The sequence below is a fragment of the Falco peregrinus genome, chromosome 2 (genome assembly GCF_023634155.1).
Source record: "Falco peregrinus isolate bFalPer1 chromosome 2, bFalPer1.pri, whole genome shotgun sequence".
Classification (NCBI taxonomy): domain Eukaryota; kingdom Metazoa; phylum Chordata; class Aves; order Falconiformes; family Falconidae; genus Falco; species Falco peregrinus.
Genome location: NC_073722.1, coordinates 1,289,612 through 1,433,790, shown reverse-complemented (window position 1 = coordinate 1,433,790; position 144,179 = coordinate 1,289,612). Strand labels below are relative to the sequence as shown.

Sequence of the window (144,179 nt, the reverse complement as noted above, 5' to 3'; positions counted from 1 at the left end):
AGTAATTCTATTATGTTGGGGGGGCAGGGAGAATGGTCACAAGTAGCCATTTTTACAATAAAACCGCATCTATTTTATGGCTTCATTAGGAGTTGCATTTGCTGCTGGGATAGAAGAGATGAAACATTTATAATGAGGTTCTAAAGAGAGTTGAAGGAGTCTGTGCTCCTCAGAAAGCTGCTTTTGAGCTATGACGGAGGGTGAATAATTTTATTACCCTTTGAATTATAGATTGGATAGAAGAACCTAAGGAACAGATACATTTGCTGGTCACTGTGAAGAAGCATGAAAAACATCATTTTGTATGGGTCCAGAAGCAGTTATGAAGGGAAGGAGAACTTTTTCCACTACTTAAGAATTAAGAAGCGTGACTTACTGGAGAGTTATATTGTCAAATGTACGTCACCACTTGACGTGTCAGCAACAGGATTTGGGCAGGTGCTACTGGCGTATGTGTTTATGCACATGGGACACCCCTCTGGAGGCACTCTTTCCTCCATCATTTGGGTTGCCTTCAGCATGTAAGATGCTTCACAGGGATAAAAATTCCATAGGTGATTGATTTTGCAGAAGACAGTAACGTTTAACAAGGGAGACTGCATAGCTTTGGAAAGAGCTACGATACCTGGGCTAACGCTGAGAAAAGAGGAGGAGATGAATATCAATCCTGTACAAATGATTTTTATCCTAGGTGTGCCAGTACGGAAGGTAAATCACTCTAAGGTCTATGCTATTTATTGCTAGTATGCCTGCTCCAATAAACAAGAGATTAAAAAAAATAAAATCTGAAGAGTAAACTTCCACAGAGAAATAGATTTCTTAGGTGCCCAAAGGAATAGTTGAAGCTACAGTTTTGAGATTTTATAACAAGATATTTGAGATCTATTCTATAGATCTCAAGGAGAATTCACTCTTCATCCAACTGAAATTTAGGTAAAACTCATGTTTCCCAAAAGGAACTGGCATAGATTTACATGAGATTAGGGTTCTCCTAATTGCTTGTTGCAAACTGAGCGCTCAGGAACTACGTGGTGATTCTACACTCACTCTCATGCAGTTAAGAAAAATGCAGTGATACCCAAACCTAGACACATACCACTTTACTTACTAAAACATTTTTCCAAATCAAAAGCAATTTTCGGCTGCATTGCAAAAACTGAAACCACAGAGAAAGCAAGGAAGGTTATTGGTACAAATGACTGACAACATACTCTCCCTCTTTTGGAGCCAAGAATTATTTCTATAGTGCTAACAGGTATATAATAATACAAAGTCATCCCTTTGACTTTAAAAAAGAGAAGCCACTTGAGATCCCTTCTCAAATGAACAAGGGGCAATTTGTATTATGTGATTTATCACAAGATCTCAAGAATATGTTGACATACACATATTAAAAACTATACAAGATTACTTAGGGACTGAAAAAGTACACACTTAGTGATCTTAAATAAAGTGACACTGAAGAGACCACTGATGCTTGCCACGCATGCCAAAGCTAAAAGTCCAATCATGCAAAAGGGTCCCATTAATTAAAAAGCAATGATGGATCTTTTTATTGATGCCCATATAAATATGCTTATATATCTTTTGTACACTGCTCTTAATTTCCTGGTATGACTTTACTAGAAGGAATAAAAACAAAAGAGGTGATGTTATTTTTCACATAGTAATATATTAACATACAGGGTGATATGGCAAGGACAATTTTGAGTACTTTTTACTTAAATGTAATTTGGACATATCTCCACAGAAATATGATTAAATATTTCTTCATTATCACCTCCTGACTCTGTCTAACAGTTAAAGGCAAACAAGAAATGTTTCTTCTTAGAAACTAATCTGCAATTACTCTGCACAGATAAGGAAACAGATAAGGAAAAGTATCAATGTTTATATCTTGGATATGTAAAAGGTTAAGAGAAAAATTCCAACATGATATATTCATTACTAACAGACGCATAGCATACAAGGTCACTACCCTGAGAAAGATACCTCAAAATATTTAGATGTTACTGATGGGTTTAGGTCAGCTGGTTTTTGTCTTGACTTTTCAATAAATCCCTAGTTTTCTTGTTGATTGCACAAAATTTTGTGTACAAATTTCTCAGGGATTTTAACTTTTAAGTTCATGTGAAATATCTCAAGAGCATACGCATGAAACCAGGGCTGAAGGCCTTTCCATGCAAGAAGGAAGGTGGTACACTGCACCATTTTTTTCTTCTTATGAGAAGCAGAAAATAACAATCAGACAAAACACTGCTTACAAAAGGAAAACAGTTTAAAGAAAAAAAGAACTGGTGGAAAAATCAAAGTAAGAAAAACAGTAATATATATTCCATAAAAATTCTGCTGATGTGTCACATAAAAATATATAGCTGATTTGCAGAAGACCGCTGTAAAATAAGACGTGTCTGGTATTGACCAAGTTATTAATTGTTCTGTGTCTTAAGTCTCATGTTAACTTTGCAGGAGGGAAAGCTGTGCAGAAACTCTTGAGCTACCCAAAGCTGAGAAACTAATTAACGTGATGGGGACATCGTGACTAGGGTACAGTGTCTGCTTTTTTCAAGACTCGGTCTCATATCTCTAATTTGCACCATGTCAATTCATAGCCAGAGGATGTCCTAGATGAAGCTCAAAGTCTTCTGCCTTGAAGTCTTCAGGTAGAGCTCCTAGGTTGTTTTAAAACATTGTATGACTGGGACATATTCTTGTCTGGCTGGCTGAAAACTTCACTCTTTCCGAATGAACACATTTAAGGTCTCAGACAATGTGATTTCCTACCCTCATTATAACACCAAACAGATAATAATAATTAAACTTCTGAAAAACTAAGGGGACCTAGAATTGCTGGTGGTGGTAAAAATCTTGATCAGCCCGCTCAGATTGCACACATCTGTAAACGGATGGCTACAACTGCTTGGATGTTTCATGCATCTGTCTCTCTTTTCTTGATTCAACCACACTGTGGGACATACGGCTTTATAATTAAAAAACATTGCCGTCCATGAGTCATATATGAAAGGGGAAGGTAGAGCAGACCTCATTTATAGGGGTCATTCTGATTTATTTTGAATGATTAGCTGATGTCTGTAATTATATAGTTAAATAAATACATCTACACTTGTTATAAGTCTGCCAAGAGTGCAGGAGATTCACAGCCTTTTTATCAGTGCACTTATCACATCTACATACCTGCAGATTCAAGTTTCTCTAAAGGACACTCATTAAAAATGTGTCAGTGACTGCTGGCAATTAGAAATTTCACCATTCTCCTTCTCTCTTTGACCGGGAAAAAGCTCTGAAGTACCTTTCAAACTGAACTCAGCAGTTCTTTCTGAAAGCTGTACAAGCTTACAGGATTGATTTTAAAAGGTTTTTTGCTTCTAGAAGATTTTTCTGCAAATACTTAGCCAGAGATGACTGTAAGGAATTCTTTTTAGTTGTTTTTGTTTCCAACAGGACAGGCTTTCTTTGATCTTCTATACCACCCAAAGAAAGATGACAAATGTGGCAAATACTGCACATAAGGCATATCAAACAAACAGATTTCAATCTATAGCTTTTTAATGAGGGAAAATACTTGGATTAAAAAGGCTTTTTAATAGAGGAAGATACAACAACAGTGACTGAAAGCCAGCTAGATGTGCTTGCTGTTTTTTTTAAGGTACCACAATAACAGTGGGTAATAACTGGACAAACAAAAAGGTAGATATGCATTCTTTATGATCTGGTGTTTTTAAATTAAATCTCTATGCCTTCTGAAAGATAGGTTTCCTTTAAATAAGACCTCCTGGGCTTTATTGCAAGACTGATAAAACACAATTATATACGTCTTTTGTACGTGATCTAACTCTATGACCAAATGATTTCTTCTGTCTTTAAAATTTACTAATCACTTACAAAAAGCTTCCTTTTTTTTTTGCTAATATGACAAGTCTCTGTTTGAACATGAAGGATAATGTAGTAAAGAAGCACTGCAAAGTACGTTATTTTTACTTAACTTTGAAAAGCTGACAGTCCAAGCATGTGAAAGCATATAGTTTTGAGCTGGAAACACTAAAGTGTCACTGTTGGACAACCATATTCAGCAACAGTCCAGCAAAGTTCCTAGGTAAAAGTGCAATTCAAAGATCAAAAACATACTTAGTAAAGCAAATAAAATTATAAAACTGATAAAGTTATATATATGCTTAAATGTCTTTTGGAGCAAAACCCAGTGCAATAATGCTTGTGGCTCACTAGAGTCAAAAGCATTTAAAAGAGGTTCTAACACAGCATGAGAAGCACTTCTACCACATTAGGCAAATTGGAATTTTTATTATTTATATTTTTTTCTAACTAAGTGCAATGCTTGGAAACTGCTATTAAAAATGAAATTGGCAATTAAGAAATAGTTCATCTCATCAAAGAGGGGAGTGTAGTTTTCTCAGTTTCAGGGGAGGTGGAGGTTGTAAAGAACATAATAAGTATTTGGTATCTGCCTTGCAAAGTCTTTTCTACAATTTGAGGTACAAGGGACACAGAGAAACCACATAGACATCCATATGAGGTATTCAGTCTCTGTGGAGCCTGGATTTCCTGTGGTGTCAGTAAAGAAAGCAAGCTCATCTCCGAGTCCCACACTAGTTTGTGAAGTGGCTCTAGTTAAAATGGCTATCTCCATACATATGTCAGTATTCTACCAAATTTTATTTCTACAGTTTTCAAGTGGGGCCAATATTAGAGCTGTAACGTCCCTGACGTGCTTGAAATAAACAAAGTAAACTAGTCAGCATCGCTATTATGACAGAATCAATAATAAAAAAGGTATAAAACAAGTTAAAACAATAGTTAAAGTTAATGAACCTCTTTTTCCCTCGCTGTTTTTGCATAGATATTTCTGTTAGCAGATTTCCCAGCATCATCCAACAATGTAAAAAGTCCTTATACTCCTCTAGATGAATAAAAACAAAATCAGATCTCTGGTAATCAGTATTAGCCAACTTCCTATTTCAATGATTTATTCCATTCCAGTAGGACTCTAAGAGCCAGCTGTCCTTAATCTGCTCTCCTGTCCCAGTCAGTCGCGGTTTCTCCTGAGCAGCATGGAGAGGAAGACTGAGGTGTTGACACCCCCTCTCAGCTCCTGTGTGCTGCTGAAGTACCGGCTGCCCAGCTGTCGCGTGCTCAGCATGCTTCTGGAGTCAACTTTTATGGCTGGCCATTTTCTCCATCAATTAATTGCTTGAATGATACAACAATCTCTTCTATAGAAGGTTGGATATGCATGTTGCAAATTCTTTTTGTGTCTTATAGTCCATATCTACGTCAGGATTGAATAATATCCATCTAGGGTTAGATTAAAGTATTATTTACTTTGTATAAAAGTTGTTGTTTTACCTCTAACATAGTAGTCACATAGGTGGCTTTAAATTTCCTGAAAAACAACCTACTTTAGCAGTGCCTTCCGTCAGTGCATTTAGCTAAATTTTGCTTCCTCTTTACATTAAAGTTGTAGCTATGTAACATAGAAGCTGTAGGGAGTACATAGGGGTGAGGTAAAGAACTGCTTGTGAATTTTAATAGCTGTTTCACCTTAAATGGGTTTCAGTATTGGTACTCTCATTTCTTTATAGTAGTTGCAGAGGAATTTGGCTTCCAGAATCTCTTTTATTTTATTTTTTTTTTAATTTCAATAGCTTAATATTTCAGTACTCTAGAAACACCCAGATGTACTAGTACTTATAGAGTACTTAAGGTACTCCAGTACATCTAGAGTGAGATGAAAGCTAACATAAACAGAGAGTCAACATTCTGTGTAGGAGAAATTATGATGCCAGAAATGGCTTATATCTGTATCATTTTTCAATTAAAATGCTGCCAGATAATATGAATTCAACTTGGGGAAAAAAGACGTTTGGACAATAATTTTGGGGTTTTGAAAGGAACTTGATCTAGTCACTGGATGAATATCAAATCGTACTTAATCTGGTTTAGACTGTTCTAAACCAGCTGGGGTTTAACCATGAAGGTGGTATTTAATAATATGATAAACTAATCTTGATAATATTTCTTCTGATGACAAAAGTACTGCTGTAATGAGTGGAAAAGGAGTTTAGAAAAAGCCTAAGAGAAATTACAGGTTGTTGAGGAAAAATTTCTTCACATATGCATGTGCATTTAGGATCTGATTTTATTACACTCTGGTAAAGTTCTTATTTCAGTAGAAGGAAGTCTTGTGATATATGGTACTTTTAATGATTATTTGTTCTCTCATGTAAATGCTTTGTTTACTTCTTAGAACCTTTAGGTGGGGAAGTAGGGGAAAAGCATAAACAGAAAAATGGAGATCTTAAGTAATGTTAAGATCATGAATAAGGAATATGCTTATGTGAAAAGAAAGTATAATTAAGTGTTTCTGAAGGAGTAATCCAGTGAAACTGGATTAACTGAACATATTGTTTGTGATATACTAACCATTTGCAAGTAAAATCAATACAGCTCTCTTGACGTTAAGACAAACGCACTTTTACAGTTTGGCCTACATTTTCTCTTCCTAAACCACTGGAATCAGACAAGCTTATTACCTTGCTCTGTATAATAACGTTTTAGCTAGACAGATGTTACTGAAACCACTTCACCTCAGGGAATGTGTCTTACCATTTTCTGACGTCCAACACTACATAATTTACTAATGGTGATCTTACAGAAATATGATTTTACAAGTGGGAAACAGTAATAATAGGTGTAAACAGTAATAATTTAAATAGGTGCCATCTAGAGACTTTCAAAGCAATTTTTCCCTTCCTTCTGATACTTTTAATTGATGAGTATATCTCTGGAATTAGGCGGTCGATGGAATGAGATCCAGGGTAATTTCTGGAACTGTGAAAAGTCATGTTAATCCTCTGGGATTTGGTGATTGGGTCAAAATGCAAGCAATCATAGTACTTTGATACACTTGCCTTTAAAAGAATTTTGAATAGGTGTAGCAGATATTTTCTAATGTAATTTGAGTGACCCAATTAGTTTTAGTTAGTGGGTTGGTTTTTCAAAGTGACAGAAGTTGGGTGGGCAAGTGAAAGAAACTATACTTCAGTTGACAATCAGTAACTGGAGGAAAACTAATGAAGTGAAGAGAAAAAATTAAATGAAATTAAATCTTCCTGTGAAAAGTATCCTATTTTTCTTCTCAGAGTGGAAATATGATCATTAGAAAGGTGTTTTGCTTCTTTGGCATTGTAGTGTTGATAACTATTTTTAGGTTGGTGCCATATTTTCTACTCTTATTAAAAATTTGGAACCTGAAAAAATAAGTAATTACCGTATTGTTTCCTGCTCAGTAGATCTGACAAATTAATACAAAGCACGCTATGAAAAGGCAACTTTAAATGTGTAAAATGTACTCATCTGTAATCTTTACTTTGACTTTTTTTCTCTTTTGTGGCAAGCAGCTAAAGTTTAGACATTGGGAAGGGATACACAGAAAGTAGGAGTTTGATTTCCCTCCCCACCCCATCTGCAGACCTGGCTGGCTAGCATCTAATTAACAAACACTGGTATGGTTGTTAAACTTTTTTTTTTCCCCCCTGTTTTGATATGTTTTGGGGGTTTGAGATTTTTTTATATTGAATTTACTTCTGTGCAAGCAGATTATCAGGGATCAGGAACAGATTCTTATCAGGAAAGCTCAGTGGAAGAAATCACAAGAAAGCAAAATGTAATCTCTTATTTTGTCAGGGTCAGTGCTATTATTATTAGATCCTATACAGCTTAACAGTCTGGAATGTTTAAGTGCAGGCAAAATTTTGGCCAAAGACATAACCAGAAAAAAAGATACCAAAACACTTGGCCCAAATGTATTTGCATTTGCAGTAAGAAGGGAAGGATTTGGTGTTAAATACAATAAAGATGAACCTTGTTTCTGAATTTTTAAATGTTATTATTTCATTAAACAGCTCTGATATGCTAAAAAAAAGCCAACTGTTTCTTTAGTAAGAGTACTAAAACTTCTGCAAATGTTCTATATACAGCAATACAGTTAAGTGAATGTGTGGGAAACGAGAGCTAGAAAGGGAAACGAGTAATTTTTAATTGATCATCTGAGTACTCTTTGGTGAAAGAGGCAAACCTGCTTCAGTTCATTTTTGGAATACACTATTTCTGAATCAGATAAAAGAAAGCCTCTGAAGACATTATTCTTCCTTTTTTAATTGTTCCCTTGTATGTTGTCCTTGCAGGTGCTCAATTTATTTATTTAAAAATACTTTAGAGGCTATCAACCTAGAAGGAAAATACCTAAGATTCATGTTCCGTTTATCTGATACTCTGTTGGTATCCATGTGTGCCACCCTTACCATATCACCATCTACTAGTACATCATGTAAAGCATACCTGTGTTTAAGTCATGTGTTAAAATATCAAATTCTGCTTAATTTTTAGTCAATAACTGAGGTAATAACACTGAAATTGTATGGCGTTTAGAGCTATCAAAATTTTTGCTTGCAAGAAAAGTGTAAGATTTGCCAGTCTGTAGGGGTTTTTGGCTCATGTTCAGCATTATAATAATAAGTAAATGAAAGATAAGGCTTTTTATCATCTAAAAATAAATTTCCTGGCTCTGAAAAGGCCATGATGGCTATCCTGTTCTCATGCAATAGCACTGTGTAGGCTGTAAGCCTTTAGCAGATCTAAATGGACAGAGAGACTGTCACTATGCTAAACTTTTATGATCTTTGCAGCAGGACATCAATATGCAGTAATCATTCACTTTGTTTAAATCCAGTTCTCTTACCAGTTTTTATGTGGCCTGAAATTGCAAGGCAGTCCCTTCATTGAGGAGCGAGACGTGACTAAAGTCTCTTGGATAAGCACCCATCTCCAACATTTAATAAAGAGGATTTTTAATTTAAGAAAGTTTAATTTAAGAAAGAAAATAAAATTTAAGAAAGAAAAATACAGACAACTTGGATAACGGATGTAAAACGTAACATAGCTAGTAAATACACAACTGAAATAAATGGGTTAGGAAATGCATTTTAAAACTGGCATCTCTTAAAAAAGCTTGGAATTGCTTAAAATGTTCAAGCATTTTATGTGTGGATTAAACTAATTTAGGGATAATTAAACATTTTTCACATTGCTACAAGCTATTTCAGTAACAGACAATGCTATGGGTCATACTACAGAATAAACAGACTGCAACAAGAAAAAATGGAGTATTATCATGAGAATTTGATGGGACTCTTCTAGACTGTTGTATGGAATGTTGGTCTCTGAGTGGGATTTGTCAGTCCATAAAGGAAGCAGCAAGAACCAAAATTATTATGAGTTTTAAGACATCTTGCATATAGGTAAACGTGGGAAATTTAGATAATTTGTGATTTTAATACTTGGTTAACTTTTTTTCTTTTGAAATCAATTTGGAAAAATTATGTTAAATTGGTTTTTACAATACTTTGATGTGATCTTATGTTGGCATTGAATTTTAAAAAGCAATTATTTTAAAGACCTAAGACTTTAAGCCTTCATTTGTTATTATTTGAACTTGATTAATTTTATTTAGGAAAAAAATCTCCTAGTTATAGTTATTTTAGGCAATAGAGATATAAGAAGGTTGAGGTCAATTAATACGGTCCCTAGCACTCGGAGAGGATCAACTAGATTTGTGGCATTCTTAACTGAAGTTTGTCTAGCAATGCTCTTAAAAACCTCCAGAGCTCAAGAATTCACAGCTTTTCCAAGCAATCTGTTATGGTGCTGAGTTCTTAGAAAATTTCTAGCCTCTGTCTTCCTTTTCGCCATGCATGACCATTACTTCTTGTCTTATTCCTGAGAACAAAGAAAATAGATTATTCTATTAATCTTGGCAGCAGTTTTCAAAGGCTACCGTGTCTTCCTCCTGTTATCTCCCCTGTTAAACAGTTCCAATTTATTCATTTTTTCCTTTTAAGTTAGTGAAACCAAAAAATTAAAGACAGCTCAGTTTTGGATAGTGGGAGGTACATAATTTTCCAGATATTTCTTGCTCATAAATATCATATTTATATTGGAATCGTCTATTTCAGATATATCTTATCAACTTCATTTTTAAAGTGACATTTCCTTGACACAAAAAAAGGATCTTATGACCATTTAAACTCTAAAGATGAACTATGAAATATGTTAAGTAACACTTTATTCCTTTAGGTAAGTGTAGGTTCGATCCTCTTTGGGACTGGAATACTTCTTATTGCAGTGTCTAATACCGTTACATCTATTTAAATTTCATTTCTAGCATGATGCTGTTGACCTTTACGTAATGAAAGATATATGAATGACACACAATGTAAAGACATACCCAGAAACCAGATATTTCTTAACTCTAACGAAATCTAATAGCATGAGAACTCATTGTTTTGAATGCTACAAAGTTAAATTGATGTTAAAAAAGTTAAGAACTTTATGAAGCTCAAAATATTGCTCAAGCCTAGTATGTTACCTAACTTAGTAGACTCCCACTATGTAGTGATCATGTGTTTCTTTCAAACTGGTATCTTATGCTCTTTCAAAAGTACTCATCTTCTAAATTAAACAAATTGATAACAAACAAAATGCTTTTCATTTCCATACCTACAGACAAGGCAATGTTTATCTATACTGCTCAAGTCTTAAATGTAGTCGCCATAAGGTCTTACAGATTTAAAAGGTTTTGTGTGAAATAAGAAGGGAAGTTTTACCTAAAAGCCCGAGGCTAAATGCTGTACTATTTTCAAAGGGCATTATAAACATTATCAAAAACTTAGACAAGCACTTCCACTTTTTAGTTAGACGTACAGAATGAATATTAAATCACAAGTTGATCAGCTCTGTGGATTTCTTTTAAAGGAAGGTAAGTAACAAAATTATAGACTATTGTAATAGCTGAACCAGGTAGTAGAATAGGAACCAAACAGTACCAGGCACTCATGACACAAATGCTACATTAGAGATAACTGTAAAAATTACCTAATGATTTTCTGTGATAATTTAGATTATTAGAGGAGTAACATAAATGAGATTTACCACTTTACTGCTAGAATTCAATTACTTCTGTCTGTTAAATAAGCTCTTTTTTTTTTCCTTTTACTAAAGGCCAGATTTTTTAAAATAAACAAGTCTCAGCATCTCACAGAGAGAAAACACACTTATTCTCAAATGAAGGACCTGAAAAACTCAGTATTTATTGCATATATTTCCTACACATCTCACTAATGCCATAATGATATTAAGATATTTAGGACAGTCTTTTGAAAATATCAGTGCTGTGCTTTGAGTAAAATTGAGTCAAACAATAAGCATCTAATTTGGTATTACCTACCCAAGGAGGAAGCACGGTTACTGTTGCCTAAACCTTGGAAAAAGGGTGTGGTGTCAGTCTCCCATCTCCCAAATGAGTTCTCCATCCACAAGATTTTTAAAAAAAAATCTGCTCTCCATTTTTTTCCAAATAAACCTTTAGTAGCTGTTTCAGGAGCTCTTTCAGCTCTAGAAAAACAGTTCTAAATACAGGCTGATTTTGGTGACTTATCACCCTCCTGAGGGGAAGGAGGAATCTTGTGACTTTCACATCTGGGGTAAATGCCCATGACTCTACATATATCGATGTGTTTAATACGGTTGGAGTATACTTTAACATTTGTTTATTCTTCATGTTCTAACATCCTAAAACACATACTAAGCATTAGTAAATATAAAATATATAAACTAAAAAAATAGCAAAAGGAAAGGAAGATTTAGATTTTCTTATCTTCTTTGTTGTTTTGTGGGTTTTTTTAAACACTAGCTTGCTCTTTCAAAGTTGAGTGAAGTGCTACTGAATCACAGGCAGTTATCCTGCAACTTCTGTTTATCCCTCTGAATATAGGGCACTGGATATTGGCATATCAATTATTGGTGATATAGGGTGTTTCCTAAAGACACTGAATTGAAGGAGAAATAAATGAAAAAGAATGCAACTTAAAGGGTGAGAGGGAGCGGTTCCAACAGGAACCATGCCATTTCTCACTTTATTGAAATATGACAGGGTTATATACGCATATTATTAGCTGGGGAAAAGTGAAATTATTAGAGCAACTCTTCCTTTCTTCTGGTGAAAGCATGGGCTTCTGCTTGCCCTTTAAAAAGTAAGTTTTCTTATTTTGGGCTATTGAATACATAAAACTAAGAAGATGCTTCAGAACTGAGTGGCAATATGAATTGACCATACCTAGACATGCTGTTACTCTAATTGGCATTTTTCCTTCTGTTTCCACATCAGATTGTAAGTATTTATTTATTACCATATAAAGGGAAACGCTGAATTCAGCTAAAAGAAGAGTCACTTCATCAAATTAGAGATGAAAAAGAAAATACATTAGCGGTCCCTCTACTGTGTGATATTTCTAACTAAGAAAAGAAAGTAATCTGAATTGAATGTTTATGCTGACTCACACTGCTAGGTTCCTAAAACAACAAAGCAGCATCGTTATCTACAATTCCAAGCTGAAATCATCATGCCATTGCGGAGGCTTATTTAAAAGGCTTTAAACAGACTTCCCAGGGAGGCTCATTTCCATCCAAATCAAATCTATCCCACGTGTAACCCCACCCTATTTGTAATGCCTGGTGGGACACTTAGGGCTTCTGTTGTTTATGAAGTATTGCAGTGTAAGTAATTTGCCTGCGTAAGAGATCTGTCACTTGAAGGGCAAAGGTCTTGATGGCCCGTGACCCAGAAACAAGAAATGTTTAGCCTTTCTGTGTACATAAAGTTTGGCCATTTCAAAACCTTTTGAATGTGTCTGTGCTGTTCCCCTGCAGCTTTATGTGACTTTTTTCTCAATAGTAATTATTTTTAAAATTCCTTTAAAACCAGTACCTTGCAGGGACTGCTTGGCCTCCCAGAGTGTGAATAAAAAATGCACCGTTGCAATCAAGTTCTCAGGAATGAATGACACGCTTGCCTAATAATTTGTTGCTTTAGGTTATTGTGTAAGCAGTAGCCTAAACTGATTTATGAGATCGTATTTATCTTTGTGGTTATAATAGCATGTGCAATTTTGGGTATGGTATTTAGCCTTGCTGTTTTTTCCACGTTCCATAAAATCTCAGCTTACAATTATCATAGGACGGAAGGGACCTTAAAGATCATCTGGTTCCAACCCCCTTGCTATGGGCAGTATACATAAACAACTTACATGTGCTACCTGAGAAAAGAACTTAGCTTGGTTAACTTCAAGTATCTCTCATATGCAAGAAAAGATTTTGCCAAATGGTCTGGAATTTATCACTACAGCTGCTGGACCAGGCAGCAAAGACAATTAATCCAAAAACATGCTAAAAATTTGAACACAGACAGGTATTTTATTGCAGCCTCCTTTCCAGTCTTGTGTGTGATCTGAGCAACATTTTAACTCTTTAAATAAAGTATGCTGTCAACTGTGTGATGGCCCTCAGGGTTCTTGGCAATGAGATTTTTATGGTGAGTTGAATCTCTCCCTTGCCTTTGGGGTCTGTATTAAGTTCTTACAACAAATCTTTTTTTGGTAGAGTGCTGCTATGCTAAGAGCCCTGTTAGAAGTATACAGGCAGAAGGGTTGGTCAGTCAAACCTCTTTAGGTCTCCAGTTAGCAGATTTGTTTCTTTTCACCCTGATGAATGGAGGCTGGTAGCAAAATTGGGTCTTAAAAGCAAAAAACAGATTTTGTTGTGAAACTAGCAAATGGAGGGTTAAAGGGGAGAGTGAGGTTCTTTATCCATCAGTTGCTCACGATATAAACTTATTTTAAATTCTGAGCAGAAAGCTTTCCTTGGTATTACCCCTGCAAAGAGCTGCCCTTCTGCAGCTGTGCTGGTCTCTGTCACGGTGTGCAGCTGAACCATCACCACGTCCAGGGGCAAGTCGTGTTTAAGTGGGATTGGGGTAAGAGATTACACCTGGGACCTCGTAGCAATTCTAGAATAAATCATCCAGACTTGGTGTTTAGTGGATATTCTGAAGAAATGGAATGTCCATATTGTTCCAGTTAGGTACTTATTAAGCTGATTTAGCATATAAGCCAATTAAATTATTTTATTTGACACTTTGTTTTGTGGGCCCAATCTCTGAGCTATTTCCTTCCCAATTTTTTCACACACTTTCCCTCCCCCCCCCCCCCCTTTCTAATGGAAAGGGGGACTAAAGAAAAGCATAATTTGACTATTAAAGCTTTCATATTTTCTTCTCAAGGACTGATGCAGGGGTAGAAAGAAAAAGCATCATTATTGAATGTGAGTCTAAATAAACAGCAGTAGTTATGTAAAGCAAATACATTTAATTCATGACTATTGTTGTAATTTATTTATTTTGTTGTAAATTATTTATTAATGCTTCAGTTCTTTGCTTTTGCTCAAGTTATCCCAAGTAAACTTCAGAAAAATATCTTCAATAATTTCATTAAGCTAAATATCCTTTCTTATTATGTAAAGGCCTGTAATTGAACAGACATTAATGTGGTTAAACAGCTCAAAACAGAGAGGTTGAATGTATGTTTTTATGGTGTATTAAAAGGTCTGTCCCTTTGAAGGTTTTGTTACATCCAGAGTGGGTAAAGGTAGAAGAACTAGGGTGCAGTTCTACATGCGGTTTGTAAATTATCCACGTTGCTATTTCATTTGTTTCAATGGTACCATTAAGTTACCATTGATACAGAAAACTGCTGTAAATCGGAATATAATGTGCTCTTTTAACTACGTCTTATTTGCATAGCATGACACACTTTAGCAGTAGATACTAGTGTCGTCTTACACAGAAAATGTAAGATGAAAGGTAAGTTATTTAACATAACCAGGTTAATTGTGATTCTGAGACAGACAGACATGGCATGCCTGTGTTTACTGATAGCCACAGCTTAACTTGAATTTTTATAGCTGACAATGTTTTATCTCTTTTATACATGGCTTTTAGTCCTTCATAGATTAGATCCAGCTATTAAATTTCCTTGAAGGTATGAAGACTTACAGGTCAGTGCTGCCTTTAAATTACCATTTAGTCTTACGGCAAGTCCAGTAGTCTGTTGAGCGTGTGGGCTGCTTTTCACTTTGGAAAATACCCATAATTGTAATGCTGTTTGTCATTTTAAGCCTAGGAATATGACCCAAGTTCCCAGGCCCACACAGCAAATAAACACTCATGTCCTTTGGGAGTAGTACTGCTAGCCTACTACTAACTTTGGCTCATTATACCAATACCACTGAAGGTTTAGTCCTTTTGATGTAGTGTGTATGTGATATACGAGAATGAGTGAGAGGGTGTCGCTTGGCAATGTCCTCTGTCCATCCATAATATAAACAGGCCATACATATTGGTCCCTAGGTAACACGTTTCTGGCTCGGTGTTTAATCTGCAGTCTCCTGGAAAGATTGTGTGTTGGACTTGATTTCTGTATTAGAAAATTATCTAGAGTTTGTAAAAAAAAATAAAAATCTAATCATTTACTATATAGGATTCATCATATATAACCTAAATAGAAGGCCCTGATAACTCTGTTACCCCATTTATCATAGATGCTTAAGCAATAAATCATTCTAATCTTTGGGGTAGGCAGTATGCAACAGACACCTAGATGATCTTTTCTGGTGTTTTTTAGAGGCTACATCCAGTAAACTGGAGTTCATTAACTCATGAATACTTCGCTTTTCTTAACTGTCTGCTCCTTAATGCTGTTACCATCACTTCTTTTAATATTTACTAATGATTTATATACAGTAAATCATGTCATGATAGTGATTTGAAAATATTTATTCCTGTTTTCGATTCTCTCACTGTTATCCCCGACTCTCAGAATTAGAAAACAGAAAACCAGGAGGAGGTAAGGGGAAGTCCGGTTCATTAGTTGTATTTTTCTCATTATGCTCTTATTTGTATTGCATTTACCACCTCTTGTACTCACAGTGTAACTTTTTTCTAGCTGTTCTACCTTGTCTTCAAGTGGAAAATTGTCACTCTTCTTAGTACAATGGAGTCTTTTGCTTTATACTTCCCTTTCCATTAGAATTTGGCAAATAGGGTCAGGTGCTCAGTTAGGAGAAACATATTCATATTTGGGTTTTTTTCTGTGTTTGCAGAAAGAGGATTTTCCAGGTGAATTTTAGGACTTCCCTCTTATGGATACTTTAAGATCTTGAAGTGTCATCTGCACAGTCCTGCTAGCGGGTGTGCGGTATGTTGCAACGTATTACTGCCTGCGGAGTTGTGGCAGGCAGCTTCAGAGTTTTATCCTCTTTTCTATTTTGTTTAATACAGACCATACACTATCCAACCTTTATGGTGGCTAGTAAATAAATAAAAACTTTATTTTTACTACAAAGTCAAACATAACAGTTGCTTTCCTCTTTTAGGATTGCTAAACTGCCTGTATTAGCCCTGTGCTTCACTCGTTACAAAACTGTACCACAGTTTCCTATCCTGCTCCAGCAGACGCAAATCTCTAGGCAGATGATAACCTGAATATAAGGTAATGTTTTCTTACTTTTAGCAGGAGTGAATCCTTCCTTTTTCTCTGCACCCCAATGCCAGTCTTCCCTGGAGCATCACGTCGCCTGAGCAGTCATGTCCCTGTGACACATGCGTTCACCTGGAACTGCGCTGCTTACCAAGCGCAGGCAGAACGTGATGCAATATGCCGTGACCTCAGCCAAGGGAATCGGTTCTGAAATGAATTTTTGGAAGACCACGTTACTCGAGCATTTTCATTCTGTAGCAGCTGTTTGTTACTCTGAGATGGTTATGTTAGAATAAGTGAGTGGAAAAGACTTTGTGACCACAGATATTATTGCCACTATAAAACACTTCCCATACTGGTCGATTTTTGCATAATGTGTAGTTTAACTGTGTTTACATGTATTAGTATTTTATGCCATAGGATTCCAATTCCAAAAAGGTAAGAGAAGCTCTTGACTGTACTTTTTTCTTAATTATATTCCACTTCTAGAAAGTTCACAGTTTTAGTATTTATTTCAGACTTTTCTTGCTAGGTGGAGGTTCAGAGGGACTTCATATACTAACCAAGAAGTAAAATGTTACATAAATGAGGGTTATTACATGCTTATTGGTTACTACTCATTTGGACAAATTAGCTTGCTAGTTCAACAGTGCATGTGGATCCATTTATGTAACTTAAACTATATTTGCATGTATGTTCCATGCTGGGCAGCTGAAAAAGAGAAGCAGAGAAGTGGTAAGCACAGGAAGCCACAACTGGCAGCTTGGTAATTAATATAGCTAGAGCTGTTATCTGAAATGCACAGAAATTGTACTGAAATTCCTGAGTCCATATTACTTACAGTTTTGAGTGCTATGGGCTTAAACAATAACAAATATTTTCTGTTTTATAGCCTCTTTTTCTGAGTATTTTGATGCCAAGAAGTACTAGTAAATATGGTGTGTTCATATCTATATCTTCTTAAAGAAGGATAACATACCTTCATATCCTTGCCCCACATTTTGTATTTTGCCAGATATGAAAGCAAGGTCATCTGAATTAAAAAAAAAAAAAAAGTAAATAAATGCATGTAATACTAATGAGTAAATATTTTGGTTTTTTCTAGGAAACTTGGGGAGGAGGGGGGATAAAAATTATTTTAGTTTCCCAGATTTAAATCTGATGAGATGAAAATATAACACAGTCTGTAAGAATTTGTGTACCTTGAGTTTTGTAACCCAGAACATGTCCTCAAAAAAAGTACCTAGATCTAACTAGAGAGTTTGTAGTGATTTGTTTCAGTGAGTGTCATGCTCAAGTAATTACAAGTAGATGTTGTATTTTCATTAGTACTTGCTTTAGTCTTCTGGTCATCTTGTATTTCTGCCAGATTAAGAATTCTAAAATTTCTTAACTTCCATTAGTTTTTCATTTGTTTTAAGCTTTCTGAAGCCAAACGCCTGAAGTAAAGTCAACATTGGGCTTGCAACAAGACGGCATCTTACTTGTTCAGTTAAGATTAACTAACCTTAAATTCAAAGTGAAGAAGAATTACAGTGATCTTTTTCCATAGAGAACTCAAACTGAAAACCATAAATCTTTTGAGAGCTGGCAGCAGCAAACGACCATCTTAACCACAAAGCTAACTGAACAGTTTATCTTACATATACACATCTTTGCCTATGAATGTAATTTTCCAGAAATGGCCGTCAGTTGAATTACTTTGACAGATGTCACTGTTGGTTGGTTGTCAGGCGAAACTGTCCCTGACTGATATTCAGCCCTTACAGAAGGTGAATGTGCTACTACAAGTATTATTTTGTCTCGCCTTGGTTCTTACAGGGGTTTAATATAAGTTACTGTCCATTACATAGCAAAATGTGGGGTAATGGGAAAAAAAAAGATGGGAACAGTAGCACCCCGTCTTATTCTGGCAGCAATAGTACTGATAACCCCCTTCAGGTATTATTATATTCATATATTTATATTCAGGTGCAGTTTTGGGTCTTTTCTTCTCCATAGAGTGGATGTCTAAAATATCATAGAAAAAGCATGTCTTTATTTCTTAAGAAGCTTGTGCTTAAAGAAGTTTCTGGATGGTCTGTATGAATCAGATAAGACTTTAGGAAGAACAAGTCACTGCAGCAGTAGAATGTTATCCTGAGAATGCTAAAGCTACTTCTTAGAAAAGGCAGAGTTTGTGATACTAGCAAATTAGGCACTTTCCTTAAAACATCTCTTAACCTTCACTTTTAAATTCTGAAGTCAAGTACAGCATCTGTAACTCTACATTGAGCCATAGGCTTAGCCTAAAAAGCTGTATGACTTGCAACATGAAAGCATTTTTTCTTTGGTTTAGCTTTTGGTTCGTTGGTTTGTTTAGATATCTCTTCAGGAGCAAATTTTTGGAACCGTATGAGAAATATTCCTTAACTTAATGATTAGTAATAAAGAAAGAAATCAATACTAAGAATTAATAGGAATGTAATAGAGGAATTAAATAGAAAACACCACTGTGATTATTTAAATCTGCAACAAACATACAAAACTGTATGCAGTCCTTTTTTTCTTCATATCAGTTATGGATGGGAAAAAGACTTAGAGAAGGATGACAAATACAATCAAGTGTACAAAACTGGCTTCTGCCTGAAAAAAAAAAGTATACTGACCAGGAACTTTCAGGGGAAAAAAAGCGGTATATGGAAGGAGGTTTAAAAAATCAGCAGTGTAGAGGAGAAAGTGGATGGGGATTTATTTTAGTTCCACCATAAGAATGTGAGATGTGAAATAAAGCCAGCGGCGTTCAGAGCAAACCAAGGAAGATGATTCTTCCAACAATGTATTATTAAGCTGCCACGTGGTGTTACGGATAGTGAAAACGTACATGATCTCGAAGGGTGACGGTTCAGATTCCTGGAAGAAAAACAACTTAAGGACTGTTACATAAAAAAAGATAATGTTTCTGCTCAAGAAGGTTTTGAGCTGCGTCTTACTGAGGTCTAGAAAATATTCTGTGGAGCTGTAGCTATGTGCTTGCCTTCATCTTCCTCAGGAACCTGCTGTTGGTCACTCTAAGGCTCAAAATAGCAGGCTAGACAGACTCTCTTGCCACAGTATTTTTCACTCAACGTCCAAGCTACGTTTATTTCAGGAATATTTGAGGGTGCCTAACAGGAAAACAGAAAGTAGGAAACATTTTGTATTTTCTGTCAGAATTTATCTCTGGAAGAAAATACCTTACCTCTCTGAAAAAGAAACACTACTTTGAGGATACAGCTGTCTGCAAAAGGCTTTATGGGTTTGGTGTTTCTTGCTTCTCAGTCACTTCTGGTTCAAACAGGTTATTATTGCAAAAACATTTTCTCTTGCTTTGGGAGTGATGCAGCCCGTTGTGTATTCTGGTGGCTGTTAATTGGGGACGGTAGGCAGTGACTGTTTATATTTAGTGGTATGAGTGACACAAGAATTCTTAAATATTTCTCACTTAACCTATACAAGCTATATTATCCATGAAGGCAATTATATGTTAATTTGATCAACTAGTTTTTAAATGATTAATGTATTGCAACAAACAGACTTTTGCATCTTAAGAAAAATATGCTTAGATTATTTCAGGTCCTTACTAGTTTCCTTCACTGAAATTTTACATAGTTTTCTTAATTATACTGTTTGGACAAAATATCACTTTTTAAAAATAGAAAATAAAAAAAAATCTAGTCATGTCTGTTACATATGAGCAAAATAACTCATCTAATTTGATACATGCTGCCTGAGTTATTACTCTTATTATCCTTGTCTCTTCTCTTGCTTATATGGTTCTCATTCCTTAGTATGCTTAAAATACTGTGGCAATGAGAGAGATTAATTAGGTGTTCTATTTGATTTTTATTAAATGTGAAAAATAAAAGATCTTTTCATCTGTCAACTGCTGGGGTTTGGGGCTGTGGTTTGGTTGGTTGTTGTTTGGGGTTTTTTTTTTTTGCTTTTGTCTTAACTGAGATCACCTTTTATTAATTACTAATTTACTAATTCTCTTACTGTATTCTGCCTAATACTTCTTGCTTGTTTGTTTCTTCCTTGCGTTTTTCTTATTTTTCCAGAGCCAGAAAGTGTCTGACCCAAACCCAAATTCATTTCAGAGAATTCAATTTCAGAATCATACAAAACATTTAGCTAGGATTCCATTTGATTATATTTTCTTGACAATGCTAAATTATCCACTTCACATTTTTTCTCTGTCTGGTCAGAGAATGACTTAATGTGCAATTTTACAACTAAATGTACAGTCTTTCAGGCTGCCCAGAGAGGTTGTGGAGTCTCCTTCTCTGGAGACATTCAAAACCCGCCTGGATGGGATTCTGTGCAACCTGCTCTAGGAGAACCTGCTTTAGCAGGGGTTGGACTGGATCATCTCCAGAAGCCCCTTCCAACCCTGACCATTCTGTAATATTATAAACTCCTGGACCTTCTGGTTTTGGGCTAAGGTGGTACGCTGTCTGTTACCCCTGAAAATAATAAGACTTCCACCTTTCTCAGTTCGTACTTCTTACTTGCTATGTAATAATTGCTAAGAAGAGAGAAAAAAGTCCTGTTTTAACGAAGTGGTTTTAACAACGAGCTAAGCCTTGTCCTCCCTTTCTGAATGCACAAACCCGTACGTTACCACCTTTTAAAAAGTAGGATTTTTGTGGGAGCTGTTTGTTTGTTAAGATAGTATTGCCTGCCTAGATACTTGGCTTGCTTTCTTCTATTCAAAATGAGTAGTATTTTTTAAATAAAAAAGAGACCATTTTTGTAATGACAGAATCAACTTACTGTAAGCCTCATCTTGTCCTTAAATTACATTTTCATTCCTATAGAATGAAGAAATAGACAGATATGTTGCTTAGCATGCCAAGTTGGAAAAGGAGCACTTCCCTTGCTTTCAATACAGGACTGAACTTGATGGAGAATCAAGAGATTGTTTTTGCAACACAAAATGCTGGAGCTATGTGCTAACAGTTTTGCCAAGGCATTTGAAAAACCAAAATGTCTATAGATTTCTTCATTGTGTACTGTTCTGCCTAAAAAGCAAAACACTAGGGGTAAAACACTTCCTCACTGAGGATAGTGAAAAATTTTGTTACTGATTTTTAGTAAACCTTGGATTACACTAGTATTGGAATATCATCTTTATTCTTTTTTTTTTTTTTCCTAAGCAAATAATGAATACAAGGCTCAAAATTATAACCAAAGTGGAACTTCTTATTCACAAATAAAAATTTGGTCAACTTTTCTGCTGTGTAAGTACAACATAGATTCTTACTTCATTTTAAAACTTTAGTCTCTGAATTGAAAAAAAAAAACCACCTTGCTGAAGGGAAATGGGAAAAATGATGGAAATGGAGAAAGCAAATCTTTATAGAGTAGGACAAAGCAATGTTTTCAGAGTTAAGTATCAGATGCCAAAAGAGTAAAATACTTATTTAAATCCCATATTTGTAGAATCTTTATAACTACAGTTTTTCTGTAGATAACCCATCTTAATCAACATTTTGGCTACAGGTGTTATTCATTATATTTTAACTGTTCTGGTAGAATGCATATGGCTGGGCAGCAGGATGTATTTCGCGTCCAAAACACCCACCAAATATTAGTAAAACTGCACTCCTGTCAATCTTTTATTTAAATAAAAGCAAAAAGAACTTAGAGGCCCCAGCAGATCTAATAAAGGTTCATGCTGCTTTCTACCAATACAGGATGATTTCAAGCAGGGGAGGATAACAAGTTGAAAATTTCTGATATATAAGTATAAGTAAATATTTGTATAAAATATAAATGTACTGTAAGAGTATTAGCGACATGCTTTCTACTTTCTGTAGATGTCTTCTGGCCTTCAGCCTAATCTTTGGAAACAATAACTGTGACACTGATGTATTCAGTGCTATTGTGCCTGCTGTATTAGAAAGAAAAAAAAAAAAAGACACTTCAGAATAAGATATTCTGTTTAAGACACATTTGGACAAACCAGGGGGTAAATCTGCCTGGGAAAATGGGATTTAAGTGTCTATAAAACAAGATTAGCCTTTTCCATTTGATCTTTGGTGAATTCATATTGAACTGAGATGTTTCAGAGTTGACAGCTCCTAGTGAATTTGCTTTTTCTTCGTGTTACTGAACTGGGGAGCAGAGGCCACAGGCACGGCTGCCCTTTTATTGTCTTATAGCTCTGTTAAGTCAATCCCCTTGCAAGAACTTATGTTGCATATATTGAGTAGCTAAGGCTTCACTAACAGTATTTGGCATTATAATAGATTTCCAGCCAAAATATAGAAAAAGATTAGATGCATTCAAATCGCTGTGATTAATAGGATATGTTACTTCAAACCATTTTTTTCTTCTTTGAAGAATACATAATGAATGTCATATTGTAATTATAGTCTTTGCAGCTTCCTAGAATTACTGCCGCAAGTAGGTAGAAAAAAGGTAAATAACAACTATCTCTTTCTTGGTTTAATAACAATTAAACATAAGCTTCTGTAGTTAATGCAAAGGGAAGTTTACTTTTTACTTAATTAGGTAATGATGAAGGCCACATACATGGTATCATATTTGAAAAAATAATACTACCACAGCTGTAAAACTTCCTGTGTGGCAGACCGGCTAAACTCAGGAGAAAAAAATTCAGCAGAATTATTATCTGTTAATAATTTTGTAAGAGACAACCAGTGTTCTAAATAAAGCATAAAAGCACAGTGCCTCCGAAGAACAGATCTCTTGTGGGAGTTGGCTCTCGGTTGGTGCTCTCTTTCTGCTCTGCTATTAATTTACTTGAGCAGTTTGCACAAGAACGTTAGAGTGGAGAAACACAGAATCTCCTCATCCACAGGTAGGTGGTTGCTGTTTGCAGTGAGAATGTGTATGGAGGTACTGGGCAGAATTTCTAAGCAGTGTCTCAGAGAAACAAGGTGTTGCATTTGGAGAAACTAAACAGTATCTCTCATAAAACCCAATACTTCTGAAAATCAGACCACTTATATGAAATAATTGATATTTACCTATAAATGAAAGAAAAGCTGGATCACAGTTGTCTTGTTTCCATTTATTTCATTCTTGTGAGATACACAAAGGAAAAGCAGTGCTGTTTAAATTATAACCATAAATCTGGTGCCAACAGAAAGAAGGGGTCAACTTCTGGGCAGTTTTCACATCTGGTTTGTTGAAAAAACATCCCATAATACATACAGAGTGTAAGGTCTACCATAGCGCTATGTGAGTAAGGAAACTTTGCGTGCTACTCCCCTAGTTAGTGACAATCTGAGGCACTATCTGAAAACACCTTTCCACAATAGTCTTTGAAAAGCTGATCTGGACATACCGCCAGTGGTGTACCACTGGACCAGGGCTGGTGGGGATCAGAGCTATGGTTTTGAATCAAAGGAGTTCTTTTGTGACGAGATCGATGTACAGGAACACACTTTGTCTCAAGTATCTATATTTCCAACTTAGAAGACTTTCTAATCGGGTAAAATCTTCCTGTTTCTCACCTCCTCAAGCAGTACTGTGGTGGTTTCAATGAGCAAACTATAGGTTAGCAACTCCCAGTTGGTGGTTGTATTGTTTTTGTATTAGATGCTGCTTTTTTTTTTTCTTTTCTCCTTTTTGTTGGGGTCAGAATGGCATTCTAAATCTTGTCTGAAAGAGGAAAAATAGATTTGTTAGATTTAGCCAGGTTGTTCCTCCATGATACCAACTAAGAGGCTTTGTGTGAGGTTTTGTAAATGTATTTTTACCTAAAATAAAATCAGACTTGTAAAACATCCTTCTGCCCACTTCTTTACCTGGTAGGCTTAGGCTATGTTTTGTGTATATTATGTGATACACATTTTAATTCCAGGAATTAACATACACTATAAAACACGATAGTTCTATAGAAATTTCTCTCAATTAAATTAAAAAAATATATAAAATCAAGGTCCTTACTATCATACAGAGTCCATCAAGGCAGTTTACCATGTTAGATGAAAATCCTCATAAATTTATGATTATCACTAATGCATGTTTTTAAGTCTTCTAGTTGTGGTGCAAGAAAAAGGAAAGAAAAACGGCATCTTCTGTCTTATGGCAAAAAAATGTACTTATAAATACAGTTTTTTCTTCCTTGATAAAACTGGAACCTCTATTTATTGAGCAGTATCTGCTTGCTTTGCAAACCAGAATGTTTTAAATGCATTGTTCCTGGAATACTAAAGGAGCCATGAGAGAGTCTGTTGGACCCATGTATAACATGTTACCTCACCAAAATCGTTAGCAAGTTTCTCTCACAAAGTAGTGTTTTAAGACTTTTTAACTAGAAAGAGCCAAATTTTTCTTTAGTTTTCAGTTTACAAGACTGGCAGCAAAAAAAGTAGGGGGGGTGTTTTCTGGGGTTTTTTTGGAGGTAGGGGTGTAAAATTAGAACCTCTTGATTTGTAGTCTTTGGAGGGGAAAAAAGAACCCACCCACCCACCCATCCTCAAACCCATGAGGCCCCATCATAAGGTTTTGAAGACCCTTCTAGGTAGAGTTACACTCACAGAAGTCTACAGCATGAACTTCCTTACGAAGCCCTGAGAAAGTAATCTCAGAATTTGAAAATTAGACTTTTTAAAGATCAAATTATTACTCTAGTAGTAATAAAGTAATTACTTCTGTTAGTGTTTCTTTAAAAAGATTTCATATTGATAACATGAAATGCAGGGTTTCTTTCTTTTCTGACCTGGAATCTATTCTTTATCAGTTTCTTGCTCCAACTCAATTTTTTAAGCTTTTCCAACATTGCTTCTATCTAAAATGTGATTGCCTTCATTTAATCGGTATCCTGCTTTCTCACTTTGTAGAGCACGTAGCACACTCTATGACATATTTTGTAACAGCAAGGCTGTATCCCAGAATTCAGCCAGAATTCCAGATCATCTAGCAATATACTGTTTCTATTCTGCTACATCTTGACAGTGGGAATGTGCTGGAAACTGGTCTCAGGCAGAAGTCAATGTACGTTAATAGAAATCACTCCATGGGAACGATGGGAGCAGTAAGGACTTAAAATGGAGATCTGAGCGTCAGATTTCTAGATCCAACCTACACAATGCTGCGGCAAAGCATCAGTGGCAGCACTGCTTGCTGCTGGCAGCATTGTTAGGCAAAATCAGGCTGAAGTATCTGCCTAATTAGCACGTGCTATACTTCGGGGTTCTCCCCTCCCTGTCCCACACCACACCCCCAGTTTGACGTATAGGAAGAATGTATAAAATCCTGGCTCTATGAAATGATCTCAGTAGATCTAGGACTTGATTCTGCCTTCTCCTTCATGGACTATCGTACCGAACTCCCCCAGCAGCAAAGCAAAGCCAGAACTGTGCTTGCCTAATGGCCAGATTCAAGGAAAAGAAATCCTGTCTCGGTTCTGTGTCTTCTCTTCCCATGTAGCTGTGCTCATGGGCTTTGCGAGGTTGCCTTTGGCTGCGTACCAGTCTGTAAAACAGACTAAAGTAAGGCAACATCAGAAAATGGGAAGTTTGAAGAAAAAGGAGATTACTGCAGATACAGACAGGGGAAAAAATAAAATTTTGAGTATCCCTTCTGTGCATGACTTTGATCCCTGTATGGATACTGTCCCTGACGTTAAGAGCTCTAACTATGGATAATTCAGAAAAAGGTCTGTAACAATTTTAATTTTGGATTATTGAGCATATTCTGGTGGCTAGTAGAGTGTGAATATTGTACTGCTAGGGAAGAGATCGTACAGTTAGACTGGCTCTGTAACTCTTTGCAGTACATTAAATATGATGGAGATGGAAAAGGACTTTTGTAATTCTGGCTAGATAAATTCATTTTTGACTGTGTCGTATGGAGAGGAGAACCTTTTTATAATGAAAAAAAAAATCTTTCTTGTACTGCTGTAACTAATACTTTATTCTCAGTCTCCATAGTGACTGATTATGAAAAGTGCTCAGAATTACTTTCTGAGTTTCTTATAATTAGCATATAATAACTCGGTTACAACAAGCTGTTTAAAATACAGTTTGTAAGTATTACAAATGTTTAAAAAGAATTGCAAAACTTTGAGATAACAACTACCAGTGGATCTTATGGAAATCCACTAACCATCTTGTAACACGATGTTAGCTTCACTTTATAACATTTTAGACTGACTTCACCCAACTGAAATTTGATAATTTTTTTCTTTTTTTCATTCACTATTTTGATAGTTCTCCAGTAAAACCTACTGACATGTCTAAACATTCAGAACCATCATACCTTTCAACTTTTGTTCAATAAAGAGCTAAAATGAATGAACAAGACGTAATTCTAAAATGAAATCATGGTCAGTCACCAATCAACCACTCCTCTTGTTTCATGAAGTATGCCACTATTACCTTTGATTCATTTTGATAGTCAAATTGTCAAATTAGAAACTAATTTCATGGATTTAATTACTTGCCTCACTTAAATTCCTGGCCTCCTTTCCTCCTCTGTTTCTTAGAAATCCCCTTATGGCATTGGGGCTTCCCAGGGACAGATTTTTCAATGTAAATTCTCAGCATGAGACTTCTCTTCTGTAACTTTAGGGATCTCAAAGTTAACATATAGTCTCCCCCTATTACCAACTGAGAGAAAACATATTTTAGTGCTTGTCCTAAACTAAGTGCCAAAGAAATGGAAAATGAGTTCTCCTTTGAAAGGGGCCTGTCACTTTTTATTGACTGTAATGGGCAAACACTTGGCTTTAGACTAGTACCTCAATTCTGGGACGACAGAAGGGAGGTGAGATCCTCTTCCATTTGTTTTACTGTTTCTGGGAGCGGTTCTTTTTACCGAGTATCTGCCCACACACGACTACTGTGAAAAACAATTGTAGTTCTCCTTTTGGATTTCACATTCTTTGGCCCCATGTGAGTCAGTGAATGCTGGCATGATGTAAGAGGAATATCAAGGCAACGGTGCCCTTGAGGCATCCTGGCATTTGCATCAATTTGGGGATTTCTGTGTATTGTGGAGGCTGGAACAAATATAGTTCAACTGATGAACTGAAGAAAATGTCAAGCAAGCAGAAAGTTTTGTTGTTTTTTTATAATCTTTGCATGGTAAAAAATTAGTAGAAATAGCCTGTAAATTTCTATTTTTAAGATAAACTATCTTTTTAATGAAAGAAAGCAGTTAAATGTGCTTTGAAATGTCAAAGTGACAGCTCTGTTTTGTTAAAATCAAATGGTTTGGCTTTGCATCTTAGGAGGGGGAAAAAAAGGAGTTTGCTTATAAGGTCAAGTGTTCAAGCCAACCTGAAAGAATAAGTGGTGTTATAATTACTCCCACTGCTGTGCAAACATGAAGCTGACTGATTAAACGAGCCTTCTTAATTATGAACTTTGATATTGTACATTTAGGGTAAGCTTTTGAAAACTCACTGAGTTTAGTCCCAGCTGTTTTTGACCTTGACTGAGAGTAGATTGAACTCAAAAAAATTGTTTTATTCCTACTGGCAGTCAGCATTATTACTTAACAAGGCATCTGTTACACAGTTTAACTAAACAATAGGTCACACAATAAATATGCAGAAACCCCCTTGAAACTACTGCGCTGAAATGTCTAGACTTTGAAGTTCTGTTTGGAAAAAAAGTGAACACACTTTTTCTCCATAGTTTTAGAACTTAAATGATTTTTCAAGACTTCCTATGAATATTAACAGCCTTGCTACTAATACCCCTAGATGAGTACATCTCTTTCCCAATTTAGTGAAAAAGATTCTTATCCCTTTTGGATAGATCATCAACATACTTGTATAAGAGAAAGAAAAGGAAAATTCACTTATAAAAATCATATGTGATTTGAAAGAAGGCTACTAAAATGTTAAAGGATATAATTACAATTAATAATTGGTCCTCGTTCCCTCTGGCTGCTTTGAAGTTTGCTGCAAAACTGTGGACTATTAACATTAGTCTATCAGGTGAATATAACACTCATTTCAGAACTGTGGGGAAACAAATATTTCTTTGCACTATTTTGGTTTTTATGTGATTTTACCAGCTGGAATGCTAGAACTCCAAAGACCTACCAGTAAGCATCTATGTTAATTATAAGACATTAGAGACTTACTAGGAATAACCCAAGAGCAAAACGTGTGTGGTGCAGCCACCTGTCATCTGCAGTCCCTCATAAGCATAAAAATGCTTGTGAAACTATGGTATAGCTTGTATTCTCTCTCTTGTGGCTGTCTTTGTAGCAGGCAGCAGCAGCGCCAGGTAGTTTGGGTTCACTGAGCTTCACCAGGTTCTCGGACAGCCTGGCGTCCTCCTCGCCTTGCTAGCTGGGGCAGCTCGGAGCCCAGCACCAGCGTGTTCCCTCATCCCACAGCCCTTCTGCGGTACAGGGGTTGCTCCTGACCGGTCCCATCCCAAGGGAACAGAAAAATAAGATGGAAGTATGACCAGGACTTTCCTCTATCCTCTTTGGATGAAATAGTTGTGAGTGGCCCTACAGTTACATAAAGGGACTAGAACACAATTATAATCAACTTGCTGGGGTTACTAGGGAGGAAAAACAAAATCTGGCTCTGAAGAAAGGTGATGACAAAGCTGGGTTTTTTGACCATTCAAAATTTTAAAGCAGAAAAGGTAAGCAAAGGTGACTTCTGTGCATCTCTGAAAATTATTTTAATGTAATAATCCATTTGGAACTTACTTTTTTTTAAAAAAAATAAAATATCTGCAGGGTTTAGGTTTTTTATTTCATATGCTTCGCTTTCTACCTCCTCTATCCGGATCAGCTGGTTACCCTGGGAAGATACCATTGCTGCAGGAGGCCTTACTAAGCAGCTGGGGTTAGTTTTAATTTTGAATACACTCGGGCTTATATTCATTATCAATAGAGAAGATTAGGTTGAGTTCCACAGCTGGAATCTGCGACTGAAAATGGTCTGTTGCTCTACCCTTTGCACTTCAGAGTTTTCTGCTAGGACAGATTAGTTGAAGTGTCCCTGTGGAGTATAGCTGTAGGTTTGTGGTGGGATAGGAATTTTAAAAATAGATTAGGCCCAGCATGCTACTCACTTTTTAGATCAGTAGTAGCTGCTTAAATTCAAGTTACAAAGAGATAAGCAACCAGAAGGACAACGGATGTGCTGTGCTGAAGGCCTCTTTGCCCCACAATCATCTGGTTCCATGTGCCAGCTGCCTAGTCCAGCCTGAGGTGTTGAAAGTCAAGAGACTGGCCAAAGGAGAGATTAACAGGTTATGATGAAAGGAAGAAACAGTCAAGAACTGGTCTAAAAATATCTCTTGCTACATAAATTCATTAATGATAAACGGGGAAATTTGCATGGCTTTCAATATAGTCAGGGAACAGGATCTGTGTCATCCAGTGCTGCATGCTTAGGAAAATGAAATATCCTGGCCAGACAGCAAAAAAAGACATTGCTTGTGGCCTCTGATGCAATCTGGATATCAATACACTTTGTTCTTTAATTCTTTGACAGTGCTTGCTTTTTCTTTTTTTTCTTTTTTTTTTTTTTTTTTTTTTTTTAGCAGCTTTCGGAAAATGAAAAGTTTAAGGATTGAATTTGGAATTCTTACAGATGGTGGCTCCTCATCCTTCTGCTTTTGGGCCCAGGATGTACCCTTAGGTCTGATAGCAACAATGACACTCTTGATTCAGCACAAAACATACAACTTTTTGAAGGGAACATGTTTCTTATTAAGTCATTGTTTAGCAGAGAACAAAACTGTCTTAGTAACCAAGTTACGCATGGTGCCAATTCAAACTATTAGTAATGGTGACTTCCTGACCAAAAATTTGTATGTAGGTTTCTTGTTTTGCTTTGTCTTATCATTTGTTTAAGAAAAAAAAAAAAAACAACAACCAACAAAACCCAAACCTCAAACAAAAGAAAAAAAATATCTGCTGTTTTGCTGGGTTTCTGTGATATGTATCCAAAAAGTGGATACATGGGTTTTGGTTTAGTTTTCTTCTTTTGAAGATGGAATGATTAAATCTAGTTTCAATGGCGATGGCAATAGCACTCTTTATTCATTTCATTTTAGATTATAAAGAACATTTTACAGATTGGATTTCCTGTGTACTTCCTTCCAACCCTATCTGTTGGACTGACTTCTGGTGCAATAATGATGTGTAAAAGTAAGTGTTTTTGTTATGACTACGTATACTGGTCTGAACATGAGACTAAAAGACAAGAACAAATTTACTTTGTGGTTTGGACCTAAATCAATGAGAAATTGATTCCATTTCCCTCAAAATATAAGAAACGTCCTATTGGCTCAGACAAACCATCCATCTAGACAGTCTATCTAGTCTTCTGTCTCCAACAGTTGCAATTGAAGATGAATTCACACTTTGTGAAATCACACACTGTGAATTGAATTCACACTTTTCCAGCATCACCACTCATTTAATTAGGTAGGCAACGCTGAACTCCCCTACTCCTACCTGCCCCCCCCCCCTCCCCCCCTTTTTTTTCAGTATCAATTTATGGTCCTGATCTTCATTAATTTGTCTGATCTATTTCTAGACCTCATAGTTACCTGCCTCCAACTCATCATAACAACAAATTCCAGAAGTTCGCTACCGGGTGTATCAAGGGGAAAAAAAAAAACAACACAGAAAACCAACCAACCCAAACAAAAACCCAACCCAACCACAACCCTCTATTTTTCATCATTTTTAAACTAATCTCCAACTATTTTCAGCCCTGTGAAAAATGAAGACAGGCCTAAGGAAGAATCTCAGATCTGAATGTCCCCACATTTTGGCATTTTTGGCTTCTGAACCCAAACCCTGCAGCTTGAACCAGCACCTCAGGAGGCACATTGCAACCTTCAGGGAAACCTTGCAATAGGTCACTAACAATGCTTCTGCTGACCACAAGGAATCAAGGGCAGCATAGGTGGAATACACCTTTCCTTTATTAGATTTACAGATGAGATCTAGCTAGCAAGGACAGCACAGACAGGCAGGCCTAAAATTGGAAATAATTTTTATAAGGTTCAAGAAATCACTAGCAAAAAATAGGAGATAGTGGACACCATTCTGTTGGGAAACGAGAGCGCTCCATTCCACTTCTGTTGGAAGGGTCATATCTACAACTGCAGGAAAGGGAACATCTGGCTGTTAGAAAACCCACAAAAATATCCAAGAGTTGCAGCTGATTTGCCAGCTGAACATCAACCTGCCTAACAAGCAAATGCCATGTGGGGATGTACAAGCAGGAGAGCGGGTAGGGCTGGTTTGTTCGGCTCCCAGTTGTTCTGCACAACCCAGGTCAGTTTTGAAGTACCCTTCTTCAGTGTTGGGCATCACCTTTCAAAGAACCCCTGGATCAACTAATGATTATTCAAATGACAGTTATAAGGATAAGCAGAACTTTAGAAAATAAAAATCTACACATGAATGTTGGAACACCTGATCTTGTTTAGCTTAAAACAAGATAGCTAAGTAAGAAAGGGTAAGTGTTCAAATATGTAAAATGCTATTTTACATAGGAGAAAAGAATTAACTTTGGTAAGGAAAACCTATGAAATATAACAAAAAATGAGGCTCATAGTAATAATACATTACGCTGTTCTGAACTTGGAAATGAATTTGTCTCAATACCATTTGTGAATTTTTTTGAGGTTTTAATACTTCAGCAATTTGCATTTGAGAAGTGTTTAGCATACTCTTAATTTCCAGAACAGCCAAAATATTGAACAGAAGGTTTGAAGTACTGGAGAAAAAGGGGTGGGGGTGGGGAAATGCAACAGAATATATGAGTGGAAAAGTATGCAGGAGTAAAGTTAGTTGAAACTGCATCTCTTCATAGAAATAATTGTCTCTGTCATTGTTTTAGCAATTATACAGAAATGTCTCTTGAATTGATTTAGGACTGTTTTGTCCTGTTACATTCCAAAATTTTTTAAGTATAATCAGGGAAAAAAGCTTCTGAATACACTTTTTATCTCATAGATTATCACTTAGAATACTGCTGCAGGAGGGTATGTACCATGGTAAACATTTCCATGTGTAATGGTCATGTGCTGTTAAATCCTAATATGTTTTGTTGAATCTAAATTTGTTTACGTAGTGACATGGCTTCAGTTATACACAGTTTAGATTATGCACAGCTTTCAGTTAAGAGGCAGTATAAATTTACATTCAGTCATTTTATTGTTTACAGTCAGAGGTTATAACAATGAACATCATCACTATGTGGATAGATTAAACACAGGGTGTTAAATCAACATTCTCTGCATACCTGTCCTTGTTGACACCTTACATCACAAGAAGGAAGAAAAACTATTGTAAAGATCCCTAACGTAAGACAGCTGAGTAAAATGTATGCTAGGGCATTCTCCATTCGAATTTTAGGGCAGCTTTAGGAAGATGTAATTTGCTTTGGGCGATTCAAACACTTTTCGTGAGATTCTGCCTTTTGCTGTCAATTTTTGCATCATACTAACCCCTTACTATAGTAAGGGATTTATGCTGTTGCAGTCATCCAATCTGTAGCATAAAGAAATTCTAATGTTAGATGCCAGTAGTTTCGATTTTAACAGTTTAGAAAGAGAATCCCTGAGAACAAAGAAATGCCAATAATCCGGTAATCCCTGAATATCAACCAGTGTCAAAGGGCTGAAGACTAAGGATTCTTGTCCTGTTAATTAATTTTCAAGAGGAACCAACTTTTACACCAAATGAAAGAGAGATTTCTAGATAATAAAGTGTGGGTTGCTAGGTCAAGCATTGCAGAGAATTATTTTCCAGCAGTGATGTCTTTCACATTGAATTAAAGGTTTTTGTCCTGGCAATATTTTTAGAGGAAGTGAACAGAGAAATCTACATTTCAGGATCCCTAGCTGGAGGTTTCGTGTAGAACGGTTTCCCATGGGTTGTTTTACAGAGAAGGTGCCTGATCACAGTCAAGGAAAATATTCATTTGCTTTTGATGATCTTCAAGCCACCATACTTAGATCCTTTTCTAGAATCATATAAGGAAATACAAAATGAGCACCTGTACAAAAAAAATTATGTTTTTAAACGTGTTTGTGAGGAATGAGGAAGGCCATTATGTGCATAATCAGTAAAAATGCAGTACCTCTAAATGTTTCCACTAAATCATATGTTTTATGTAAAGAAGAGGATTTGAGAAGTGGACCACAGCCTGAAAACCACCACACCACCCTTTTGCAGTAGCTAAGTCTTTTCTTCCATCAAACTGGTTACTCCAAGTGAATAAGCAATATGATAAGAGACGTGTGATAAAACTTGGGATTGAAAGATTCGATTGGCAGAAAATGCATTAGCAAGCAGCTGTTCTAGTATTTTGGCACCAACTCTGAATGCCTTTTCTTTTTCTCTTTTTCCTATACATATCAGGTTCGCTTTCAGTATTTGCATAGAGCTTTGATATTTAAGACATTGATTAAGATCCACTTTTTTTTTTCCCTGTGCTTTTAAGCATTAGAGGAAATGGGGGGGTGGGGGTGGGGGGGTGTGTCATATCTGTAGAGGAATTGTGGACTGAAGCTTACTACAGTGCCTTCATCTTTTGGAATGACTCCAGAATGGCACTTCCACAGCCTTCTGATTCACTGCACTGGGGGGAACACTGTTTTCTACCTTTGAAATTTACATTAAATATACATCCCACTGAAACTCACCAGTAAGACTATGTGTGTTGAAATAAAAGCAAACCATGCAATCTGTGATTTTAACTCTTGGGCATGCTTCTATATGTCTATTTAAGAGGAGAATGCAAAGGAGTTTGGTTTGAATCAAACACAAAAATTTAAATATAAGGAGAAAGGCAATGACATTCTGTGAAAAGCAAACATTTAACGTTAGCATTTAACTCCTACAATAAGCAAACAGACAAAATCACAACAGCGTGCTACTGATGTTTCTCGCTGCTACTGACACTTTTCTATTCTCCTGTCTCAGTTCACGTTTCTTGTTCTGGTTCCTCTCTGATTTTCCGTACTGCTAATGAATGAAGATAGGAAACAGGTATTGAAACACATTCATGTTTCAGAAGGAGAATATATCAGAAAAGAACGTACCAGGTATGTCTAGACACAAGAGAGGAACGTGCTTGACAGATGTACATTACACCAACTTGAAAAACAGGATGAGGTCTGGGTATTTTAATGCAATTTTAAAACAACATCAAGAGAATTCATTTGAAAGAATCTTACACCTGACATAAAAAATTTCCTTTGTCAGTAGTAGCTATCGTTGCAATGAAACATAACCGGGCAAGACCTAGACCTGTATCTCTCTACTACTGCACGTATCTCTTTAGTCATTTCTGGTTTTAAGGTCGGTTCACTGCCAGTGTACTGAGTGCTACTGAGAACTTTAAATTCATTGTCCTGTAGGCGTATTTCTGCTTAATTTCAAGACAAGGGGAAAAATATTAATCATGAGATGGTGGGGAAAGAAGAAAAGATTTTTGAATCAGTAAACCTTTAAATTAGCCATCTCTTATGGGATGGAAAGCAATGCAGCCTGAATTGAAGAAAACTTTAAAGTGTCCCAGAGGCAATGGAATATTTATTTGTTTATTAGCAGATAGTATTAATCATCATCGATTTCAACAACTTTATTTTAAAAACCTTGTGATTAGACTGTGACTATGATTAGTAGCCTTCAGTTGTGACACTTTAAATTTGCTATACAGAGCACTCGGTGGAAATGCTGTCTTGCATAAAAGCCTTTGATCTCATGATGGATGTTCTATGAATTGGGGGGAGCGACAGAATGAAAGTGCTGGGGAACTGCGGAAATAAAGAAAGAAGCCAGCTGATATTATGACAGCGCAGCGGGAGCAGTATGTTCCATAGTTTTGTGATTTAGTTACGGAGAGGCACTCCTTGCGTGGCACTCATTGAAATAATATTAGCTGTGTATGATTTGGCAGGTGGGTTTTATTAACGTGCTGCAAAAGAACTGGCTTTCTACACCAGTCTGTGACGTTTCTGAGGGATTTTAACATGTTGAAACTCAAATCATTAATGGCATATTTCTATTTAGATGGGTTTTGCATCCTGGATTATGCTCTCTTTAGGCTTTAATCCTATGCTTTGATCCGCAGCGCTGTAAGGGTCCTCTGAAGAACAATAGGCTCCTTAATTTATGTACACTACTTTATATCTTTATGGCTGTTCAACTTAACTTCTACTACTGTCTTTGCTTCATCGCTTCACTGTTGCGAAGATGTTAAAAAATTGTTAGTGCTTAAATAACTTTCTAGTAACTATAAAAACTTCTAAAATGCAGATCTGCTTAAACGTTAGATTTCATTCTGATTGCAAATGACGTGATTACTTCTTAGCATTGAAATAATTGATTTCTGTAGCAGCAAGCAGAAATACCACCTTGAGAGTGATAAGAAAGAAATCAAAAAGAACAGGGGGTACCTCGAGGCCTGCTGGGGACACCTTCATGCAGAACCCCCAGAATGTTGTTCCCTGAGCAGTTACATAATGGGATTCCCAAAGAATAAGAGCAGCATAACGTGAGCAGAGGGCCAGCATCCAGCCAAGGCAGCCAGGGATCTGCCCCCACAGTTCGTTCCCATACAATCTTGTTACCAAAATACGTATAAGTGATGCAGAATAATTTGAAATGCTTTCTAAATATTTACACGTGGTTCAATAATGCTGTTCACATTGAGCAAAGATAATAGTACAGGGAATAGAACTTCTTCCTTTTTGTAGCTGAGATTCGGGCAGGCTGTAGTGTGTTGCTTTGTTTACCAATGTGCAATCTCTTTTGGTTTTACTGTTGGTTTTTTGGGGTTTTTTTTCCACTTTTAATCACAGCGTAACTGGAACACAGTATCTACGCTGTTTTATTTAGGGCTCTGAATGGGGTGTAACTTCTGTTCAAAGAGGGCTTGTGATAGGTCACCGATAGGAAGGCTACGAGTAAATACGGCACTCTTTGGATTATTCCGTTTCTGAGATGGCCAAATCTTTTTCTCTCTGGCCAAAAAAACCCCGCACACTCGCCCCAGCGAGGCTGCCGGCGCTGCTCCGCACGAGCCCGTTAGGATTAACAGCAATTTTGGTGCACGATTTCCTTGTGTGCGCTTTGCCCGGCTTCACCCGTTGGTTTCCGAGCAGAACGACCCAAGGGGGCACTTCGCTGTCCCCTCGGGGCGGGCCGAGCCGGGCTGCGCGGGGCCGCCTGCGCCCCGGGGCACTGCGGGGCCCGGCCTGCTCGGCCCCCTCCGGCACGGGCGGCCCGTTGCCCGCGGTGCGGGGCGCTCCGCTCCCCGGGGCGCCAGCGCAGCGCCAGCGGCAGGCGGCGCCGCAGCAGCAGCAGCGGGACGAGGAGGAGGAGGAGGAGGAGGAGGAGGAGGAAGGCCGCCGGCGGCCCGCCGCTCGCCGTGCAGAGGCGCAGGCAGAGGGCGCTTTCGCCATGCGCGGCCCCCGGCGCCGCCGCGCAGCCCCCGGCGCCGCCGCGCAGCCCCAGGCCGCGCTGCCGCTGACAGCGTCCGGAGAGACCTCGGCGGCGGGCGGAGCGGAGCCCCCGCGGCCCGGCCCGGCCCGGGGCGAAGGCAGCGCCGCGGGTGCGACCGGCCGCTCGGTCCCGCTCGGCCGCTCGCTCCTCTCCTTCCCTTCCCTCCTCCTCCTCCTCTCTGTGCTTTCCACCTCCCCTGCTCCCGAGTGAGCGCAGCCTCGGATGTCCGGTTTCCTGGTGGGTTTTCTACCTGGCAAACTCCGGGTAACTTCGGTGAGAATTTGTAAAGCGGCTGGGAAAGTTGGGAGCTCCCCCGCAGGCGCCTGGGAGCTGCTGCTACCGCGTCTTCTCCATCCCACGGATTTTACTGCCTTGGATATTGCGAGGGGAGGGAGGGGGGAGAGGACAGCGAACGAGGGGGGGGAGAGGAAGAGAAGGAGCCTCGTAATTTCGCCTGCATTCCTCCAAGCGCCCCGCGGCCCGGCTGCGCGCCCGCCCCGCCGCCCTCGCACAATGCACTTGCTGGAGGTGCTCTCCCTGGGTTGCTGCCTCGCCGCCGGCGCCGTGCTCCTGGGACCCCCGGCAGCCGGCCGCCGCCGCCGCCTACGAGTCCGGCCAGGGCTACTACGAGGAGGAGCCCGACGCGGGAGAGGTAAAGGTAAGCCCGTGCCCCGGCCGCAGATGCCAGCGCGTGTGGCTCCCGGCCCGTTTGAACGGACCTCTTGGAAATCCCACCGAGGAAAATACTTGGGAGAAGACTCTTTTTTTTTTTTTTCTTCTTTTTGTGTGTGTGTGTGTGCGCTGCTGTCCTTTACATGTGAGAGAAGGATATCTTTTAAGGACACACAAAAAATTGCCTGGGTTTTCAGGTCTGCTGGAGGGAAGGTTGCACGGGGAACAGCCGTACTTACAAAGAAACGCAAAACACCTGATGGGCAGAGGCAGCCCGAGGGCTCCGCGCCGGCCGTGGTGCTGGGGCTGCCCGGCGGGCTGGCCCAGCCGCGGCGCCGCCGTTCGCAGCGGAGCTCGGACGGGGCGGGACCCCCGGGCCGCGGCGGCACCCCCGCGGGCGGGTGGCGGCCGTGCCGGGGCTGCCTGGCGGCGGGGTCCGGCGGCGGGCCGGGGGCGGCGCGCCGAGGAGCAGCTGAGCGCAGCAGCAAGGGAGGTGTGGGGGGACGGTGACAACAAACCCCGGGAATTTCCATTTGTTGAAAAGCGTCTTGGAGTTACTGACGCTGCGGGCGAGTTGCTGCTGCGTGACGGAGTTGCCGAGAGGTGCAAGGTGACACTCGGGTCTGAAAATGTTCGTTCTGCCCCGGCGCATGCTGAAGGTTGGGCTTAAATTCTCAGTTCCAGCCACAAATACTTATAATTCTGCGTTACTTTCTCTTTGCATAGGAAGTTTCATAACGTAGAATTCCCAGTACTTTGGTACTTGTGGGTTTGCAGTTCCCGGTATGCTGATGCATAAACCCGATGCCTGTGGCTGTATGAACACGCGGCATTATTGGGAAGTTCTTTGATGTCTGGGCTTCTAACAACTCTTACTCTCGTCTTGTTGTTTTGAAAGATTTCTGAAATACTTAGTGAAGGCAGTGATGACCCAGCTCATTCATTATACAGTGCAGTATGGGGCAGGGAGGGAAGTGTGTGCATTAAAAGTTGAGCAGATATTCTGATTTTTAGGTGTTTTTCTCATGCTGTTTGTTTTACTGAATGGAAAAGCTTGGGAGATTTTATCGTAACTACATGGGAAGTCAAGTTCTGATAGCGTACATTAGCTGTATTTATTTCAGGTATTCAAACTGCTGTAGACCGTATATTGTTCACAGAGTTCATGCTTTTCAAATAATACTCTGCATGGAAAAGGTTACTGAGTTTACTGTAGTCTCTTTTAAAATACTTTAATTACAGCCGAATGCTTACGCTGCAACGTTCCGAATGCTAACGTGCTATCAGTGATCATATTGCTTAAGTGTTTATCAAGTATTTTTTAAATGTAAGTATTTAAAATTGGAACACAGAATCAATCCAGCTGGTCACTCTTATCACTTAAACTATTTATAAAAAAAAAAACAACACAACAACCCAAAATACAACTTAGTGAAGGGTAAAAATACCTCAAGCCTTTCCAGGCCATGACTGTAAGTCATTATTTACTGGGTGAAACTGGCACGTGAGCTGTAAAGCCTCAGAATGGTTTATGCTGAGAAGGTAGAAAGACTCTAAACTGGAGTACTGTGCGTACTTTGTGCACCACAGCTGCCGAGATTGAACAGCTGGTAGCGAAGGTGTTCTCCTAAGTGATGCGGTATATGTTCCCATGCACGTGTTGTGGACAGTCACTCTGTTTCTTGAAGGAACCTCAGAGTCCTTGGGAGCTGCCGCTGTAGTGCATTGTGAGGAAGTGCAAGTGCTCCCTGGAAAAAGGGGAACTGTCAGCAAACCGAAGGAAGAAAGGTCAAGAGACCGGGAAGTGAGTGGGATAGCATGTGTTAAGCTATTATGTTAACAGAAAAATGTTTTTGTGCCTGACTACTGGTGAGTAGCAGTGAGAGAGAGAAAGAATGTCTCTGGATCCAAGCAGACTTAGTCATGTTGGAAGTTTTGGTTGAGAGTTTGTTGCTAGTGCTGGAATTGGTTGAGTACTGTGCATATTTGTGCCTGTGATGAGAGCATGTTGAGATGAATGTCTGAAGTAATTATGAAAGGATTAAGTAAGTAAACTCTTATGTAATTGTTTCAAGGAAAATACGATTATATTGTCAATAAAAAGCCATCTGCTTGAACTTTCTTAACTTCAATGAAAAATGCATGACCACTTGAGTTTGTGTGCATAGATACTATGCTTTCTCTGTTTTTACTTTCCATCCATACACCATACTGCTGTACATTAAACTGATGCCCAAGTGCAGATCATGCAGCCTTTTGGGTCAGCTCTTTCACAATATCTTTCTTTACTGCTATCTTAAGGACCTCAGCTTCAGCAACATTTTAAAAATAAGTATGAAGTTGAGGGTCCTCTAACATGGGAGGAAAACCTGGGAAGAAAATAAGGGTATTATGTTTTTATACAGGTAAGTGTTATGCATTAATCTTGTCCTAGAGATTTGCAGCAACTTGGAAATATTACAGGTATAAATAATAGTAGTTCTTCATACGCATGTCTTGCAAGGGCATGTTCTGCAGCAAGTGGGCACTGATAAAAATTGTGCAACGCTGCCTCCCCCCCCCCCCCCTTTTTTTTCAGCCTGAGGGTAAAGTTCATTATTTAACAAGCTTACAGGGCCCAGATTAATACTTTTCAGCTGAACTGTGTGCTAAGTGGGATAGGAATGAATCTCACCTGTAAATCACCTCTTTGAGACCTCCTGCAGTGCAGGTAGGTTGACCTGATGAGGTGACCCCCTGGCAGCTGCTCACCACCTCTCCCGACAGGACAGGAGGCTAGGCGGTCCCCAGCTCCCCCGATGTTGCTGCTGTGGAAGGCAACCTGGTATTTCAGTTCTTTCTGCTGAAGGTGAAATGGGGGAACCAGCCCTCCTGTCCCCAGACTCCCCGCAGCTTGGGGAGTATGCCCAGCAGAGATGCTCGGAGCAGCCGTAGCAAGGAGAGGGTGAGCAGCTGTGTGATACCAGTGACTTGGAACTTTAGCTCCTTGTACTGTCTATTCAGATGTTAATAACTCTTACAGTGTGTTTAGTCTATTAAACTTGTTCTTTAGGTAGTTTTGAACTGGGAACCTGTGCTGGGTATAGGCTGTCTACCTGGGAGGGCACAGTATCTACAGTAAGTAAAATAATGCTTGCTTGTTTGCTGAAGGTTTCAGAACGAACTGGAAGGACTACACAGGCATTCTGAGCGTGTATTAAAATGTCCTGGGTTATTGAAATGAAGGTGTGACAGTAGCATGTACCTAGACTGCATTAATGGTAAGAGGATAACGACAGCAGGAGTCAGTTAGTGTGCTAACGGTAATTGGAAAGAAGCCACACAGCCGGGAGGGCTTGCTGTAGCTGCACTTCATATTGTTGCATAGTCAAACCCTTAGGATTATACAAGAGCAATACTGGTCAGCTGACCCACACAGTTTTGAGAGGTTTAATGTGAGAATTCTGAGTTGTGTATTAGAATGGGACTAGCAAGTGGAAATGTTATTTGCCTGTTCTAAGGTGCATCCCTGAAAGCAGCGTTGGGGCCTCTTTACACAGATAGCAACAAGGTACAGAACAGTCTTTGTGCTGTGACTCAGTGATTTGCTTTCTGCAATGGAAACAGGTGTGTTTAATTGACTGCCATTTATCTTGGATGCTACCTCAGCTGAGAGATAACTTTTTTTTTAATTATTAGTATTTTAAGATTATTTTAAATCTGACCTAATCATAAAATGTGGCTAGTTGATGACTAATGGATTTTAAATACTGTTAGTGTGGGAGTGGGGGGAAAAGCAGTGTGTCAGTTTATGGGGTTTCCTCCTGCCACTCTATCTTGATGGTGTGATCTCAAACGTGTTGGTTTTATGGCCACCTCTTAAGTCTGTGAAGTGTTGCCTTACTCTGCGTTGTGATGTTACATGCACTGGTGAGAGAGGAGGCTAGATTTTCTGCTCTCAATACAAGCGTAAACCTCACTCCAGTACTCAAGCAGTGCTAAATTGCATGGGGAGAATGCTACTTCTTTCTGCTGTTGCTGTTTTGTCTGTTGCAACTTTCCTTTTTGTGTGAGTAGCCAGTCTCTTTTTCTCAGACACACACGTGCACACAGAAAGATGCTGTCTTTTTTTTTTAGAAGCACAATTTGTATCAGATACAATGGGATGGACATAAGTAATACAACGGGACCTGCTATAAAGACTAAACAGTGCTTCTGCAAACATTATTATTAAACCTTGGCCTAGCTTTCTGTGTGAGTAGAGTACAATGCGAAGTTCTAAGAGCTCATGGCACACTCTAGTTCTCAGTGTAGGCGTGTGCATGCCTGGGTATCTTGTGTAAGTACACTTGTGTGCCTGTGAAGGACTTCATGGGATTGCTGCTGACAAACGCACTTCTGAAGGCTCTGAAAATGCTCTGGGGATCACCTTAACTACCTCGAGTGCTTGGAGGCGTACAGAAACATCCCGTCAAAAAAAAAAAGTATTTTTACGTTCGCTTGGGTTCAGTGCATGTTTGAAAGCCTTACTTGTTCATCAGGGTGGTGTGTCTGCTTATTGTAGTAAAAACAAACTAGAACTTGTTCTTCAGGCTGTTGCATCTGAGGGTGGTGGTAGTAATCCTCTCCCACTGATACCCTGCACCCAGGGTAGGAAGTCTGTCTAGAACCTTGTGTTCGGCTGCTGCTCTTTTGAATGTGGTCAGTGATTCATTAAAGCAAAATGCTTGGAACAAAGGGATCCAACTGAAGCCAGGCTGATATTCTATGAAGTTTAATATCCCATGCAATGTAAAAAAATTGCTACAGCTGTTTGTAGAATTAATTATAAGAAATTCCAAGCAAGGTCGTTATATGACAGTTGTAAGCTCTTTCGAAGCCTAAGTTGCTTCTTAGAAGTTTGGTTTGGTAAGGTATTGGGTTTTTAGTGAGTAGAGTAGGTATGATTGTGTTCACTATCTATGATAAACATCAGTACTTTTTTCTTTTTCTTTTTTTTTTTCCCCCTAATTCCACCTTCTAACCTGAGTGATATGTAATACCAGGTTGCCCTCCATATATGTATGTGCTTCAAAGGCACTAATGGTTGCATAAATTGCAACAGAATTTTAATTTAAAACAGGGGGAACCATGGGGGACTGTTGTTTGAATTCCTATTGTATATGAATTTGTCAGCTTGCGTTTCTTGCCTTGTGTTTATCTGTCACCATAATTTTTTCTACTGTCTTAATATTTGTGTGGCTATTTTTTCCCCCTCTGTTGCATTTCAGACTTTAATTAGGAAATAACTAAACTGTAAGCCATTTATTCTTCTACTCTTCCATTGTAATAATTTTAAACCAATCCGCCTAGCTCTGGAGTAATTTTTTCTCTTTTAGCACTTCCTGACTTGTCTAAGATGGCTATAACTCCTTATAAATATTTATTTATGTAATTGCAGAGACAGCAATTGCCAGTGGAGTGAAGGAATGTTTTGTTAAGTTGCTTCTCTTTAGTGAAGTAACCAAGAGGAATGGTGTCCTCTGGGGAGGGAGGAGGACAAAACACAGGAAGAACACCTTTGATAACTGAATTTAAAAAAATAATAGTAGCGGCTGTATTTTGGCTATATTGTGGTCTTCGCTGAGTATGGGTAAATTCTGTTTTAGGATATGTTATCTTCCTAGATGTAGTTACTAATTCAATACAAGTTCTGCAGGAAATTTTTGGGATCCTGATTGTGGTTAACTTCAATGAAAGATGATTGCTTGGGGAAGTCAATGATATGAATTATAATATATATATGAATTATATATTATATTGTCACCTCATGCCTTATAGTACTCCATATTGTTCACGTAATGGCTTCACCTACTCAGTGACAATTTTCAAATGGCCTGACTGCGAGGATGCAGCTTAAAAAGTATTGAAGGTGTTTTGCATCCTGTTCCTCATTGACTAAAGAAGGGCTTTTTATCCTGGGCGAGGGAAAATACTGGCAAAGAATTGGACAATTCTTGGAAGACACCAGACGGCTGCTGGGGAGCAAGGGATGTGGCTGTTTCCTTCTGGCATCACAAGTGTGGCACCCCCTGTGTTACTCCTACCTGCTTGTGGCAGCGTTGCAAAATAAGAAATTTCAGGAGTTTGGTATCATCTAGAACAAAATCCTTTACACCATTAAACGGTTTCATTCTTTGACTTCCTTTATCTGAGAATTTGTTGAGAGACGGAGAGGAATTCAGCAGAAGAGATTGCTTCTGAGAACAAATGTAGCATTTGGCTATTTCATCTTTTTTTTTTCTCCCCCCCCCCCCCCCCCCCCGAAAAAAAAAAAGATCCATAGTAACCCCCCTCATCCCCTCTATGTATATGTGTGAAAGTTTTGGGAGACTTGTAAAGATGGTCAAAAAGAATAGGTACCCGACTGTCCCGCCGCGTTCGGCCATGGTGCAGCCTCACCCCGAGCGCCGTGGGCAGGCCTGGGCCCCGCCATTCAGGAAGGATGGGAAGGTCCCTGGAGGCCTCCAGAGGGGGACAACAAAGCTGGTGAAAGGGCTGGGGGCATGTCCTGTGGGGAGCGGCTGAGGACTTTGGGGGTGTCTGGTCTGGAGAAAAAGAGGCCGAGGGGCGCCCTCCTGGCTCTCTGCGGCTGCCTGAGGAGGGGCAGCGGAGAGGAGAGGGAGGTGCGGCGCTCTTCTCGATCCCTGGGATCCGGCGATCCCTGGGAATGGTTCCCAGCTGCGCCAGGGCAGCTTTAGACTGGACATTAGGAAGCATTTCCGTAGGGAGAGGGTGAGCAAACGCTGGAACAGGCTTCCTGGGGAGGGGCTCCGTGCCCCGGGCCTGCCCGTGTTTAAGAGGCATTTGGACGGTGCCCTGAAGAGCACGCTGCAACTCTTGGCCAGCCCTGAACCCGTGAGGCAGCCCGACTAGATGGCTGCTGTAGGTCCCTTCCAACTGGGATGTTCTGTTCTGTTCTAGCATCTGGAGGTGACCGGTGTTACACCTTTGAAGCTGGTGAAAAGCGAGTGTGAACGCCCCTGGAAGGAAGGGCTTTCCTGGGCAGGGTGGCTGTGCCGCGCTGCCACAGAAGGGCAGAACGGGCGGCTGCTTTGGCTCTTCAAGAGAGACACGGGATGGCTCGCTGCGCTTACGCTGCCAGAGTTCAGGGCTCAGACAGATGGAGCACGAAGCAACAGAGCCAAACCCATGTGCCAAGCCAGAAAAAGCAGCAACGCCTCAGGTTCTGCTGGGGATATCGTGCAGCAAGACGTGGAAGCCCTGAGCAACAGCCTCCCATCTTGAGCTTCAGTTCCACTCCCCTGGCCAAGCCTGCGGAAAAGCAGATCATTCGGAAGCAGCAAAACTACTCTGGTGTCCTTCAACTTTCTTTGACTGGACAATTCAGCAGAGCAAATATATTTGTGGTAGACTGCTCCAGCTATCCAGAATGTACTTGCTGCACTAGTCATGGTACTTAAAGCCAGAAGAACTGGCCAAATAAAGCTTCAGGTGTTAGCTGCCATCTACTTACTCATTTGTGTAAACAATGACATGTTTGAGGGTTTTGTTTGTTTGTTTGTTTAGTGTGTGTGTGTATGTTTGAAATTGACTGAGCCAGATACAGCTGGTAAGTGAGCTCTACAGTTTGCTGAAGAGTCTTATTAGAGAGACAAAGCGCAGCAGTTTTAGAGGTTAAGGTATTAATTACTTCCAGGTCAAACATTAATTACAGTATATAAAATGTATATAATTTTGGATTATAATTATAATTCAAGTAAGATTCATTCACCCCTTTCCAAGTAGGTGGCTAATATTCATTACCCATATACACAATCACATGAAGAAAAGCTGGTAGGTGTTGTTCAAGGTGTGCTGTCTGCGGGCAGTGGGATCCACATCCCTGCTTCGCCCACTGGGTTCTTGGATCTTACAAGATTCTTGCCGAGGAAGCAGTGATAGGGCGCTGTACGTGGGTTCCCTTTGCTAGCTCCCCTGTGACCCAGAGCAAGCCCAAAGGGACACTGCTGTGAACCTGCTGTCCTGTCCGTGCAGCTCCTGAGTACCAAGCCTGGGATCTGTCAACTCAGATTCACGCTTACCTGCACTGGAAAGTGCTCAAACAAATCTGAGTTCCAGGAGCTGGCCATGTAGGTAGTCTCGCTTTGTGCTGTATGCATATTAAAGATCTAAATATATGCATATTAACATGGAGAAAGAAAAAAAATCTGAAGATTTTAAAACATAAAGCTTGAGGAGCGAAGAAAATTGTAAGCAAAAAGTTGCTTGAACAGCTTTGGTTTTGTTTGTTCCTTAAAAAAATGGAGAGGATGTTTCTCGCCACAAGAACATTGGAAGTAATTTTAAGAGGTTTTTTAAACAGATATATTTTCTTTGGAAGTGTTGCCTTTGGAGCTCTGAGAATTCACTAGTCTTGACTGTCATTCTTCTTGACTAACAGCTGTTGAGTATTGCAAACTGTGTTACAGCTTTGTGGCTGCTGTGAATTGGAAACTGGGAGGATACCATGAAAGTAGGTTTCACTGGAAGCCAAAGAAGGTGTTTATATTTTGTAGCCCTAAAAGGATCATCATTATTTGGTGTACTGCTGAGGATAAAATCTCTGCTTATTTGCATGCTCACTGTTACTTAGAGAATGCCACTTCTGCTGTTTATGCTTAGAAATAATAAAGGAAGAAAATGAACTTCAGTCATTCCAGTTACATGTATTTGTAGCTGGCTGCAGACGTACTTGACAGAAACATACTTTGCCTGTATATTTAGCAGTGCTGAGACTCTTGATGGAGACGATGTATAACACTTGCAGAATCGCTGCTTACCGTTTGATTAGCAGTGCAGTTAACTGTCTAAGGAAACCAAGAAATAAACTTGCGAGGTGGCGCCTTATTGACGTGTGTCCCTTGCCTGGGGACAGATGTTTCCAAATTAAACCGGAGCCTACTTCCTCTTGACCCCACCCCAGCGAATCTTGCGTAACAGGCAGTGTGCTGCTGCGGGACAAACGTGACCATTTACTTTCAGTTTATTCGTGTATGTTGAGGTGCACGTGTTAAGATTTCAATATCTCTTTGCCGTAAGGCTGATTTTATTTCCTTCATATCATTGAAATATTCTGTGATTTGAAGGAAACAAGGCTATCTTGTTAGTAATAAGCAGGCTTACGCTGTGGAATCACAGTAGATTCAGCAAACATGGAGAAGTGTTTTTTCCAGGAAGGAAGATAGCAACAGACAATTATTTTGTCTTTCCAGTTGGGTGTGTTTCTAGCTGGCTAGAGAAGAGCAAAATGTTGGTTCATTTAAAAATACCAAGAAGCCTGTTGTGCAAGCCATGGGGCACAGCTTTCAGGAGAGCATTAACAGCTGCTAAATATTCCACTGACACGACTGAATATGGTGCGTATTGGCCTGTCTCCTTTGTAAAGTCTCATGGCCTTTCATGGAGGTTTCGTCTAAACTGGACGGGCAGCAAAAGCCGAGAGGTTAGGCTCAAAGTCAAATCCTCCAAGGGTCTACTTCCTTGCTTGCTGGAGTGTTAGTGATGCTGAGTTTGTGCCTTCTGCCTTGTGTCCCCAGGTGCGCCCTGAGACATGAGAATGTATGGTTTGAACGCACAGTTGTGAAAGGTCTGGGCTCCTGTGGTGCACACTGCGGGTAGGCAGCGTCTGGCTGTCTCCCTGCAATTGCCTTGGCCTGCCAGGAATGCTATGTTAGTAGTTATTGGGCACGTGAGGTTGTCTGGACCCCTCTTAGGAGGGGATTCACCGTGTCTGTGCTGAAGGAGGTGGGTTTGGTGAACGGTCTGGACTCTGACTGACATCGGGCTGCGGTAGAGTGGCGAATCGGTTGATAAAGGGTTGTCCCTGCAGTTACTGTTCCCTCCAGTACTGTGGTGCTCAAGTGAGAGTAAATGCAGCCTGCACAGCTAAAAGGTGTGGAAAGCAATGCATGAAAAAATGCTGCTTTTTTTTTTTTCCCCCCTTGCCTTAGAAGAGCTGTCTATTTTTCTCTAATATGTGAAAATTATGAGGATCTTTAATGAGAATCCAGCTTCGCCCCTTCCCCCAGGTGTTCACATCACTAAAAAAAAAATGAAAGGAATAAAAAGCTTTAGAGAAGTTCTGAGTATTTTCCTTTCCAAAGTATCTGTGGACGGGCTCATAAGCCAGTAAAGGCACACTGAACCACAGTCTTGGAGCAGGAGGTAGAGGAAGGAGCAACAAAGGATTTTCAGGGGGCAGGATCATGCTTCAGAGGAAGGAAGAGTTAGGCCATTCTGTTGCATCAGGTGGAACTAAAGAATTAGGAAAACTAAACTGAACAGTCATTACTAATGTGGATTAACAGCATAAAAAAGGCTCTTTGTAGTAATGAAACTCTCTGAATATCTTAGTTAACGGTTTCAGAAAATTAATGAAATTTTCAAATCCTCATCTCTTATGACAAACAGATGATATATATTTTTCCCTGGAGCCTGTAAGTTGCTGCTTTACTCCATGATTAGTTGGCTTATGGTTATTTACTTTGAGTGTTGAACTCATGTAAGAGTAGAGGAATGGCTGTACCCGGTCAGACAAAACACCTGGTTAGCCCTATATGCCCTTTTCAACGGTATCCAACACAGGGTATCATCTTGTTGGAGAGCCCCAGCTGCACAGCCGCTAAATGTGCACAGTGTGCCCCACTGGTGTGGCAGAGGATGACGGAGAGTGGCGTTGGAAACCTCATGCACAGCATGAGGAGAAATCTGTCACACCTTCCCCCTCACAGCCCCTTCTCCCCAGTTGCTTGCAGGTGAAAGCTGCCCTTCGGCCATAGGCATGTCTTTTCCTGCAAGAAGGCAGCACCCACTGAGTCCTGGCCCCTAAACATTTCTTTTCTTTTTTTTTTTATTTTTCCTTATATCTTCTGTCCTGTGAGCTGCCCTGCTTGAATCCCACGTAGGGAGCTTGTGCAACATCCAGCTGTTTTTTCCCCAGCCATCCCATGGAAACGGCTTGAGAGATTTGTGCTCTGCTTGCTTTGTTTCTTCAGCCTTGTGTCCCACAGGCCATGTTCAGGAGAAGCTCTGAAACCCGGGGATGCCGGCATGTACCTGCCGCTTGTTCCTTGGCCAGCTGGGGACTTCAGCTGGAAAAGCCATTAGCAGGCATTGGACGTTTACAGGGTCCCCAGGCTCATCGTGGTTTTTTTAGTGAAAGGGCACCCATGGCAACGTGCACCTGGCTACAGCCACTCTTCTGCCTCTTCCAGTACCTCTTCGGGGTTTTTTTGGCTGGACTTCTCTTTTTATTTATGCCCTTACCATCCAAGGCCCTGCCAAATTACGGGACCTACTTGACAACATCCTTCTGAGCAAAGAAATGGAAAGTGTCACTACATGCTTACAGACTGTTGGCAGCTGTGGACTTCCTTGCCTTAAATGATGGGGGAGTGAGGGGGGTTTACTTTGTTTTCTTTTATTTAATAGCTTTCAGTTGACTTTTATCCTACGTGTTATCTAGGTGCTTATTGAACCCACAGAAGCTTTTGACATCAACACCTTTTGGTATCAAGAAGTTTGACTTTGAGTGGATGTTCTGTTTACTATATAGAATAGTAAATTAAAAAAAAAAAAAGCCTCAGAACTGAAAGAACCATTCCCTTTGCTTGTCTTGAGCCTGACACCTGTTAATTATTTATGAAACTTATCCAGTCCTTGTCCTGGACGAGGCCTGGAACAATTCTGTTTGTACTGCTTGTGGTTTTTGAGTCCTCCTCTCATTGTTTCTTAGGCTAAAGATCCTTCAGTTAGGCAGACTGCTTTTTGTAATGAACCTGTTCCTTACCTTTGATCATCTGACTTCGTACGTTTATTTCTCTTTGAAACTGTAGAACAAGGAGAGGGGAGAGCCAGTCTGCACACTGGATTCCACTGTGGGACGCCACAGACACAATGATGTTTTGTTCTCTTTCCTAATAATTCCACTTACATTTATTTTAAAAGTGTCTTGATCGTAGAGTATTTTGTAACATGTCAGATGTGAGTATGATTAAAATGTCTCTTTTAAAGAACTACCCATATTTATACTGAAGAACTGGATGGGGGAAGGCATTTCATAGTTATTACTACTTCCTCAAAATTCACATAAAAGCTGTTCTTAGGGGCCTGTTTCAAGATGATGTATGATTATTTAACCTGTGTGTTCATTATGCTTTGAATGTGTTTCTGCCTGCCACATGTGCGCAGTGAGAGATTTAATGGGACTAGCCATCTTCTGAGTTACGTGACCTGTATCTTTAATGTCCTTAATGATTTTTTATGAAATGGGATGTGCTCTCAGTGATCTGTGAAATATGCCAGCAATCTCGCAAAGGTTGTTTATACCCGTTAACAGTATGATGTTACTGTCAGGCAAGATTTGTGACAGCTTAGTTACATGCACTAACTGGGTGCATTCGACTATGCAAATTTATCAGGAACCTTCATACGCTTGCAAATGCTCAGATACACGTCAAGCATTGCTTAAAGCATATGAATATAAGAAACACCCCACTAGGGCAGAATTATGGTCTGCACAGGCAAGTGTTTGGCCTCTGCCAGTCTCAGCAACACATGCTGTCCTGTTTGAGGAACACACTGGGGCTTAAGGCACACTGCTCCCTTCATACCCGACTGAGGGTGTTAACAGACATGCCCCTGCCTCTGTCCTCCAGTATCTCTTCATGGACATCTTGTCCATGGATCTGTCTATGAAGACTAGTGGTTAGTAGATACTGAACTACTTCATACCAGGACGGCGCCCGTTTGGGTACAGTGGAACTTCTTTGATTTTGGTGACTTACAGTATCTGATAATATTCTCTACTTACCTCTTCTTTGAATCTTGTGTGTTACATGGGCACAAAATTTATTTTCAGCACTTAGAAAATAAATTTTGTTGTTTATTTTGGGATATATGGGGTAAATGTCGTAAAATTTTCAAAGACTAAAGAAGAAACATAAATGTGTCATTTAATACTTTCATACTTACATTTCAATCAAATACAGATGTGTTTTTTCAATCAGATACAAATGTGTGGTTTATATTTTGGCCAGTCGCAGGGACTGGGTCCAATGTCAGATATCCCCCCACCCCCTTCGCTAAGAGGCTGATTCTGTTTTCATTTTTAGACCTTTATTACATGCATGGTGTCTCTTCAGTTGCTGTCTGCCTGTGGTTTTGCCAGCTTTGGGCACTATTTTCCTCGAATCAAAACCTGTAGCCCTTTTAGGATGCTAATATGCTGCCTGGAACCCTTACTATGGATTTGTTTGTAGGAAATTCCATCTTCCAAATGCCACTTGGTGAACACAGGTACAGTGCCAAGTACAGGAGTAAACCATGAGATCCTGTCTTGCTCTTGATGCCTTACTCCATAGACAAGTATGGGAAGAGTTGCAGGAATATTTAGAGGAAGGTGGAGTTGGATCCTAAACAGCTGGATCACAAATTTCCTTTAATTCTCTTTTTCTCCTGTTCCAGGAGGAGTGAGGAGATAAGAAAATTAAGGGCAACCCTTCAGATTAAGGGGTTATATAATGTGAGCTTGAGCAGACATCCACCGTTACCCCCTTAGAACCTTCTGCCCTCTCCCAAAGAAAATGAAGTCTTTTAGGGTTTGGATTTTTTTTTTTTCTCTCCTTGCATTCATTGTTCCTCCTTCTTCATGGTGTTGAGAGATCATTCTTCTGTCTCACTAGAGAAGTACCATGTGCTGCTATGAGGAATTTGTGCATCTTACTAAGGGTTCCACTGAGGCATTTATGCTTAAATCCTTATTGTTATCATAGAGATATTATCCAACAAGTGATACATTGAATAAAATTGAAGTTCTGGTTAATAATCAGGTTTTTTTCTTCTAAATACTTCTTCTATGTTTGTGTTAACTTATTGAATTCTACTATTATTTTTCATATTCTTTACTACAACTGTGTAAACTATTTAGCTTTGATTTTATTCTCTTGCCTTTCATAAATAACATGCAGAATGAATTCCTTAAAATCTGTTACATTGTCATACAGCCCCAAACCTGTGGACAGTTTAATGCATGCTCTTGTAAACACTTATACATATAAAGTGATCATAAAAATATTTTTTTTAATTTTTCAGCTGCCTAATGAGGTAGTTATTGAAATGGAAGCTTATTCTGAGCCAGAGCAAGGTGTGTTCATTAGCTAACTGGTTTCATTAGAATGGGAATTTCCCTTTCACTTGATGAGTTAGTGCAGTTTTGAGGATTTTAAAGTAAATGCATAGTCTTACTAAGATGTGGAACTAATTGCTTATCTTATAAGACTTGTACTGATAGCTGAATAACAATCTTGAAAGAAGACTGAAATTAATAAACTTTCATTTTGGTAATTGTTACAGTGACTGAGTTTCAGGCAGAACTACTCTTACCCACTGCTCGAGATTATTTTCCCACATCCTTTCATAAAATCACAATTACCATGCAGATAGCATCCTGATACTCTGAAATGGAAATGTTTTAGCTGGACTGCAATATTGGTTTCAGTGTCTTGTGGGAAATTGTACAAAAACAAACAAACAAGAAAGCCCTGCAACCTCTCTGGTTCTACTCAGTTGATCACAAAGAGTGTGAGAAATTTCTACCACCCTCTTTTAAGGGCACTTTCTTTATCTCATTGCAAACTCTGTCAGAGCTGTACCTGGGAAGGACAAATGTTGGTTTATGTTTTTGGTTTTTGAGGGGGTTTTGTTACTGAAATTGCAGTATTTTTACGTAAGAGTTGTGTGAAATAAATTAATTTCCTAGTGTAATTATGCTGCTCTAAGTAACACCACTATAAAGGTGTCATTGGTCATACCTCTCTGAGTCCAACCGTAGTAGCTGAAGAATAAGTGACAAGTTACTGCATTACATCTGGGCTGTGGTAAATAAGGCTGGACTTGTAGCATGAGTTTGACAGGAGAGATGCACTAGCCAGAAGCCTGCCTGTCCCTGTTCCCCTAGTTCTTACTCCTCCCTCTATGTGTTGGACAAGGTGGCATGGGGGAGGTAGGATAAGGGTACTCCTTTTGGTAGCAGCAGGGATTTATGCTGGATTATAGAGACCGTGCAACAGTTTACTTATGAGTACTTTTACATGTTAAAAGAAATATTTTAGGTAAATCACTTATAGTGACTGAACTTGATTTACTGTGTTGCAAAATCAGTTAGGAGTAGTCACATGCATGGTTACAGTGGTTCTTTTGTGGGTATATTACCTCCACACAAACACATCCTCATGAACTGTGACTGCCAATGTGAACAGTTTATTCCAATAAAAGTGTCTGTTTCATTTAATTTTTGCAAGTAATGAGAGTATTTATGTAGGTCTTACTGAGCAAAGTAATTTTGCTTTTTTGTATTTTTTTTTCCTCCTCTCCTTACCTACATACAAAATTCAGTAATATTAAAGTGAAGGGCTGGTAATACTAGACTACATTGCTAATTTAACTAGTCAACTATGTTTCCTGCAGGAGGTGGCCTAGGATCAACTATTAAGCTTCCACTCTGCTTTCTTTGTGATTAGATAGTACAGTGGGTGTGTCCTATGTAGCGAGAGGGTGATCTGGTTGATGACGTATTTGTGAACAGGTGGATTATTGCAACAAAATCTGTGCAGTTCATGTGCAGTTAAACTTATGCTGACAGTTTGTAAGCCCAGCCTTTGTTGGGTTATTATTCCTGTTAACATTGAATGGAAGTAGTTGTCCAAAATTATAGAAGTACTGCAAGTAAAGTGATTGTGTTCCCTGTTAAACTAATAGAAGGACATAATCAAATACTGTTTACCTTCTACTTTGTACTTGGACTTTCAGTGACATGAATTCGGTGTCTGGAAACCTTTCTCCAGCTACAATATGAAGATTTATAATCAATATTTTGCAGTCGTCCCGCACAAATAATACACTCGCTTAGAGCCAAGATAAATATAGTAGTACCACCAGGCATTGCAACCTTCAATGCGTGATGTATACGAATATGTACGCTACGATTTGCTACTTCAATAAAAATCAAGGGTTCAGAAGTTGCACAGTGCTAGAATTAAAAAATAATAAAAAAAAAATCTGGAAATTACAGATGGATTGAGTCTTATAGTCCTTATCCCAGTTTTGGGAACTCTAGTATATTTTACGTCTCTCTGGCAGGCACTACTGTTTCTTCCACATTTGGCCATGTACAGCAGCGAGTATGTCTGGCGGGCTACAATCCTCCATTTTTTGTGTGATGTTCTTCTCATAATCTTGGAGTTGCCTGATGTTCAGGGGCTTTGAAAAGATCAACAAAAATGCCCCCGGTTCTGTCGTCGGAGTCCAGCGGACAGTCTTCAGTGGGGATGGGCCTGTGTGAGCAGCTTCCCAAAGCGTGGGGAGCGCTGCCTTTCCCTTAACCTGCTCCTCGCTGTCACCCCAGGTCCCAGCTGGTTCCATCCTTCTTCTCTGACTTTACTCCTCCATCTGACTGAGCGGGCTTTGTATGGAGAGCGGGGGTAAAGGGGCGCCAGCCGAAGTGCTGCCACCTCCCTCCCTGCAGCATGTGCTGGCCGTGCTGGACTTGATTTAAGAGCTGTGAACTGGAAGGAAGCTGATGCAGCTGAAGAGATGGAAGGCTGTGCCATAAGACCTTTGGGTGGTTTTTGCCTATTCAAGGCTGCGCAGTGCAAGTACTGAAATAGCCGAGGGGGCAGCAGGCTATGCCTTTAGGCTTCTGTCTTCCACCTCTTGAGCAGCTCCTGTGTTTTAAATATATCTCTGTTTCCTCCCTGCTTTCTTTACTACTTGCTTCTCCTCTTCTTTGAACTGTGAAATAATTTCATCTCTCTCTTCCCTTCTCCTTACGTGTCATCCTAACTTTTAATTGCCCTTTCTCATGGGAATAAATGGCAATGAAGCTGCACCAGGCTGTCACAGCTCTTTGATTCCTTTGACGTTTTGTCTCTGCATAGCAAATTCAGTGCCAACCCAGGTCCCTCTGTAGTGTCCTCTCTTTCCCCTGTCACTCTCACTAGCTTCAGAGCACAGCTTCCTCTGCCTGCTTCTCCCAGTCTCTTGAGATTGAAGCTTCAGCTGCAGACTTCAGTTCTGATCCCTCTCTCGGTGTCCTTTCTTTTTTTTTTCCTCACTCTTTTCTCAGGGCAGACAGCCTTTTTCTGCTTTCTGTTCCTTTACGCTCAAGTTTCTCCCTTTTAGCTGTCTGCTCTGAAATCACCGAGAGTGCACAAACGAAAAACCTCAATGCTGTCCCTTTGTCATCTGCTGCGGACCAGAGCTATACCTGCAGAGCAGCTCTCGTTCAGCAGCTGCAGGGAACACGTACCGATCGTTCCCTCAACCTTCTTGTGTTTTAGCAGATCAATCTGCCAGTATTTACTGGATTTTCCTCAGCTGTAGTGCTTCCTTGTTGGGCAAATTTTGCTGAGACAAAGTATGCCCCTGAGGCACCCTCTGGTTTTAATTTGGCCTTTCTATCGCTCCAGGTTATACTTCTCTGTCAGTTGAAGATGATACAAATCTTCACTGAGGAGGCTGCGCTGTTTTAATGTGGACAAGGAACAGGCGCTAAGACAGTTCCTCAGTGGAAAAATCAAGCTTCAGGTTAAAGTCTGTCAAAATCTTTGAATAAACCGCTAGAAACAAGGTCTTAAGTGGTGAAAAAACGGAGCAGTTCCAGTTGAAGTTAGCTGCTTAAACCCATGTAGTTTGGTGCCGCTAGCCCGACCAGCGCGCCCATCACCCACGTGCTTCTTTGTTCCCTGCTCTGTCCCTTGGTGAGGGCCAGTATGAGTGTGTGGGGAACTGCACTGGGACCGTGATCTGAATGACAGCTTTTGCGTGGCAGGAAGATGTGAGTGTTAAGGAATACTTGGACAGCTTTTTCAGTCTGCTTTACCTCTTGGCCTCACGTGTGGTTGTGTCTGCACAGGAGACGAGGACTTGCGGGAGAGCAGGAATGAGCAGTTGGCATTAGAAAGAGTAGAGGCAGGCGGGGTTTTTTGGTGGTAGTCTTGGACATTTATCAGCAACTTCAGGTCACAGTGGTTACTGCTCACTCGGCCGCAAGGGCCTATTTTCTTTCCACTTTGCAATGTCCCGTGGAAGAATAGCCTTAGAGCAGAAAACACCTTGAAGGAGGCAGTAATTCTGTGAAAAACCTTTGCAATTATTGATTTGCTTTATCTCACTCTATCTGCTTAAAGGTTAAGCAACTGAGTCAGGCCGTCTGGACTCTGTTGTAGCTAAAAGACGGAGCCAGGCACTTACAAGGAATACATGACATGACCTCATCAGCCACAGTTTCAACATTTCTTCAGAAATTCCAGGTTTCAAAAGTTACCACTTTCAAGTGGGTGTACTGATTGGGGTGGGGGCATTAAATAAGCGTGCCTGTGTGCATTATCTTGTGTAACTACAGCAATGCTTTTCAGTTGCGTTCAGTGTTTTCCACATCCTCTTTGCTGAAATTGCTGAGGGATTTTTCTTAAGTATATGAAGCTTTTGTCCTCAGACCACGTTTGAAAGGTTGCTGAAGTACTGAGGTATTGCTTAACATTTCAATCCCTTTGGTTGGTGCTAGTTATAAATAGCAAATGTCTGAAGAAGGTGAAAGGGATGAAGAAAAGCAGCAGCAGGGAAGAGATGGGAGCTGCTATCCAATTATTCCTACAGCTCCAGCAACACATAGCCATAAATTAAGGTTAATAGGAACACTACATAACGTATTCCATGCTGAGAGAGTCTGAAGTGTGGGATTTTTTAATAAACTGTGCATTAGATCAATGCATCCGATACTCAGCACCAGCTGTTGTCTTGATTCCCATTCAGTGCTAATACAGTGGAATTAAAGGAGAGATAATTTTAGTGTGGAATTTCCTGAGGTCATAGTTTTAATGTATTGCTTTGTATCCGGATGCCGTTGCTTAATTGCCAACTATAGATTAGAATTGGAAATTCTATCTATAGAATATAATGATGCTGTCCCCACCTTTATATGTATGACACAGGAACACACATATGCACGCACACAAAATGTGTGTATATATACACATGGATCTTTTTATTTTCAAGATATTTAATGTGTCCTTAAAACTGTCAGCTGACAATTCTACTGTAGATGAGTAAAATTACTCAATTTTTTTCGGTGAAATGATTGCTTCTGATTTTACGATTTGGTTTCCAATAGGTCAGTTACAACTTAGAAAATAAAGATTCATGAGCAAAACAAAATTAAAATGGAAATAGTCGTTAAAATAGGTATTTATTTCCAATTTTTATTTTTTTTCCTTAACTGCCTATTTTTTTACACAATGGCTAAATCTTTCTTACCAACTGTGATAAATGTGGGAGAGACTCTAATTGCAGGCTGACAAGGTATTTTTCAGGAGCTAGTAATTATACTTGTCACAGTCTTGATGAGACCATTGTACTTAGGTATATATTAAGACTCCAGGTTATTCACTTCCTATGTTTATTAATATTTTATAGATGTCAAGATTTTGAGCCTATATACTCATATGTAAGTATACTATTGAACTACAGTAGAGTGCATTAAACATGCATTATCAGGAGGAGTAATGTTTTTATTTGGAAGAAACATTTTTGAGCCAAAATAGTTGTCTGTTTATATACGCTTTTCTAATTATTAGCTGCCTGACTGAACATCTGGTCAAATCATGGTGTCCACTCTATCTGATGCAGTGAATAGTAGGCTGAGTTGAGCTAACTTTGGCTGTTCTTACTTAAAATACCGTATTGCATTGGAGATCACTTCTTAGTATAAAAGTTGGTAAAGATATGCATGAGATAGAAGTAATTGACTTAACCTTTCTTTTATTAGTCTGATACTAGTGAGTAATTTTCCAGGTCTTTATTCCCTGATCTGCACAGACTGAAGTGCATGCATGCTTAGAACTCTCGTTCCATAACTAAATAGACTGTTTACAAATGTACCTTTATATACACTTGGAGAGCTTGGTGGCAGTGCCACTGAATCAGAGCTGCCTATGCTCTGCTAACTCAAGATGTCAAAGCTGGGGTCTCCTTCACTCCTGCTCCTACGCACTGGCTTCATTTTCATGCTCCTTCAATAAATGTATTCTGAGTGAAGAAATGAGACCTGAGTCACCTCTCACACTTAGTCATTTCATCTGAGTCAGAAGTGTTTCACAGTTTCTGTATTCTTTTCTCATATTTGCACCCAACTGACGTGTAATATAATGCATCTCTCTGCTTTAAATGGAAAAAAAGGATACTTTTAGTAGACCATAATTACAAAAAAAACCCCACAGAAAAACCAAAAGCCACCGTAATTTGTACTTGGAGTGCAGTTCTCTGCCCCAGTGCTCCAAGTGATAATTTCATAGAAAATAATGAAAAATGAGGAGCACTGAATGCAATTCTCTGTATTCCCCCATTCACGTTTTTATGGCAGAAGGCTGTTTAACTTCTTTAGAAAGGAAACTGGAAATGAATCAATTAAAAACCTTACTCCAAATCCAGTAGAGTGCCTTTATTTTTCAGCATAATAACCCTGGTCCTGTCAGGCCTCATATTTATGATTGGCAATGAGCATTGGCAGAAACAAAGCATTAGAGAAAATATCTTCTTGAAAGCCTGGAAACTTTAACTTGTAGAATAGTTCAGCTGTCATACCATGCTAGTTTGAATGGCCTTAGTAATAAATTGCAAGCGTTTTATGTCGCCTGTAAAATGACAACCTATAAAGATAGGGAGAGCAATAAACAAACATACATTACTGTCACAGAAGTGCTGCCCATGTCACTGCTGCATCACATACGCAAACCCTGCTGCAGTAAAATGCTGGCAGTCCCAAATGTGAACAATCATGAGTCTAGCCAAGCAAAACAGTGATACTTTAAATGCATCACTCTTAACAAAACTGTGATTTGCCTTCTAGTAATTAAGATTGAATATACTTGTTACATTATATATATATATTATATATATACTATTAGAAGACTAAATAATGGATAGTAGTGCTAGAAGATTTAAGAGCCGCAGTAAATACATTTCTGTGTGTTTCTTCATTAGAATGTTGTCACTGAAACAGGATCATCAGAACCTCACACACGTAGAAGGGACCAACAGTGGGTTGCAGCAGAAACATACCCTCCTCCCCTCCCTGTCTGTGGTGCTAGTAAGGCAGCTACTGAGCTACTGTCTCCCAGTTTTGAGTTCTGCAGAGGAACCTGCACTGAAAAATTGAGTTGGGGGAAATAGGCATGTAACAATAAAGGGGAGAGAGGAAGGTAACTGCTACTGAGAGTCTTAAAGAGTTGCAGAACAAAAGATGACTGGGAAAAGCATGTGGAAATCTTTGGAAAAGAGAAAGTGTAACATGGCAGAAGGCATAGCAGAAACTAAAAACTGAAGTCAGAGACACTGCATTTGGTTTTCTGGTTTGTTTCTTTTTTTCTTCTGAACTGTGAAAGTGACTACTCTTTGGAATAAACAAGGGAAATGGTGAAGTTAGCACCTATTCTGATCATCCAGTCTAGATGCTGTCGGGTAGGAGCCTGTATGTTTCTAAGAGGTTCGATTCAGTGCTGAGATGCACAGATGAAAATGGCCATTGCATGCAGGAGGTCAGAGCAGACAATCTTTCTTTGGTGTACCTGACCCTCCAAGCAGCATACCTTTGTATAGGCACATACAGTATGGCACGCTGAAATCCTCTTTGGTCTGACAAGTACAAAAAAGCATTAGAAATACCATGCTGAAGTCCATCTGGGTTAGTATTTCATCCGATTCTGTTGTGGATGCCGAACGACTGCATTTGAAGTGGAGAGATGCTTTTTTCTAGTTGCATCTTTTGGCTTTTGTCACACAGCAGATTAGGGCTGAGCCAGGGTAACTCTAGCCCTCCAAGTTTATTATCCATTTATATACTCACCCACCCCAAGTCTGCCAAATTCCTGTGTTATTCCTTTGTTATGTCTTGCCAGTCTTCAATGGCAAAGAGTTTGAGCTGCACTGTGTAATTGAGTCTTGGTGGGGAGGTGCAACTCTCCTACACACACACACACACAACCCCCTTTTCTTTATTTTAAACCAGTTATTTGATTGGGGGGGTTAGATTTCAGCCAGTCTTGTCTTGTGATAAATACTGCGTAATCATTTGGTTATTGCCATTCATAATGCTACATTAATTTTACAGCTGTCACACAGAAACAGTTAGGCATTGCGGGTTGTTGTTCTTGTCTTTAACTGTCTGCTTGTCACATCCTCTTTTTGCTTTGAGGTGGGGTGATCCCGCTAGTGCGCGATGTGAGAGAACATGGGAAATTAATGAAGTATAAACGTACAAGACCAAGATGTAGTTATTTCCTGTTACATCAGCTGATAATAGCAGTCTGTTTTATTCAAGTGACACATCCAAACATGACTTCATCCTGACCTGCTCATCAGCAGGTAACATATGGGCGTCTCTCTCCATTGTAATGGCTGTCCCATTACACGATCAGAGACTGTGCACTGCCTCTTACATGTCCTTCATGTCCTTACCTGTCCTCTTACAAGCACACATGCCGCTTTTATGTGAGCAGACATTCATCCATCATACACCAGTAAACTAGAGCAGCTATCGTCATGGCTTGCCAGTTTCTAGTTAAGTGAAGACAGAAGAGCTGTGATCTTTCCATAAACGTTATGACAGGGAGCAAGCTGTGCGAATAATTCGTGCAGCCCCAGCTTGCCCTTATTTATATCTAGAAGTATCAAGAGGACAGGAGGGAGGAAGCTGTAGCTATGTGCAGAAGGAATTAGTCTACTGAGCCAAATCCAGTCAGTAATTTTGGGCACCTCAGTCCAAATGACCTTTCTGGCTTTGGAAGAAGTATTGCATTTTTCAGGTTTTTGTCATTGCTGTGTTTTGTATAGAAGCATATGTGAAAGTTTGAATTGTGATTGCTCCAGGAGCTTTAAGTAAAACAGTAAAAGCTCTGTTTGAAGATGAAAATAAGATTTGGCAATATTGCTAACAGAAAAAAAAAGAAGTAAGCTTTCAAGCAGTGTATTTAGGCAACTAATTTGTTATATATTTAAATAGAAATGCACTACTTTTCCTAAACAAAGTATGCTAAACAACGCGGAATACACTTTTTGTATCAAGAATATGTGACTATTCGGATCTGTTAAGGAGTTTAGAAATCATAAACTAAAGTTAAATCTATAAATCATAAGAGTTATTTTGGCTGATATTCTTTTATTTACTCAGTTGTAGATCCCAAATAAATTTATTAAGGCAGTAGTTTACTCTGGGCTTGCACTAATGTGAAAACAGAATGCGATCTGTATTTTTGTCCCAGTCTGCAAACTTACGTGCAGATCCACACGTAGAAAGGAACAAAATATCCTCAGTACAAATCTCAAGCCTTTACTCTTGGTTATACTTTTGGGTAAAAAAGATCAAGGGTCTGCTCTTTCAGTGCCAACAGAACGGGGAAAAAGAGCAACAAGCTGCTAATGGCCAGATCCTGTGAGCCAGCATGACCTTGCTCTATACGTAACCTATAGGTACTGAGACCTTGGGTAGCAGCCTAGTGCAGAGCAAGACAGCGTGTGGAACCCAGCATCTGGTAAGGCTCATTGAGTGGTTTTGAACTTCTGGTGAAAACTGTGCTGGAATAATGGATCGCCATTTCCTAGGCAAACATTCAGGACACTAAACCACGGGTAAAAATGGCCGCTGACCCCTTCCACTACGCGTAGTTCTGAGATGGAAGTGCCCGTTGCACCTTGTGTAAAACTCGAGCTTGTCAGGCTCTGTGAGATGCCCTTGGCATGTGCCAGCATAGTGGGGTTCCTGGGCAGATGCCCCTTGGTGGTGGTCCTGCATGGGTCCCAAATGACCCTACATGTGCAGTGGGTGCTGGGACACGCTACCTTGTCAAACTGGCAAGCAGGTGTAGCGGAGTGCAGTGAAACGTTGCGGCTGAGGGTGCTGAGCACCGTTAGATGGACCAGGCAGCCCTGGCTTATTTTATCAGCCGGGTACTTGTAGCCAGACCAAGCGCTGTTTCGTGTGGCGTGTGATAAAAGTACATTAGGTACGTCTGCAGTGTACGTCAGGTGTTTGGTGTTACAGGTCAGAAAACCCTTATAGAATGGAGTTTTGTCTTGTCTTCCGAGAAGCACAGTGAAAGCGCAGGTGGGTGCAGGGTGATGGGCAGCCTGGGTGCTGTGAGGCAGCTCTTTACAATAAATACATAATTTTTATACATATTATAAATATAATTTATATTTATATATATTATATAATGTATATATATAATTACTTTTTTTTTTTGTTGGTGAGTGCATTAGAGCTGCTTTGAAATTCCAGGCTGCAGTAGCCGTGGCATGGAAGTTCTGCTGTGGGCATTTGTCCTTCTCCTTTCATTCCCTCGTGAAGAGGCTCTACTTAGAAAACCTGTAGCACTTCATACAAAACACTTCTCGAGAAAATGCTCCTTTCGGCTATCGAGTCCCCTTCCCAGCCTGTGAATGCGGCTGAAGCATCATGTACCAGGGGCAGGCCAGGTCAGACTAATTCCCTGTTGGGGAAGCAGTGGGCATCACCCAGGGACTTGGAAGTACGTAAGAAGCTGGTCTTGGAGGAGAAGTCATAGGCATGGTAGTAAGGGTTGCTGTAATTCTCTGCTTGTTTAGGGAAAAAAAACCAACCACAAACCCCAAAACTGGTTCTGCGTTGTTCAGTGTGTGAGTTTATCTGCGTGTATTTCTAAAGCTATATGAATTGCTACAGAAAGTGAAGGCCCGCAGAAACCATTCTAATTTTGCTTCTGTAATTTTCAACAAGCAGCTGCTGGATTACAGATCCCAGTGGGAAGGGAGGGTTGGAAACAGTTGCGGTCTTGACTTTGTCAGAAGACTTCGATAATTGAACTCTTGTTTAAGACAACTAATAGGGCATTTCTAGGCATATAGCTGGGGCAGGATGGACCTTTGGGAAAGCCTGCATGAAGCTTCTTGGAAGGATTTTATCCATGCTTAGTTCTGCGTTGCAACAGCGACTTGGGTGTTGCTTCACCAGGTAGCTAACTTGCTGTTAACTCATGCGTCGTCACAAACCAACTTCACATTTTTTGTTTGAATTGGAAGTAAGTGCTGTGATTAAATGTACCATGCAGTGTCAGTACAGTGAAGACAGTGCCAGGCTTTCTGCACGCAGATGTCTCACGACTGGTTTGAAAGCCTGCTTTGAGTAACAGCTGTGGTATACCCTTGGAATTCCCCAAAAAAAGAAAAAAAATCCAAAAAAGAAATGCATAAATGTGCAGCATGTGGAAGTTTTCATCTTTGTGTATGTAGTGATAGATACATAAACTGCAAACTGTTAATTTCAGTCCTTTCCTGCTAGCAGTTGTAATTTTGAGATATGTATCCCCACTTCCAGTTTACAAATTACACTTGTGTAGTAGAATTTTCTTGAGCTGGTAACCCTATACGTGAAGATCCTGAATCTCTGTTGGTAGTTGCGAGATTCAGGATCTGATTTGGAGTTTCTGAAGTTGGTGAAAGCCCGAACAATGGTTTTATTAGGCTTTTAGTTAGTCTTAGTGTGTGTATAAATAGTTATTTTAGTGGGACCAAAGTGTGTACATCAAGATCATACAAAAATTAAAAAAATACTGGCAAGAAATTCTTTCACCATGACTTGTAAGATTCAATTAAAGATTGAAGTGCATTAATATTATTAGGCACTTATATAGAGGTACGTGAAAATATAGTAAGCGATTTGTTTGCTTTTTAAGGTCTCTTAATTGTAAAAGTTAGTATAGAATAACTTCAGGTGGGGATGTCAGCTTTTTTTCCCACAGTCTAAAGGAATGCAGGAATCTGTGGAAAGTGAGGGATTTGCCAGATTCTGAGCAAAGGAGTAGCTATTACCATCTGAGGACTTCAGAGCACTTGTTAACTGAGTCGCATTTTGAACATAGTCCAGCATCGATAGGCATTTAGCTGAGTGCTCTGTTAGAAACTTCGTCATCCAAAGCTGTCTGGAGAGGGAACAGCTTCAGAGGACAATTTAACCCATGCAAATTTTAAATTAGCCCCTGGAAGTTATCTTCTCTCTGCACGGACTAAGGAACTGGGAAACTCAGCTGAGATTACTTAGTACATACTCAACTTCAGATTTGAGCGGAATGCGTGTGTGTATATTTTTTTTTAAAAAAGCTTGTTACAGAATCTTCCCTTTTCTGTTAATAAAGGTGAGATTTATTTCTTACATTGTTTCTGTTGAAGGCAGTTTTAAAAGTTGGCCTTTTTGGTTCATGACTTGGATCCATCTTTTGTTTGTTTGAGTTTGCAGGGGCTTTGAGGGGTTTTTTTTGTTTTGATTCAGGAATCTACTACTCGTGGGTCTCCTGTGCATGGATCCTGCTATGATGAATGCACAGGCTGCTCTCAGTAAGATAGGCTAGAACACTGGATGTTGCCTTGGTCTGCCTCTTGCCTCTGAGGGCAGGGCTTTCAGACACCCCAGGCATCCAGTAGCGTAAATACCTGCTTTCACGAACTCCAGCTGTATGGCTTCCTCACCTCAACTACTGCGGGCAGTTGAGGTCATGAGAAGCTTCGGTTTTTATGAGGTTTTTTATGAATTTTGAGTTCCAAAATAGATAAGAAGTTCTGGACACTATGACAGAATCTATCCATGCTCTTGACTGCTTCAGTTTTTCACCACTACTGTTTAGAGAGCTTCGGAGGTCAACCACGATTTCTCTGCTTCCAAATGGCTGCCGAGATGGACGTTCCTTCTTCCTCAGCCAGAGCTATGAAGTCCAAAATACCATTTTGCTATGAAACTGTGTTCTTTTACTCTTCTCTGGTATTCCAGATTTCATTCCCTCCTGAAACCTCTTACCATAGGTCTTGGTTTTCCTCGCTACTTTATGAATACAGGCAGTCAAGCTATTTTCCACCTCTCACTGGAAATGAGTTAACTTGCTTTGCAGTCTTCATGGTTTGTTCTATCGCATCTTCAAACAGTAGTCCAAACAGGAAAATCTAGATGGCATCTAGAGAACTGGGTATACTGGGATGCAACACAGCTGTATGGACTTGAACGTATAATGCAGTCTTTTGTTTAGCCTTAGTGTTTTGTGAAGCCACCTTTAGTTAATATATTTTATCAGATCTTTGTCCGTATGTTTGTTTTTTGATCTTGATCACTAATCTTTTTGTATATAGATTTATTTATTTTTTTAGATAGCTGACTGATCCAACTGCATTTTATTATGTTCTTAATTTTTTTTGAAGTAATGTAGAGATACCAAAATCTTTTGTCTGTAAAAGCATAAGTCTTCTGAGAGCTGATTGCCTCTACAGCCTCAGTAATACCATACCAGGAGTTATGTGACAATTTCCCAGGTATTCCAAAAATCAAAACAATAGTATTAGGAAGGAGTTTAAAAATGAGTATGTATGCCAAAGAAATGTCCACAAACAAGTGATATGGATTGTCATTTTAATTGACTCAAATTTGTTTTCTTACTAATAAAACTTTCTTTTACTGAGTTAGGTTTTTTTATGAGTGCCATGAATAAGAAAGGAAAATACCTGTTTCTCGGGTATTGAGGTATGCATCTTGAAAGGAGAATACTTTGCATGTGTAAACACCCTGTTCTGGCAGATCTTAAAGCTTTTTACTGTTGAAGGTTTCTGTTTGTGGTTTTTTTTTCTTCTCACCATGTGGTGTCTGGTATGGTTGAAAAAAACCTGTGCAAGTTAGCGACTTTTAAAAAGATGTGGTGTGTAATTTTGTTGTTATGCAGTAGTGCTTGCTTAGCAATAATTGTTGCATTATTGCAGCTGTGTTAACTTTGTTAGGTATTATTTAGGCCTTTCAATGTGATTCATCTTCTGTTGTCCTACGTCTTGTGGTAGCAAGAGCAGAATGCCTCAAAGGGCTTTAGGTGCAAAGAAGACAAGACCTAGAAAACCAGCGTTGCTCTTATGTCCATTTAGCTGTTCTGTGTGAATCCCGATCAGCTTTACCATAACCTTCTTCACCCAAACAATTTGTGGTCTACCATCAAGAACAAAAGATGGCCATTGAAATGTGGATTTAAAAATTAATTACTTGGGTTTTGGGTCTAGACCCAAAACCCTAAGGGGATACTTTTTGCAGTGGAATTTCCCACATGCAGAAAATGAGGTTAGTCTTTGGGGCTTTAACTTTTAATTTATTTAGAAATAAGCTTGAGATTCAAAGTGGAGCTTTCAGAGAGTATTTAACATTATGTTCTCATGAGTTTTATTTTGATTTTTTCCTTAGAACAAGTCCTTTAAATTTAAACTTACGTTGTATTAAAAGTAGGTCCAATAGTAATTTTCTTTTTTATTCTCCCTAAATTAAGCAATTTAAAACAGCAAACCATTTGAGCTCATTTATATTAATGTAACCTCAGCCAGAGCTGCAGTGCAAGTGTCTTTATTTCAGGGGAGAATTCTCTCTGAAAAGCCAAATATCGCAGTGGTTTATGATGTAATTATTAAGAAAGGTGCTTACTCTAAATTGTCATGCAACTCAAATAGACTGATGATTTGATTTCAGTAATTCTCCTTCAGATTAAAGCTATGTGACACTGAGAATGTTTTGTTGGGATTAATTCATACACATATAATTTTTAGCACTTAAGAACACTTTCGCTCATTAGAAAATCATGGTCTAAAAACCCCCATCTTATTTAAATGCAGTATTTATTTTTCTGTCTGAATCACATTGCAACTTTTGAAATACAGCTGAACTGTTTCTGATATTATGGTTTAAACCATTAATGTAGTTAAATATTAAATTGCTTTAAAGCATTATTTTGAAAGTGAAAGAAATTTTTAGAGTTCCCACTGATGTCTCCCCGATTATTTACAATCCAAAATCAGCAGTCTGGCTGTTTTCAAATGACTAATTGTTAATTTTTTAAATATGTGATTGACCTTACTTACGGTGGTTGATTTGGTTTTGCTTATGTTTTTTCTTTACTGTGATGATATGTGGAAAGGTAAATCGTAGCCATGCACACACGCTAAATGTAATTATTAATTATCACTACATTATGGGCTTACTTAAACAAATAATGTCTATAGCAAGGGCTCCTTTAAGTGCTACTGTAAACTGCTTTGAGGGGATGACTAACTGTGGATTGGGCCATATGAATTACTGCAAATGGCAGCAAAGCTGAATGAGTTTGGGCAATACCTCTCGTGTTATTTCCTCATCTTACACGTCTTCCACTTCAGATCACTTTCTGTATAATCAACAGGCTGAAGGATTTTGGAGGATGGTAAGTCATGAAGGCAATATTCATGCTTGCTTTGTCTCAAATCTAGCTCTGTAGATTCAGGCATCCCATGTGTATGTTTGGTTCATTGTCCGCTAAAACTGGTGGATGTTTCTTTATTGATTACTGTGGGGGTTCGACCAAGATTCTGCATTTGCATAGCAATCCCTTTATCCTTGGAAGTTGGTCTCTTTTATATTAGAAGCTTTACTTTAAGTATGATTTGTGGACCTCTGCATTGTTTAGAGTGACATACCAGCTTTTGGGGGCTTTGCTTTTGAGAAGGAGGTACAATTTTTTGTTTTCTGTGTCTTAAACTACCTTACTTTATGTGAAAGGAAGGTATTATTATTTCGTATTACTTCATATTGCAATTTAATTTGTATTTTCCCAAACTAATGAAATCCACGTATTTCAATACTTCAGTGTAAGGGTACTTCTAACATGAAATATTTTATGAAACAAAACGGCAAAATACTTTTTTAAATCATGCCATAATTTCTTTTTAGCTGTTTAGTAAGCTATCATCATTCCAAATGCAAAGCTTTACCTGAAGAATGATCCCCAGTGTTATGTGTATGAGACTTAGATAGAAATGTTGGTGTTGAGGTGCGTATATTATGAATGTATTGTTTCACGACTACGTTTTTGTCGTTCTGAAGAACGTAAGATTTTTGGAGTAGGTCAATAAATCAAGCAACTATACAAGTGTTTCTTACACAAAGAACTGGCTTATGCTGAATGTCTACATAATGCAAGCTAGAATGGAGGGTTATTTTGTGGCTAAATCATAGATCCATTCTGATGTAGACCCAGTGCAGGGCTGGGTGGCTTGCATCTGAAGTCATGAATAGGGAAAGCAGCCAGACAGCAATGGAGGTGTGTTCTGCTGGCTGAAAGATTACTGCTGTGGCTCCCCTTGTATTTTATCTTCTTAAAGCCTAAGTATGTTTCTGTTTGTTTTCATGTTCACTTTTATATATGCTGTTATATGTGACATTACATGGTTGGAGTAACTTGCCTGGAAGTTATCATAAATTTTGCACAATGACAAAAAAAAAAAAGCTCCTGCATAGCATATAAAATTGTATTTATATTCCATGTGAGAGTGATTATGCACCATAAACAAGCATTTGGAATTGATTCATTAGTCACAAGATGATCTGTTTCCCTTTTATACCCTTTCCTCTCCCCCTGCTCCTCCTGGAGTACCAGGTCGCAATATGGTAGGCAGAGTCCTGATTTTTGGAACAGGTGTCCAAACAGTATCTGTTAAGCCGTTTTGTAACTGCAGCACAAAGTAGTAGTTTAGACATAATTTCTATGTTTTTAGAAAGAGATTTTGTTGGCTGTTTATAGCCAACACATTTAATTAGAAGATCAGGCTATTGGATTGTTTCTTGTGCATTTTTAAAGCAACTGTACTCTCCTTCTGATATATGTAATTAGTTACGCACAAGGACACTGTTTCATGGAATCAGACTCCCCTATAGAGCCCATATAGAGCTGGCTACGTGAATTTTGAAGCAGTGTATGGTCCACTGAATCTAGCTGGAGCCTCAGAATAAAAGACATTTTGAATCAACGTGTTCTTATTTTGTTACATATACCTTGGAATATTTGTAAAGTTTTAAGTAAGATATTATTTTTAATATACAAATAAAATCTATTATATTTTATAATACAATATAATGTTTATATTTATATATATTATAAAATAAATAAAACCATAAAATGATAAAGATTTAATAAGATATGGTCATGTATTTCCGTTAGAGAAATTTGTCTAAATTGCTTTCTGTGACTTCATCAGTGGTGGCATGGTTTTACCACAAGACACTGGCTAGATTAAAAGCAAACAAAAAAGCAACGGTAGGTCTTTGTATGGGACAGTAAAGGGAAGACTGTTACGAGACAAACAGGGAACTTTGCTTATATATTTATCTGTATAGCTCTCAAGAAAAGGAGATTATTCAACACAACTCTTTTTTTTCTTTTTTTTCCCCAACACCTAATGTAAATTTTCTGTGCTGTAAGTCCATGACTATTTGTCCTGGATAATACGGATATGGAAGATGGCTTATTTCCTCCTTCTTTGTGTTTAGCCCTTCATTCCCCTCAGGCTCCTTTTCTTCAGACTGAACAATGGTCCCTTCAGTTTGTTCTTTGTAGTTGTTAACGTGTGTTCAGCTTGTGACTCAGGGATGGCTTTTCTAGAGAGCTGCTACGAAGTTGGAACTTGCTCAGTTTGTGTTTGTCCAGCTGGGTATTCCTGCTGGAAGGACAGAACTTAAAAGATCCTGAAGAGTGGAAGCGTCCTAACAAAATCTTACCTGTCTTTTTCTTTGAGTATTTCTCTTAATGGCCAAGTTCCTTTGGAATTCTGATCCTGTCCTCCAAAGTTTTTACAGCCTATCATAAAGTAGCCAGCTGCAAATTTTGTAAGCATCTCCCGCTTCCGTCACCCAACTCCAGAATGAGTACATTAAACCAGCACAGCACCAAGAGTACAGCTGTGTTCACTTTGACAGTGAGTCATTGATAAACAGTGTAGGGTACACTTTTCCAGGAGTTTGGCTTCCCTCGTTGTAGTAACTTCCTCTGGAGCGTATTTCCTGCACCTTAGAATATCAAGGAAAAAGTCTTACTAAAGTCAAAATAAATTACAGAGTGGACATGATGGGGCTTGTAATTCACGCTGAGGTCACAAGCTTTCCAAGAAAACAAGGGTCAGGCATCTGTGTTGGCAGGAAAAAAATGACACGAATTTTTTTCTCAAGTATAATTCTAAGAGGAAGTGCAGCTCCATGACAACTGTTTGTATTTCTTGTAGTCTTTAACCAGTGCAACACACTGGAGAAAGGGCCAGGTTTGCTTATCAGTGTCTTTTAGTGGGCCCCTTTGGCCGCAGGACTTCACAAAATCATGCATGGGGTAGAATTCAGGGGGGTGGGGGGTGGCGGAGCCGTTACAAAAGTACTTGATGTGCACCTATAGTAGGTTTTGGCTGCAAACTTTTATTATGCTGCAGAAATAGTGAGTTCAAAAACGTGTGCGGTCTGTCTGGCAGCAGCAGCTATCTGCACCCGACTAGTGTCTGCATTTGTGTGCAGGGATGGTAGAAGCTTGGGATAAGGGTACTGGGAGCGGTGAGGCTGGGCTGCGGGCTTGCAAGAAGTGTGGCTCTTCCCCATATGAAAATGTTAGAACGCTGCTTATTACCGTGCAGAGGGTTTATCCTAACTCATCTGATCCCTGCTGCTGCTTCCTTATCAGAACAAACTGTTTCCGTCATAACAGGAAGAGATAATGATACTCATTTCACATGATTTGTGCATTATACACAGCTGTATCAGATGTTTACAGTCTCTAGGGGGATAGGGGGTAAGGATTCTTCTTCTTTTCCCACTCCGCAAGAACTTGCAAACAGCTTGTTTATTTATCGTTTGCTCTAGTGTTTGTGCAATTGGAGTTGAGCCTGGGATAGGAACTCTGGTTTTCTTTTCCAGTCTCCCAAAACCACCAATCCTCCCGATCAGTTATCCTTCTCAGAGATAGAGGCTGATAGCTCTGTTTTTCCTTTTGTCAAAATTTAAAGTATCTTAGGGAAAACTAGACAAAGTAATTTCATGTTTAAAGCATCCAGATTAACATTTCCCCATTTTAGTTGGAGACCTGTGTTGCTGTGTTGATCGTGTCAGCTGTCTAATTGCAACTGACCTTTTTTAAAAAAAGAAAGACTAAAAAAATACAAATCTGTCTTCTCAGCACAGTCTGTCAATAAGCTGCTCTTCTCCATTAGGTAGACTACCAACTTACTTTTGAAGGTTAATGGACTAGTCAATTGAAAACTATTGTGTCCTTCTCACATTCTGCACTAAATCCTTCTATGTGGTTTGAGTCAAATTTAGAAATGTTTGCTTTGCAGTGGTTTCTCTATCCTTCTCTGTACTGAAAATTGTGATAAGCACATAGCAGGAGTTTGCTGGACAATCTGTTCTGCTTCGTTCTTTCCTCAGCAGATTGGAAAGTTAAAGCACGTTTGTTTCCCAGTACTAATGGCCCGTACATTGGGTGGTCAGATCGTGAGAGGCCGTGTCCTATTCATCTTTCTGCGATTAACATCCTTACCACCACCTTTATTCTTTTCATTCTTGTCATCGTCCAGTTGCAGTAGATTGCCTCTTTATAAACAGCACATGCTGTAGTAGATATAACAATGCACAGATTGGCATCTGTTGTAATTACAACTATGAGCAAAGCCGGCAGTACTTGCTGATACTCTGTTGTGCTGATGCTGTTTATCCTGTAAGAGACTTCTGTGCAGAGCAAAATTACTTGGGTAAAAAAAACCAACAACAACCACCCACCACCACCACCACCACCCACCCCCCCCAAAAAAAACCAAAACAAAAAACAAACCCCACCAAAAAAAAACCCCTAAACTAGATAAATTTGTGCCTGGTAAATCATTTGAACTGATTATAAGAGACAGCTGGATTTAGAGCTGCACCACTTTACATAAGCTAGCAATCTGGTCTAGGAAAGGAAAAACAGCTTTGTATTTATAGGGACATAAGGTAGATTTATCAGAGTTTATGTGTTGCTGCTGATTGATGTAGTACATAGACATAATAAGTGCCAGCTGGTCCTCCCTTAAATCAGAAATAATAAAATTTCCTTTTATTTCAGTATGAACTATCAGACTTGCTTGAATTCTGTTTTAATTCAAAGAACTTTTTATTTACAGTTACAAATTAGAAATATATCTACACAAAAAAATCAGAAACAGTACGATGTGACTATAATGCAGCCTGAAAGCAGGTGTATTACCAGGGTTTGCTATACTTCATGAGCTATGTTAAAAGCATTCTTCCATTTCTGCCCATCTTTCAGAAATATGTATTTCTGTCTGTCTCCATTTAAAGTTGATGTGTTTGTGGCTGCCCACATCACTCTGTGTTCTAGACATACATGGAAGCATCATGGTTTTGTATTGTTAACGGGACTCAGATTTGACTATTTTATTCCTTTTGATCTCCACTTTCAAAGTTCCTGCTTGTCGGCAACTGTTAAATAAGGGATTTACATATTTAGCACGAAAAAATGCGGAGGTTTCATGTACTAATGTATAAATCTAGTGAACTACGTGCTGCAAGTAGTTGTCTTAGAATCATGATTTATATGTCCTCTTTTGGCCTTAAGGAGATTGCATTTCCTTACTATTTCTTTTCAGTTTCTGTAACTAATAGGTCAGTTGTTAAATGTGATAAATGTCATGTGTAATGTAACAGGATCTAAAAAAAATATACATTTGTTACGTGTTTGCATAGTGTAAATGGTGGTGGACTATGTAGAATGGAAGGAAGTTGAAATAAAACACTTGTTCAATATGCATAGTCATGCAATGCAACATTCCTGCAGCTTGTTAATAAATTCAATAAATGAGAGTTATCAACGGCTGGTATCTGCCTTTATAGTTATCCAAATGAACAACTGGTGCATGGTGACCTTTGATAATTTGTTTAATGATATTTTAGTGGCTCTTTAGGGTTCTCAGACAGGTTTAGTTAATAAAAGAATATTTTCCCCGTTGGCATTCTCATAGATCGTGCAGGTCTTGTACTGTTTCTCGACCTTCAAGTTCCACAAATTTTGTCTTTCTAAAATAAAACCACATTGCTGCTTGTAAAAGAGGACACAGCCACTGTGTTCATGTGTATGACAAGTGGCATCAGTTCCCTTAGTGGAACAGCACAAGCTGGTTTGCTATTTAATTTTTAGGTCCCGATCCTGCTAACTTGTATGTGCTTTATATGATGCAAGTTTTACTGAATTTTCAATGAGGATAGGTTACAGATAGCACAAAATAGAGGGCAGGGGTTTTTTTTGTTTGCATCTGAATTGTTCTATTTTTAGAATATATGAAAAAAATCCTACTTTTGTGGTGTTATTTGTGGCTTTCTCATGTTCTGAAGCTTAAACAGAAATTAACAAAATAATTTTTATTGGTGGAAACACGCAGAACTACCATTTGTCTTTTAGTATGATAGTCCATCATTTCAGATATATTTTATGCTATCAATTTAATTCATTCAGTTTTAAAAAATACTATTAGAAGTCACAAGACAGAGGTGCTACCACTTCAAAATGTAAACTGAAGCTTTATTATTTCAGGACTTCTGCTTTTCAGAAATATGTTTCCTTAATTTGACCCCCAGTAACCCTTGAGAGACCTAAGCACAAGTTACAAACTAATTACATTAATTGCTTTACTGGAACTTGTTAGGCATTTTCTGTTTATACATTAATGTAATATAAATATAGCTTAGGCAACAAAAGCCCTTGGGGCAAATTTATGTCCTGAGTAACCCTGTTCTAGTGACCTCAACAGAATTACTCAAAGTCAAGACAGAATTTAAATTGGAAGACCAGATCTTCAGCTGCTGTGAATAGTCTGAACTCCACTAAAATGAGTGTAGCCGTGGTCACAACAGCTGTAAAGACAGAACTGCTCTTTCAAGAATGTTCTTGATTGTGGTTTTCTTATTTGCATGTGCTTCTAGGAAAGGGGTTGGGCTGCCTTTTCTTTCAAGAGTTTAAAACTGAGTAGGACTTACGTATAGAAATAATTCTTATTTTAGTCTAGAGCTGTTATATGCTATACAACTTGCTTTTCTCTGCATTTTGAAAAGACTTCATCAGGTGACAGGGAACACAGCACCTTTTGGTCCTGCATCTTTGGCTTTTCAGTGCCTTTTTCTGTACTAATGTCTAGCTTCTATAAAGAGTTTATCTCACCAAGCAATATATAGGAAATTATACTGAACAGTTACATAGTCTCACTTAGGAGTCTGTAAACGTAATAATACCAGATAATGTTTGGTTTTGTTTCATAACAGCTTTCTTTAAAAACTAAATCTAAAATAATGGCTAATCTGTACTCTAGCGCTACAGATGTGTATATTGCTTTACTTTCACGTTGGGGATTATCTCCTTGGTTTAATTGGGAAAAACATGTGCTCAGTATTAAGTCTGGATGAAAGTGCCTTCACAATTGGAAATTCAAATTGAGAGTATTTTGTTCATGAGGAGCCATGAGTAATCTGCAATTTTTACTATATTATAGCCATAACCCACCAGTGGGAGTTGATTGATACGTTTTTCCACTCATCGGTCAACATGAAAACGAGAGGGTTCTTTTCAGCATGTTGAGATCTGTGTCCATTCTCCACTCAGATTCTCTGAGCTAGCTGTTGGGGTCAATAACATCTTGGGTTTTTAGTGACCTCCACTCACTAAACAAATGTAAAGTTGCCATCAGTCAGTTGATTTGCTGGAAGAGAAACAGCATACATACACTTCTTGTAACTGCTAGCCCACAATGAGATTCTCATGTCATCATTCTCTAAAGCCTTTCTGCAGGCTTGGCCAGGGGAGTGGAACTGAAGCTCAAGATGGGAGGCTGTTGCTCAGGGCTTCCACGTCTTGCTGCACGATATCCCCAGCAGAACCTGAGGCGTTGCTGCTTTTTCTGGCTTGGCACATGGGTTTGGCTCTGTTGCTTCGTGCTCCATCTGTCTGAGCCCTGAACTCTGGCAGCGTAAGCGCAGCGAGCCATCCCGTGTCTCTCTTGAAGAGCCAAAGCAGCCGCCCGTTCTGCCCTTCTGTGGCAGCGCGGCACAGCCACCCTGCCCAGGAAAGCCCTTCCTTCCAGGGGCGTTCACACTCGCTTTTCACCAGCTTCAAAGGTGTAACACCGGTCACCTCCAGATGCTAGAACAGAACAGAACATCCCAGTTGGAAGGGACCTACAGCAGCCATCTAGTCGGGCTGCCTCACGGGTTCAGGGCTGGCCAAGAGTTGCAGCGTGCTCTTCAGGGCACCGTCCAAATGCCTCTTAAACACGGGCAGGCCCGGGGCACGGAGCCCCTCCCCAGGAAGCCTGTTCCAGCGTTTGCTCACCCTCTCCCTACGGAAATGCTTCCTAATGTCCAGTCTAAAGCTGCCCTGGCGCAGCTGGGAACCATTCCCAGGGATCGCCGGATCCCAGGGATCGAGAAGAGCGCCGCACCTCCCTCTCCTCTCCGCTGCCCCTCCTCAGGCAGCCGCAGAGAGCCAGGAGGGCGCCCCTCGGCCTCTTTTTCTCCAGACCAGACACCCCCAAAGTCCTCAGCCGCTCCCCACAGGACATGCCCCCAGCCCTTTCACCAGCTTTGTTGTCCCCCTCTGGAGGCCTCCAGGGACCTTCCCATCCTTCCTGAATGGCGGGGCCCAGGCCTGCCCACGGCGCTCGGGGTGAGGCTGCACCATGGCCGAACGCGGCGGGACAGTCGCCTCCTTTGACCGGCTGGTTACACTGTTTGATGCCCCCCAGGATGGGGTCTGCCCCCCTGGCTGCCGGGGTCACTGCTGGCTCACACTGGGCCTGCTGCCCACCAGCACCCCCAGAGCCCTTTCTGCGGGGCGGCTCTCCAGCCACTCCTCTCCCAGTTTATACTTGTGCCCAGCATTACTCCGTCCCAGGTGCAGGATCTGGTGTTTGGACTTGTTAGATTTCATCCAGTTAATCATTGCCCAATGCTCGATCTGTCTAGATCCCTCTGCAAGGCATCTTGTCCATTGGGTGAGTCTACAGCACCTCCCACCTAGGGAGCCTGTGTCCTGGTCCAGAGCGTATCCCATGCAGAACAGTGAAGTTCGGCAGTCTCAGTACTGCAACCTGTAGATGTCCCTAAGGTAACTTCCAAATGAGGTAGTTGGAGCACCAGTGCAGGATAGCTGCACCTGCGTAGCTGTTCACTCGATCAGAGAGAACTGTTTCTACTTTGCAGTTCCAGTCTTTAAAATCGCTGTGTTAGAAGAGATTTTAGCCGCCTTTGGCTAATAGCATCTCCTTCCATTGCCTGCATATAAGGTGCTGATTGAATGTGCTCATGTATGGGCTTCTACAACTTTCTCATCACTTAAATTTACCACAGTACAGCTTTCCCAAAAGTAGAAGTGCTAATTTGAACGTGTGATAGCTGACAGGCAAACCACTGCTTTGTCAGATAGTCTTTACATGCTTTTTAATTAATGTTTTCTTACTGGAATGGAGAGGGATAGAAACAGATTTGGGGCGGGGGGGAGGTGGTGCGCATTTGTTCAGAGAAAGAATCCAAAATTTAGATGAAAGACAGAAAAGTACTATCAGCACATGGTCAGATCTGAGGAAGAACTCCAAAGCAAAACTTAAATCTTCTGGTTTATTGGCTGTCACAGAGGAATTGCCTGCATGGAGATGCCCACAGTCTGGGAATCAACCTGGAGGAGACTGAGCTCTGCATGCAGACACGTCACCAAGGCTTTGCTGGAAAACTGGCAGGTGGATATAGGAAGACGGGCGGGGAACTAAAGGGATGGGGTTTCCCTTTACATGAAGCAGCAGCTTGAGTAGATGGGTTGCTTGTGGATTAGGATCAGAGGGAGGGCTGGTTTGGGTGACGTTATGGTGAGCGTGTGTTACAGACCATTTGGTTAGTGTGAGGAAGAGGACAAAGTCATATTTAGGCAACTTGGAGACCCTTGTTCTTAGGGAAGACTTTAGCCTTCCTGATACCTCCTGGAAGATCAATACATACAAGCAGCCCGGGAGGTTTCTGGACACTGTCAAGGGACCCTGATTTAGATGCAGTACTACTTGGGTGACACTGTCTTCACAAATAAATAATGGCCAAGGAGGTAATAATGGCAGCCTTGGCTTGTAGCAACCATGAATTACTGGAGCTCAGCATCCACGGATGGGGATCCAGATGGGGAGTGAGGAAGGCATGCAGCACAGTATACAACCTGGCCTTTCACAGAGGAAACTGTGGTTTATTCAGGAAACTGGTAAATAGGATCCTTTTGGAGGCAGCATGGGTTATGCCAAAGGTAAATCATGCTTGACTAATCTGATCAGCATCTTTGATGAAATTACTAGATCTGTAGGTGAGGGCAGAGAAGTGGATTTCAACTGCCTTGACTTCAGCAGGGCTTTTGGCGCTGTCTCTTGCAGTATCTTTGTATTCATGTTAGGATCTGACAGTGTGGTTAGTTGGAAGCTTGGGTTCTAGAGTGTGGTTAATGGTTCGTACTCTGTTTAGAGGCCCCTTACGAGTACCTTTCCTCAGGGCCCTCTCCTGGGATCTGTCCTGGCTTGTATCTTTGTCAGTAACAGAAGGAGGAGAGGGTACATTGTGGTGAGACAAAGCACACCCTCGTAAGGCCTTTGGATGACACGGGACTGGAGTTGTGGCGGCAGCGCAGCTGATGGACTTCAGGGCAGGGCTGCCATGCAGAGGGACCCGGGTGCGCTAGAAAAATGGACTGACAGGAATCTGATGAAATTCAATGAAGACAAATGCAAAGTCTTTAACCTGGGGTGGAAGAGCTCCTTGCAATGATACAGGCTAGGGCTGACTGGTTGGGGAGCAGCTTTGCGAAAAGGACTTGAGGGTCCAGGCAGCTGGTCAGCTGACTGTGAGCCAGTCTTGCGCCCCACCAGCAATGCAGACTGGCAGCATCCTGGGCTCTATCAAGAGGAACACGTCCAGTAAATTGAGCAGAATGTTTGTCCTGCTCTATCAGATGCTTGTTAAACCACATGTGAAATACCATGTCCGGTTTTCAGGGGAAAAAGAAAACACAAGAAAGATGTCAGTAAACTTGATTGACTGTAGCAGTGGGCCACTGAGATGGGGTGGAACATGTGCCCTGTGAGAAGAGTCTGAGAGAACTGGGCCTAACAGTGGTCTTCCCAAGCTTGAGGTTACTAAAGTGGAGCCAGGCTTTTCACGGAGGTACACAGAAGAACAAGAGGCAATAATCGTAAGTTGGAACAGGAGAGGTATCCAAAGGATGTAAGGAAAAAGTCCAAGGGTTTCTACAGGGACAATTAAGCATTGGAACAAGCTTCCCGGAGAGGATGTAGATTATTTTTTTGTCTTTGGAGGTTTGATCAGGAGGTTGGACTAGATGGCCGTTGGAGGACCCTTCCAACCGTGAATTATGCTGTTGATCTAAGAGAAATAGAAGGTAACCAGTGCCAACCAACATTGAGCAAACAAACAAAACAAGAAAAAAAACCCCAAACCCTCAACCCTCAAACTTGCTTCCATTCAGACCTTTTTGCCAAACTCAAATAATAGTTCAGTGAAATATGCTGTATTTTTATAGCATACAAATACACCATGTTTTTATAGCTTAAATGTTTTGTTAAAGTTACTGGTTTTCGCAAAGTATTATTTGGTAATGGAGCAGGGGAGGCACATAGAGAGAAACACATGCATTCCCATTTTTAGAAACCATCAGGTTAATTCCCCACATTCCAGTGGGGAATGTGCAGATGTCAAAAATGTCAGAAGAATGTCCAAAACCTTAAATGTTGCTGTAAAATTGAGTTACAGTTCTTCAGTTTCCAGGGTCTTTTTTTTATTTAGACTTGATAAGGAGACTACTATCCTACTCCCATTAATCTTTTCAGTATTGTTATAGAAGTTCTGGTTTCCCTGATGGATATCCAAGGGGATGAGATGAGAAGAATGTGAAACACTACTCTTGAGTTGATATTGAAGGAAAGAAGATGAAATCCCATAGAAATAGATGTTAAAATTGAGGATCCAGGGGAGGGGTGAGGAGGAGTAGGAGGGGAGATTTCTTGGAAGGAGTCCTGTAACACGTACTCAAAAACAATGCAAGAGACAAAATGGGAGGCTTCTCCAGTATTTGTCATTTCTTCAGAAATTAAATGTAGATCATTGTTTTTTCCTTCACTGAGAAATTATAATTTGTTTGTGCTGTGTAAGTTGTGTCTGTGGTCAAGTTCACTTGTCTTTCAAGATAAGGTAACTCCTTCATGGAGTGAAATTTTCTGGATATTAGCTTTATCAATCTGTTCTTAACACCTGTCCTTCAAATGCAGACAACAATATAATAGCTTGCATTATATTCTGTATATTCATTTTTAATAAATATACCCATAATCAGGACAAGTAATGTATTCCTGTAATAAACCCAGCAACACTTGTTCTTTAAAAGAATAAATGCTAATAAAAAAATTCCCCTTATGGAGATTGCAGTTTTCAATATTCAATTCAACTACTCGTGTTAGGGGGCATCTGTTCTCTTGACTTTGGAGTGTTGAATTCCGGATGCTTAGAGTATTATTGCTATATTGAAATAACTAGGAATTTGGAGTCAAGTCTAAAACAGAAGATGCAAAAATGTGATATTTTTTTTTCTGTTTTTCTGTGTCGTTCTGTTCCTTCAAGGTTTGTTTTTTAAAACTGTTGCCCACTATCAGGAGATGTTAGGTATATTTTAAGGATATAATTTTTTTGGTAACTGTATGAGTCCCAGAAGCTAGACTTTTAGTATAAGCTACAAGCATTAGCAATGTGGTAAAAGTTTGGCTTCTAAACCTATTTCTTTGTGCCACTTTTTTTTTTTTTCCCCCCAGAGGAGCTAAGTACTTTCTTGTATTTACAAAATACGTCCTTTTTTAAGACAGTCAGGTACATGAATAAAAATAAGCAATAGCCATTCAAATTTCAGGTTTTAGGCTACATTTACCTATTTTTGTTGTATTTGGGAGACTTTTAAAATAAAAGTTTATTTCCCTGTTCTTTAACCCTTCCCACACATTTTCTGTCCTTTATACCGCAAAAATTTTCCATGTGACCTACTAATACATCTGAAATCACGAAGATGTGACTCGCTAATATCTGTGACAGATCTGAAATTATGAAGGAGCACATATATAACTATATGTTAGTTTGTGCCATTTATACTTTTGCTGGATTTGACTATACTGCATTGTCCATGTAATATTGCTTTGAAAAAATTGCAAGCAATTTTTAGCATTTAGAATTATGTGCCTTATTTTCTGTCTGGGTGTACACTTTGATATCTCTGTCTAGGATGGCTCATGCTTTCTGAAGGCCAGAATAGGTGTAAATCTAAGGTAATCACTTCAAATATAATGGCAAATCAACATCTTTGTAATACACTATACCTCCTGATTCAGGAACTGATAAAAAAAGTGCCTTCTACCTTTTATTAGCAACATTGGTATAGTCAGTTATAGTGTGCTTTTTGTTCAGTTTTTTTCCCCAGAAATTCTGTTGCTTCAAGTTCGGTGGTATTAATAAATAGGTATAATTCTGCCTGCCAATGATGTTTGCCCAACACAGCTATCTCAGAGCACTGAGACGGGGCTTTAGTGTATGTCATCTTTTGTATTGCCACAGTGCAAAGCTGTAGGAGCTGAAGACTAACAGTATTACTCCCTTTCCCATGTATTTCCTGCAGTTACTATTTGGATGCTAATTTTGTAAATAATGTCATGAAACATTGCTGTTCATATAAGGAATGTTCGTGTGCTCTCCAAAAGTACCTTCATGTGCGTTTAGCCCAAAGAAAGGTGTTGAGTTGGCCAGCGCTGGAGTCAGCCTGGGGGATGAACTGGTAGGCACAAATAGCATCAATTGCATAGACAGTCAGTGCTGAGAGATTTTAATGCACGTGTTATTTGGTTTTAAAGACTGTTGAGAGGAGTTTTAGGCAATTCATGTAAGGAATGCTCTGAGGGAATGTTGGAATTAAGTTCAGGAAGCCAAGAACATACTGTGGAAGAAAACAGGGTTCCATCCTTAAATCACAGGTATTTGGTAAAAATCTGAAAAAAGCTGAGAATGGAAAAGGTGTATCTGGACCCTTCAAAGGGAAAGGATTTTCTGTTCTGTCTGCAGGCTACAAACTACTGTAGCTTAGTGCAGGCTTTACTGAAAGGTCGAAATAAGCCAGGCAATAATTTCAGTTCACAGAAGAGATACGGTTTTAGGGTCAGTTTAAAAAATGTGCACTTATTTGGAAGGGCTGGTTACCTTTCAATAAATGGACTGTCCATCTGTGATTCATACCCTCCATGTGTGTGCTCCGTGTTGGTTGCAGACAGAAGAGCAAGAAAACACTTATTTCACATTACAGCAGTCTAGCGTTTGAACTGAGTCAGTCTGCCAGTTCTTGTTACCCAACCTGTCTTACTTGGTGTGACTTTGCAAGTGCCACGGTACTGGAGACTGAAGGAGACTTAGAAACTCTCATGCAAAACCAGCAAGCATCCACTGATCGGTACATCACCTAGCAATTAGCTGTGCACTCTACTGCTACCGTGTGTGCCAAGGGTGACATGAATACGATGGTCACGCTGGTGCTTGAGCCCCAAAAATTTAACTGTCGCTTCTGCATGTGGTCCAGACTTGACAGTACCTGTCGACTGTGGCCTTGTAGCAGTGGCCCAAACTCAGCACTGAGTTTGTGTCCCTTATCTATCAATAGGAGTTAAGCGCTCTTTTGTGTTTAAAGTAAACAGGTGATAAAACCTCCTGACTCGCATGGGCTTTACAAGCATGAAAAATACCAATGCATATGTTTATTGGCAGTGACTGTTTCACACACTGTATTGGAACATAATGTAACCTTGAAAGTGCACACTGTTAAATAGTATTCTGATCAGTCACATCATGATGGTACCAGAGAAACTGCAAAACTTGAGCAGTGAGTACACTTTTCTCTTGCTTGCCACTAACTGGTGACATTTTAACTAAATGAATATATTTTATCCAGTGTGTCAGTTGAGTTAATGCTTCTGATTCTCATGTAACCAATTCTTCATCTTTCATCTGCTGCTCAAAAAATTTTGTTCAAATGTTAATAACTTTATATGGAAATGCGTATACACCAGGGGATGCTCAATAACTGTAGTTACATGTTTAACCGTAAAAGCATAGATAAGGGAATATGTTTTTCTGCTCTTTTAAAATGCTGTAATTCACAGTTGTACAGAAAAGAGGCTTTGCTAATAAAAACATGTTAGAGTATTAGTCTCTCATAAGGCAAAAATCAGTCTGTTAACTCCTAGCTGCTCAGTCTGTGGCGCGCAGCTAATGTGTTGCTCACAAATCGGAAATGAACAGTTAAAACTGAGGCCAACAGAAACAGTTGGTGTTCCTTTAGCATAAGCTGAAGACCACTGGCCTGGGTAGAAAGAAACAAAGTCTTTAGGAGAATTTATCAGGGTAATTATTTTTAAAGCAATTAATAATTAGAAAAAAATTGTTTTAAAATGTGGGTGATTAACATAACAAATCAAATGTTCAGTGCTCACCAGTGCATCATAATAATTGATAGAACAAATACTTCATAGAGTTCTTCAAGTTTCTTCTCAGCAATGCATTATGGAGCACATGTATTTCTCTACCATAGATTTTATTTTTCTATTGTGGAAGTTACCACCACCACCATTACTTTAGTACAGACGATATGGACCTGAGAATAGGGTAAGAAGCATGAGGGAGTTCAGAGGGCGTGAGACAGTCAAGTAATACTGTCTTGTGGTAAGACCAGTAAGTGCTTGGCTTTCCACATGGACAGCTGTGGTTGTATATTTTTGGGTATTTTGTGTGAGATGCTTGCAGTGGTAGAGGCTCCATGATGTGTGAAGTCCTTCAGCATTAACACCTTTCTGTGTAATCCAGCAGAAAGATTAGAATACAGCTGGTGAGGGAGCTTGAGGCAGGTGCATTTTCACAAAGCCCTTGCCTGGAAGGGAGTATTGAGCAAAAGCTCATTTTCTGAAGATCTGTCTGGTAAATACCTTGAGAAACACAACAGAAAATTAGTATGGATCGATAAAGTTATTAGACTAAACTGTAGCACCCTGAAGCTGCTGGGCTTTCCTGTGATGTGACCTGCACGTACGTGCTGTTTCTTAAGGAAGCAAAGATGATATCTAGATGGGCTTTATGGACTGTAGTAGAGGGCAACCTCTAGCCCTCAGGCTGCTTGGGTACAGGTCTGACCCTTGTTGATGCTGCCCAAGGCAGTTGACCACATGTACTTGGCACAGAAGTTTCTGTGGGTCCCCTCGGCTCCCGTACAGTGTCGTAATTACTTTTTGTATTGTTTCGGAGGGTCCTTGGGTTTGGAGGGAGTTTGTGTTGTCGTTTTTTGCTTATGGTTTGGGTTTTAAATGGTTAAAGGGTGTGTTTCAGCCTCCCTGGAAAGGTGTTTGTGGGGCATAATGCTGCAGGTGCCCGTTGCAGGCCTGGGAGGTGGCAGAGGGGCTTCCTCAGTGCCGGACCATGCTGGAGATCAACTCGTGGCTGTTTGTGTTTGCGCCGTTAGAAGCAGGCCCTTGAGTGAACCGTCTTGTCAGGGGTGTCTGGGTTTCCTCATGCGTTCAGTTTGGATGAGGGAGAGACCAGCAGGCCTGAACTGAGGACAAGGACCCACCCTTGCCTTTGCGTCGTGCAGCTGGTCTGATAAAAAGTGATAGCGTGCGCTTTGTCTAGATCGTAGTGTTTGCATAACGAGGAAAAAATGTTACATGAACACGGGCTGTGGGGGTAAATTGGAAGGAAGGGCTGCAGGCAACCTGATATAAACATCTGAAAAAATGGAATTGAGAGTTAATCGTACAAACACGCTGTGATTTGTATTCTGGTTTTTGTGAAACAAAATTGTATTGTGAAAAAAAAATGTTTAGAGAAGTCAACAAAAGCTATTACAGGCATCGGTAAGATCATCTAAAAATCACCAGACTGCTTTAATAAGGAGCTGAAATGTAACCAAGAATTTAAGAGAAAGACTTTAGGGTAGGAAAAATACTGTCGTCGTGTTTTAGCAGAATGACTAATATGGTAATTAGGTCATTAGGTTTTGAAAGCAAATTAGCATGTTGGAAATGAAAAATATAGCAGCAGCGAGACAAATGTTGGCTGCCAGGGAGCTACTTTTCAAAGTTCAATAATATTGGCCATGGAAGAGCAAAAAAATGTCAAGTATAACAAAAGGAAACTTGGGTTCTAAGGCTTTGGGAGGGTGAAAGACTTAAAAAGCTCAACACGATATGTAGGGCTAGTAAAACTACAGATACTGTGACCGTAGGGACTGAAACGTACTACACACAGTGATGTATAGATGCAATACTTAAGCTAGGAGGCAAAATCCTGTAATCCTCACTAAACAAAAATCCCATTGAAGTCGATAGAAGATTTGGGTGAACAAGGAATGTATAACTGGGCAATTAGAGACAAACTTGCAGTCTGACCTTGACTGGGCCTTTGTGCCTGTGATTAGCTGTACCCACTGCATCTGGGCACGTTTGTTTAAAGGCACAGTCAATTTTAATGACATCTAAAAAACCCCCAACAATTATGCCATGCTTAAAGTTCTAATTGATCCAAATGACAAATGCAAGTAATTGCGTATTAAGGCTATGCATTAAAATCTGTGTCTTTTGGAACAGCCAAATTCTGCATTCGTCGTTCCTTTCCTTGTCAGGGAAAGCAGGAATTTAGTAGATACTGTTCTAGTTTTGCCCATCGTAATACAGGGTGGCAGTTATGGGACTTTTCAAAAATGTAAGACAAGAAGGGAGATCGTGTGGGATGTCAGAAATAATCACCAGCTAAATTAATAGAAATATATAACAGCATCTGGCCATATTTATAAAGCTACATTAATAATTGCTTTCCAAATTGTTTTAAAACTATTTCAGTATGAAACAAAATGTTCTTAAAGATTATTCATTTACATTTTTCCCCTCTTTTGTGAGCCTAGTTCAAATAAAACTGAAAATAAACAAAACTCTTTTGAATCAAAATTTAATTCAGCATATCAGAAACATCATTCTCACTGCCAGTTACTCCAATGGGACGTGTGTTCCTTGTGTCTGAATCTACTTTGTTTGAAAAGAGCTGCTGTCTCAAAGCATTGAGGAAATTGCAGTTCTCAGTAAAAGAAATGCTAGAAACATGTGCAAGAACAGACAGAAATTGTTTTGTGGTCTGGTCCCGTAAATGTTAACCTCAGCAACTACAATAGGCTCTAGGTATTAACAGGTGTGTGTTCAAAATTCCAATTTCCAGGACTGCAATCCTGCAGAGATGTGTGTGTGCTTCATGCTGGGGAAGAAGTCAAAGGAATCCTCCTACTATGTTAATTTTGTGTGCACATCACTCCATCATGGTATACTATGCAACCCATTATAAATAATCTCTGCAGATTGGCTTCGGGAAGTTGTTTCATATGCTTCAAAAAGTGCTTCCTTAAGGGTTGCTGGTAGTGCTAGAGAATTTGAAATTTCTGCATAAATTCTTCTGCTTTGACATTTTCTTCTGCTAAAATCTACACCAGGGGTCCTCAAACTTTTTAACCAGGGGGCTGGCACGGATGCAGTGGCAGGCAGTCATCTGCGGCTGCTTGGTTCCCCCCCAACCCCTGGCAGGGGGGGTGTGTGTGTGTGGTGGTGGTGGGGGGGGTGTCTGTAAATACCGGGGGCCGGATTGAGGACCCTGGGGGGCCATATCCAGCCCGCGGGCCGTAGTTTGAGGACCCCTGATCTAAAAAAAACCCTCTAGAACCTTTTACTTTGATGAAACTGCCTAATATGATAGGACCTGTTTTATTTAGAAAGACTAGAGCCGTTTGATTCAATTATTTCTTCTTTTTGTATTAGAACCTGTCATCTCAGGGTGTGTGCCTTTGCTTCTGAAGGACAACGTGTCAGGGTGCTCTGAGCCTGAGACTGGGTGTTAGGCTGCACCAGCCTGGTCCTAACTGACTTGGTACTCCTTTCTTTCTTTCTTCCCCCACTCCCATTTTCACCTCACAAACCTGGTATTTGGGTTTCTTTACTTGCAGTTCTTCCGTTCAAGACTCTGTGACCAAATGAATACAAAATGCAGTGACACTAAAGCACCTTTTTGTTCCATAAAATAATTGCTTACTTCTAAAGGCAGATAAAAAGCTTAACATGAGAAAATATTTCAGTATAACAGTAAGGTTAATCCATATGCGTAGCTTAGTTTTAAGCATCATCCTTATACCTTTCCACAAACTTTGAGAAACTAGAGCCTCTTTTCCCCTTCTGCTCTCTGTATGCCTCCTTTTAACATATACATAATCCCTGTAAATCCGTTTTCTTTTTCATTAGTTTCTGGGCCCGGATGAGAATGCAGGCAGCTCAGCAAGGTGGTATAGGACAAGTTTCAACTAATGGCAACTGTCATGAATTTCAAGATGCAATGCCATGCCTTCCATCAGAGGTTATACATATTCGTGCAATCCAGTTGAAGTTGATAGTTCAGGGCATACTTTCTAAATCTGTTCTTGCAAAAACTTCATTCCCCAGTCAAGCCTTCTTCAAAAAGTCTTCTGATAGCATGCTGTGATCGGCACTGGATTACTCTGTGTCCTGTCAGTGTAAATTAGGATCTAGTTTAATACTGCTGATGTTCCCTGACCCTTTTTAAGTAACGTTACAGTACAATACGCTATTCAGAATAATTTAAGCCAAAAATAATGGGCAACATACATTTCTCCTGATTTGGTTGCATGAAAGGGAACCGTGACCAAGTCTCAAACTAGTTCTTAAATTTGCCATTCTCAAGGATTCTTTTGCCTTTCCCCATCGCTCATGCCTTGCTGACAAATCTCTTTAATACCTGTCAGGTTTTACATGGTACAGTAAGCTTTCTCTTTTAGCGGTACAGAAGCATTACTTCTCTTTTTGTGTTCAAAACCCCTTGTTTTTTCATTTTTTCCTCCCCATAGTTCAGAAGGGATGTGACAGCTCCGCAGAACTACTGACCTTTTGTATCGTGGTTTGCAATGGAGTAGTTAGCCCATAAGAGGAAAGCAAAAAGGAAAGAAGTATTGTAGGCTCAGTGTCTAAACAAGTGGGTTTGTTTCTGTATAACTTCTCTGTCACAGATGTCAAATGGTGATCCAAGGGATGTTCCACACAGAATATAGGATGGAACAAATTTTAAGCCCAGATTATCAGGGTGGGCAAAGTGGACAGTGGGTAGCAGGTCCTTTGCATTGTGTACCTACCTCAGGCTAACGAAATTCAGATGATCTCTTGCTTTTGCCTTCATCAGCAAAGAACCTTTATATAAAATATTTGGGTAATACTTTGACAACAAATATAAAAGCTTCTTCTGCTATTGTGTTCATTAATGAAATGTCACAATTTTGTGTCTTAGTTACCAAAGGCGTAGCTGTGTGATGTGTTAGTCTGGCATGTTAGAGTCTTTTTTTAACAACTTGTGTAAAATTAACGTGAAGAAACATGATGCCAAATAAAATTATCAGATAATAATGTAATTTTAATGGCAAACTCTAAAATTTAATAAAATGCACAGATTTCTAAGGGCTTATATGTGTTTCCTTTTTCCTATATACAAAACTTGTTTGTAGTAATTAGAGACAAAGATTTTGAATCTGGAATTGCCGTGTTATAACTTGCTCGTTATTCTTCAGCTTTTGGTTGAGTTTTAAGTAGTGCATTGTGTTTATAGCTGGAATATTTGTTGAAATAGGCAATGTGACAAGGTAGGTGGTCTTCTAATTAATATTTCTGTACAGATCCATAAACTGTGCAAGGCTTGTTTAACTATACAGAAATCTTGTTGTTAGATTAAGACATTTGTTTAGGAATGAAGTTCAACTTTTTCTTTGAAATTCAATTGATCTTGTTTCAAGGCCTTTGAAATTATTTATTTTAAGAACGGTTTTAAAAGTATAATTAATTCAAGACATTTCTGTGACCTGTTGCTAAATATTTAGACCGCAGATTAATTGTATTTGCTCAGGGCTTCAAATAGTGATTTTAAAAAACTTGGTGAAAATGAAAGGGGCTTATTAGTGAGAGGAATTATACAACGATAAGAGGTGATGTGTTCGTGTAATCCTTCTGTCATGTAAATGGACACATTGCTAAAAATTCAAGAATAAACAAGAGCATTGAATTGAAAACTAAATACTGTCATCACAGGGAGAATGCACCATACGCTGTAGCCAATGTGCTCAGCTTAACTCAGAAATTTCCTTAAGACTGTGCAATTTCTTATTGCAGATCTTAGTGAAACCTTTTTGTACGTACGGTTGACCCATGGAGTGGAAAGCATTACATTACAACTGTACCTATTGCCTTTTTGAAGCCCATCCCTTGGTGACATGTCTAGAACTCTTCTCACTCGCTAATTAGGAGCTGTAATGGCTTTGTATAGCGCAGGCGGTGCTCAGGCAGTACCTCAGAATGGGCTGGCATTCAAGTTAAAATGCAGGGGTTGTCCCTTACCTTTCCCCTCAGTATATCTCTGCTTGATACTGAGAAAGTTTTTAATTCTCACTGCCTGTGTTACAGCTGCTGAAGCGATGACAGGTGATCGCAGTGTTACCATGTTAACAGTTTTCTTCAAAAACTGTCTCCGTATTTGTTTGCTTTTACTGACAAAGCTAATGACAGTTGTTAAAAGTTGTGATGGTACCAGTGAGAGCTCAGTAAAGACTGAAAATAAACAACCTTACAAAGACCTGGTAGTTTATTCTTGTGTACTGGTTTTAATATGTCTGACTATTGGAAGGAAGGCAAAAGGTTGCGGGTTATTTTAAAAACCCAGCAATATTCAATATTCAAACCATTTAAAACATTGCTTAACTGGCATTTTGTCTTTTTCTGAGAGTAAGATCTAATAACCAGAATTATTAGTTGGAGATCAAAGTACTTAAGTTTTCCTTTCAGAATTGCATGGTTCGCTTTCCTCAATGTTCGTTAAAAAGTTACGTAAATGTATTCAAAATGAACATATTGTTTTTATAATGTGTCACATTCTACAGAACTGCCACGTGGCGTCAACCCAGATGTGTCATAGTCGAGGGACACACGATTGGCGCCAGAGCCTGGCTGGCTGCAGCGGTTGCGTTGCAGATGGCAGTAGCGTTCTCACGCTGCTAGCTGTCTCCTTTCTGGAGGGCTGCTGTATTTGTTAGCCCCCTTGATAAGCCAGCAATCGTCACAACGTTGTCCTTTATTTTCACCTTACAAATCTTTTTTTACTTACAAATGGTTTCCCCTTTCTTCTGGTCGTGCATCTGGTCGCGCACGGTGATCCTTGCATTTGTCACCACTGATCACTGCGGATGACCAAGAAAACAACACACAAATCTCATCTGGTACAGATTGCACTGCCTGACGTCTCCAAGACTTAATCAGATGTAAGCCTTTCAGCAGCAATAATCCAAATCCTTATTGATTCCCAATCTATTTGTAATGCTAGCTGAAAGCTGCAGTATGAGTCTTTGAATCAATTAAACAGTCCAGATGCAGCTGCACTTAGACAGCAAATGGATCCCACACATTTCCATGACTGCTGTGCAGCCTTTGACCTTTAATTTGTGGGCTCATCTAGTGTGAGCTCCTGAATAGTGAATCAAGCCTATTGATAACAGGCTTAATGTTTTGTGTTTTATCTTGCAGTTACAACTTGCTGTATTCTTAGAAACAGTCTGCAGGGATCTGCGAACACAAGTTGAAGGCTGCTGCTGTGGAACAATGCAAATTTCAAAGATCGGGCTGAAGTTCATGAGAACAAAACCTTTCCTGTTACTATAATCTAGTTGTGAAATTGCTTCAGAGAAGGTCGTAGGTACTCAAGAGGTCCAGCTAAGGTGCCAACAACCCTCTTTCTCAAAACTGCTTTCCGTCACAGTCAGGAATGGTATTTGACACCTTTTCTTTTCCTGTTTCTACGCACACATGCTTGTGTGTCTAGATCATATGGATTTATCTCACAGCACTGTGGCATTACCGTCTTTGATTGTATCAGATACCATGTTACCTGCAGCAGTGTCTTGATTGCCCAAGCTCATAAAAATCGAGGAGAGCTGGCCATCTAAGACAAGCTTCTAAAGAAACCAGGCAGTAGAGCAGGCAGTTGCTGTAGAAAGCAACTAGAATTATTTTTCCCTCTCCCTTTGCTTCCCAGGGAAATCGGATTCAGATCAAAAAACGGTATTTTTATAAGTAATTCCCACTGAATGCATGAAAGTACTGGAATTTTATTAGGGAAGGTTGAGAACCATTTAGGAATGCAGGTACTTGAGGGTTTAAGCACCAGCCAAGAAGCATGTTTCAGAACCTTAGCAGCAGCTAAATGTTTTACTGAAGGACCTAATGAAGTGCCTTTGTGCAAAGCTATAATCTTAGATATGTTTTTAAGCGTTTTCTAAGAACATCTAAATAATGCATACCTGGCAAATGCTGACTTGCATAAAAGTTGAACTTCTCTTAAAATGGAAATTTTACACAACCTAACCTCAGCTTAAATACTTGTACCTATAAACAGGAGAGCAATATTAAATAATACAAGCCTATGATGATCTTCTAGCAGTTTATGCATCTTCATCTCCAAAAATGTTGGGGACAAAAGAAGAACATGTGGTGTCTAATACAGAAGCTTAAAATTACAGAAGTTGCGCTTATCTTCATAGCCAGTGTCTTTTTCTTCATTTTTAACGATTTCTCTTTCAACTTTCTCCTCAAACTCAGTTACTTTTCCTTGCCTGTCTGCTTTGTACATTCTCTTCCTGTCACCCCACCCCACCCCATCCCCATTTATTTGTTTTCTTTGCCTGGCATTATTCTTGCTGTGTAAAATGCCAGAATAAATAGAGGTCACTTAAAGCACAGTACAGTTTAGACCATTTTATTTATTTTATACTTTCATTCTTACTTTTTTAGGTTTGTCTGATGTGCTTTGTAAGCTCATTAGATGGATGCTAATCTCTCTGCTGTTCTCACAATGTTTTGATTTAGTTCAAATTAACTGCAGTGGTCTTACTACTTATATAAAGTAATGTCAAATTAAAAATTATGCTCACTGTTACCATTTCACTTCTCTAAGGCACTGTTTTGTTGCTGTGTTGAATGGCAACTTAAAAGTTTGCAGCTGTGGACAGTCATTGAATTTTACTAGTGACAAGTTGGTGCATATGAGATCAGAAGCAAGGCTAGTCTAGAGTGACTGTAGACAAAAAAAAAATTTGAATTTACTTCTTAACTATGGCAAAGATATTTAATTAGGATTTTTTTTTTATTTACTGGCATAACTTCCAAAAAAATAGCACTGAAATACAGGAAAATTGCAATAAAATGTTATGCAAGTGAAGTGTTTATACATAACTCTTCTTTTGCAAGCAAATAGAAATAACTGCAAACTGTTTCAATGTTCAGATTTAACTCTTTGATTTTTTAATACATTTTAGTCCATAAATACAGAATATAACCATATTAAAATAGAAAGTTTAAACACAGCATTTTCCAATTACAAATTGTCAACGAAATCCTTGAGAATGAAATGAGCTGACAGCTGTAGTCGGAGCAGATTCATAAAGTACTGTTATAGCACATTGCACCATCAATTATGTGTCAAGCATGCTGCCAAATAGTAAGTGTTCTGACCTTTGTTATTAATAATGGAGGCAGACACTGGGGACATGTGGAAGACAAATAATGTATATAGATCTGATTTTGTTAATGGATATAGAGCCCATTTGGTATCCTGCCCCTCCCTTTGCAAGCTATAATTTTATGAAAAAAATGGACAAACAAAGTAATGGAAAGCAGCATTGTCAAAAATACACTCTTATAGGAAAAAAATGTTCCTAAGTTAAATAATAGCAAGAAAGCTCTTGTCATCAAGCTTTACTGCTTTATTTATATATATATTTGTCATTTCCCCTGTTTCTTGGAAAATAACCTGGAAGAAGTGAAATGGAGCAACTTGTCTTTACTGTGTTCTCCATTCATTCTTGTATTTTTAAATTGTTATTTTGCTCAATATCATCCATCATCTTGTAGAAATTGGCTAGTCAAATGTCTTTATCTAGAATATAGCTTCTAGTGATTTTAGGTGATCATGCAAGACAACACTGATAATAGGTAAAAATGGCGATAGTAGTAGAATGGCCAACGAAAGGACAGAGGGAAACACTGTTTTGTGGTATTATAAAAAAAAAAAAAAAAAAAAAAAAGGGGGGGGGCCCAAGACCCAGCAAAGATAATCAAAAATGTGGGGCAGAGAAAACTCCTTCCTCTACAAGCACTGATGGCACTGTTTCCTGCATCATTCTCGATGCAGAATATAGATCCCAGAATGTCTTGCCAGTAAGACGTTAAATAATTGGGTCAGGATTTCATGTGGAGCACGCTGCAACTGATTACATGAAAACCAGTGGACTGTTTGCATTAGCAAAAAGCTCACTTTGGTCCTAAAAGTTGTAGAATTTCTCTTATCACAACCTTTGTTAATGTTATATTACTTTCAGACAGTAGAACAATTTTTTAACATTATTTTTAAAATTTAAAATTACATTTAGGAATTGAAAGTAATTGCATCTACAGACCCTCTCTAAACTTCACTAATCTGGGCTTGCATAAGATTAATGAAAAATTAGAGCTCCTCTGATTTGTAGTACTTTTTTTTAATGTTACTTTATTGGTGTCTTGCCATAAATTCTAAGTATGTGTTGAAGTCTGGGTTTCTGTTGCAAAGCCGTTTTGAGTTTTTAATTTTTTTTCAGTTGCCTACACTAAAAGTGCACAACTAAGAAAGAGCAAAGAATTTGGAATAAAAGGTAGGGACTGAGACAGTATATTTTTGTGAAATTAACCAAAATTTGCACAAAGTCAAGAATGTTGCCAGACAACTGTTACTTTTACGGAAGCAGTTGCATTCCTCTCTTAAAAATTTAGAAACTCTTTTTACCAATCCTTAATGATCTGATGTTTTTACTGTATACAGACACACTCTTCTAATCAACCAGAATTTAAGATTTAATTTGAAGTTCATGTCAACAATAAATGTTGACTGTTGTAGAAAACTAAATCACTCCACCAGCTCCTTACACATGTTCTTTTAAATAGTCTGATAGAGAAGAAGAATTTGCTGCAGCTAAACAAATACAGACTTTACAATGAATATACCAAGAGGAGATCACTGAACTGTGTGTCAAGGTAATACTGGTAACTTACTGGAAAAATCAACATATTTTTTTCTATTCCTTTTTTTTCCTAACTCTGGGCACTGTGTGTACTTTGTTTACTATACATGTATGGATTTCTTTCTCCATTTCTTGCTGAATTGGAAGAGGGGAGAGAACAAAAGCCCTCCAATGGTCAAGTTGGTTGTCCACAGTGTATTTGTAAATTTGAATTGAAGCCATCTTTATAAGCAAATGGTTTTATTAAACTAAGCACAAAATAATTCAGATGCAATAATGATTTGGATTTTTAATAAAACTGTTTTTATATATCTGCTCCAGAAATTGTTTTCCTTTAGTTCCTGTTAAGTGAGCAGTTTGTGTTGTAGGCACATGGCACTCCGGCTCATGGAATAGCCAGGAAGAAATGCAGTTGAAAACATTAATTTATTAAATTTCATACAATACTTTGTTAAAGCCACTAATTTCTTCATGTTTTGACTTTTGTTCATACATGCTTTATACATGTGTACCGAATTCTGTCCAGATGGAGAGACACATATATCCTGATCAAAGAGGCTGTCATCAACACACCTTATTTCTAACAAATATAACCTCTTTCCAACTGCATACCCCTGGCTTCTTATCAGCTAGGTAATTTTGAGTTTCAGTACTTATTTTTCTGATGATCTAGGCCTGTACCTTGAATATCTGAAACAGCAATAGCCAACATTTTGTCTACAGTGGCTGCACAGGCTTTTAAGGGATTCATCAAAGGCTGGTGAACCTTTGGTTGGATTCTTTTCCCGTATAACCCCCATGAACTGCTAGAACCTCTTAGGATCAGTTACTAGATGACGTAGTTTCCATTCTTGAGCCTTTTACCTAATGGACTGGTGTCCAGCCTTGTGACAGGCTATGCGTGTTGCCTCCGTGCTGTGACCTCCCGTGCCAGGTGTATTCCCATCGCGTGGCAGGCATGCATCTGCGACGCTGGCGTTTACGGCACTGCTGCGGTGAGCTGTTCCCCATTAATTAAGGGGCATGTGCTGCAGCACCCTCAGGAAAACTGTCTGGCAGGAATCAGGTTTCTCAAACCCTGCTCTTTTCACCCCTCGGGGGAGACAGAAGTGAGGAGGCAGCGGCCTAGGGGTTCGTTCGGCTTGGCTTTTCATCCGTGACCTGCTGGTTAGGAACCTGTGTGGTGTCCTGCAAGGAGACCAGGGGTGGTGGGGAGCGAGATAAGCCTCGTGATGCCAACGAATTTGAAGGCAAGGCCCCAATACTGCTTGCCGGGTGGCTTGGGTTGGAGATGACCCTTTCTATGGAGGTAAGGAAGGAGATGAAGTCCTGAATGAGCGCGTGTCTGAGGCTGATCGTTTGATGAATGAAGTCTCCGAGCACAGAGTGGTCTGTCACTGTAGTAGTAGTGAAAACATTTTTGTTTAACTTCATAACGCCTTGACATGTAAAATGGTGTTGAAATCTGTGTAAATTGCCTTCTGTATTCCACTGTATTTACGGAAATGAGTTCTGTGAATCTGCCTGACCCCGCGGCATTTCTCTGTAAGTGACACCTGCCGAGGAGGGGGATCCGACAGCACGTGCCGTTGTGTGCCCTTCTAGTGGTTTGTGAGACAAGGCGCGCCTGTGAGTCAGCTGAGCTCGCTCAGAACGGGGGGTTTACTTGCGTAACGTTCAAAATCACTGAATTGAAATAGCTTCTTTTTTTGTTAGTAGCGGCGTTTGACAAGAACTCCTAAATTTCAATTACTATAGTTTCAGATCTCTGGTTTTAGATGCTCTTTACACTGTTGCAGCCTGGTGTTTCTTGGATGAGAGCAGCGGTTCTGTAGTAAACTGTACAGAGTCTGCAGCCTTCTGCTACACACTTAGTAAAAAGTGTACCTCTGTATTTTGTGTCTCACACTGCCATCTAAGGGCCATGTAGGCTGAGAAGGTGGCTGAAGAGTCTTCAGGACTTTGCTTCTTGCTGCCCTTCCCTTTGAGAAGTCAGCAACTCATGGATGAGAGGGGTGGGCAGGAATAACAGCAAGCCTTTGCAATGTGATGTTTCATCTGAAAGGATAGAGGAATCTTGCAGGTGAGTGAGAAATTGGAATGTAAATTGGAGCCGTAGTCTTTTAGGAAAATGCAATGAGTTTGTGTAAAAGCCAGCAAATAAGAAAGGGAGATTACAGGATCTGAGGCTGCTCTTGGGACAAGGAGCTAGTGCTTAGAGCCCTGAAGGGTTTCAGTTGAAACTCTCAGCAGTGAGGGGGTGGGCAGTTCAGATTCCTAAAGGTACCAAAGTGCTTGACTCCTACTGGTTCAAGGATTAGTGGTCTTTAATAGGATTTGTTTATTAAGGTTTTACCTAAAAAGACACAAAGTAATATGAATTATTTTCCTCTTTTTTTTCTAATGTAACATGTTTTGAATTTCTGGGTGTTCTGATTTTCCTGGACTAAGGGAAATGGGGAAAAATCTGGTGTTACTTTACAAGTATGTGACATGTAACATGATCATCATTTAAATATTTTGGTGTTTAAGCAATGAGAATTTTATCATGAAAACTTTTATTTCCAGGATAAAAATGCATATTTTTTTTTTTAATCTGCAAACTCTACTTGTATAGGCTTAATTCTATAGCTCCTTCCTCGCTGAGATGTTTTGAACTACAAGTACGGTGAAGAGTTAGTGGCAGAAGCAAAACATTTCAGTATTTGTCAACATAGTACTGTTGGCATGGACCTACAGAAGCGTTTTTTCTAACGAGGACCCCTTCGAGTACAACTTCATTCTACACTGTATGCGTTGTTTTTCAGGCTACTTTCCAGCAAACTTTGTGTAATAGAGAAAGTAATTAATCTTGCATGTTACTTTGACAGGCTCATGCAAGCAAAGACCTGGAAGAGCAGTTGCGGTCTGTGTCCAGTGTGGATGAACTCATGACGGTACTTTACCCAGAATACTGGAAAATGTTCAAATGTCAGTTGAGGAAAGGAGGTTGGCAACACAACAGGGGACACTCCAGCTTTGACACAAGATCAGATGATTCCCTGAAATTTGCTGCAGCACACTATAATGCAGAGATCCTGAAAAGTAAGTACAGGGCGCAAAACACATTCTAACACACAATGAATCAAAATCTGAAGGCTTCTCAGTTGTGTCAAAAATATTTTAAAACCTAAGCATTGTCAGGAAACCAACCTCTGCAGTTTGATTTGATGCCATGTCTGTAATATAAAATATTTGAAAATCAGCCTTCCCTAATGAAATAAATTGCTCTGCAGACATATTTTTGGTACATCCATTGTAAGAGGTGCTTCTACAGAGTGCTTCTCGGCTCAGTGGGTAGAGGAAGTTAAGTGTTTGTCTTCAGGTATAAGCAATCTTGCTTTGCAGAGGCTGTAACAATTTTGAGAAAGGAAAGAGGGCACTGATAGTTGGATTCATGGAACTGTTTCTGCTTGTTTTTGCAATCACGTCACGGCTGGTAGTGCCTTCTTCTCTCATGCATTATTGGTTTAGGATGCTAAATAATCCACCTGTAGCTTTTTCCTGTAACATGAGCACAGTTGTCACGTTGTTATGCTCAAACCAGAAAAAAACCAGCTTTCAGACAAATATGTCAATACCCTTTAGTGATTTAGATGGCCTAGATAAAAATATATTAGCTTACAGTTTAAGCAAGTGCTTGCAGGCAAACACAGGATTTATAGCAGGAGGTGTGTTTTTTTTGACATGATATTGGAAATCATGTATTTTAATGGAGACATTAAGGTACACATGAGGAGAAATTTCCATTTTTGCTGAATAGCCTAACAAAAACTGTTGCCAGGAGAGAATGAAGAGGCCTTTATTGTATAGCTGCAAGTTTCACGGCTGTTTAGTGTAAGGTTGTATCTGGTAAAAGTCTGTATAACATGGTGTAAAATGTTTGCCCAAATTTGCATAGGTAACCTGGGCAGGGCGCAAATATTGCCTCTCAGATTAATTCCTATGGTGTATAGAACAGCTAAATAATAACCTTTTGCTTTGAATTATACTTTTTGAGTTTAAAAAGTAAACGTGTTCAAATTAATTTCACGTTAAGTGTGTAAGTATAGAATTTAATGTTTCTAATATATAGTATCCAAGTGAAGTGCTGTGTGGGACCAGCTATGCTTACCTGGGGGAGATGTGCAGTACTTTAGACTTCACTCATGGTGAGACTCACCCCAGCCATAGCAGGAGGGACATGTACAGCTGTAGCTGCTGGCCGGCAGGTTGAGGGAGGTGATTCTGCCCCTTTGCTCGGCTCTGGTGGGACCCCACCTAGAGCACTGCGTCCAGCTCTGGAGCCCTCAGCACAGGAAAGACATGGACCTGTTGGAGTGGGTCCAGAGGAGGGCCACAAAAGTGATCAGAGGGGTGGAGCACCTGTCCTGTGAGGAACGGCCAAGAGAGTTGGGGTTGTTCAGCCTGGAGAAGGGAAGGCTCTGGAGAAACTCTACTGCAGCCTTTCAGTACTTAGAGGGGACTTATGAGAAAGATGGGGACAAACTTCTTGGTAGGGACTTGTGATAGGACAAGGGATAATAAAGAAGAGATTTTTCATAATGAGGGTGGTGAAACACTGGAACATGTCACCCAGAGAGGTGGCAGGTGCCCCGTCCCTGGAAACATTCAAGGTCAGGTTGGATGGGGCTCCAAGCAACCTGATCTAGTTGAAGGTATCTCTGCTTATTGCAGGGGGGTTGGACTAGATGGCCTTTAAAAGTTTCTTCCAATCCAAACTATTCTATAATTCCATGATTCTATGTCATATGATCTACCCAATCTTGTTAGGTTCCCCTTGTAGCTCTGCTGTGACTTTCCTTCTGCTCCATGACAATGTGCCACATCCCTATGAAGAAGAAAAATTAATTAGAAGTTAACATAGAGAGATGTGTACTGAATAAAAGGTGTGACTAGCAATTACATTTTCGGTTCTAAATAAAAAAAAAAAAATCCTACTAATTTACTGCAGGAAAGTATTGTTTTTAAACAGTTACTTTATAACACATGAAATTCCCTGTAACTTGGCAGGTATTGATACTGAATGGAGAAAAACTCAGTGCATGCCACGTGAAGTGTGTGTGGATGTGGGAAAAGAGTTTGGAGCAACTACAAACACCTTCTTTAAACCTCCATGTGTATCCATCTACAGATGTGGAGGTTGCTGCAATAGCGAAGGACTCCAGTGTATGAATGTCAGCACAAATTACATCAGCAAGACAGTAAGTTCTCACTCTTACTACAGTCCAAGTGCTCCTTGCAAATCCATTTGTGATCATGCATATTTTAAACCTTCTTACTTAGTACATGGAAGGAAAAGAATCAATTCCAGAATACATAGGAAAAACAGCTGAAGAGACTGCTGCCCAGAAGAAAGTGTTCTCTTTTCCCCAAAATATATTCTCCCCTCTCCTCTCCCTCTCCTCTCCCTCTCCTCTCCCTCTCCTCTCCCTCTCCTCTCCCTCTCCTCTCCCTCTCCTCTCCCTCTCCTCTCCCTCTCCTCTCCCTCTCCTCTCCCTCTCCTCTCCCTCTCCTCTCCCTCTCCTCTCCCTCTCCTCTCCCTCTCCTCTCCCTCTCCTCTCCCTCTCCTCTCCCTCTCCTCTCCCTCTCCTCTCCCTCTCCTCTCCCTCTCCTCTCCCTCTCCTCTCCCTCTCCTCTCCCTCTCCTCTCCCTCTCCTCTCCCTCTCCTCTCCCTCTCCTCTCCCTCTCCTCTCCCTCTCCTCTCCCTCTCCTCTCCCTCTCCTCTCCCTCTCCTCTCCCTCTCCGGGGGGGTTGGCAGGGGAATAAAAAAATTATGATGCCTTGTTCTCAGTTTTGAGATTATCCATGAAACATAATTCTGTCCTTTTTTTTTACATCTACCATTTGCCTGCTGTATGAGGCAAGCAATCTGGAAAACTAACCTTTAATTTTAGTAGTGAAGACTGCTTTAGGACGTGTGCAGACACAATGCATGTTGCAAATAAACCTTTTAGGAACCCAAATTTACTATATTAAGAGATATTAGTGTAACATACCCATTCTTTTTGTTTTAGTGCACCTTCCTCAGGTATATGTGCAGATTTTATTCAAGTTCAGGGCTAGTGATCAGGTAGGAGTGTGCAGAGATTAAGCATTGAGCCTGTGGGCTGCCTTTAAAGGATGAGCATACATGCATTATTCTATTTCAAGTAGCTATCACAGTTATCTTAAAACAACATTTCCCTGAAAAATCACATAAAAATAATCATGCTTCAGAATGTTTGCTAGGATAATTTGCTTTTGTTACAGTATTTGGTAGGAGTTTTGTTGGTTGTGGGCCTTTTACCTCATCTTTCTGATACTTTGAAGAAAACTAATTTTAGTGTAAATCTTGCTTCCTTTTTCAACTAGATTCATCGAGCTGAAGATGCAGTACATATTAATAAGGAAGATACACAACTGCATAGCTAACTATGAGATTGTAGCCCCTGGAAATGTCACTACTTTATTGCGAAACTTCTTAGTGCTCTGAGCCTTCTTGAGGCCAAAAAGGGAACAGAAAAAAAACAGAAAAAAACCAGCTTTTTTTTTTTTTATAAAATAATTTTTTTGTCCTCATTTCTCACCAAATCTGTCTGTCTGAAGTGGTGTATTCTAGCAAGAATTTTCAATCCTAAATTTAAGCTAGTGGTAGACAGCCACACAAAGCAGGAATAATGCTAACTCAAAATAGCTTGAACAAGGAAAACTACAACGCTGATTTCGTTCAGGCCCATAGCTATTCCCACAAACAGCTGTCCTAATTCCATTTGCTTGAAAGATGGAAATATAATTTTCATGTTATAAACCAAGAAATAGGACTTCTTTTTTTTTTTTTTTTCATGGATTTATGAAGTTCAGCTTATTGGAATGATCTAGTTACAGAGAGAGTTGTTCCACTTAGCACAGATTTCCTGGTCTTTGAGCACCATATCAGTTTGGGGTAAATAATCCCTTTCTATTCATCTTTCTGTTCTTATCTATTGAGTGAAGTAATTTATTTTTGCTAGTAGAAAATGTTTAGTGCTGAGTTTCTTTTTTAAGTTCTTGATGTCATTGGTGATTATATGATATAGAAGTAGTTAAAGATTTGAGAGATTCTGAAAAAGAAAATGTTAAAGGACTTGTCAGAAAGAAGAAAGAGGCAACAACATTGTTTTGTTTTCTTACCTATACTGTAAAAGCAAGCAATTTAATCTCTTGAGATTTCTGTCTTGCTTCTGCTTTCCAGTTTTATCTGGTCCTTGACAGAATGCAGTTTTAAAAAAACCCTTAATAAAGGAAGAGAGCTATAGCTATATCTCTTCATCTGTCATCATCTCAAATCTTTTTAAAGTTATGTGACCACAGCTTACCCTATATCAGATGAGAATTAGGAAGAAAAAAGTATTGGATTCAAGACCCTTCTGTGGAATTCAGGTACCCTACACACCTATTTTCACTACTGTTTTCCTTTTATTTCCTGAATGAAATCAGAACAAATGGTTAGTAACCAGGCATCTTCTGTTTTTTCATCTCCCCATTTTTGTAGTTTTGTTTTTGGTGTGTAAGTTCCAAAAGATAACTTCATGCTGTTCAGCCTGCAGAAGAAGTCTTAATGGGAAATTAGCTTTTCAGCTGGAGGTCTTACTGTGAGGGCAAGCTCTAGCATCGGTTCCAGACATTAAAGAAAGTTGATATCAGCTTTCATCAAAATTAATCAAAAAGAAAAGAGCTAAGCATAGTAATTATTTTTATGGGGAGCAAATAATTGATCGCCAGGAGAATGGACTAGGTCAGATGTTCCCAGATTGGCTTGTGGAACACTGTGGTGGTTCAGAGAGAGGTCAATAGTTCTGTAGTTCGGGCTGTGTTCCCCCTTTCTAGCCACTTTATTAAGAGAAAAACAGAAAAGTATCCCGCTTTGCTTTTAATGCCATTTTTTCCACAAAGATCATTCCAGTAGTTGCTAGGGGGTGTTTATACATGATGAGGACATGAGACCATTTCTTAATTAAGCTATAGTACGAGGTTTGAGAACCCCCTAGGCTAATTCATAAAATGCAGTAGATCTTTTTCTTCCTTTAGCTGTGACACTGCAATAGCCCAACTTTGCAGGTGGCAGCTTGTTTAAGGTCTGTGGGGAAGGTGGTTGGTTGGTTTTTCGTTTCGTGGTGTGGTTGTGTTGTTTATTTCTCTAATTGTTATTAATCAAACAACTGTTCTTTTTCACATGGCACAGCTAGTTCAACAGCAGTTAAAAAGGTTTGGACCTACCTGGTGCAACAACAGCCTGTCCCTCAGCTGTACATTTTTTATGCCGCACCTATAGGTACTTGCGTATAGGTTGAAGGGGCAGCAGTGAGCAGATGTCAAAGAGCCAGCTCATTCCAGTCTTCCTCTTGGCTGGCAGGGTGGACAGTTTTTTGGCTTCTTTCAGATCATTTGATAGAAAGGTCCTAAATCTTCTTGTTTCATGGTCACAGTAAAAGTCCCTCAAGGGAAAACATCTTTCCAAGCAGTTTCAAATTAGATGTAGGGGAGCTTTTCTCACAGGAAAGAAGTTAACAGCTTAAAATTGCTTGCCATATTTGAGATGTACATGGTGTTCCTTTACACAGTTTGGAGATGCATATGTCATAAGAATTTTCAGTTGTTTTGAACTTTACCACTTATGCCTTTTCCCATGCATTTTTCTGTTAGGCTGATGATTGTAATGATATAGTAGGTACTATTAATAGTGGGAGATACAGCAGTATAATTTCCAAACGTTTTTTATTAGAATTTCTGGGAGGAATAAAGTGATTCAAATATAAAAAGATAAAATATCAAACAGATATGAAATGTGTTATATCACGTAAGTTACCTGTTGTTGTATCACACATAAGCCTTGAAATACTATTTTTTAAAAAAAAAGTTAGTGAAATAAATAACGATTGTGTACCATTTTTCTGATAGCTTCTGTTCATTCTTTCCAGTCTTGTATCCTTAGCTTAAAAATCTCTCTAGATACATTGTGCTTTGTTACACTGGTTATACTTGGCCAGCCTTACTGACACTTTAGGCAGTGCAAAGATCACAAGTGATGGAAACCGAGAGTCAACCATGTTTAAGGGAAACTTGCCAAAATAAACCACAGTCTATCAGACAAACATAGAGTAGTTCCTGTAAATCTGGGGGGAAAATCATACATAAATCCTATATTTGAAAAGTTTCTAGAATGATAAGCTTCCGTCGTCTGATACGAAAGTGTTTTGATTATTTTATATTTTGGAAGTCATTGATCATCATAGTAATTGTATTTGTGCTGATACAATGGATATTGGCGCATGTGACAGTAGTGCTGAACAATTTATTTTAGCTGCTGAAGCAAAGAAATACTAAGTATAAAAATCAACAGTTCTTCTGGAAAGTATGGTATGAAGTCCTTCTAGTCTAAAGAAGGAGCTATCAATGCAGTGAATCAACAATACATGCCTTTCTAAGGATCATTGAGGAGGAATATATGAGAATTTTTTTTTTCCGGAATTCTGATAGCAGTTTTGGTCAAGCATGCAGAGATTCCTGTCTGCTGTTAGATATAATTTTTTAAAAAATTAATATTAAAATCATGGTGAGCTCTAGGTCACGGACCAGACTCTGGTCCCACCCTCATTTCAGTTCTCCACCGCAGCTCTAAAAATGGCTGATAGAAGAGCGTGGCCCGTTCGGGAACTGAAAAGAAGCTGCTACAGGGCTGTTGTGGGATGGAGCACACAGGTCTGCCCTGGAAGCTCTTGCAAGGACGACTGAAGAAATAACAAGGATGGGAAGAAGGGGGACTGGTGCACTTGGCTTCATAGTAATTGCAGGTTTTGGAGTGCCAAAGGCCAGGTCTGGTTAGGGAGAACAATTCAGAGACACCTTTGCCTGGTGTACTCTTGCTGTGCTTCTCACTGGAGGAGTAAAGAGCATATGCACCGATCTTCAAGGATTTAAAAAAATGACGTGTAAAAGAATGAAAATTCAGGGGAAAAAATTGTTTGTAGTTGCACACAGGATTGTAAAAGTGATCTAGTGATTCACTTACCTTTGTATTAGTCTGAAAAGTTCTTTAATTATTTACCTGTCTCTACTGGAAGGCAGAAAATAGAAGTATATGAAGCTGACGTTCAGGTCAGCTGACCATAGGATACGCTGCCTTTTAATTTTGGCTGGTGCAGTGGAATGAAAGTTAAGTATTAAGCCTAGAATATACCTTACTACAGATAGTGTAATCCAAATGTATGAAGAAAAATGACCTTCCTTCATTTTTGAAAATGAACATTTCAAGTTATGCTAGGTTGAAAGACAGTTATCAAGTCATCTTGGTAATTGACAATGGGAACTACAGAAAATACGTATCCTCAAATAATAATAACAAAAAATGTCTTGCAACCAAAGTTCTTTTTTAAAATCCATATAGTACCAATTACTGTCAGAGTTTTAGCACACAGTTTCTATTTAAGTCATTTACTATACTTTTCTCTAGAGCTTTTTCATGACAGAGAAGAATGGGGAAAAAAACATTTATAGTCACGCATAATCTTGTTCCACGGTAAACAACTCTAGCTTAAGTAGCCTAATATTAAGATTATCCATCATACTCCGTTATAAACTCTACTGGCATCCTTAGCCTAACTTCGCTATTCTTTAACAATAGAGGTTGACATTTTTCTGCCAGATGTGCTGGGTTTGCTTTTAGTTTTTTGCTTCAAAACCTCAGCAAAAGTGGTGGTTCTGCTTTTTCTTAGACCGGAGTAAGAAAAAGTGCATATGGCTTTATCAGTAAAAACAAAAAACAATGGGTTTTTTTAGTCTAAAAAAATGTTCATGTTTCCTTGTTTTAGGTAAAGGATGCAATACTTGTTTGCTTGTATTAGGAATGTGTGTTTCGTTATCTTTGAGACAATCTGCATACTTTTAAGTGTTAAAAAAAAGAAAAAAGAAAGAGCTAGGAGGCAAATGGTATTGTTAGAAGACTTGGCTTTCTTCGTAACTAGAACACTTTGTAACCTGGAGCTGAACAAAAAATCTGGTGCAGTTTCAGATCTAGGAACCTAAATCCCATCATCTAGGGAGAATCTGTCATTGGTAGACCCACCTTTCGTTGGGAAGGAATGAACCTGGTTGATCCAAAAGCAGCTGAGCCAAGATGTGTGTGTGCCAGAACACTAAAAATTATGCTAAGGAACCCAAGAAGAGGGAAGGGAAATCAAGCTTCATGGGCTGGCTGAAAGGGAAATTTTGGGTGGGCTGAAATGAGAGGAGGTTGGCACAGAGGTGAAGACCTTAGGACACAAGGGCTGAGCACAGTACTTTGAAGAGAAATATTAAAAAATACAAGAAAGACTGGAAGACCTACCATGAGGCTTTCAGTGACAAAACAGCCTTGGTCTTGGCTGAATGGCATGTATTCGGTTCTTGTGAAATTCGTTAACTACGTATGGTTTTCAACTGTTCTTCAGTTATGTAGAGCTTCTATTGGTATGTGTTACACACTAAGATTAACAGTATGTTACTGATACATGTTTATGATACTAGCTTCTGTGGAAGAGGTCAGAGCTTTGACTGCGATTTTGTGTGATTTAATTTGTTTTGTTTTGTTGTATGTAATGCTCCATAGCTGTGCTATCACATACTGCTTCAGTGGGTATTTTCCACTGCTTTCTTGACAATGCGGCGTTAGTAGCACAAATGTGCAGGACATCATGGGCAGGTTGAGTCTAATATTTTTCTTTTAACTTGTATTTGCATCCAACTCTAGCAATACGCAATGTACTTTGATTTGCTGTTTAATGTGCTATAATTATAACATTTTTTTCTGAAAACTGCAAGCAATAAAAGCTTTGAAAACACTGCTCTAATCGCTGCTGCTGTCAGATCTCATGTTCTAGGGACTGAACCTCATTTTTTGTAGTCTTTAGTCCTGAATGTCTGGGTTTAGGCATTGGTCCCTGAAGAACAGACCTGAAGGATATGTCTTTTACCTATTGCCTGTAGTGTGAATTAATCCAATTTTTACTATGATATGAAGTTGGGAAGGAAGAGAAGATTTGGGCCTCTAAGAATACTGTAAAACCAATCCTTTACCAAGTGAGAAGTCAGACAGAAATATAAGCCATCTGATCTCCAAGAAGAGGTACCCATTTGGGCAGTATGGGTACCAGCAATAGTAGCCACAACCAGTAGTGTTGCCAGCAAAGAAGGGAGTCAAGAACCAGCCTTATACACTGTTGTTACAGTGCATTTCTCGTAGAAATACCCTTTCTAGATATTGACGTTTGGCTGTGACGTGTTGCCCAGCATGCCCTGTAGTGACAATAGATGTTGAGCTTATTGTTCTGGTGGATGAAGATGAGAAAGAAATAAATTAGAGATGTTAGCAAAACCAGAAAGCATTACACAATGTCCGATCTTACCTAATTTGAAGTGATTTATTAAGATGATAATTCAAACCCAGCTTATGTATATTGAGAGTTTACTCACACTTAAGCAGCTTCATTGGATTTAGAGATGCTGCTATCACAGCTGAGAGCAGAATATACATATTTTTTTTTAGAGTGGGTCTTCTTTAAAATGCCAGAGATTGTTTAAACTGAATTATTATGTGTTTTCTGTAACAGACTACTTTTCAAGAATGTATTTCTTGTGAAATCTCTTCTTGATACAGTTTCATTATCAGAAGATAAGAATAAATACCTCATTTTTCAGTATGCATCAGAATATAGTATCCTGATAGCGTTTGCAGAAAAGTGAAGAAAGAACAAATCAGTATTTCCAGCCCCAGTATTTCACATCCATCAGTCCCGTTAATGAAAATAGATCTGGTTTATATTCTTCAAAATGCTAGTTCGTGTATCATCTTAAGCACTTGCCAAAAGTGAGGACTAGAAGTGTAATACCAAATATAATATAATACAGTATCTAATATAAATAGTTGTCTTAAGTTTTTTACTTTATATATGAACAGTAGCTACTATTAGGTGATGTAAAATGCATTGCTGTTAAGAGAATTTAGTTGAACAAACTGAAGGAGATTCAGTGAAGTTAAGGAAGCTAGTCTACCTTTACATTGTTTAACTAGGGGTGTTTTGCATTGCACCACTGAAACGTTTATGGGAATAGTTGTTAGCAATACTTATCTCTAAACTGATAACCTTTCATAGTTTAGATGGAAGGATAAATGTAGATTAAGACAATGTTCACCATCATTTCCACTCACAATTGGTATGTCTCAGGTGTTCTAGTGAAATCTCTCTCGGTGCACTCGGGATGCCAAACAGGAGGACAGTTAGCCTGCCAGGGACCTCTTTTAGCTGGTTTGGAATTGTAGCAATAGTCCTTCACTGCCGTCTCCAGCAGTCTGGAGTCTGCTGTGCTTTGCAGCGTGACAAACCGATCTCCAAGAACAGAAGAAGAACAGAACATGCCCTTTTTTCTAGTCACCTGAAGTTCAGTCCACGCAAAGAATCATGCGTCTTCAGTTTCAAAGTTTTATCAGTTCTCCCTATAGTGGGTTTTTACTTCACCTTTGGAAAAAGAAGTTCATACTGTGATAAGAAAGCAGAGAGAACAAGATTCTCTTTACATGTGTAGTATTGTAATTAAGTCCATACTCTTTCTTCTGCCTCTCAATTCATAAATGTCTTTTAGGAATCAGTTTTCTTATATTTAGTATAGTAAAGGCTTTTGCATCTGTAGATTCTTAGCTATCCAGATTTTTAGAGGTCCAGACCTGTTGTGCTGTCCTTCTGAAAACACAAATTGTTTAAAAAAAGGTACTCTCGCATATATAGATGTTTTGTCATTTGATTAAAGATCAGTATTTAAAAAACAGAAGCCCAAAGAACTCAGCATGTATTTTCTCAAATGTGTACTGTATGCAGAAATGAAAGCTATTTTTCATAAACACAGTCCTCTCTGTCTACATCTACACCACCACCTTCATCCTTTCTAATTTCCTAGTTTGTGCATTATAACAAAACTTATGATGGCCTTCACGTAGGTGCCTATTTTTAAAATAAATTAGTAAGTACATAAAGCGACATTACATCAGTATGAGAATTATATCTCTGGGTTATGATTATTGCTCTATTTGGACGAGGCATCTTGGTAGGAATTCCTTTTGTGATTAATTTAAAGGAACTTTTATAATAGATAAGGGTAAATATTGGTTTTGGATGCCAAAAAGGATTGTAAATATAATAAAAAGTTGATCAGAAAGTCTCTTTCCAGAAGTCTGTGTTGAACTTTGTCAAAACCCTGGAGGTATGTCTGGTGAGAAATAGGCATTCATTTTATTGGTACCAAACTTTAAACTAGACGTGGACTTGTGCCCTTATCTTACTAATGACTCAAGACCAAAATTTTAAGAAGTGTTACTTATTTTGCAGCTGGAGCAAGAATCCAAGTGCTAATATGCTTTGGCTGGAAGTCTGTCTAACAAGAGAAGCTCTTCATGGTAGCTCCCTAGAAAGACAGGGGTTTTTCATCAGTATTAAAAAGATGAAGGAAACAATTTTCTGGTTTGGATTTCCTTCTACATAAGTAAATACATACCAGCTTGCATTTCTAGACTGTAGTGGGGGAAAAAAAGCACATTTAAAACTAACGGAAGGGATGTCGTGCTTTTGCAGCAAAAATAATAGCATTGTAATCTTCTGTTAACAGAATCTAATACAAATAAATACTTTTGCAGTTTTAGTTCTTGTATGATGACATTCGGAGTGTTAGACTTTTTTAAAGTTGCAGTCACTAAATGATGTCAAAATTTGTTGCGTGAAACAGGTAATACCTATCAGACTTAATGATGCTTTATACAATTCAGGTGTAAGTTCTATGATTCAGGTTTATTAATAGTACAAGCTTTATCGTTGGCTGCACAAGTGCCCTTTAACCTGTGAGTACTTGGTGAATATATCCCATACTGCTGTACCTGCATGCTTGAAAGTACTCAGGCTCTCTTGCATACTTCAGTGCCAGGGTACCCTTTTCAGGACATCTTGTAAATTTACTTCATACTCTCAATCATTTAAAATTACCAGTATTTTGATTACATTTGCATGCTGCCTATATGCCATACTATAAAGTTATTGATTATAAGAAAGCATTGCAAATAGATCTCAGCTAAAAAAATAAAATCTAGTTATACATTCTCATCAACTGAAACTGGAATAATAACCAATGACCACGTTTTTAAATGCAGTGAAATCCCCAGAAGGTGCAGAAATATATTTGGAAAAGCAACTATGTACCTAAAAGGCAACAGTGCACTATTATCCTATTAAAAATACTATCAAAAAAAAAAAGAGTTTGTAAGGCTTTGACCTAAAGTATTTGTCCCAACTAATTTTCAGGAGGCTATTGAAATCCATGTTTCAACAGTGAAACCTTCTTAATTTGATGAAGTAGGTGTCCTGAATTAAATACTGAAATGAGCCTCACTGTTTGTCTGTTACCACATGTTCTCTTTTTCCACAAGGTACCACTGAAGTTGTCCTCTTCCACCAGCTGAACTAATTTCCTGCTAAAGTTAGAATTTTATTCATTCACATACATGATTATTTTATTAATAGTGGATATTTCTTAATATCTTGAGAAAAAAATAGTTCAAGATGCATTCTGTTAGGGTAACCATATAATTTGCATTGATACAAATACTGGAAAGTAAAAAATACAGCATGCTACAGTTCAAAACTTGTTCATCCAAAAATGTTTTGATCTAAGTCCAACGTATTGCTGTTTTACACAATGTTTTTGTAATTGTGCAACTGATGTATTAGGCTGTAGCTTACCCCCTTTTAAAATTGTTCTGGTTTTCCAACTTTTTGAAGCACCTTCCAAATATTACGGTTTAGTTTTTTTTAAAAGGCTGCCAATTTGAAGTCATTTTGTCTAGAAAAATGTGTTGTTTGTACGTTTTCCTCTTTGAATGTTAAATGTTATAGTAAGCAAACAGGCACGTAACACGGTTTAACACTAAAAACATGAATTGCCGTACCACAGTGATTGTATTCATTTTGCACATAACGATTTTTTAGCGGTACAATTGACTATGCCACTGAAGGATGGCAGAGAACAAAAACCTAAAACTTAAATTCCGTATAGGTTTTTTGTATGTCCTTATGTTATTTTTAGTTGCACTGTTGCTGATCTATAAAAACATGCTTTCCTTTCCTTTCCCTTTTCTAGTTGTTTGAGATCACAGTGCCTCTCTCTCACGGCCCCAAACCGGTAACCGTCAGCTTTGCCAACCACACGTCCTGCCGATGCATGTCCAAGCTGGATGTTTACAGACAAGTTCATTCTATCATAAGACGTTCCTTGCCAGCAACACAAACTCCGTGAGTATGAGACCTTGCCTTTTCTTTTGCATTATGAGCAAGCCTATATAATTAGATTTAAAATGTTGCTGGAAGCTTTCACAATTAAGATAGGTGAACTACACAGTAGTGGTAGCAGAGTGCATTTTGCAAAGGAGCTAGTACTGTTTTACACGAAGGGAATGTTACTTTAGTAACATTAGCTTTTTACCCAGTGGATTAACTGGGGCTAGCTGATTTTAAAATGAAGAATAATGTTGTTTGTGGGGTTTGTTCCATGGAAAGAGCTGCAATGCAATTGAGGCTTGAAGGAAACATTAAAATCAACTTCTTTATCTGTTCTTGATTACCTTTTTTTAAAAAAAACACTTTCAAATAAGGAGTGCACAGCATCTCTGTCTCTTAAATATTTTCCTATTTAAAATGTTGTTGAAAAAAAGGGCCTGGGAATCTTTAACTCCAGATCTTTTTGGAGATCTTCATATGCCAGAAGCGAAAATAAAACAGAATGGGAAGGGGAAATAAAGGATTAATTGACAGGTCACAGAATTAGCATATTGATTTGTTTGGTGATTTTGAATGAGAAGGAAGAAATCTGGCACTGAAGCAACTGTTACTAAAATACTTGAAGAACTCCTTCCCTTCATTTTAGAGGACTGAGTGATGATTTCATTATGTATACGTATTTAGGAGACAAAACATACGTAATGGACTAACAGTTGCTTCATGGAAGGACCAATAACTACAAGCTGAAGTGGAATCAATTGTAGACATTTTTAATATGGCAAGTGAATAGTGTAAAATGCCCCTAAGTGTAAGTTAGGTTGTTTTCTCTCTCTTTTCAGTCAGTTGAAGTCTGGATGTTTTCTGACATGTTCCAACGAAACACAGATTATGTTCTATTTGTATTCTAATTATTGAATTTTTTCATCAAAACATGAATCATAAACAGTGGATTAGAAAAATATTAGGAAATAAATCTATCAATAGTTAAATAATTGCATAATTAACACATTAGAAAAAAATCAAAAGCCAGAAGTCATTAGTGAAGTCAAATTATGCTCACTGTTGGCAGCTTCTCGGTGCTTCCAGATTAAGAGCAGTTAGAATTACTAGTGCAAGACTTTATTTTAGCCAGGAACCTGTAGTTAGAGGGAAGTAAGCATACAGATACAAGACTTTGACCAGCGCTCACAGGCTGGCTGTGCTGTGAGTAAGGGAATCACGCTTCAAGAAAGGTAAGTGTCCTGGTTTCCACCAGGATAGAATTAACTTTCTTCTCAGTCGCTGGCATGGTGCTGCGTTTTGGATTTAGTATGAGAATGATGTTGATGACACACTGATGGTGTAGTCGTTGCTGAGTACTGTCCATACAAAGTCAAGGGCGCTTCAGTTTCCCCTGCTCTGCCGGTGAGCAGGGGCACGAGTAGCTGGGAGGGAGCAGAGCCGGGACAGAGCTGAACTTCCCAAAGGGATATTCTAGACCATAGAACGTCACGCTGAGTATATCACGGGGGGGGATATCACCGGCTCGGAGGGGCTGAGCGCTGCTCGGGGGCTGGCTGGGCACCCGTCAGCAGGTGGTGAGCGAGTGGGTTTTATTCCTCTCTCTCCCTTTCCTCTTCATTACATTCACTGTTGTTGTTGTTGATGCTTTATTTAAATTACTAAACTGTTCTCACCTCAACCCATGGGTTCTACCTTTTCCCAATTCTCCCCATCCCACCAGGCGGGGGGGGGAGTCAGCAAGTGGCTGCGTGGTATTTAGTTGCTGGCTGGGGTTAAACCACAACAGTAAGACAGAGCAGCACTACATCAGAATATATACAGGCCTTCTCTGCTGCCAAGTACTGTCTGTACGTTTAAAATCTATGGGTTTTTACAATAAAATAGAAGAAAAAAACCCAAGCTGAGTGCTTCTAGATTTGCATGTTCCTGGTGGGTGCCTGGTTGCTTTTCAGAATCCCAGTGGGGCTTTTTAATTTGTACTATATTTCCCAATTTCGTTTCAACTTGCTATTTTTCCTTAACATTTTTAGTTACAGGTTTGAACGCCAGTAAAACTGCATTAAAGCCAAAACTTGGAAATGTACTTTCTTGTCACAGTGGCAGATCTGCATGTGTGCACGTACTTACCTACTTGCTCATATATGACTTTCTTACGCATTACTGAAAAGCCTAAGAGCATAATCTCTGGGTTTAGGGTAGTAACACTTGGGATCTAATACGAATTCAAGGCTGGATTATGCCCTGATGCACAGGCATGTGTTAGAAGAGATAAATTACATGTAAGATAGAATACAAATAATATATTTTCTCTACATCTCTATCCTGAGAATTAAGGTCTCGGTCTTTGCCTGTTCTCCCACTTTTTTCCTTTTTTTTCTTTCTAAAATGTAGTAGCTACTTCTACACGCTTGCAGAGCTGAGGCATGTCAGTTCATGTTAACCAGTGTTTCAGGATTCCTCCTGGATTAATGGTATTTGAAGTTGTACTCTTCTCTGTTTATATAGAATGTCATCGAGGTGTGTGACTGAGTTAGGATATTATCCCTCTCAGAAGTTTAGTGATTTGGGGTGAGCGGGAGCAGAGGGGCCTGCAATACACCTAGTTCGGATCAAGTCTCTGTGATGACCTTCTTTTCCCATGATTTGTGGGTGGGGGCTTACAGAGCAGATAAGCATATTTTAGATGTGGGTTTAGACGTATGTTGTACACATTTAATGTTTCCTCCTCTTGTGTATTATCTGTCCTGACACTGACAGCTAACAAGTTAGCATGCTGATATTTTTTTGTTATTGTTCCTTTTTCTTTTAGTTGAGTTGAGAATGGTTTGGAAGGAGGTAGTGAAATTTTCTGCAAAGTGGTTTTACCCCCCATTTTTTTTTTTTCCTAGCCTTTCTGAACTTTTTTGAAGTGTTAAAATAAGTAATTTTAAAATTTCAGCTATATCTCCCAATAATTTTCTGTACTAGCAACCAGGGTAGAAATGGTAAAGAAACAGTTCTAGTTCCTTTTGCTGGATGTCTCCAACCCTGATGCTGAAATATGTATTGTTCCCTTCAAGTTCTGGTAACTTGGGTTGTGTATCAACATTGTCTTCTCGTGGATTCATATGCACTTGGTGTTTTCTTCGTGCTGTCACCCTAGCTTCCTTCTGTAGATAGCTGGTTAGACCCAGGCTGCTGCGGGTTGTTTTTTTAAAAAAAAAAACCAAGAAAACAATAATATGTCTGTAAATTATCCATACTGGTTTTTAAGCAGAATCAGGAGGCAGGCAAAAGGACATATGTGCCAAGTGAGGGAGCAAGAGTGAGATCATTAGTGGAATGAAATCAGGAAACACCAGCTTGATAAAGTATGAGGTGATGCAGGGTGATGTTAAACTACAGCAGTCTTTACAAGCAAAGAGTTGTTTAATGTGGTGAAGGGGAGTGGTATACTGGAACGACGATCATGGAAGAATGTCCCAGCACCTGCATTTTTGAATGCATGAGTAATGATCCTCGGGGGAATGAAAAGTGCTTAAAATTTGTAATGTATGTGCTGCCTTAACAGATGGGGATTTTAGAAGTACTACAGAAATGATGAATAAATGACACAGCCTGGATGCACGAAGTTAGGCACAACTTGTTAAAAGTTGTAATGTCACCTGCCGTGATAAAGAAATTGCAGGCAAGGAAGATGAGATATCACACATAAATATTCTGTCTGTGGTGCACCTACTAGCCAAGTGCAGTCCTCCTTTAAAAGGCACCAGCTGCTGTTAGGATTTTTTGTTTTCTTTAGTCCACTACCTTGGCTGCAAAATTAGCCGGTAAAGAGCACTAAACTGTTAATTTTTTTGTTTTCTTTCATTTCTAAAGTGAAGAGCATCACTGCTGAAGTCCAACTCTTTAGATGCAAGAAACCTGTCTAGGATTTGAGTGGCTGACGAGGAGGAGTCAGTTAATGACACCTAAATTCCATGTAAAGGGGAAAGAAATCTGATAAACCGATTTTGTTTTAGAAATTAGATTTTTGTGTACTGCGTTCATCCAGAAGCTATTAACAGCTGTCTTTTGACATCTATACATGTGAAAACATTTTTGTATTTCAAAAAACAATGTGGAAAAGTATGCTTCTTACGCCCTATGTGTATTTGGCATGCAAATATTTTTATGCTGGTCTATTTTCTATATAAAGCTTACATTCAAGGCTTAGATTTGTTTCCAGACTACACTAGGAAAGTACAGATATCAGCTTCTAGAAGTTAGAGCTAAAACTTGAAACATGAGAAGGTACCTTCAACAAATGGTTGAAGATTCCTATACTGGGGAGAACCTCAATTAGTAACAGATCTGATAGGAGTTAAAAATAAGATTATGAATGAGCTGAAGCTCTTAGAAAGGTTTTTGTAACGGAGGGAAACAAAAGCAGTCAGCACCTAAAATGCATATATTTTTTTTATTGAGTTCCTATGGTAGTAATTCAGCAGTATATTTCATTCCACAGGTGTCATGTGGCAAACAAGACTTGTCCAAAAAATCATATTTGGAATAATCAAATTTGCAGATGTTTGGCACAGCATGATTTTGGTTTCTCTTCTCACGTTGGAGATTCTGGTAAGCAGCTTTGCTTAAAGGATTAACTGTCATTCCATGTTTTGATTTACCTAAAGGAGAAGTTAAAAACCTAAAAAAGTGAATAGTTAAATATTTTTCTTTATTGATACTATTACTGGTTGTTGCCTGGTTTTTGATGTATACTTAAAAGACCTTAAAAGGTATGGATTTGCTATCATTTCTTCACTTATATAGGTGAATGGGTAGACACAAAATATTGATAGTGGTGCAACGTCTCTGCTGTATTTCTAGATGCATCTGAAGGTTTCCATATCTGTGGACCAAGCAAAGAGCTGGATGAAGAAACCTGTCAGTGTGTCTGCAGAGGAGGCATACGGCCCTCAAGCTGTGGACCTTACAAAGAACTAGACAGATCATCGTGTCAGTGCATGTGCAAAAACAAACTGCTTCCTGCTTCCTGTGGGCCCAACAAGGAGTTCGATGACGATAAGTGCCAGTGTGTGTGTAAAAAGATCTGTCCTAAACATCAGCCACTAAATCCTGCAAAATGCAGCTGTGAATGTATAGAATCTCCCAATAAATGCTTCTTAAAAGGAAAGAGATTCCACCACCAGACGTGCAGGTAAAAACTCAGTGTTTACTCCTTTTGTTGTGTTTACGGTACATTTTTGTTGTGTTGTTAGCTGTCTTGTTGCATTGCTTTGTAGTCTTAAGTAAAAAGTAAGCCTCTCTTCAATTTGATTTTATCTTCTATGACTTTGATCATCTCCAAGGGGAAACTACTAGTCAGAATGAGTATTTTAAAGCATGTTTATTTTCTTGTACTCTTATTACTACTTCATATGATTATTTTTTTTATTTTGATGAAAATGAGCTGTAAGGTCAAGCTCCCTGGGGATTTTTTTAATGCTACTTAAAACCCCACTCTGTTTTTCCCCAAGAACTGAACATTGCAATTCAAATAACTCAGGTATTCCTAATTGGATCTCAGAGGCTAGTTCTGGAGATACCATAATTCATTTTCGCTTCCTAAATTTTTGCATAGCCTTAATTTCACTCAACAGATATTAAAGATTTATGAGTGCACGAAAAGTATTATAGCTCTGGGTGATTTCTGTGAAAAGTAGACATACGTAACTATAAAAGAGACCACCCACATTCATCATTTAAAATGGGATTTGGTCAGGAAGAAAACTCTGCAATTTCTTCATATATCACTCGAGCTTTTCCTTCCACGACTGCTACATCTATAGTGGTAGCAGTCTATATACAAAAATATGAATGACTTAATTTCTGCTTTATGTATTTTTTGAGGAACGTTTTTCTGTGAAGTTAATTTCTTAGAAACAATGCCATTTGGAACAGAAAGATCACTTATGAATATATGGAAATTATTTCTGTTATATTAATGACAAATAACAGTTCCAGAAATGTTCAGACACTGAAAAAGGAAAATGGCAAAGTGAGACATTTTAAATGGTTGTGGTTATTTGTTGCTTATCAAAGGTAAAAATTATGTATTTTAATATAACATGTAATTATATTACCATATATACATAAAGAAAAAATATCTAATATTAGGAATGACACCTGTGCTGAAATTTCTAAAATAGGGGGAAATATTAATAGTAACTGGCAGTACCTGTTTTGTTATGTTTGGCCTTTTGAGTGGAATAGAAGAGTTGTTAGAAACATAAGAAATAACTGTCATTCAGGTTTTATTTCAATTTTATGTTTGCAGAGTAAAAGAAACAACATGATTACATGAGCTTTAACATGCTACAGAGCCTTAGCACTGCTCCAGTGTGCACTGCCAGTAGTGCTACACATAAACCATGTGTATTTTAAAAGAACATTCACAACTGGAGAAGTCAGGCATTCAAAAAGCTAAGAAATGCCACAATAAATAGCTGATGCCATCTCTGTTTATTTAAAGACTTAGTATTTGAAGGAGGGAATAGAGCCCCACTTTTCTCTGTGGTGTTGTGGTTGAAAACGATACAGTTTGATCACTTTCTCACTTCCAAGGGCAATGTGATATAGGGTGCTTTTAGCTGTTTCTCTTTAAGCAGTTCATCTTTGTGTGGAGAAAGATTGATTTGTGTATGGTGTTACTCTAGAGCTCTACAACTGATAGATGGTAGCTGGTAGGACCATCAAGGGAAAAACAGAGGATGCAATCTCTCCTTCTTCTTAAAAAAAGGACTTACTGTAGGTTTCTCATATTTTGGCTCTGTCCACCACAAGATTTCTCTAAAAGAAGTAAAAAAAACCTGCAACATCCTGTTTGTCTTTGAAAAAAGATCCCTTGCTGTTATAAGACCATAATGTAAATGGAGGAGGTACCACTCTATAACTTGGTGCAAGATGCCTGAGACCTAGACATGGACAGAGTCCTGTGGCCATGTCCTAGACAGCGTTCCATGCTGTTGTCCTTGTAGCTTCTGGTTTCGAAGCACCTCTGCTGCTGATGTTATCCCCTGCTCCAGAGGAAAGGAATACAAAGTCATTTACAAAGGGCAGCGTAGAAAGGGAAAAGGAAAAGGAAAGAAAGAAAAAGCCCACTGTAAAATATACTGGCTTTTAAGTTGATGATGATGAAAGTAGTATTTTCTGCTAAGCCGATAACGCGACTGAAAGTAGCGTTTTCTGCTTCATTTTCATCTGTGAAGTGAGACTGCCCCGCACGGCAAACCTGGGCGTTCAGCAGCAACAGCTGCAATTACTGACCATCAAGAGAAAGTTGCCACTGGCTGACCCAGCACTATACACACTGACCGAACATCTGTCTCACCTCCAGTATGCTCAGATATTATCCTCAACAAAACAGACATCTATCACATGAAAGCGTTACGTAAACAAAATCCAGCCCAAACCTTTTGAAAGACCTGGTCTATTGTTCAGCAGAGTTTCCTAAGGAAACCACGTTTCTGTAGTTACAATGACTCTGCTGCTATTCACCCTGTGCTATCACCTCAAAAATTTATTTTGGTCAGTTTTGGCAGGGCCAGATAGCTAGGCACCTCAGCTGCAAAGCCTCTTAGAGGAGGAGAGGCTTTCTTGCTCTGTTGCCATGTCCCAGATAAGGGTAGGACTGCAGTAGCCCGACCTTGACTGCTGCTGGACACAAGCTCCCGTGGGAATGGTGCTTTACAGCACTCTCAACTGTAAGTTGAAGTTCACAGTTCACTAGGAGGCATGAATCCTAAACAAAGGGAACTCCTCATATCGAGTGATTGTGTGACTGCTTTTCATTTTGTACAGCGTGTTGTATAGTGGGTGGAAGAGTTTGGCTTTGTCATTTTTTTTTTTTTTTTTTTTCTTATTTCATTTTACGGTCCTTCAGTACATGAAATAGTCTAACTTTGGTGTCAGAGAGAGGCAAAAGGGCAAGTTCAGTGTTTCAGTCTCATCTCCATGGAGCACCTTTTTCCCAGAGCAGGCCTACTGCTGGTTGCCCATTTGCTCAGATTGGATCTGAGTGCTAGGTCATTTGGCAAACATTTTCGTTGCCTTTTACGACTGTTTCCAAACTCCGTTGGGCAAAAGATCAGTAGGGTTTTGAGAGATTCCAATGAGCTGTTACACTGATCTCAAATATCTTTATGAAGTGGCACAAAATAATGTTACTCCCTTAATTACAGAGACCACACTGATGAACTAATCTGGGATTAATGACACTGAAAACACTGAACAAGACGTGACTAGTTAATAAATGTCACGTTTGCAGTCTTCCTCATTCCTTGATGTTTTCCTCATAGCCAGGTTCACTGGTTGAACTAGCTGGTGTAAGTTAATGTAACTGTAATCCAGACCTCAGATCATAAAAAAATTACAGCAGAGTAGTAACCTGGTATCCAAAACAAGCACACAGCGTATTAACTTATCTGCAACAATAATAAGAGTAGCCACAAGCCTGAAACAAGAGTTACATAGGGAAGAGGGTAGCGACATTGCCTTAATATAGTGTACTGTAGTGTCTTTGAACTGAAGTAAGTATGAATTATAGTAATAGCTCATAATACCAGTGTTTCACAAACAGGCACACATTATTTAAATGCAAGTTTTAAGTATAACTGTGTTGAAATTCAAAACGTATACTTTTGTCTTTTGACTCATTGCCAGCGTCTGAAAAAAAACACCCAGACTTGTACTTTGTCTCCATTATACACCAGAAAGTATTTAGCATTGTTATTGTAAGGTTATTTTAGGTCAAGTTCTTGTTTTAATAGAAAAATAAAATAGGAAAAGGAAGAGTTCAGGAACAACCACAGATACTATCTTTGTCCAAGTTCTATTTTTCAGTCAAGGAATCTGTGAAGAAAAGTTCTGCTGCTTCTTAGGTAGATGTGACTTGTGGTTTAATGCTCGATTTTGTTAAACTTACTTTAATCAAATAGGACCTATTTCAGTTCTTTTTCCTTGAAGATTTATCGTAAACATGCAGGCTTTGATCTTACTTCAGAATGGACATAGATGCAATTTGAAATGTCGATGCATTCCCACTCACCTCAGAGTGACTGTAGGAGTCTGCAACTTGAAAGGAAGTATGTTCTCATTTTCAAGACTAATCTCTCTTAGGCTTATTGCATTAGTGATTAAGGTGAGAAACAGTCCTGTGTAAGAAGATGGTAGATTTGATTATCACCTGAAATGCAGATTGCCACCTCAAACCGGCAGCATGCAGTAGGTCATAACAAGCCAATTTGAGTACAAAAAAAACCCTATTGTCTTTGCAAAATTAGATTTCAAACAATGCTACTCGAGATTAGAATGCAATTACAACCAGGCAATATGTTAAAAATATTCATGAGTATCTGTTGCAATAGAATAATTTCTCTTCAATAGCATCCATTGTTCTTTCATTGTCTTTTGTGAAGAATAGTCCAATTGAAGGTAGTTGCAAAAACATAAACAGAAGTTAAAGGGTAAGTTTTTGTAGGAATTAAATGTTCCGTTCAGAAATGGCAATCTGAATGCTCAGAAATTTCTACTTCAGGTTAATATAAATGATCATATTATATTAATGCTTGCTTTTTTTCATTTCTTTAGTTGTTACAGACCACCGTGTACAGTCCGAACAAAACGTTGTGATGCTGGATTTTATTTTAGTGAAGAAGTGTGCCGCTGTGTACCCACATATTGGAAAAGACCACTTATGAATTAGTGATGAGAGTGCTACTTGCTATTTGGGTGTACATTTTTCCATTAGAACAAAAGAACAACAGAAACTCCTAATATTTGGAATTAAATGTTCACCAGAGACCCTGTGGGGCTTTCAGAGACAGACTCATTGTGCTTTTCTCAAGATGTGGAAAGCAAATGTAGGAAATAACTGGGGTTCATGTTTTGTAAAGAACTCAATAAGGACTTATTTTCTGCCAATGACCAAACAGCCTAGGTTCTCCTTCTTGTGATTTTTTTTTTTTAAAGAGATAATGACTATATAATTTATTTCCACTAAAACCATTGTGCAGCATTTCTGTTTATAGCAGTAACAATTGTTAAAGCTCACTGTGATCAATATTTTTATATCATGCAAAGTATGTTTAAAATAAAATGGAAATTGTATTATATAATGGTGAGAATGTTTAATCATCTGCTTAAGGAAAGGGTCTATAATTCGGCTTTATTGTTAGGGTTCTTACAAGGGAGAAAGGTGATTAAGAGAAGGCAGTTTTATGAAAGGAAGACTACAGACCTTGTCTCGTGCTTGTGTATATGTAATTTGAAATAGAAAGAGCTATACTTAGTATTTCATGGCCAGTGATATTTCTGTCCCTAGAATGAAACTAGCAAGGCAGGAATTAATAAGTAATGAAAACACTGGAGATCCTGGGTGTTACCCAGGGATAAGGACTATGTTTAAAGGACAGCAGCAACCACTCACATTCCAATATATTCACCTTCTATTTTATTCTTTGTCAGCATTCCTAATGAATAATGTTAAATAATGACTATTGAAAGTTATATGGTATGAAAGCGGAAATGCCAACTGTGGTTTTTTATTTAGTATTACAGGCTATATTGTAAAATCTACAACTAAACAATTCAGAATGCTTTGGTGCACTTTACTCTTTCATATAGTCAATCACGTATCTTGAGCAACAGTGCATGTGTGTGCAAAAATACTTTGCAGGAAAGAAATACAATTTGTATTCCAGTGAAAGGACTTCTACCAGTCTGGTATGGATTGACATAATTTCTACATTAAAAATTGTCTTTTTGTTAAAGAGAATGTGAAATCAAACATCTGCAACACTAAAAAGAGGTAAGATTTTTAACTTTCATGGAAAAAACAATGTGCATAAAACAGTCTGTTGAAAATTAAAATATTTTAGAAGTTGGAAAGATGTTGTTAAATTACGTAAACGTTATGGGGTGCAGAAGTGAGGCAAAGCAAGATTTTTTGTGACAGGAGTGGGCAGATCTGTAAAAATAATTTGAGATATCAATGCTGGTTCTAAGCAGCTGTTCTTAAGACTTATTAATGAAGTCTATTTATTTCCTAGAAAGTTGGTGGGAGAGGGTTGCTTTTCTAGATTCTTGCATATTTAGATATCCGAGTTCCTAGAACTGAGTGAAAGCTACTTTTAATTAGTCAGTCCCCAGTGCGGGTTGAGACAATCTAACAAAGAGGCAGTTTGAGAGTTCACACTTCCCACTGTACTTGTAGTGTCCTCAATGTTCTTCCAAAGAGGCCAGCTATTTATTTTCCAAATAGGATAATAGGATTAAGTTTAGGCATACAGATACTGGAATGTCTTTATTACTGTATTTCATCAGTAGTCAAATGCAGGTTGAGCTCTGGGTGACAATTTAACATCGACACACAGCTTCATCTAGTATAGCAACACACAATTCCCATTGATTGAATTAGTAGTCATGCAGATCATCAGTGTCTAAACCGGCAATATCAGTCCAATAGGAAGAGGTTAATAGTCAGAATTGGATTCAGTATTACTAAAGATCCAGGCATTCTGTGTGTCAGCTGCTTGAAGGAAGCATAAACACCCTAAGAAATCAATTAAAGAGCAAACTTAAATGAAGACTTGGGACAACAAAGTATTGGTGAAGCTCCCAAAATTAGCGTTAATTTCTATCTAAGCCCAATACGGAACAGAGGCAGTAGGGGAAGGACAAACCAAATCTGAAACCAGGAATGGAGAACAGATATAAAGTAAGCCAGTATCTAACAGATAAAATATGTACTTGTGGTTTAAAAGGAGGAGGGCACAAGTGAAGACAGAGCAAAACTGCATTCCTACAAGTAATTCTATGTAGATTATCAAAACTGCATGTTACAATACTGTGCAAATAAAAATACTACTAAACTGAGCGATGCTCACTTTACATCTCTAAACTACTTGAAGAGTTCGTGAAAACAGAGCTCATAAAACTATTCTGGCTAAGCAGATATTTGGATTTCTACTGAGCATGCTACACTCCAAAATGATAAAACCCGTCAGGGCAGGGAGTTTGAAACCGAGAGCACTGAGCAGGAAGCTCCAACTTGATTACAAAAAAAAAAAAAAATCAAAATCAAAATTCAGTAAGGATTACTTTCTTGAATGCCTTTTTTTTTCAGTTTCTTAACTTTCCAAATATTGAGACTCTTGGACATAAATTATGTAAATCACTAGGTAAAACTAAGATTTAGAGAAAACAAAGAGTTGACTTCTAAGGATTACCACAAATCAGATTTATGTCTGAGTAAAATGACTGGTCAGCCATTCTCAAAGGTATGCAGATGATTAGAATGATATACGCAAGCAGTTGATAGCATTTTCTGGTAATCAGGGTCTCCAATTCTGCTTTGTATAAAAATAACGTGTTTTAAAAATGCATTATACATAAGAACTTAATAAATATCACAATTATTATCATTAGTATAGGCTACAGATTTCCCATTCTGTGATAAAATCTGTCTATCTCAGTACTGTCACAAAATCATCAGTATTTTAGCAAGTGTTTCTCTGTAGAGAAGTATAGAGTGGTGGCATAATCTGCACAGCAAATCTTCCTTGCATCTATTATATAAAGTAGCTGACAGATTTACACCGTTTTGAGTGTTACTTGATTATAATCTCCTTGCAATTTTCATCTTCATTTCAAATCTTAATTTAGTATTTGTAAAATACATTTAAAAGACTGTACAGCTTAAAAGAAGATTAAAAATATAGGTGATAATTCTGTATACAAGTTCTGGACTAACTCTTGATTAAAAAGCTTATTATTGTTATCTGTCTAAAATCCCTGTACCTTCTACAAAAAATACAAGCAGGGGGAGAGAGGGCACGTGTAACTCTGCAATAAATCACATTTAATAGTAAACAGAGTTATGCTTGCATTTCATCAGGAATTTAGAATGGTTTCTGTACACTTTCAATATTATATTGTATGGCGACCATAAATTATGCAGAACAGCTCTTCTCTACCTTTATTAACAGAAGGACATACTGTTTACAGTGTGAATGTTGTTAGTCTGCTGACACGTTTGTTTAATTCATGTTGAACAAGTTGATAGTAAATCAGTTCTCCTAGTTCTATTTCAAAGACCAGCATGAAATCTTGCATATGTAGTGTATCATCTTGAAAGGCTTAGTGTTGGGCTTGCTTTCAGTATTCTCATTTTCAGTCGTCAGATTGCTGTGACAACTCCAGATGCCCTTGAATTTTAACATCGCGCGCTCTCTCTCTCTCTCTGATTTTCTGGAAGTATAACTAGCAACCACATCTATGCCAAAAGGTGAGAATGGGATAATTTATGCAGCCAACAAGCTCATCAACAGATTAAGCTGGGGAATAGACTATGTTCTTTTAAATATTATTTAATTTAAGAATACATTCTTTAAACATTATTTAATACATTAAATAAGCCTTAATTTTGCATTAATTGGGGGTACAAAAGGTTGCCCTCAAGTAGAAAAGTTGAAAGGTGATCAAATCAATTTTCAGAACTTCTGTAATTTAGTCAATATGATCTAGTAATAACTTCTAATATTACAGGATTTTTACTTCATTGAAAAAATTAAAATAACAGTTGAAATTTTTTTAATAGCTTCCTTTTGTTTGCCTTCTCTTTTCCTTTCCCATTTCAGATAAAACTTCTGGGAAAGAACACAGGACAGACAATCTTCTGATTGAGATTGAATACTAAGACCAAATGGACCAGGTATTTGATTTTTTAAAATGTAATAAATATGAGGGACTAACAAGGATTAATAAGATTAGGCCAGTTCAATGCAGGTTTAAGACTCCAGATTACACTAGAATTCTTAAAAGCTCTGCATAGATCAGAACATTTTTGTAGAGTAACATATCTGGACTCATTTCATCTACGTTTTCATGCCCAAATGTTGTAACGGAATCTGAACAGTACCAACCATTAAGAGGTCACCAATTTTATGATAGCACAGTTTCTAAAATTTCAGTAATTTATCATTATAAAATTGTGTATTTTATCTATAGTCTGAAGCTATGAATCAGAGGACCATACTTCAGCTTTAAGAATGTGTTGAATTTTAAAACACAGCACATTCTTAAAACACAATGCTTTGCTCTTTTGTATAAGCATTGCTACTTGTGGCAAACTGCTATGGAAATCTCTGAAAATTGTGTATTATCATTTATTCCCTTTGCTTTTCAGCAAAACATTGTCATGAAAATAACGTCTCATAGAATCATATGTTTTTCCTGGGTAAGGGTACTGTATACGTTCCTGACCTTTCAACTGAGTTTCAGCAAACTCTTTATCCATTTTCTACATTTATAATCAGCCGTATGTGGTCATTGAACTCTTCCCCTTTGGGCCCCCTTTCTCAAATTACTTCTCTTAGATTTCTGGACCATATCTCAATCTGCTCGTAAGAACAGCCCTTTTATATCCAGTATCTCACTAAGAATGGCATTGCTTTCTTCTCTATTATCATTAACACCGCTTCCCCCTCTCTACTTTAAATAATCATGCCAACGCGGGGATTAATTTGTTTTTATATGTCTAGTGATACTCTTAAGTATACATACATGAAAGAAGAAAGTGTTAAAAAGAAGTCTGAAACTTCGCATTCCAAGTGTGCAAATCCAGTCTGCCCAAGAAAATAATAAAAATTATCACAGTTGAGAACCTCCCAAAGCAAACTTGCAAATAAAAATAACAGGTGCAGAATTCACCCTAGCAGATTACATTTGAAACACAAAAGACAATATTCATTCCATGGGTGCTGTTTCTGCAGTCTAACATTGCACTCGTACAGCCTCGACAATGTCCAGCACAGCATTTTGCAACTAAATTCAGCCTTGTAATTGAGTTCATGTTCATCTCATTCACACTGTGGAAAAAATCCAGGCGCAAGGGTAGCTAAGGAGACTTCTCAAACGTGCCAAAACAGACCTGAGGCCTCTGCTCTTCCATAGCACAGATGTACCCACCTCTGTGCTTTACACCACTGTGAAGACAGATGAAATGTGATCACAGGATCCCTTCCAGAAGGAGAATGCCATATGTAAAGATAGGTAATATGTACAGTCAGGTTGGCTCATAAGATGAATGTTCTTTTCACCACCCTGCACTCTGTCCAGTTATTTGGATGAGAGCTACCAGGTCACAGAACACTTGAGGTTCAGCTTAGTCCATGAGTTAACACCTTGTTTCATTTGCTCCATTCAGTTTTCAGTAAACCATTTAAGATATACTTAATTTAAAATATAGCAAATAACCTGTTAATGAATCACTAAAATACCTTGGACTTGTATTGTTTTCAGAAAAAAAAAAAAAATCTAAACATATGAGCAAACATGGTCCCTGGAATTAAACTTAAGTAAAATTAAGGTAAGTTTAAAAAAAGCAAAGACTGTGGTTTTTTTTCTGAGGCTAAATCAAGTCAGTTGCATCCATTAGAGTAAGATACTGTGCTAATATTTACTTTCATTTCCAGACTATGAAAAAATACAAATATGTGCTTTATGTAGAGATTAAGAATTTATCAAAGGTAATTTCCGAAAATGAGAGACTTGAGTTTTCAATCCATATTAAGTACGTATTAGTGTCATTTGTGGGGGAACTATAAAACTGTCTGACAGCACTTTCATGTATTTATTTGCAGCAGTTGACAGTGCAGCAACAAGATGTTTTAATATTGCTGTAAGTGTGTGTGTATATATGTATAACATACATATATAAAGTATATATTTTTTATATATATACAAGTGTGTTATTCTTTTGGAAGATTAATACTCAATCATTCAGTATATTACTGCATTACATTTATACTGTACTAAGTTTACAAACATTCAGATTTTACATATCTTTACAATCACATGTCTTCAGCTGTTGAAAATCTACCAGTTAACATTTCCCTTTATTAATTACTTGTCATTGTTCTTTAAAACATACAGGAAGTATGTCTTATATTCTTTAACTGTAGTTTATTTTGAAAAAATACTTCCGAAATAACTATTTTTATTTTAGTAACCCTAGCAACGATATGACAAAAAGCCCATAAACAGCCAGCAGGTTAAAACTTGGCTTTTCACAGCCCCCAGTCCCACTTCAGTTATTGACTCTTTCCACTAGCCAGGGTCCTGCCGAAGTGCGTACGCGGGTTCCTACCCCAACATACTCTCTGGGTGGTTTCAAACTGGGCATGCAACTGCAGCCACCAGTGCTGCCGAGATCCTGGCTTCTCCTGTGACTTACACAAAGGACAGCTTCTTGGAGCTGCTTTTAGCTTAGACGGAAGATTATCTGTATTAGGAGGCTGCTTAAACTCCCAGGAAGAAAAGTCAATGCTCACGAAAGCAAAAATAAACAAACGACTAAATAAATAATTCTCTTGGCCCCTGAGGAGAACGTCAAGAGGTTAGCTGAAGACAAGTCAGAACCATTACATCTGCAGGAGGCAGCTTGTCCCTGATGTCACTGATTCTTCTGATTTAAGTGGTATTACTCATTTTAATGGCATCACGGTAAGACTGTGATCAGTCTTCGGAGTAGGAAGGCCTGGTGAATGTCATCAGGCACTGCTGTTCTTCACAGGTTGCTCTAACATCATTGATTTCTGAAGGAGGGAAGAGCTACACATACCCAAGAATATTCTACCTGAAAACTCTTTGCATTTACCAGATAGGTAACTATAGCTGTTAGAGCACCGTAGCTTGAGAAGACATCATCCATAACTTTCATTACTGTTTTTACACAAAATGAAACAATAGATATCTACTACAATTCTTGCTAGGTTTTCAAGAGAGGGAGCAACACTGCAAAGCTCAAAGCACATTTCATGGGAAAGGACTGAAAAAGTAAGAGAAAATTAAATATCCCACCATTACTGAAGCGTTCATTAAGATTAAGTGCATTCAACACAACACCCACTGACAGAAAAACTGTTTTATGTAAGATTCAGGAAGTTTTAAAAGAGATAGTTTAGACCAAATTGTGGTCTCTTAACTACATTGTTCCTGCTGGGGGAGTTTGCAACGTAGTGAAATGCCATGCCAAAAAAGTAGGTAAGTCTTACAAATACTCACGAGTCAGCACTTAAAATTTCCTTGTCACCGATGAATTTTTAAAGAAGAAAACCAAGGAACACATAAAAATACATAAAGGATTAGATCCACAGTTGCCTTCATAATCACTGTGAGCAGTATCTAAATCCTAAACTTAAACCCTAAAAATCCTCATTCCTTTGCCCCCAATCCACGGAAGGCAGCTTTCCAAAGTAATTTCCCTAACCTGAAGATGCATTTTTGCAAATGCCTATGGTGCAGCACAACTATATGCCTAAACTCCATCAAGATAGATAAACTGATGACATCTCTATTTACCCTGTGAAGTAAAATCTGGTAGATATTCAGAAGGTACTAACATCGTCTTTATGCCCGAAACATACAGAAAAGTTTCTCTCAGATCCCTTCTGTTTGAGTTGTTATACCTTGTATGAAATATTAAATAAAATTCAAGTCAGAAAGGGAGAATATATGAACTATTGCTGTTGATTTTTTAAAATGGAAGACCCGGATTCCAGTACTATTTAACTGACTATTCATGTTCTTGTAACGTGCCAGCAGATGTTCAAGAAGGAACTAAACTGTCCAGGATATTATTACTTGCTGTTAGTTTGTAGTTCTTGACAAGTATTGGAATAAATATCCTTCATCTAGTTCATGTCACTAATTCCCATTTCTCACTTCTGCCATGCTTCTCTTATGTGGGATGTGACATGTTTTGTTTTCTTGTTGCAGTTGTTCTACAGTATACAAAAAACCTCCACATTTTTTTGTATTTTTGCTGTGGTTTCATTAATTCATAGGGTAAATTGACACAGTTAGAAATTTAAGTATAAACAAGTTCTATCTGCCTTGTTCAGCCTTGCCTGGTGTGCACTTGATTCTTTTAGAGCCTTTCTTGGTTTACAATGCTAACTGTTGATATGATTGCTTAGTATTTTATATACTTCATTGAAAGCAATAGATTTCAATTTCCTAAGCCATCATCTTCATGTTTTGTCAGGTATAACTACTGAAAGAATTCAGAAAAGAAAAACATTTTGAGCAAAAAAAGCCTCTTTACTTTAAACTTCAGTGGTTTAAAATCTATTAAAGAGGTAAATAAGACAGTAGTAATTCCTCTTACGTCAGTAATAAAGGTCTGATTTTTTCCTTCAAGCCATCCAGGAAAATCAGGTATCTTAAAGGCCGAAATATGTTATTTCTACCCATGAAGAGTCTGTCAAGCATTCATCCGCAAGATTATCGGTAATGTCATAGTGGAAGCCAGGGTGAGTTCCAGTTTGACATCAGTACAGTGACATATATTAGTCCTTGGCTGATTGTGATAACCTCCCTTTGAGTCCAGCTCCTAATTGCCCTCCATGCAGCAAAACTGCTGGAAGCCACTGCAAAGCCCAGTGGTAGAGCTGCCATTTTTTCTGGACATTTTGGCCAATTTGCATGGTGAGCACTGTATCTACTGCTAATGATCCAAAAGCAGCTTTCTTGAAATGGGGTTTATACATGCTCGTGCAAACCAAGAGCACGTTTTATTGTAGTGCTTGATGTGAAAGAATGAAACACTCATATTTACAGCGCTTACAGCAATACCATATCATTGACACGTGTCATTCAGGTGGGATGTTTTGAGGTGATAGATAATTAACTTGTTACTCCAGATGTGAGAAAAAGGTTCAAAATCCATCTTCATCCTTTTATTTCTCATCACACACTTTGAATACTAAACAAAATACAGGATTCTCAGGGAACTGGGGAGAGTTGGAGTCACAGGAGCTAGCGATTTGCTTAGTGGGCTTCAAAAATACTTAACCTGACTTTGTGTAAGATATGAGGGATACACACATGGCCCATGAATCTACTTTAAGGCTTCTTTGCATTGTTTCTGATAAAGCTGTCTGCTAAATGAGAAAGCTGTTTAATCTGATACTATTTTGCAGTAAAAGCCATCATTGCAACCATCAGAGAACATTCTGCTTGCCTACCTTCAAACCCACATGTGCATTGATACTTAGCACTCACATGTCCAAATTATCTTAGCTGAAATGAGGAAAAATGTATTTGTCTTTCAAAATCAAAAACATTCTGAAGCTGATGACAGCTGATCCATTCTACCTCTAAAGCCTTGAAAGTACGGGTTTTTTCCCTGTGTAAATTTTGCTTATTTATTACTTGCGTTGTATACATGCTGTTTTGTCTTTACAATCATTGACCTAAACTGTCATCTGCTGAGTAGAAAACATTTTCATTAGCAAAGAAAGTTACTCAGCTGGATCCTTCCATTTACTGAGACACACCATGTATGAGAACATCAAATATACCATTAATGCGCATTAAAAAATACTACTACGGTAACTAAGTTTTTTCTTCAGTTAGAATCCTCATAAAGCCTGGTTTACTTCCAGAGTATGCCAAATACTATGTGTTTCTAACAGACAACTAATCTCCCTCTCATACCAAAATAGAAGAAAAAAACCTATGTCAAATATTCTCTAGAGATGCTTAACTACAAATAAGAAAGAAATAACTACAAAAAAAAACCAACTATGAGGTTTTCGTGTAACTCAATAAATTCATGGTTCCAGTGCTATTCATATATTTCGTAAGTTTTCCACAAATGAAAACAAGTATTTCATGACAGATGCATTGAAAAGCGAAAACAATAGAAATGGCTTTTTGCTCTTGCATAAGCCTTTCCAGACCAGCATTAAGCTGTTTTCTAGACAGTCCATAAGCAGTAGACTAATTCCCATGACAAGATGCAAATGACATATTGTCTCATACTGCAAACTGATGGGAATTAAAAATGCTTGGAAGTGTTGCGTGACCAGGTGTAAGGTCTGGTATCCAACACTAGCGGAACCAGCAGTCTCACTATATATCATATATAGCTTATATATAATGGACGACTTAAGTATAAGCTGATCCCCTACAACATAAACTATGCAGCCTCTGGCCAACTTTTCTGATCCATTCCTATCCTTTCCCCTCAGCTACGCTTTCCCTGAGGAACACCACTATCTTCACAAGAACAAAGCAACAGTCTCCTTTCTGGCCCAGTTGGGTTCATGCATCCGTCCATATGGAATCTCAAACCCCCACATCTGTACACATCCTACTGAGAAGCAAAGTTCTTCCCATCTTACAAAACCTTACAAACTCGAATGCCTGACTAGTTTCCTAGACAATCCCAACTGAATGCAGGATAGTACCCACATCCAACAAACCCTGTGTCACGGTCCAATTCTTGAGAAAGGGGGAATGGTTATCTTTGAAAGACATCAGGAAAGACAGTGAGAAAAATAATGCGTAGCAGTCCCAGATCAGTAGTAAAACCCTCTTTTCCCCTTTTCCACGAGAGTACCAGAATTGTAGCTCAGGAAAGTGGGTTGGGTTGGGTTTTTTCCTTCCCACTGCTTTCTGTTGAAATCATTGATTTCAGTGAAAGCACACAGGAATCGGGCTTAAGATTCTGACATGCTTTAAATGGGAAATGCTTCATAGGCAAAATTCAGGTACCAGCATCCAAGTCAAACTAAAAGACACTTGATTCCTCTCTAGATCTGTGGCTAAAAAATGGTATCATTGTGAGAGGTCTCCAAAAAGTATACTATATTTCATGTTCTTACTGTTTAAAAAAAATAATATTCCCTTTAAAGTATAGAATATAAATGTTTTTCTAAATCTTAACAAAACCTAGTAAATAACAAAACCTAGTAAATTCCTGCAGGCACCTATTTGGATAACAAAGGAAGATTCTATAATATATAGATATAAATAAGATGTTTGTATAAATGTGTATATATAAATGAAGTATATATATGTAATACACATGGGTATATATAGGTAGATATGATTTAAAAACCAGAGATTTTAATTTCACACTGAAATCTGGGGAAGAACTGTTGTTTTGAACTGCTTCCTATTTTGTTAGATAAAATAAAATTACAGATAGGAAAAAAAAAAGTTTACCAGGAACAGAAAGTATCTCTTTCCAAATACCATAATTTCTTTATAATAAGGATGACGGGATTTTACTCTGAGCAAAGAAACAAGCCCTGTACTAGGTCTTCGAGATTACTAGTCTTGCTGTAACACTGCAGCAATTCCCAAACCTTTTCAAGTGTGTCCCATGATGCACAACCTCCTCCCAGTAGATATTATGAAGGATTTAGAGAAGACAACAACCAGCAAGAGAACTATATATTTAGCTTTTTGTAAGTACATTTTACGTAGCATTAGTGGAAATTAATTTTATGTGAAATGTTACATTAAGTCTCCCTGACTTTCACCTTTCAGCTTCAGCACCTGATCTCATACACAATCACCATGCAGTGATTTTTGTCCCACCATTGTCTCTTCGTCATTGCCTGATTCCCTGTTCAGGGTAATCTCCCCGCTTCCAAAACTGGGACGGATTGCTCTTTGCGCTGGGATCGTACCACAGACAGTGTCATGGCACCCAACCTCTCGTGTATTTCTGTCTTACGTAGTAGTAAGCTGGTCATGAAGAAGGCCCGAATGTGGCATCACACATTTGCACTCCTAATAAAGCAGCACAGTCCCGAAATTGAGCTTAGTGATTCAGAACTTCAGAGACTTACATTGCAGGACTGATATTTAGTATCTCCTTTCATTAGACTCATCTTCTTTTTGAAAAGCTGTGATAATGAAAATATTAATCTTCATACTACTCTACATACAGCTTCTCCCAGTTTAGTTACTGAGCATAGAGATCAAACTCTCAGTACTGGTTTCTTAATAATAACGTTCTAAATTCAGGCAGGTGCATGAGAAAAAGTGCTCTGCTGAATGTAGTTTCACCTTTCCAATTTCATTTTAGGTACTAGTTGCACATTAGTTACAACTGAAAACGGAAAGTTACGCCATTGGGCGTAAAATTCTCATTAAAATGGCTGAATTATATGTTATATAGGGCATAGATATATTGACAAGTAAGTAGTTTCAGTTCTTTTCAGCAAATGGAAGCCTGTAAAAATATTTCCGAGCTCATTTACTTCCCAAGTATAAAATTGTGTAGTATATAATTCCAGCTGTCTTTCCACACAACATGGTAAAACTGTACAACTGGTGGATGAAAACAGAAACATGATTACTTTGGATCAAAGCCCTCAACATTCTTTTTCTCTGTGGTAGGAATGTAGGAAAATTACGTGATGTTATACTCCATTCATTAGTATAACATTTGCACAGCAGTCAAGTAACCACTTATTCCCAACTGAATGACTGGGCCAACAGCATTTTTTTAACATTAAGAGGAGCAAAAGAAGGCTACATCTTAATTTTTCAGATGCAACACACTAATCCACGAGTCGCATGCCCAAATCTTCACATTGCCGAGAGCCACAACTCACCAGGTTCCCAAATGAGCTGAAAGATGCCAAAGCCCTGCAGGGGTGCAGAAGCTGGAGGGGACAACTGCTCCTCCAGTGCCACTGGACAACAGGTCCAGACACGTACTAAGGGCGACCTCAGCCTTGTGCAGCCTCTGCCACCACCTTTTGCGTCTGCCATTCATATGCTGCATTAAGGCCAGGGGAGCTTCCCTTAAAATCCAGGACTCCCAAGGGTCACATCTGGACCGTTCCAACAGTAATTGATTCAAATATAAATTGGGAATTAACAAGAAGAGATGACGTACTTATTTTGTTACTCCTTCTAACAAGAGTTACACTGCTTGGCATGGAAATGTACATGGCATGTAGAATGGCCACATAGCTTCTAATACATATAGAATACATAATGTAACAATAATAATCCTTCTATTTTAAAACTAAGAACAAATCTGTTAAATACGTGTGTTTATCATACAAAAGCTTTTTCATTATTTTGAAGTATGAATTAAATGCATATTTGACACTTTCCTAAAATGATTTCCAGAAATATTTTACATAGTAAGTCTAGGAATGCTATTTATGCATCATTCACCATTACGAAACATTTTCCTGCAATTATGGTGTTTAAATATTTAATCCAGTTTTACCCTATATTTGGAATAGAAAATAACTGCACAATCTCATTTTCTGCTTCATAGTATTGGCAAACATTGACTTCTTAAAAAATCTGCCAGTAAGATCTCATAGGGCAATAGCAGTCCAACCCAGATAGTGCCGAGTTGGCTCCAGAGAAACCTTCTAATTGGTCAAAGTGTTTAAAAAAAAATCAATGGGAAATCCAGATCAGACATCCAAAACCTCAGTTCGTGATTTTACAGAATTTATTCATTTTCACTGTTCCACTCTAGAATACTCAATCCACTAACACTACAGGCAGTCTTTGGTATTATTGGGTAAAGTCAGCTTTTCTTTTTATGTTTTATGAATAATGATATTTTTCCATGTCATACATTGTCCTAACAGGACAACAGCAAGAGAGGCCAACCTATCAGACTCAAGTACAAAGTTTTTGTCCGTGTAGCCTGAAAATAAAAACTCATTATGAACCACACACAAGTCTGTGCTGCTTAGGTGACCTGAATGGCTTTACCAAAGGCGAAGTGCACCTGACTAACCACATTTTGTTCTACATCAGATGACTGGCTCTGGGGTCAATGGGAGAGCAATGGATGCCATTTAGCTTTATTTTAACAAGGCTTTTGACACAATGTCCCATAGCATCCAGGTGAAAAAACTCAGCTTGCCAGCTCAGTTGCCAAGTTTGAAGACTAGTTGTTGGTAGTTTGAAGTCTGGGTGGATGACAGTTACCAGTGGCATTCCTCAGGGTCAGCAGTTGTCAGGCAAATATTATTGAACGCTTTCACCAATAGCTTGGATGATGGAGCAGAACATAACATTACTGATGAAGTTCAGGAATGACACCAGTCTAGGGGCAGTGGTCAGTGTCATGTAGGGTAGAGCTGGCATTCAGAGGGATATTGATAAGCTGAAGGAGAAGGTTTGACTGAAGCCTCGAAGTACAAATACAACCCCCCCCACTTTGGATGGAATAAGCCCATGCAACACTGAGGGCAGACAGTCTAAAAAAGCAAAGTACAAAAGGATCTGAAGATCCAGGTGAGCAACAAGTTGAACATGATCCAGAAAAGTGCCCTTGCAGCAATAAAGCAGGGCTGTGTGAGAGAGATAGCCAGAAGGAAAACAGAAGAGATTGTTTCCCTCTGATCAGCACCTGCAGGATAGTATTTGACATGTTGTACCCGGTTTGGGGCTCCCCAGTTCAACAGCAACCCAGGAAAACTGGAGGCAATCAAGTGGCAGGCTGGCCACTGAGATGGTGGTGGTGCACAAAGCATGGAAGGAGAGGCTGAAGGAGCTGGGCTTGTTCTGCCCGTAGAAGGTTAAGGGGGTGTCTGACCACTGTCTTCCACTACCTAGTGCGTGATTGTAGAGAGGAGAGATTCAGTCAGACCCTTCTTGCAGGTCCATGGAGAGGACGAGACAGAACCATCATCATCACAAGTTGCAGCAAGGGAAATTCTGACTATGTAAAAGGAAAAAAAATTAAATTCACAATTAGTTTCATTTTGGTACTGGAACAGCCTGTCCAGGGAGATTTTGGTATCTCTGTTGTCAGAAGTTTTCAAAACTTGGCTAGACAAAGGCCTGAGCAACCCAAAGCTGCCCCTGCTTTCAGCAGGTTGCGTTAGGTTAGATGAGCTCCAGGAGCTCCAGACTAAGTTCTTCTGTGATTCTAGGAAAAATAACTGCAGGAGGAAAGAGATAGAACAGGGCTCACTAGAGATAAGCGTGGCGGTGACACGCCAGTGTTTGAGGGAGTGTGCTGGCAAGGTCCTTGGTCTATCATCTCAGTGGAAGCAAGGGATGGTATGTGGCAGCAAAGACACAAAGGTTATTGATGTGTTAGAAACCATGAAAGCACCTGAGAATGGTCACATAGGAATTAGATGTTCTCAAAAAGATGGTGGGGTCAATAGCCAAACTGGAGTGCATCAACAGCAATACACGTAGCATGGGCACCAAACGGGAGTTGGAAGCCATCGTGCAGCTGAGAAACTATGATATAGTTGCAATCAGGGAAACAGTTTTGGGCCCCTCACTACAAGAAAGACATGGAGGTGCTGGAGCATCTCCAAAGAAGGGTGGCAAAGGTAGTGAAGTGTCTAGACAACAACTCTTACAAGTAGCAGCAGAGAGAAATTACACCCAGCTATGGCCAAAACTGCCTAAGGTAGAAGGATACATTAAATCTCAGATGTTTAGCAGTTCTGTTGAACTACCCAGACCGGGTTTTATTCATCCTGTTTTATTAACTAAGAGACAATACTTTATTGCTGACCAGGTAAATAAATATATATGTATACACTAATACTATTGAATACTTAGTAACTATTAGAAGGTGATTTCTGAGACTAAGCATAGCTATTTCTTGCCATTTTGGGCACCAAGCATATCTGATGCTTCCATTCAGGCTTGTCAAGTATAAACACAAGGCCTGCAGGAGACAAGGATTCACTTGGACACCCAAAATGCCACTGGACATACCTTGCTGTACGTTTCCCCACTTGAATTGAACCCTGAACTGTTACTGTCTTAAGTAACCATTTTTTATTATTTTAGTTTCTTTTTTTTTTTTTCTGAGATATTTAATTATTCAACGACATTACTTAGCTAATTTAGATTTTACTAAAATTTCAGTATGTCTTTATCCTAAGCTGGGTTCAGTAAGTAGTTCTAGTATTGTTTGACCTGCATAGTACTTGCTAAGTTTCCCAATTGCTGCATAGTCTAAGCAACCGCATTAGTATTTCTGTGCATATGTAAAGACACCCCTTGTGAGAATCCTTATTCTAAGAATATTCTCCTGTACAACTTATCATATTAACAACCTTCCCTGCAACTGAGTCTAATCCCATGACTAACAATATTTTGAGTCAATTCCATCATTGTTTGTATCTCCTGTTACACCTGAGAAGGCATTTGATCTCATACAATATGCAGCAGTTGCTATTGTTCTAAAAATTGCCTCCTATTAGTTTTTCTGTGTGAACGGTTTCTGAAAATTATGATGGTTGAGTTTGTGGTCAAGTCAGTCATTCTGAGAAAGCTCATAAAATCCCGAGAGACTTGCAAAGAACAATTAATCCCTACATCAGGAAGCAAAAGGGAAGTGCCAACCCAGTGGAAATTTATTTATTACGCGTTTGAAGTCTGCTGAAATAACAAAACGCTGGACTTAACAAACAGGGCATGTACAAAGGCAATGGAATTAAATCTTATTTTCAATGAGGGAATGGTATTCAAGTAACTATTAAAATTTGATTTTTTTTAAAGTCACTCCTATAAAAGTTAAAAGAAAAATTAAATGCAATCATATAAATTACATTAGGCATCGGTGAGAAACTTTCCTTGAACTATATCCTTGCAGGAAATTGGCTAAATGTAGCCCCTTGGCGCCAAGGAGGTCATGAGCTCTGCGTCAGTGCTAATTCATTTTTCGTGACTACATTGTGTTGGGAAATCCCGATTCCCAGTGCTGAAGTGTAAAACAAGACTTTGAACTCTATGTGATTATGCATATGATACACCAAACATGAATGAAATTTCATTTCCTTAAACCTGTAAATACTGTACGGACGCAGAAAATGTTCCATATATGAGTAATTTTCTTTTGCAAAAGTTCCAGGCAGTTTTCCCTTCTGAAATGAAAATTACATTTGGAATGAATATACCTCATGCAGTTTTCTCTTTTTTTGTTTCTGGAGATGTAACACAAACTAAAACATTCTTAAAGCAAAAATAACATGTAACCACCTTTCAAAAATCTGTCAATGGCTAACAGGTATTCACAAAAAAAAACGCTAATTCATATTTACAAGGAGACTACAAACATCATCTAATCCAAGTATGAGCACAATAGAGACCAAAACCACTCAAACAACAGGCTTTGCCTCCAAGTCAAAATTTCCATTTAAGCCATAACTTCTGCTAAATAAATTACAATCTTGAATGTAAGTCATCAGCTGTTGAAAAATATAAAGATATTCCAGCAATTAAGTGATACTGTTAAAAATCCGCCGTTTGTGTTCTCCAGATAAATCAGTCAAAGAGTAAATGTGACAAAGAAATAATATGGTAACATATTCTCAAAGGTAAAGGTTCAGCATGTTTACAGCATGCTTACCTGCGTAGGAAAACTGCAGCACTCTCTACGGTCATTCGCTTCTGAGTGTGCCAAGCTTTAGGTTATGTAACACATGTTGCAGCTGTGTTTAATAACATCGGGGATCATTTTGGAGTGTTTCATTTCAGAGAGAAAAGATAATGCTATTTTCACCCATTACACAAGTACTGTGTGCATAGATACAGACTAGAAGTCAGGACTGCATAAACTTGCTTTACAGATTTTCGATCTTTGCAAACCCTCCTTGAAGAATTTTACTAGCTCTTCCAGTGCTTCACCTGTTCCATGCATCAGTGTTATTTGTCTAGCCAGAGCTGTGCTACGCTACTTCTAAACTAAGCTCAGCTTCCTCTCTAAAAGAGACTAAGAAGGGCATGACCCAAGAAGCCACTAAACAAGTCATGAGAGTCACTTTTTTTCTGTGTAGGCACTGTAGGTGGAGAGTTTTGGGAGTCACGCCTGAAATGGCACACCAGGCTTACTCCTCCTGCATCCACTGCCATCTACAAAGCAGCCTCTTGACATGACTCTTGCAGAATTTGGAGAAAAAGTTGACTTAAGCAGCAGAGCACAGAGAGGTTTAGAGGAGATAGCATCTTTACCTAGTACTGAAATGCTGTGGCAGGGAGCACAGTGGGACACACAGGAGTTCTTAGGGTTAGGACATATGCAGGGTGAAGATTAGAGAGGCAAAAGCCCAGCTAGAACTCAGGCTGGCCACAGCCATAAAAGAGAACAAAAAAAATGTTTTTACAAATACATTATAAACAAAAGGAGGGCCAAGGATCATCTGCATCCTTTACTGCATGTTGGGGGGAACATTGCCACAAAGGATGAGGAGAAGGCTGAGGTGCTTAATACTTTCTTTGTGTCAGTCTCTTAATAGTCAAACCAGTTACCATCAGGGTACTCAGCCCCCTGAGCTGGAAGACAGGGACGAGGAGCAGAACCAAGTCCCCACAGTCCAAGAGGACGGTGACCACCTGCTCCGCTTAGACACGCACAAGTCTATGAGGCCAGGTGGGATCCACCCTGAAGGTACTGAGGGAGCTGGTGGAGGAGCTCGCCAAGCCACTCTCCATCATTTATCTGCAGTCCTGGCTAACTGGGGAGGTCCCAGAAGAGTGGAGGTTGGCCTGTGTGACACATAACTGCAAGAAGAGCAGGAAGGAGGATCCAGGGAACTACAGGCCTGTCAGCCTGACCTCGGTGCCGGGGAAGGTTATGGAGCAGATCATCCTGAGTGCCCTCACATGGCACGTGCAGGACAACCAGGGGATCAGGCCCAGCCAGCAGGGGTTCATGAAGGGCAGGTCCTGCTTGACTAACCTGAGCTCCTTCTGTGCAAAGATGATCTGCCTGGCGGATGAGGGAAAGGCTGTGGATGTTGTCTGCCTAGACTTTAGTAAAGCCTTTGAACTGTCTCCCACAGCGTTCTCCTGGGGAAACTGGCCGCTCATGGCTTGGATGGGTGTGCTCTGTGCAGGGTAAAAAGCTGGCTGGATGTCTGGGGCCAAGGAGTGGTGGTGACTGGAGTTGCACCCAGCTGGCAGCCAGTCACACGTGGTGTTCCCCAGGGCTCAGTACTGGGGCCAGTTTTGTTCAATGTCTTTATGGATGATCTGGACAAGGGAGTCGAGCACACTCTCAGTCAGTTCGCAGATAGCACCAGGCTGGGTGGGAGTGTTGATCTGCTGGAGGTCAGGAAGGCTCTGCAGAGGGGTCTGGACAGGCTGGACCGATGGGCCGAGGCCACTTGTATGAGGTTGAACACGGGTCAGTGCCGGGTCCTGCCCGTGGGTGACACCAGCCCCCCGCAGCGCTACAGGCTGGGGGAGAGCGGCTGGGAAGGGCCTGGGGGAAAGGGCCTGGGGGGCTGGTCAGCAGCCGGCTGGGCATGAGCCAGCTGTGTGCCCGGGTGGCCAACAGCATCCTGGCAGAAATAGTGTGGCCAGCAGGACCAGGACAGCAATCGTCCCCCTGTACTGGGCACTGGTGAGGCCGCACCTCGAATCCTGTGTTCAGCGTTGGGCCCCTCACTGCAAGAGGGACGTTGAGGTGCTGGAGCGTGTCCAGAGAAGAAGGGTCTGGAGCACAAGTCTTATGAGGAACGGCTGAGGGAACCGGGGGTGTTCAGCCTGGAGAGGAGGAGGCTCAGGGGGGACCTTATTGCTCTTTACAACTGCCTGACAGGGGCTGTAGGCAGGTGAGGGTTGGTCCTTTTTCCCAGGTAAAAAGTGACAGGACAAGAAGAAATGGCCTCAAGTTGTGCCATAGCTTGGATAATAGGAAAAAAAAATCACTGAAAGGGTGGTCAAGCATTGGAACAGGCTGCCCGGGGAGGTGGTGGAATTGCCATCCCTGGAGGTGTTAAAAAAACCACGCAGATGGATGCGGTGCTTAGGGACATGGTTTAAGTGAGGGATTTGGCAGTGCTGGGTTAACGGTTGGACTTGATGATCTTAAAGGTCTTTTCCAACCTAAATGATTCTATCATTCTATGATATATGAATCACTAGCAATGGGGCAGGTTAATCCCCAAAACATGTTTACTGTCCAAGTTACTTGAGGGGGACAAAGTACATTTCTCATCTATGGCAAAAAATATAATTTTGTGTGATATTAGGGAAGAGATTGGCTGCTAATCACATACAGGATGTGATTTCTTTCTCCCCCTTACATGGTATTTCCATACTGACAGGCAGATAATTATCAGGATTGCCACAGTTTGGGGACAGACTGAACATTAATTCCTGCAACCTCAGGGCTTTCCCTGTGTGAAATCACCCTGGAGTCAGTGCAAAATTGTGCTTGAATGCAACCAAAACCAAACTCCTCCACTGAAAACTTGACAACAATTAGGTGTTTAACACAAACCTTTCTACCCAAGTACAGCACCAGTGGAGATACAAGTTTCTTTCACCTAATTGCTGGGTCTGTGCTTATTCCCCATTTTCTTTGTCTCTTCTGGTTTCATGCCCTGCCACCACATATGTATTAAGAAGGGAGAATTTTATTACAGCCTATCGGCACTGGCTTTATATTTTTATTTGCTCTCCATACAAAATCCACATTACGGCGGTCTGGATTCCAAAAAAGCAATCAGGTTTACAAGAGGTTTTAAGATAATATCTGTCAGAGAGAAGATTATGATATAGCCTGTGTGGCATTGAAAATGATTCAAGACAATGTCTGCCAAGAAGAATTTGACAAAGTCTACTAGCACATGATTATGGTGTCAGTACAGATTCCTTTTAAAAGTGGAAATAGGCTAAATGATCGTTCAGAGGTTGCTTTTGCTTATCAAGATGACGCAAGACATTTACAGTAACAAAATGTTATATCCATAAACCTTACTAGCCTTTCATCAATACTGAATGCACTTTGAAGATGTATGAGTTAGGAGAGCATCCAAGTTTACAGACTTACATGCTCATTTCAAAATACATCTATTTTCTCTTTAATACTGCAGGGCAAGTAATTTATAACTAACTGATAGCATAGCCAACAGAATTCCTAGTGAAAATATCAAAGCAAACAGACCAACCAAGAGATCGTTTTGTTACTGATTGTTCTGCTTCAGTCCGCCTGAGAATGGCAAAAAGGAACTTCAGAGAAGGCACTGTGCGTTTTTATAGAAGACTCACAATATCAATCATCCCAAGCAAGAATGCGGGGGGGGGGGTGGGGGGGGGGGGGGGGGGGGCGGAGAAAAAAAACAAAAACATGGGAGGCATCCCAGCTCTTAGATAAAATGTTACAAAATCTTTTGTTGGCCAGTCCTCTGTCCCCTCCTTTCTCTGAATACAGTTGGTCAACAGTAGCTAATATCTCAGTGGAAAAAAAGATCTAATAAAATTTGTCTCCGGTTGGTGGTGAAAAAGAAATAGTAATTCAGAGCTGCTGGCTATGTTCCACAGTACCACTTGAAACAGAAGGTAAATTCTGCGTTTGGAAAGCAGATTTTCTCCAAGCTCCCCAGAGAACAAGAGTTTCCCACTGTAGTCAGTGCAGTAACTTCCATTAATAACCAGTGTTTATAATGCATTTGTAACACAGCCTTTAGTCCAGTGTTTATAATGCATTTGTAACACAGCCTTTAGTCCCTCTCCAAGCCTCATTGATTAGTTCTTGCTTTAAAAGCAGTAGCAGTGCAGCTTCTATATTTTGAGGGCCAGAGACGTGCTTTCAGCCCTGCAAACGAGAACGCTGCAAAGGCAGGTTGGTTTAGCAGGCAAGGAAGAAGCCATTTGCTTTTATTTTGCATCCCATTAGTAGTCCGAGAATCACATTCAGGAGGCATTGGGTTGCAGTAGTAAAGGCAAGGCTAGCTGTTTGTGTATCTTTACACAGAACTTGTCTTTTGATGAGAGGCAAGTGAAGGAGTTTATATAGCAACCTATAGGAGGGAAGGGACGTTCCCCAGAGGGGAACTCCCTCCAGGCAACAGATTTCATCCCCAGAATCAAAGTGACTCCACAAAAGGAAGTTTGGGATTGCACAGAACAACCATTTCTGCTCCCTCAGCACAAAACAATCTGTAACCACTCCTCTACTCCAAGTTAAGTTCAGAGTCTTTAATACAAAGCGCACACCACTGCAGCTGGCACAGAAGGTGTGTGCCTTATGCTTGAACAGCATTAGATAGGGAGACTAGAGAATACTTAATCACGTTACCAGAATTAGAAGTTACCTTATCAGAGGTAGTATTAGTTTAGGAAGCTGTATCTTTGATGAACTTAAGTTGTACCTTATTCTGGTTTTCTACTTTCTTTTTTTCTTTTCTTTTACTCCTCTTCCCATTTTCTTAACACTTGCTACCAGACCTGAAATGTCAAAACTCTTGAAAGCACCTATCCAATTCCCACCCATAATCCTTTTGGAGTATGTTACATTCTGAGCTTTGTTACCATTATTAAGGAGGTGATTTCCATTGCCATATAACCATTAGCCATCTGGCTTTTGCAGATTTTTTGTATCACTTTTTAAAAGTGAATCAAAATACTACTTCTATTTGGAGCCAATACAGGTTACCTGATGCAAACAGATCTTGTTCTCTTCTTACTTTTATGTCTAAAGAATCTTTCTGTTTGTTTATTTAAATTCCTTGCAATGATTGCTTCAGCTTGACTTCTGGCAATTGTAACCTCTTCCTACTTTCTCTGACCTACAAGATCCAGCTCTCTTTCCTGCTGTCTTTAGGGCAGGAGGGAAGAGATTCTTTCTCAGGTCACTATTTATCCAGATAAGCCTGGAGACATTTCCTACAAGAGTGAAGGTGGGGGGATCTTTTTACATTTTGACTTGCTGTCCTTTTCTGCATTCAAGTCCTTGACCTATTTAGTTCAAAGTAATTAAAACAGTACTTTGGAAACAAAATTATTTTATACCATTTTGCTCTTTTGTATTTTTTACCAATAATCATATTGTTTGGTTTAGCATCTGGAAATATATTTGAAGAACGCATACTTAGTAATTCTTATGATTTCTTGCTTTACATTGAATATGTATGTATTGGCTTGTGGTCACTTATAGACCCAATAAATATTTTATAAATGCAAGCGTTATTAGACATGTACACATTCACAGACTGAAGAAATAACAAACGAACACACATTTTGTAAGGGGCATTCAAACATACATCAGTACTGCAATGCTCCACGAATTCAGATTATGTTTTGATCCCACTGACCTACAGTAAAATGTTTATTCTCCTTTAAGTAGTATATACAATTTGAAACCTAAGCATAATATCCCTCTTAAGTTGATGACTGCACTCAAGGGCTGCCACACACGCATATAGTTGGTCAGACAAAACGCACATTAGGTGTTGTCCCACATCCCGAAGACATTATCTGATGTGTCAACATTACAGTTTTTCTTTTTATTAGTCCCTGGAGTTGCACCTAATTTTCACAGCTGCTAAACTCATTTTCCTGCATTTTAACTGCTCTAAGACAATCATCATAAAGGGACCAATAAAGGGACCAATCCTGCATGGCTTCATAAGGGAGAAGGGCTTTGCGCAAGCCTTTTAAAACGTGATGAAAAGAAAGTGATTGTTAAGACTTAATGGCTTGTTTGGGTTTGTCTTTCTGTTCAAGGCAAGGCAAAGTACCTACACAGTGATCTCTGTCCCTCTTCCCCCCCCCCCCCCCCAACCCCGCAACATGTAGAAGAACCTAAGCACTGACCTTTAAAGTTACATATGCTGACAGCTAATAAACTGTAAGGATAAGCTAATAAGTATTTGTTTAATGAACCATCTTCTGAAGACCACAACAGAATCAAATCTCTAAAGTATTTAAACAAATCTCTTCTGAGGTAATCTCTTACCCTTAAATTTTAATTTATATTTAAAGTTTAATATAAAGTTAATTTATATTAAAGTTTATATAAAAGTTAATAGAAGTATATATTTTAAAGGGAAGTGGGAGCTGTTTTATGCTGCTGCTTCTCCAAATTCTGCATCGTCTTACCGTCTTGTCTTTCCCATATGCCTCCTACATACTATGTGATAGATGTTGGAAAAGCCCCAAGAAGAATGTAGAAAATCCAGCAGCAGACCTTTTTTTTTTTTTTTTTTTTGAAAGTGAATAAAATGAAAAGAGCAGGAACGAAGAAGAATTACTTCAAAGTGTACTGTCATTGCAAGAAAAGGATCAGTACATTTAGCCAAGACTACCTGCGATATGCATTTCAAAGGCGGAAGTGAGAAGACATGACATTCACCCTTCTGGAGGAACCACCATCCTTTCAGTTAAAGCAGCAAGTAGGGATTGTGGTCTAGAATGTGGTTAATGAAATTAAGCACCCAAACTACTATCATAAGCAAAGCTGTACACTGTTTGACATTAATTTCTTTCAGGTAAAGGATTCTTTCGGTTTATTATCTGGAAGGAAGTCTAGAAGGAATTCTAGAAGTGAGTTTCACAAGCCAGAATCTAAAGTTGTTGCATATGCCATCAGAGATCTTACTTCCCCTCCCATTTTCACCCCAAGGATCTATTCAAAGTTCAGATATACACATGTGAATTCATCCATCATGCTGTTTTCACAGAAAATACAATCCTGCTTATGACGAATCTCTACATGAAATGCACCTTAGAAAGCTTGCAGACATTCTGAAAACAGTTTTCATTACAGAGTCTCTTTCTTCCAGCTTCTTAATATCCAGGAATGCAATTATTATCCATGTAGGATTGGCCAAAAAGGACACAATTCCATCTACCATATTGTATTTGGTTTGTGTGGCAAGGATTTTGTAGCAGGAGTGGCTACAGGGGTGGCTTCTGTGAGAGGCTGCTGGAAGCTTCCCCTATGTCACATGGAGCCAATGCCAGCCGGCTCCAAGATGGACCCACGTTGGCCAAGGCTGAGCCCATCAATGATGGGGTAGCACCTCTCTGATAAATTTAAGAAGGGCGGGGGGGGACGGACCCTGCTGTGCTAGTTGTTGGAGCAAGAACATGTGAGAGCAACAACTCTGCAAACACCGAAGTCAGTGAGGAAGGAGGGGCAGGAGGTGTCCAGGTGCCAGAGCAGAGATTCCCCCGCAGCCTGTGGTGAAGCCCATGGTGAGGCAGGCTGTGCCCCTGCAGCCCGTGGGGGTTAATGCTGGAGCAGGTACCCGCCTGCAGCCAGGGGAGGACCCCACACCAGAGCAGGCAGATGCCCGAAGGAGGCTGTGACCCCCTGGGAAGCCCACAGCAGAGCAGGTTTGCTGGCAGGGCCTGTGACACCATGGGGGACCCACCCCAGAGCAGTCCGTTGCTGAAGGACCGCACCCTGTGGAAGGGACCCAGGCTGGAGCAGTGTGTGAGGAACTGCAGCTCATGAGAAGGACTGACAGTGGAGAAGTTCG

The 144,179-nt window shown here is 39.2% G+C and overlaps 1 protein-coding gene and 1 long non-coding RNA gene across 2 annotated transcripts; both read left to right on the top strand.

Annotated features, from left to right (window-relative positions):
- The first annotated feature begins 19,194 nt into the window (after positions 1–19,194).
- LOC114011946 (uncharacterized) lies at positions 19,195–21,716 on the top strand. The gene is made up of 2 exons (XR_003554101.2): positions 19,195–19,627; positions 21,302–21,716. It is a non-coding gene; the product is annotated as an uncharacterized LOC114011946 (long non-coding RNA).
- A 15,132-nt stretch (positions 21,717–36,848) lies between these two features.
- Positions 36,849–119,264, top strand: VEGFC (vascular endothelial growth factor C). Its single transcript, XM_005236698.4, is given in 8 exon segments — positions 36,849–37,493; positions 37,495–37,575; positions 95,647–95,860; positions 97,829–98,019; positions 108,989–109,140; positions 113,615–113,724; positions 113,977–114,307; positions 118,738–119,264. Coding segments are annotated over 8 exon segments (1,548 nt in total). The 5' UTR covers positions 36,849–37,139; the 3' UTR covers positions 118,853–119,264.
- The last annotated feature ends 24,915 nt before the right edge of the window (positions 119,265–144,179 follow it).